Source organism: Ammospiza nelsoni, chromosome 22 (genome assembly GCF_027579445.1).
Source record: "Ammospiza nelsoni isolate bAmmNel1 chromosome 22, bAmmNel1.pri, whole genome shotgun sequence".
Classification (NCBI taxonomy): domain Eukaryota; kingdom Metazoa; phylum Chordata; class Aves; order Passeriformes; family Passerellidae; genus Ammospiza; species Ammospiza nelsoni.
The window spans coordinates 6,806,087-6,937,582 of record NC_080654.1 but is presented as its reverse complement, the minus strand read 5'-3'; the positions used below and the strand labels follow the sequence as shown (position 1 = coordinate 6,937,582).

The 131,496-nt window shown below is 50.9% G+C and overlaps 11 protein-coding genes across 12 annotated transcripts; 7 read left to right on the top strand and 4 right to left on the bottom strand.

The window, feature by feature from the left end:
- Positions 1–9,598: 9,598 nt before the first annotated feature.
- Positions 9,599–22,209, top strand: LOC132082893 (ATP-dependent RNA helicase DDX19B). Its single transcript, XM_059487325.1, has 12 exons — positions 9,599–9,728; positions 10,667–10,715; positions 11,130–11,183; positions 12,052–12,187; positions 13,977–14,069; positions 14,659–14,761; positions 15,698–15,812; positions 15,968–16,145; positions 17,181–17,418; positions 18,396–18,558; positions 19,802–19,993; positions 20,392–22,209. The coding sequence occupies exons 1-12, from the start codon at positions 9,672–9,674 to the stop codon at positions 20,451–20,453; spliced, it is 1,440 nt and encodes a 479-aa protein (XP_059343308.1). The 5' UTR covers positions 9,599–9,671; the 3' UTR covers positions 20,454–22,209.
- A 1,288-nt stretch (positions 22,210–23,497) lies between these two features.
- On the bottom strand, positions 23,498–25,241 carry UBXN10 (UBX domain protein 10). Its single transcript, XM_059487619.1, has one exon. It carries the CDS (start codon positions 25,239–25,241, stop codon positions 24,366–24,368), a length of 876 nt encoding a protein of 291 aa, XP_059343602.1. The 3' UTR covers positions 23,498–24,365.
- An 8,601-nt stretch (positions 25,242–33,842) lies between these two features.
- Positions 33,843–36,357, top strand: LOC132082960 (phospholipase A2, membrane associated-like). Its single transcript, XM_059487434.1, has 4 exons — positions 33,843–33,879; positions 34,582–34,726; positions 34,922–35,028; positions 36,212–36,357. Exons 1-4 carry the CDS (start codon positions 33,843–33,845, stop codon positions 36,355–36,357), a joined length of 435 nt encoding a protein of 144 aa, XP_059343417.1.
- Positions 36,358–38,660: 2,303 nt separating this feature from the next.
- LOC132082961 (basic phospholipase A2 sphenotoxin subunit B-like) lies at positions 38,661–39,529 on the top strand. The gene is made up of 4 exons (XM_059487435.1): positions 38,661–38,706; positions 38,974–39,118; positions 39,223–39,329; positions 39,405–39,529. The coding sequence occupies exons 1-4, from the start codon at positions 38,667–38,669 to the stop codon at positions 39,527–39,529; spliced, it is 417 nt and encodes a 138-aa protein (XP_059343418.1). The 5' UTR covers positions 38,661–38,666.
- A 310-nt stretch (positions 39,530–39,839) lies between these two features.
- On the top strand, positions 39,840–41,919 carry LOC132082959 (phospholipase A2, membrane associated-like). 2 transcript variants are annotated; one of them, XM_059487432.1, is made up of 5 exons: positions 39,840–39,956; positions 40,441–40,497; positions 40,652–40,778; positions 41,293–41,399; positions 41,495–41,919. In XM_059487432.1, the coding sequence occupies exons 2-5, from the start codon at positions 40,458–40,460 to the stop codon at positions 41,620–41,622; spliced, it is 402 nt and encodes a 133-aa protein (XP_059343415.1). In that variant the 5' UTR covers positions 39,840–39,956; positions 40,441–40,457; the 3' UTR covers positions 41,623–41,919. The 2 variants fall into 2 exon arrangements, with proteins under 2 accessions (XP_059343415.1, XP_059343416.1); XM_059487433.1 differs by having other exon boundaries at positions 39,883–39,956; positions 40,367–40,497.
- Positions 41,920–44,296: 2,377 nt separating this feature from the next.
- On the top strand, positions 44,297–46,082 carry LOC132082957 (basic phospholipase A2 caudoxin-like). Its single transcript, XM_059487431.1, has 4 exons — positions 44,297–44,333; positions 44,464–44,611; positions 44,823–44,929; positions 45,406–46,082. Exons 1-4 carry the CDS (start codon positions 44,306–44,308, stop codon positions 45,546–45,548), a joined length of 426 nt encoding a protein of 141 aa, XP_059343414.1. The 5' UTR covers positions 44,297–44,305; the 3' UTR covers positions 45,549–46,082.
- Positions 46,083–49,629: 3,547 nt separating this feature from the next.
- Positions 49,630–60,319, bottom strand: OTUD3 (OTU deubiquitinase 3). Its single transcript, XM_059487457.1, has 8 exons — positions 60,126–60,319; positions 58,692–58,840; positions 57,603–57,715; positions 53,966–54,088; positions 51,670–51,789; positions 51,012–51,108; positions 50,590–50,771; positions 49,630–50,275 (listed from the first exon to the last, which is right to left on the bottom strand). Exons 1-8 carry the CDS (start codon positions 60,317–60,319, stop codon positions 50,102–50,104), a joined length of 1,152 nt encoding a protein of 383 aa, XP_059343440.1. The 3' UTR covers positions 49,630–50,101.
- A 4,014-nt stretch (positions 60,320–64,333) lies between these two features.
- Positions 64,334–65,257, top strand: RNF186 (ring finger protein 186). Its single transcript, XM_059487684.1, has one exon. The coding sequence runs from the start codon at positions 64,334–64,336 to the stop codon at positions 65,255–65,257; it is 924 nt and encodes a 307-aa protein (XP_059343667.1).
- A 5,329-nt stretch (positions 65,258–70,586) lies between these two features.
- Positions 70,587–106,823, top strand: TMCO4 (transmembrane and coiled-coil domains 4). The gene is made up of 13 exons (XM_059487481.1): positions 70,587–70,765; positions 71,165–71,339; positions 75,181–75,208; positions 77,059–77,191; positions 82,478–82,575; positions 83,081–83,224; positions 83,720–83,839; positions 85,135–85,299; positions 85,783–85,919; positions 87,393–87,477; positions 90,967–91,084; positions 93,957–94,074; positions 105,685–106,823. The coding sequence occupies exons 1-13, from the start codon at positions 70,602–70,604 to the stop codon at positions 106,018–106,020; spliced, it is 1,821 nt and encodes a 606-aa protein (XP_059343464.1). The 5' UTR covers positions 70,587–70,601; the 3' UTR covers positions 106,021–106,823.
- A 2,569-nt stretch (positions 106,824–109,392) lies between these two features.
- On the bottom strand, positions 109,393–112,963 carry HTR6 (5-hydroxytryptamine receptor 6). The gene is made up of 3 exons (XM_059487680.1): positions 112,238–112,963; positions 110,540–110,788; positions 109,393–109,779 (listed from the first exon to the last, which is right to left on the bottom strand). Exons 1-3 carry the CDS (start codon positions 112,961–112,963, stop codon positions 109,393–109,395), a joined length of 1,362 nt encoding a protein of 453 aa, XP_059343663.1.
- Positions 112,964–117,412: 4,449 nt separating this feature from the next.
- Positions 117,413–130,209, bottom strand: NBL1 (NBL1, DAN family BMP antagonist). The gene is made up of 4 exons (XM_059487662.1): positions 130,046–130,209; positions 120,061–120,255; positions 119,781–119,892; positions 117,413–118,635 (listed from the first exon to the last, which is right to left on the bottom strand). The coding sequence occupies exons 1-4, from the start codon at positions 130,066–130,068 to the stop codon at positions 118,384–118,386; spliced, it is 582 nt and encodes a 193-aa protein (XP_059343645.1). The 5' UTR covers positions 130,069–130,209; the 3' UTR covers positions 117,413–118,383.
- Between the last annotated feature and the right edge of the window lie 1,287 nt (positions 130,210–131,496).

The following is a 131,496-nucleotide window of genomic DNA, read 5'->3' as shown; positions in this document are numbered from 1 at the left end:
CAGATGCAAAGTGACTCCTTATGCCAATTACATTCCAACTCTTTTCCCTAAGCAGGTTTTCCTCCATTACAGCTCCTCTCCCCCAGGCCTCAGGGTTTTAAAGGAGACTTTTCAGGTGGATTTTAGGGCCCCATCCTGCTCCCCCAGGGAACCAGGAGAAGTTGCTAGGCAGCAGTTCTCCCTGGCTGGCTCTGCAACGCTCTGTGCAGTGATTTACGAGGCCCGGGAGAAGCCAGCAGCACTGAAATACATCAGTTTCTCATTCCTGCGTTATTAAAACCCACCTTTATATGCAAATGCCACAGAAGACATCACGGCCACGAGCTGGGTGAGTGCTCGGGCAGGAAAACGGCGCTGAGAAAGGACAAAGGGAGAGCCAGGCAGAGCAAGAAGGGCTGTCCAGGATGGGGGAGAGCAGTCAGGGAAACTGAGCACAGGAAACAGCAGAGAAGATGATGATGATGGAGGGCAGTAATCCCAAGGCACGCCCCTGGATCCCGGCCAAAAACCTTAAATTCCCGATTTAATCCACCCCTCCTTCCAGCACAAACGCTGCCCAGGGAGGTTGGGGATGCATCCATGGGGATACAGCCCCCACAGTCAGGGGATGGATGGAGTCCCAGCTGAGCCAGGGGAGGCCATCCCAAGCAGGATGCTCCAAGCCATGCCAACAGGGCCTGGGAAGGCAGGAGCTGGCAAGGGTTCACCTGCCATAGGGAGACACAGTGAAGGTCCCCCCACTTCAGTATGTGGCAGAGGCCACCAAGGTATGGGGAAGTGATTAAATGCCAGGTGGGGGAGGAAGGAGGGAGAATTATTTTACCTTAGGGAAGAAATAATAACAGGAAGAAGCTCTCTAACAGCTTGGCACCACAGGAATTCATTATGGGACTGCCAGAGGGGTGAATTTGGGCTCCAGGAGCGTGACTTCAGCTTGGAACTGGGGACTTGGTACAGAGCCACGGGTGAGATCCAAGCCTCTCACATCTCCTGCACCCATGGAACACTGGGGACATAGCCCCCATGGGAGCCACTTGCCAGCAGGGATTTCTGCATCACCTGGGCCAGAACAAGCACTAAGGGACCCTTGGTGAGATGCAGAGCCCTGTGCTATCTCCTGTTTAATCCAGCCAGGAAAGCTGCACCTCTCCTGCACCTCTGAGGTGGCTCAGAGCCTGGCACCAGCTCTCACTGGTGTGTTAGCTGAAAACTTGGCCCCACAAGGACAGGGAGGGCTCAGAGGGCTCTTCCCAGCAAAAACCCTTTGACAGTGGACGCTGCCAGCAGAGCCGTGGGGCTGCTCCACACAGCTTGTGTCACCAACGCCATCAAGTGACTGCAGCATGGAAAGGGAGAGCAGCAGAAAGGCTGGAGTGAGGGAGAGCAGTGGGAAGGCTGGAATCTCTCCCCTGTGCCACTCAGGAGCTCAGCACTGGCCCCTTGCCTGCTCCCCATCCTGCCTTTGCTGCTCTGGGATGTGCACCCAGTCTCCGTTCAGGCCATGGGGCCTGGACTCTCAGGGTGGGACCTGGCAGGACCCTGCATTCAAAAAAAATTACCAACAGCAGGACCCTGCATCCCCAAAAAATTACCAACAGCAGGACCCTGCATCCCAAAAAAATTACCAACAGTTAATGCTGCACAGAGTACCCCTAGACACACTCAGTCCTCAGTGTGTCCCCTCACTGCCACCAAACGTGTCACACACAGCAGGCACAGGGCCATCCCACAGACCTGGCCAGGTGCCTCCCGACCTCGCACTTCATCTGGCATCCCAGGAAAAAGGGAAACCACCTTCAGCCCTCAAAATACACCTGTAATCCCACCAACTGGGGAGCACCTCAGGGCAGGGACAGACATTGTCCCTTGGCCAGCTGCGTTCTGGACCAGGCTGCTACTGGATTGATCTTTTTTTCCCCACTTCCTTTCCATGACAATCCACTGCTCTTCCTGGCCACGGAGGGGAGGGAGACACAGAAGTGTGATCATCCCACTGCAGGCAATACCCTCAACCAGACCCTGTGCCCCACTGATGGGGAAGGGCTGATGCTGCTGTGACATCCCCATGACACACAGGAAGCACAGGACTGGAGCCAGAGCACGGGCTCCAGCCCCTCACAGGGCTGCAGCGTCTGTCCCAGCACTCCCCAGAGGCTGGGGCTGGATTTTATGGGATAGGAAAAAGTGTTAATGTGCCTGGAAAATGGGGGTGGGGCTTGAAGCACTGCTTGGAGCTTCCTGGGTGTCCGTCTGTGTCTCTAAGCACTGATGAGCCCTCAAAAACTCTGTCTGAGCACGTGGAGTAAAGACAAGGGCAGAGTAATGCTCCTCTAAGGTGAATTTTCATGCATTGAAAAGGAAAACAGAGCAAAACTGTGAGCACACAGCCTGGCTTCTGGCAGGACATGACTCCCAGGAGTGGGTAGGGTCACCACAGGATCTGTGGCATCCACAGCCGACAACAGGATAGGGATAGTCAAAGCAGGAGCTGGGATAAAACCCGACACAGCTCCACCCAGCCCTGCTGCCTGAAGGGCAGAAATCAGTGGCAGCCCGGCTGCTTCTGCCCTCCAGGACAGGCAGGCTGCCGTGTCAGGCGCAGCCCTGGTGTCACACCTTGCATCAAACGCATTTTTGAGCAGCTGAATCACTGCCTCGCCCTGCTGTAACCCCTGACCGACCACAAGCTGGTTCCCTTGGAGATGTCGCCTCCAGGTCCCAGCTAGACGCGGGGCACATCCCCACTGCTCAGAGGACGCCTGGCTTTCTGCAGCTGGGTAAAATATTCCTTCCACGTCGTCTGTCTCAATCAACACTGACATCCAGTGGCTCGCCAGGATGACGACAGCCGGAGCGCCCTGTGGAGATGTACAGGTGGACAGAGCTGGCCAGGGATGCCTGTTGCACCACAGCCTCCCATCAGCATTCCTGAATAATCTCCACCGGGAAAAAACCACCCCCACTGTTTGCAAATCCAAGACAGGAGAAGCCTTGCACTTCCCAAACTGTCAGGGCTCTCCAGCAGAATCACCCTTGGGAATTCTCCCTGGTTTTCAGGGCCTCAAGGCTCAGGGAGATGCTGAGGCACCCCTGACTTCACCTACCCAATCCACATCACTGCAGGTCATGACTAAGACATGCAGGAGTCCTCCAGATGCTTTCCTCCAAAGCACAAGGCTCAAACCTGGCCAGGAAACTGGGATCAACCCCCTAAATATCTCTAGGAAGAGCAGGAAATGGAGTTTGAAAGAGCACCCATAGCACTGTCCTATCTGGAAGAGCCCTGGATCCACCATGGCAGACTTGTGAGACACTCTCAGCAAAGGCTACAGGAACTGTTCTCCCATCTCCAGCCTCCCCTTGCCTCAAACTGCAAGCAGAATATCCCACTTAATGGAAAACCAGGAAAACAGCCACTGCAGGCCCCCAGAGGGTGACAGCAAGGGCCCCCACTGCCACAGCAGCGACAAGGATTGCTGGCCCCAAGGACACCCTGAGGCCTCAGATATGGAAACTGAGGAAAGGCTAGGAAGCAACTTCTCCTGCCAGGAGCCAGTGGAAGCAGCCAGGTGCCCCTTCCTGAGGTGACACAGTGCCAGGTTGGGCCATGACTGACAGCCCTGGCAGAGACAGACTTTGGGGACTGTCAGCCATAACCCCGGCAAGTGTCTTGCACCACCAGTCTGGCCCCAGAGTTGGGTGTCACAGACCTGGATTCCTGTCCCAGGCCCCTTCCTAGAGCTGTTAATCACACATTTCTGACACAGGGGTTAATTAACCCCCACCTTGCCAGGCTCACAGCTGGGGGGAAGACCCCTGGGCTGAGCCAGAGGGGAGGTGTTGGCCCAGACACCACCAAAACCGACCAGGCAGGCGGCTTCCTGCCTGGGGTGCATCCAGATCCAAGGAGACACACAGGGCCCCCAGGAGCAGCACAGCCCTTCTCCATCCACCCCTGTCCTGCCCACCCCAGCCAGTGTGGTGGATTCCAGCCAGGTCTCAGTGTTTTGAGCCTTTCTGGGGGGATCAGCCCTCCTCACTCTGCCAAGGTCACTCCTCCTTCCCCAAACAGTGTGTCCACAGATGGGTTATCCCACTTGGCTGCCCAGGACAGCAACAGCCCATCACCCCCAGCATCATCCCCCCGTCCATCCCTGTCCTCTGCCTGCACTGAGATGGACACAGTCACTACTAAAGTCTGTACAATTTTTGGGGAGGGATGGGATGTTCCAGGACTCAGCATCCAGCTGGGAAAAAAGCAAGGCTGGGAAGCAGCAGCTTGCAAAGTGTGGGCTTGTGCCTGCACAAATATTATGACAGGGATCTTTACAGTGAGCAGCTTTGTGCTGGGATCGTGCACAGCCTTGGGAAGTGACACACACACACACCCCTCACACCCACCCCTGCGGAGCTAAAACGGTGCAAGAGCAACTGGAGAGTAGCCACTGCTTTTCTTACCTTTCCTGGGAGAGAGGAGGAGGAGAATGAAGAAAGGGATGGGGGGGTTGGAGCAACTTCACCCACTCTTGCAGCCCCTCTGCGGCTGGGCTGGGGAGGGCAGGAGGGGCAGGAGGAATCCCGAAGGCGGCAGGCACGGCTGCGGAGCGCTGTCTCTGGAAGGCAGGGAGAGAGGGAGATGAGGAGAGAGGGAAAGGGAGGGAGAGAGGGAGAGGAGCAAGCGCCGGGGCTTGGGGTGGGGGAGTGCTGCACCACCAACCACCTCAGCAACCGGTGGCTGCACCCCCCGGACCCTCCCCAGCAGCGGGGCTGGGGGAAGCCGGGGAGCCCGGGGGTCCCGGGGGGGCGAGGAAGGGTCTTACCGAACGGGCTGCAGCAACATGTGCCCCGGCGGGGAGGCTGTGCCCGGAGCCGGGAGGGGGTCTGGCTCCCCTGGGATGGGGGGCGTCTGCACCGCCAGGGTGGGGCTCTGCCCCCCGCCGCTGACTCAAAGTGTCCGGAGCTGTCTGGGTGACCATCACCATCATCATCACCCAGTGGAGCCATTTGTTTTGTCAGGGAGGTAACCATGACAATCCCCTCGAACACCCCGGCGCTTCCCCCTCCCCTCGCTCGCCTCCTGAGCCCGGGGGCTGCGGGGGAGACAACGGGCGAGGGGCGAAGCCCATCCGGGCGGAGGAGATGCCCCTGAGCTGGGCAGGCTGGTGGAGAAAAGAGGCTGAAACTCCCCTCACCCATGCCCACGATTTATCTCCTCGGGATTTTCCGCAGCAGCTGCCGGGAGGGGAAGAACCCACCGCATTCACCTTTGTCATCCCCTTTCTCTTTAAAGGAAGGAAAGCACCCTAAAGCCCCCCAAAATCAGCGTGCATCACTGCTCACTGGCCTCCAGTGCAGCCCTAGGCTGGATGTCTCTTCCAGCCTTGCTGTTGCCCCCATTCGAATCTCAGCTCCTGCACCCTCTCCCTCCCAGGAACCCCCAAAGCCCCTCAAGCACAGCCCCCACCCATGGGGGTACACAAGGACCCTCCCCACAGGAGCAATGCTGTCACTGGTGGGGTACAGTCCCTGCCCTGAGCAACTTACACTTAAACCCTGGAAAAACTTGTAGAAAGGGGAAACTGAGGCAGCTGGAGGGACACAGACTCGGACATTGTCCCAAAGCAGAGCTGGACACCGAGCCTGGGTCACAGCACACCGAAGGTAAAGCTCCTCTTTCTCCCCCTGGCCTCCAAGGACACATCCACACTGCAGGATTGGCATAACCAGACATGTGGCGCCCCTAATGACCCATCCTCTCCCCCAAGAACAATGTGTTTTGGAGGAAATGGCAAGAAACTCCACAAACAAATATCTGATCAAGAATTTTTTCCTAAGCCCAGCTCCCAGGGCTGACTTCAGCCTTGACCCTCCAGAATTTATGGCTCTTGCCAGACAAATAAGTCAGCCATGGCAAAACACAGGTCCCGTGTTCCCAGTGCCTGTAAATGTTTGTTTACCACAGCTTGTGGCTTCTGGGAAGAAAATAACATATGCCAGGAGAAATCCTGGGATTCAAACCAACAAATGTGGTAGCAGCAGGGTATTTGTTTAGAAGATAAAGCAACATCTAATAGGGTGGATGAGGCAAGTGTGAGACCTCAGGAAGACACACATGGAGTTATTTGGGGGGAATTAATATTTAGTGCTGATGCTGAAGCTGCATCACCACAGTGATCAAAAGTGCTGCCCAGAACAGCTCACAGGTGTTTGTTCCTCCTCATCCTCTCCAGGCTGGCTCTGCTCAAGACACCCCACCATGGATGAGGGCCAGCCCCTCCCAGGGAGCAGCAGTGGGGAATGGAATGGGTGTAAATGAGGCAAAACCAGGGAGGGGACAAGCTAAAAGTAACATTTGAGATCACCTAAGTGCCATCTCAATGCCTGTGGTTTTACCCACCTGGGGCCAGGCAACAGCAGCACCTCCAGCCACCACAGAGGAATATTCCCAGTCCTGGTTCATGCCTGGGTGGATTCTGGGACTGGCCAAGCACAGAACAGGTTTTCCAGGCTCATTACCAGCTCACTCAAGTGTGCTCGTGTGGTGCTCTTGTGCTGGGAGATTCACATGGGCTCAAAACTTACAAAAAAACCCCAAAACTAGAAAAAAACTAATACTAAACCAAATCTCCTGCTGGATGGGCAGCAACAAGCACTTCCCATGATCTCCATGTGTGTTCTGTATGTAAATGCCATTTTCCTCAGCCTGGAATGCTCTGAAGAAACAAATAATCACTCTGTAGGGAGACTGATGATTAAAAAGTGATAACATAGGGTTGGGCAGGGATTGCCTCCTCCTCCTCCTCATCTTTATCCTCCTCCTTTTCCTCCTCTTCTTCTTCTTCCTCTTCCTCCTCCCTGCAGCAGGTTTGTGTGTGGGCAAGGAACACTGACCTGTTTGGGGTGTAAGGACCAGAGATAATTTCAATGAAATTCCACCATCCAACCTCCACCATTGTGAGCTCTCTCATTCCAGCACAGCCAAAGTCTGCTGGTTTAAATAAATAAGCGTTTATTAAAAACAAATCTGAATATTTACCTCATGTTTAAATGAATAAATATGTAATTGTATGATAGCAGAGTCTCCAGAAAATTCAAGGACCCTGCATGGAACCCACAGGAAACCCACACCTCCAGGAGCCCATCCCTGCTCCAGAGACTGAGGAGGAAAGTCCTTCCTCATGGGCAGAACAGAGAAACACCCACCACAGTCACACTGACAGGCTGCACAGCTCTGAAAATCCCAAGGAATGATTGCAGCCAAGGCCAAGGAGCAGAAAGGAGGTGTTGGAAGGATCTGCCCCCAGCCAATGTTGTCTGATCACAGTTTTCTTCTCAGCACCTCTGTTTTCCCCTCTCTAAAATGGGACTAATCCTGATTAAATGTATTTATGGGAGGTGTGTCAGCAAGAAAACATTAAACTGAAAGCATGAGCCTGTCAGCCTCTGGGATTTCCCACATTCATCTTTATTTTTACCCTAATTAACTAATTAACATCTCAGACTTGCCTTTGGCTGCCTGCTCTGTTGCCATTGAAAATCTCCTTGTGTTCAGCTCCAGTGTTCAGCATCCTCCTGTTGCCATGGAAAAAAACTGCCATGATGTCACCTCCACAAATACAGCTCCAAATACAGACCCCAAAGTTCACGTGTGGGGCTGGGGAGGGATCCCCACAGACTGAGGGACATGGGGCCACCACCTCCATGCAGGAAACTGAATTAGATGGAAAAGTATCAGATTATAATATTTGATAATGACAGGGTTTAGTTTTAAGGAAAAAAACAACCATGGTTGGTGTAAAGAGAGCAACAGTGAAGGGTGCAGCCCCACCTGGGATAAGATTTCTCAGCACAGAAAGAAATAACAGCTCAGTTGGAAGTTTTAGGCTGTGAGAACAAATGAAGTGCCTCCATTAAAGGAGATGGGGAATACTGAGTCAGGGAAATAATCCTTGGTTTGGGAACTTGTGGCTCATGCCTGCAGGCTTGGCCATTTTGCTGGTTCTGCTGCATGGAATAAAAACACAAATTCAGACTGTCCTTGAGAGCTGCATAGTCAAACAAGGCTCAAGGAAAGGAATAGCAGCCCAGCAGGGAAATCCCACAGGCTCTTCCCACACTTCTTTCATTTCTACTTTCCCTTTTACTCCTCTTTATTGCAGGACCTTTAAAGAACAGGTTTGATACCAGGTCTAAGCTGGCTCCTGCCCTACAGCAGGAGACAGGACGGAAATTACTCTTACAGCTCCTGTCACTTCTAGACCTCCATGACTCATTCTCCTACCTTGTTTTCACCTCCACCCCTGCTCCACAGACGGAGCTGCGGTTCCCTCACAAATGTCACAGTGTCTGCGTGATTCTCCCCCAGCCCTGGCTCCCAAAGGGACTCCATTCCATGGGAAACAGAAGCTGCAGTCTCACACCAGATGGCACGGCAGGGCCTGACCCTCAGACTCAAACCAGACATGGGGAACAGCCCCACCCCACCCCACATGGAGGCCCTGACCCACAACCCCAAACCAGACATGGGGCACAGCCCGACCCCACATGAAGGACCTGACCCCCATAGATGGCCACATCACACAGGGGACTGAGCCCCACATCATGTGAGACACAGGCTGACCCCCAGATCATAGTGGGGTCCTGACCTCAGCCCCACAGCATTCAGGGCACCAGGCCCCTGAACACAGTGCCCCTCAACATACAGGGGACCTGAGCACCCAGCCCCACACTGCACAGGGCTCACAGCCCCACAGCACACAGCCATACCCTACACAGGGCACACTGCCCCACAGAGCTCACAGAGCTCACAGCTTCACCCCATACAGAGCTCACAGCCCCACAAGGCTCACAGCTCCACAAAGCACAGGGCCCAGAGCCCCACACCGCACACAGGGCTCACAGCCCCACAGAGCTCACGGGGCTCACAGCCCCACAGGGCCACAGCCTCACCCCACAAAGCTCACAGCCCCACAAGGCACACAGGGCACAAAGCCTCACCCCACAGGGCTCCCAGCCTCACCCCACAAAGCTCACAGCCCCACAGGGCCACAGCCTCACCCCACAAAGCTCACAGCCCCACAGGGTCACAGCCTCACCCCACACAGGGCTCCCAGCCCCAGAGAGGTCACAGCCCCACAAGGCACACAGGGCTCACTGCCCCACAGCCACAGGGCACAAAGCCTCACCCCACAGGGCTCACAGGGCTCACAGCCTCATCCCACAGCCCCACGTTGCACACAGGGCTCACAGCCCCACAGAGCACACAGCTCACAGGGTCACAGCCTCACCCCACCCCGTGTCCACCTCTCCCCACCCCAGACACCCCGCTGTCACTCCTCACCCCGTGTCACCCCTCCCTACCCCAGACACCCCGCTGTCACTCCTCACCCCGTGTCACCCCTCCCTACCCCAGACACCCCGCTGTCACTCCTCACCCCGTGTCACCCCTCCCTACCCCAGACACCCCGCTGTCACTCCTCACCCCGTGTCACCCCGCTGTCACTCCTCACCCCCCGCCCCCTCTCCCGCCGCCCCCGGAACGCGCAGTCCCCGGAACGCCGGTGCGCGGCCGCGGTTCGCGGGTCCGGGCGGTGCCGGGGCGGTGCCGCGGGCGCGCAGGCGCCGCTCCCGCCCGGCGCCATCGCGGCTGCTGCGGCCACCCCGGGCCGGCCATGGCCACCGACTCGTGGGCCCTGGCCGTGGACGAGCAGGAGGCGGCGGCCGAGTCGGTGAGTGCGCGCCGGGGCCCGCGGGGGCTCGGGATGGCGCGGCCCGGCCCGGTCCAGCGGCGCGGGGTCCCCCGGGCCGCGCGGCCCCCGCCGCCTCCTCACAGAAAGCAGCGATCGAGAAACGCTTTTCGCCCCATTTTCTGCCGTGGGGGCAGGGAGGGCCCGGGGTATCCGATTGTCCCTGGGCTTGGGCTCTTCTTTTATAAGCAAAACCCCCAATTTTTATTTATTTATATATTTACTTATTTATTTACTTACCATTATTTTAAATTTTTCTTCGCCTTCATCCATTTTTTGCGTATCCGAAGGGCAGAGACTTCCCTGCGATCCCACTCGCCCTCCATCCAGACACTACAGCGCTTCAGGCACTCACCCAGCCTCACCTCTGTCCTCCAGCATCCAAAAAAATTCCTCTTTCTCTCGTATTTTTTTTAATGAAAAGATGTAATTTAGTACCTCAGAAAAAATTGTTTTCTGTTTTTTCTGTGCTTGGGCACAGAACACTAACTGAGGATGTGGGGGAAGATCCTCAGGGCTGCTCCCCCTGCACATTTCAGGTGGTGAAACTAATTCATCCTGGGGCAGCTTGTGCCAGCCAGGAGAGGGCATAGATCCTATTTCCATCCTGGAATGCTGATTTTCTTCCATTTTCCATCAGCAGAGCTATTGGGGGAGTGGAGGGTACAGGACACAAAACAACCCTTTCCATGTGTTGTCATTACAGTTTAAAAAATTTGTATTTTTGTTTAAACTCCTGCTTAGAAATAGTTGTATTAAAACTCTTGAAATCAAGTTCCTCTTGTGTCTTCATCCCTTCCAGTTGACCAGGGTTTGTGCAATACTTGATAAATCCAAAGCTCAGGTTTTCCTGGCTGGGGAATTAGAATATATGGAGCTATATTTGAATTTCTCTGATTTTGTGTTTTCTTCATTTCTAGTTGAGCACTTTACACCTGAAGGATGAAAAAACCAAACCAGATGCCAATGGTGAGTCCCAGCTGCTCAGATGGGCTTGGAAAGGGGGGAATGTTTCCCTGTGGGGCTTCAGAGCACTGCTGCCAAAGTAAATTCCTGGTAAATCATGAGATTCCAGAAGAGCTGAGACTAAATAGCAACACAGACTAAATATTTTGGTGTCTCAGGGAGCTGGGTGAGCAAAATCCATTGGTGTGGTTGCTAAACTGCACTTGGGGGTGGTGCTTGGGTTTCCTGTGCACAGCAGTGGAGCAGGGCAGTTCTCCTCAGGAAAATGAGCTGTTTGTAGCTGTTCCCAGGATGTTCCAATCAGCTCCTCAGGAAAATGAGCTGTTTGGAGATTTTCAGGATGTTCCAAAGCTCTGGGGTGTGGGCTGCCCCCACACCCTGAGCTCACCTGTGCCCCCCTCACCTGTTCCCATGCAGGTGCCGTTGTCAAGGCAGATGACAATGTGGAGAAGACGGAGGATGAGGAGAAGGGTAAGTGCCTTCCAGAAAAAAAGCTTTGGCAAGGGAATTAATTTAATTTAAATTTAATTATATTGATTTAATATATACTTAAAGTAAGTCTGCCTTATGTCTCAGGAGCGCTGATCTTGTATCCTGCCCCAAGGACTTAATTGTAAGACATGTCCTTCCTGCATAACACTTTTAAAGGCATTGTGTCCTGTAATAACTTGGGAGACTCCTGGATTAGAGTGGAGAGAAATAAGGGGATAGCAGTGTCCTCAAGGCAGGACTGGATACAGGAGCAGTTGGATAACCTGGAGCTGGGATTGCTGTAGCAACCAACGAGTTGTGTTTATGCAGTGGCTGCTCAGAGGTGGGTAAAGGCTCACGTTCTTTCAGAAGGTGGTTCTAGGAAACAGATTTAGTAGCAAAACCCCAAAGTGCAGCAGTTTAACCTCATTTTGATCTCTGTTATCCTCAACCCTTGTGTTTCAGCTCTGAAATCTTTTAAAGTACCGTTTATCCTCAAACCTTCCTTAAAAATAAAACCCTGGGAGGTGTCTGCCCACATGTCAGAGTGAGGGTTGAGGAGGCCTTATCCTGTCCCAGGTAAATGCTAAGCTCAAAGAATCTTAATAAGCAGAGATCTGGATGTGTTAAAGTCTCCCTTAGAACAGTGCTTGTTTGATTTGTCTTCCTGGGTGTTAAATGGGGGAATCTCTGGGATCTCTCAATGTCTCATCCAGGAGGTTTGGGCTCTTCAAGCCATCACACTCTAATGAAGAATTTCAGTATTTGGAGGGATTTTGTCCCTTTTAAGTGGCTCAGGAGTTCAGTGGGAGCGAGGCCTGGAACAGGCTGTGACTGATGGATTGATGTTTTCCACCTCCTTTCCCAGAGGACAGAGCTGCCCAGTCCTTGCTGAACAAGCTGATCCGCAGTAACCTGGTTGACACCACAAATCAGGTGGAGGTGCTGCAGAGGGACCCCACATCACCCCTCTACTCTGTCAAGTCTTTTGAGGAGCTGCGCCTGTAAGTGCCTGCTGGGATGAGCCAGAGCCTTCTCTGCATGGAGCTGTCAAATCCTGGGATCAGATATATTAAATAGGCTCCCTTATAACTGGGTTTTGCAGTTTGTCATGGGGAGCCTTATTTGTAACTTCTGAGAGAGAGAAGTTTTGCTATAACTGCCAGAGCAGATATGAGTTTGGAGCCCATCAGGTAACTGGAACCTCTCCCTCAAAAAATTCCCTGGTGGCATAGGAGGTACCACTTAAAAGTACATGGGTTTGTGTATCAGGTTAATGCCAACCTGTCATTAATAAGTGAGTGTATCATTTGTATTATTTAAGTGCAAGGAGAGTTGGTTTATCTGGGTGCCTGATGGGGGTTTCCATCTGAAACAACAGCAGTGAACAGCACAAAGGGAACAGCTTCTCTTTTCCAGCAACACTGGATTTATGTACTGGAGACACCAGTATTTTCTGACTTCCTTCCCCTTGAAAACCTCTACCAGTGCAGCTTTCAAGGGATAACTGTGTTTAGGGCATGGTTGATGGATATATGTATAAATATGCTGAAGAGTGCATCCTGTTGGGATTGCTGTGCTTGTGTTGATCTCAGGTTTGTTGCTCTACAAGCTCTGCAGCAAAATGGGAGCTGAAGAGCCTTCTCCCCATGAAATGCCAGGGTGTTTTGCTTTGTTGGTGTTTGTGGTTGAGTGTCTGCAAAAAGAAGCTGAGGTCCTGCAGTGCCTGTTAGACTAATTCATTCCTGTGTTTCAAAAGGCAAACAATCCCAGGGAGCTAATGACAGGGACAGCCAGCCTAATTGAGTCTTCATTTTGTTATGACTCGGGGTATCCTTGGCAACTGGTGCAGAGTTGGGCTTTGTCTGTCCTTGCTTGGAGCAGCACAAGGTTACATTTTCAAAGGGCTTTTGTTCCAGCCATCATTGGAAAGCAATACAGGATTTTTGCAAAATTATGTTGTGCTGAATGGGAAGTTACTGCAGTGGGAGATGTGGGCAGGAGAGCTGTAACCTGCTTGGAAAGGAGAGCCCTTCTGAGAGCACTCACAGCATCCAGGGAGCACTTGAGGGTCATCAGCTGAGAATTTCCAGCACCATAACCCAGGTTTAGGTTGTTCTGGGGTCTCCTTGTCTACACAAGTGTCTGCTGAGAGCAGAAGGCTCCCTGGAGAGAAAGCAGCAGATGAGAGTTTGCAGGCCAGCAGTGTCAGCACACAGTTCTGGGTATGAGGGCTGGCTTGCAGGCACAGATCACAAGGTGTAGTCACAGCAAACCGAGCTAATTATCAGTCATTTACCTGAGCCAGCATTGCTCAGCTGTAGTACAGAATCCACATAACCTGCTGAAGTCCTTGCAAGGATCTCATGATCCCTTCATCCTGTTCCTCACGCTTTGTCCCACGTTTGAGTCATCAAGGAGTGATAATTTTGGCACCAAGATTAGGCCTGGCTGAGGAACTGGGACTGGCCTGAAGGGCAGGATTAACACTTTCTGCTCTGTGATTCCTGGATTGTCTGAAAAGCTGCTTTGGAACAAGCAGTGCTGGCCTTAGACACAGCTGGGACAGGCTGGCTGACTTATTAATAAAATCCAGGGGTTTTTGCAAAGCTCCTTGTCTAGACTTCCTGCTGTCACTTATGGTTCCAGATGCTGACCACAGTTGTTTCACAGGTGGGATTGTACCAGAGACTGCTCTAGGATGTCTTCTTGAGGGTTTTTCTCACCTTTTTGTACACAAATGAAAACTAAATGGACTTAAATAGGTCATGATATGAAAATTTCTCTTTTCAGGAAACCACAGCTCCTGCAAGGAGTCTATGCCATGGGCTTCAACAGACCATCTAAAATCCAAGAGAATGCCCTGCCCATGATGCTTGCTGAACCGTATGTACACATTCTTCCTACTCTCTACCAGAATAGAAGGATTTGAAAGGTTCAGTGTACTGCTCCTGAATTTTGGGTGGGAGGAGGGTGATGAGAAACTCTCAGGGTATGGAGAAAGGGTTCCCATGTCACAGTGTTTCTGTGGTTATTAACTATGTGCCAGCAGCCCTGGATTTGTCCTTTTCCTAGGGCTGGTACTGAGCATGCAGTGCTGTGGGGTTTGGGAGGTCGTTGCCATTTTCCTCATTAGTTTGGGAAGAAATAATACGAAATGGCTCAGAAATCTGGGTGGGTAGGAGTAGCTGAGGTGCTGGTTTTCCTCTCCACAACCCTGAGCTGGAACATGTGAGGTACTGAGACACTGGGGAAGAAGTGTGAAATGGGAAATTACTGAGAGACAACCACAGCTCTCCTTCCAAATCTCCCTAACCGAGAAACGCTGAAGGAGGGTGTTGGGCAGGAAGAAATCCCTGCCCCATGGAGCATAGCTGGTCAGGTTGGCCATGGATGCAGAGCAGGGGTAGATGTGACAGGATTCAGGTGCCCCCGTGGTGCTTCACCCTCTGAGCTGTGCCTGCTGTGCCCCCAGCCCGCAGAACCTCATCGCGCAGTCGCAGTCCGGTACCGGCAAGACAGCTGCCTTCGTGCTGGCCATGCTCAGCAGGGTTGAGCCCGGGAACAAGTATCCACAGGTAACCTGGGATGGGGCTGTCTCACCCTGGCCGTGCAGTGCCATCTAGTGAGGAACCTCAGCTGCTGGAGGCCTTCAGATGTAAATTCATGGCTTGATGGAGCCATGGTGTTATTTCTTCAAGCTGCTTAAAGGGGATGGGGGTTTGGGGATTTATCAATTCAGTGCAAAATATGTAGATTTTGCTCAAAACTTGTTCCTGTCAGTCCTTCCTGTGCATCACACAGGATGCCACTGCTCTGTGAGTGTATGAAGGGTGAGATAATACACGTTATAATTCACACTATCACAATCAGAAGCTAACTATTTCTTAATTACAATACATTATAAGCATTTCTTTACTTACCAGCTTATATTACACCATACTACAAATACCTTATACTAATACCAAATAACCAAATACCAAATAACTAATAATCTAAAATTATAAGTCTTACTCAATATATCTTTCATAGTTCTATTTCTCCAAAATATCTACTCTTTTATTCATAAAGTAATTTTTTAAAACTTTTTTCTTGTTCCATTTCTCTCTCAACAATGTTTATCCTATTTTATAACATTTTTAAGTAATGTATGTTTACATACAAATGTATACTATGTGAACCTTCTATCAAACGTTGAGAATTTTCTGCAAATCCATTTCCCACATGTGAGGAATTAAATTTTTCTGGGAGGACTTAAATCAGGGAAATAGTGCAGGCTGAAGAAGATTGGCTAAGTACCTTTGGGGTGGAAGAGAAGGTAACTGTGACAACATAGCAGAAAATGCCTGGAGAGGGACTTTTAAAATCAGATTTCCTCATAAGATGGTCGAGAAACTGTTCATCCACTTGCATATTTGTCTTGAAGAAAACTTCAACAAGGATTTTAAAAAGCAGGTGTGATAGTGTTGCCCTGCGTGTTGATCATCTCACTCATTATCCTTCTGTTCCTCCAGTGTTTGTGCCTTTCCCCAACATATGAGCTGGCACTTCAAACAGGAAAAGTGATTGAACAGATGGGAAACTTCTACCCAGAGCTGAAACTTGCATATGCTGTCCGAGGCAACAAACGTGAGTAAGGGGAGACACCACAAACAGGAACGAGGGAATGATTCTCTCAGGTGCACCAGGGCAGTCAGGGGGTGAAATGGCTCGGTCAGAGAGGGCTGGAACATTTCCCTGTGTGCAGAGCCCCCCTAGAGCAGCCCTTCCTTCTGTCTCGGCAGTGGAGAGAGGGCAGAAGATCTCGGAGCAGATCGTCATCGGCACGCCCGGCACCGTGCTGGACTGGTGTTCCAAACTGAAATTCATCGATCCCAAGAAGATCAAGGTGTTTGTGTTGGATGAGGCAGATGTGATGATCGCCACCCAGGGCCACCAGGACCAGAGCATCCGCATTCAGAGGTACGGAGGGACAGGGACAGTGGGGCTGCAGTCAGGACTGGTGTCCTCACCAGTGAAGCAACAAGATTGAAATGACAGATTAGCTCTAGTCCAGGGGGCTCACAGAGGCACAGTGTCAGGGGATGACAAGCAGTTTCATTTCACAGGATAACACAGAATCACTAGATTGGAAGAGACCTTCCAGATCATCGAGTCCAACCCAGCCCCAACACCTCAACTAAACCCTGGCACCAAGTGCCATGTCCAGGTTTTGTTAAACACATCTAGGGATGTTGACTCCACCACCTCCCTGGGCAGCCATTCCAGAACTTTATCTCCCTTTCCATATAAAACTTTTTTCCTAATATTCAACCTGTATTTCCCTTGATGCAGCTTAAGGCTGTGTCTTCTTAAGGTTAGGTGTCCTTAACCTTAAGGTGTCTTCTTAAGGTCCTTGATGCAGCTTAAGGCTCTGTCAGTGCTGCCTGGAGAAAGAGCCCAACCCCACCTGAGCACAGGCATCTTTCAGGGAGTTATAGAGAGTGATAAGGTCACTCCTGAGTTTCCTTTTCTCCAGGCTGAACACCCCCAGCTCCCTCAGTTGTTCCTCACGGGTTTGTGTTCCAAGCCCCTCTCCAGTCTCGTTGCCTCCTCTGGACATGTCTCAACGTCCTTCCCAAACTGAGGGCCCAGAGCTGGACACAGTGCTCAAGGTGTGGCCTCACCAGTGCCAAGTACAGGGGCAGAATGAGCTCCCTGCTCCTGCTGGCCACGCCATTCCTGATGCAGCCCAGGATGCCATTGGCCTTCTTGGCCACCTTACAGAATAAAAATCCTGTCCCTGGAGCAGAGTTTATTCCTCTTTAAGAAGGTATGTCTGGATGCTATGGTCCATGAGGGAGTGATCATGGGTGGATAAGATTGGTTTTAGTTTTTCCAGCCCTGGAAATAACTGGTTCCAGCATTGTGGTTTTCCTTTGCCTGTAGCATTCCATCAGGATATCATGAGATGACCATGTTGTATGGGAACCTTCCCTATTTCTCTTTCTCTTTCAGAATGCTCCCCAGGGACTGCCAGATGCTCCTGTTTTCTGCCACTTTTGAGGATTCTGTGTGGAAGTTTGCTCAAAAAGTTGTTCCTGACCCAAACATTATCAAACTGAAGCGTGAGGAGGAGACCCTGGACACCATCAAGCAGTACTATGTGCTGTGCAGTAACAGGGATGAGAAGTTCCGGGCTCTCTGTAACATCTACGGGGCCATCACCATTGCCCAGGCCATGATCTTCTGCCATGTGAGTGCTTCCAGGGAGTGCTAGTCCTAGTGACCCCTCAGAGTCTGCAAGTGCTAAAACCAAGCCAGACAGCGTTTCCAGAAAGGAGCTGAGAACAAAATTGCCCTTTATGGCTTCTCTGGCTCCATCTTTGAGGGAAATCCTGAAAGCCACATTAATACTGGCTGGTTTGATTTCCTGGGTTTGTCCATCCAGGAGACAACACTGGACTTTTTTATTCCTCAGTGGTCATTGTTATCTCTTAAATCCTCTGAAGGAAAGATCAGAGTAATGCACATTATTCCAAAACTCTGAACTGAAAAGAAAAAAAAGTAGGGTTGGAAAATGGATGAAAATAGGGCATAATGAGGGATTGGGAAGTCTTTTGCTTCTCTAGCTGATACAGAGCTGTTCCTGGGACTTCATTTCTCTCGGGTAACTGAGGATACACCTCTGGATCTCACTGTGAATCATACTGACTTGGTCTTCTTTTTCTGGAAGCTGCCATAGTAATTTTTAGTGGAAAATCAGTGCTGACAGCACCAAACAGCCAGGCAAAGTTTGCTCAGACAGGATGAGAGTGTTTGGAATCTGCTGCAGCAGTTTGCTTTTAGGCTGTCTCAAGACATAATTGGAGCTCAGAAAACTGTTTAATTCAAGGCTGTTCAGAGCTCTGGGATTTCACAATCACATTCAGGACCCTGCCATTTTCCAAACTGAGTAGTTGTGGTTTTGTGACAAGTTTCATGAGTTTTCAGTGTACACATGTAGTGTCAGTCTCCAGCAGAGTGAAATCCAAGGAGCAGAGCACAAAGAAAACCTGTCTTATTAATCAGGGGCTCCTGTGGTGGCTGAGGTGTATTGTCCTCTCTGATACAGTTTGTAAGGGAGACAAAAACTGAGCAGCCAGGGAGCTTCCAGTGGGCCCCCAGGGAGGTTCATTGTCACTTTCCAGCATTAGAACCCGTTCCAACCGTGGGGCTGGCTGTGTGTTGCAGACTCGGAAGACGGCGGGGTGGCTGGCGGCCGAGCTGTCCCGGGAGGGCCACCAGGTGGCCCTGCTCAGCGGGGAGATGATGGTGGAGCAGAGAGCGGCCGTCATCGAGCGCTTCCGCGAGGGCAAGGAGAAGGTGCTGGTGACCACAAACGTCTGTGCCAGAGGTAGGATGTGGAGGAATGGGGCCAGGTGATGCTCCAGGGTTTTGGCTTTCATACTTTTCATGTATTTGTGACCCTGCAGTTCTTTAGTGTAGAACTCCAAACCCCACACGCAGTGCCAGCTGCTGTTCTCCCGGTTGGGGCAGACACAACCATTCCTCTCCAGGCCTGGCTACCAAGGATACCTCACTGCCTCAGGATTTCATATATTCACTTAATATATTCTTTATAATTTGCATTTACAATTTTTAATTTGTACTATAACCCTGCAGTTCTTTAGTGTGTAACTCCAAACCCCACACACAGTGCCAGCTGCTGTTCTCCCGTTTGGGGCAGATACAGCAATTCCTCTCCAGGCCTGGCACTCAAGGACACCTCACTACCTCAGGCTCCAAGAAATTAAACAAAAGGGAGCTGGGGAGAGCAAATTTGGGGTAAATTATTTCATTACCTGAAGCTGTAATTGGAGGATTAACCCCCAATATGCAAATGAACCAAAGTTATAAAAGTGTAAAAACCCCTGACCCCGTGGTTCATTTTTGGGTTCAGCCCCTGGGGAGCTTCGTCTGCCTGAGATGTACCTGAAAGTCCTTCAATAAATACACCCACATTTTATTCCCTTTATTTTGTCTGGCCTCTGTTTTTTGGTGGCCTGAGAAGGCATCCCAGGGAGGCTGCAAGCAGCACTTCCTAAGATAACACATACCCCTGGCCAGCTCACAGGGAGAACTCACATCCTCAGGTGTTCCAGTTGGGAGGAATTGGTGTCCTTACACTGTGTGCCTGTGGGCAAACATGGGATTGCTTGTTGGCTTCCTGCTGCTTGAGATGGAAAAGTCCATCCTGTGAGAGTCTGGCACCAAGCCAGTTTGCAGTGAACCTGTCCCCAAGCACAGAAAACTAAAAACCAGTGAAATCCAGTTCACTATCCCAGTAGGAATTTGTGGTGTAATTTGACATCCTAGAACAGCTAAGACAGGATTGTACTTGGAAAAAATCAAGTGGTCTTTAGAGCTTTGCAGGGAAGGAGAGAGTTTCTGAAATACTTGAGTGCTGGTAGAATTTCCAGAATATTTCAGTCCCTTTGGCTGTTTCAGTGGGACTCTCTGCCCTAACAACTCAATAGCTTATATTTCCACCCCATGAGGGTACTGTGGAAAAGCTCCATTTCAGAGTGTGAGGAGGCTGTTCCTGCTGCAAAAAGATTTAAGTGAAGTTGTGTAACCTGATGCTCTCTTTTTGTCAGGGATTGATGTAGAGCAGGTGTCTGTTGTTATCAATTTTGACCTGCCTGTGGATAAGGATGGCAATCCAGACAACGAGACGTACCTGCACCGCATCGGCCGCACCGGCCGCTTCGGCAAGCGAGGGCTGGCCATTAACATGGTGGACAGCAAGCACAGCATGAACATCCTCAACAGAATCCAGGAACATTTCAGTACGTACCCTCAGCCTTTCTCCTTTCCCTAAGCTGTTGAATCACTGCAGAATTTGACTTGTTGGATGCTGAGCAGGTCTCAGGGTGTTTGTTGAGCCTTAAACAGGTGGCAGAGGAGCACAGCAGGAGTGTTTGGTGTAGCATCACTTGGGATTGTGACCTGCTGCCTGGGACAGGAACAGAATAAATCAGGCTCTGTTTGCTGTCTGCATGGATAGTCCTTGAAGTGGATGTTCTGGAGTACCCAGAAGGGCCTCTGATAAAAGGAAACAGTTTTAATTTGTATTTTTAAAACCGGACTGACTATTCACTGATAAACCAAAACTCAGGTCCAGCTGAGCAGCGTTCCCTTCTCTGCTCAGTGTTAAGAAATCTGACCTATTTCTCTTCTTTCCCAGACAAAAAGATAAACAAATTGGATACCGATGACTTGGATGAAATTGAGAAGATAAATAACTGAAATAGCTGCTGGAACTGGTGTGTGCCCTGCTGTGGAAGTTCTCCCACTACAATTGGATCAACGTTTGGATTGGCACAGCCTCTCGGCTCGTCCCGAAAAGGACTCTTCAAGATATGAGTACACAAAAATTACCTCATGTTCAAAATTGCAGTTGGACTTCAAATTGTGCAACTATGGGGAGGAAGAGGAAATGTTTACAGAAGCTTTTAACATTTCTTAGTTTAGCCTTAAAATGGGATGATCTTTGGAATTCTGAGAAATACACTTGCCAAAAGAGAGGCAATAGGGAATACCTAAAATTTTAAAAGGAAAAAAAAATACTATTATCTTTAATTGGGATAATGTGCAGCATTAACCTGGTCAGTTTAAATCCAACAGCTGAATATATAACGGACATAAGGAAAGGGAAAAAAATTTAAAAAAAGAAAACCTAAAAACCCCAAACAAGGCAGCTGGTTTTTGGCTAAATACTTAACTTGTACAAACTAGGATGTCACTCCCCTGAGCTCTTTAAGACTCATTTCTGGCTTTCTGATGGATTTGCCCTGCTTTTCCTTCCATAAATTGTCCTGAGGATGTCTCCAGTAGCTCCTACTCGCAAACACAGGTGCAGTGTGGCTTTGCTGGGCAGCATTTTCTTTTCCTTTGTCCTGGATTTGTTGGGATGGCCACTCTCCGTGACGGGGTGGTGGTGACACTACACAAGTTCATCCCAAGTGTTTAACCTGGCTGTGGTGTGGGTGGGTGGGCTGGGAGGGGCAGTATGAAGAGAACTGTACTAATGGATTGCCTGATTAAATTCACCTCTGTGAGTGAAATTCACCATCTGATGAAATGCACCATGCTGTGAAGCTCAGCATGGGTAATGTACAGAGCTGTTGGGCTTCACCCATCAGATACAGGATTACAAGAACCAACAAATCATGATAGCCTGGATTGACCAAAAACATGTACCCTTAGTACACCAAATTTACCTGTTGCAGTAGGTTTCAGTACCAGAGTTTTGAGTCAAATTGCTCAGCCAAATTGCAGGTGGGAAGTGCTCCATAGTGCAAAATAGGTTGTTGTTCCCTGCCCCGGGGTGTTCCATGGAGAAGGAAGGATTCACAGCTCCTGGAGAAGAAAGGAGATGCCTCCTGTGTGTTGGGACCACTCTTGTGCACACAGCTGGACACTGTGGGCTGTCCCCCAGCCCAGTCTCCAGGAGAAGGAGGCTCCTGAACCAGAACTTAGGGTGCACAGCTCTTTGTTGGGGGGGAAATGGGACATGCATGAGCAGCCATGGGCCTGCTACTCAGCGTGGGAATCATGTCAAAACAAATGTATAAATTGTAAATTTAAACTGAATTGTTTTCTTTGCAATTTTGGCCATCATATTCTGTTCAAAGACAGGAATATGGATCCTTTTACCAAGTAAAAAAAGGCTCATTTAAAATGTACCTAAAATTTTAGGAAACTGTGCACCCTTTTATCAATTTGTATAAAGGCTTTAGTGAAGAAAAAAAAACAGCTTAAAATTAAACTTTTTGTATTCTGGGGTGTATCTATTTTTATTCTGTTGGAATCCTATTTAAAGTGGCAGGTGAGTGAGTGCGTGTGGAGTGGAAGACTTGATTTAATCACCTACTTTCCTAGTACAGTTGAATGACCTGGTGACAGCAGAGTATTGGATTGAATTGTCATGGAAGCTGCTGCTGGTCCTGTGTGCTGTTTCTAATGTACTTTTAATTGGAATTAAAGAACACATACTGAACAATCCCTTTGCTGACTTCTTGCTTGAATACTTTGTTGGTGTTTAAAAGCCTCAGTAAGGACATTCTCAGCCAAAAGTCCTGATAAGTTTTATATTTGTGACTTTAATGCTGAAATTCTTAAAAGACTCCCACTAAGAAGTTTGTTAAATGATGCCACACAATAAATGAGGTCAGGCAAATATTGTTCTTCGCCCCGTGCTTCTTGTGCTGGACTTAGAATTGCTGCTAAAATCTCCCCAGAACAGTTCTGAAGGGAAGAGAAGAACTGAGGGAGAAAAGAGGTGTTTTCCCTGTGCTGTTGCTTGCCTAGATCAAGACTTGATACTTTTTGCCCATCTCTGGAGATGCTGTAGCCTGGGTGAGGTGATTAGAACCAAACTCATCCAGCTTTACCAGGAGGAACATCCTGCAGTGTGAGAAATCCACTGTGAGCCGAGTTACTCTGAATTGTCTGATGGTTCTGTTCTTGCTCAGAGCCCCTGTGCTCTCACAGCTGCCTGCTGCTCCCCAGCTCTGCTCACAGCTTGTCACTGATGGAGAGTGCTTCCTCCTTGGCTGCAGGCTTGTGCTGAGCACAGGATGCAGATCCAGACTTCAGGAGGGTGGTGTGGAGGGCAGCTGACCATCCAAAGGCTGATTTGGGCAGCCCCTGAGGTATTTGCCATCAAACTGAAGGTTTCTGAAGAGCAGGTGTGATGGATAAACTTCAGCTCATGTAAATCATTTAAAGTTCAAGTTTCAGCCTTAAAGGTTTTATTTAACACAGGATGGAAATACTCTGAAATACAGGAGTAATACAGTACCCACAACAGGCAGAAATAGGGAATTAACTACCTAACTGAAGGAAACCTGGAAAATGGTCCCTTTTCCTGAAACCAAGTGAAATACTTGTTGAAGGCATCCATATATCTCGATATCCAGGACTGCTGCTGAGTGATTCCCATGACCAAGAGCAGCAGGGACCACTGTTCCATCAGACACTGGTTTTACAAAGCTGCTGGACTCTGAACACTTGATTTAGCATCAGGTACCACACTCAGCCAGCACAGCAATCAGCTTTCTGCTCCTCTTGTGTTTGTGCTCCTGTGCAGAGTTGGTTTGGCACTTACACTGAACTTCAAAACAAATTTGGTTTGCCTCAAAACATTTAAACTCACTCATCTGTGTGGCAAGTGTCCATTGTTAAAGGAGATTAAAAATTACTGCCTTTGAAATTCCATTAGAAACTAGGAGATATTTCTCTTTTTAGCACAAGGACATTGTGTTTGCCTAAATCTGCCAAGTCACCCAACCAGCATTTTAATGATGGTGCAGTCAAAGATGGCTTACTCCTTGAGCCAGATCCCAGTCAAATCCCATTAGTATCTTATTTAAAATTCCCAAAGGAGCACTTGCTCCTTGGACTAACTCACTTGAGTGCAAAAGGGTTAAATGGAATTATCTGTAACATCCCTTCTTAACTATCCACCTCTTCTTACCTATGGATCACATGAGCCAAATAAGAGAAGAAAAACTAAGGAGAAAATCCTGTTGCTCCCCAAGACAGCCAAATTAATAACTATTTCTTCTTAAAAAGATGATTTAGTCACAGTTAAAGCTGGACTGAGGTTATCCAGAAACACCTGAGTCCTCACAGCTATTTTACAATGTCTTGCAATTTAATACTTCACAATAACTCATTCCTGTGTTACTACTGTTATTTGCAGATGGGTTTGGGGGTTGATCTCCTTTTCAGTCTCTTGAGAAGACATTTAGGATAATTACAAGCTACTGAAGGTGGTCCTGTAGCTAAACCAGTTCTGTTTCTAACTTCCCAAAACATGGAAAAGGACAAGAGGAGAGGTCTGGGAAACCTGAGTTTTCAAAGAACATCAGGAACTTCAACAAACCAGAAAGGCTGAAGGTTGGTGGTGCTGAGGCAGAAATTTGTGATGGCACAGGTGACACAGGCTGTTCTGTATGAATCAGGTTTATCCATCTGAAATACTATTCTCTGAAATACTATTTCAAGTACTATTACATATCCATAACTCTGCTTCCTGGGGATTTTGTGGGAGATAGAAGATTAAGAAGTAGGTGCAAGAAGCATCAGACTCTCAGTATTTTGGAAGAAGCAATGCAGCTCACTGAGCAGAAGCACCACAGTGTCTCTGTGTGCCTAAAGATCTGCTGCTGCATCGTGCTGCTTGTGCTGTCGGATGCACAGCACGGACTTGGGCAGGATCCTGCACTCCTGGAGGGACTTGGTAAGGTCAGAGAAGCTCCTCCGGGGCACCTCCATGGTTTCAACGCTGCAGTGTTGGTAGTTGGCCAACAGTTTCTGTCCTGCCACAGCAAGGACGGTCTGGAGGCTGTCAGAGGGCTTGAAGTGGTGCTCAAACCTCTGCCCAGAGGGAGAGCGGACAGCGAGCAGCACCTGCGGCTCTTCCAGGCCTGCAGGGAGCACCCAGGGGCTCTCCTGCCTCCCCTGCCCTCCCCGCTGCTCAGGGGCACAGAGGACACGGGAGCTCTCCTCGGTGGGAATGCCGCTTCCTGACAGTGTGCTGGCACATCCCTGTCCTCCAGAAAAAGCCTTGGTGGCTTTTGGAGCATCCTCCTGGCCCTCGCTCACTTCCAGCCGGTTGGTCCGTTCAGCCAAGGCTTCCACGGCGCTGCTCCCCGCCCCCTTCCGGCCGATGGAGGGCAGCACCCGGTACCTGTTCAGGGAGGAGGAGGAGGGAGTCTTCAAAGGCACCTGCTGCAGGAGCTTTGGGATCTTCCCAGGAGACACCTGGGCAGGTGGGAACGCCGCTTTTGTGAGCGGCGCTCTCCGGCTCCTTACTAATTCCCGAGGAGAAGGTGCCAGCGGGGAACCTGGCACAGGGCATGGACAGCCTTCCGTGCCCTGACGGTGGCTCAAGCTTGGCCTCTGTCCCTTGGCAGATTTGGGCCTGGAGACGTGCATGGTGATGGTGCTGGCCCACAGCAGAGTGGCTGTGCCCAGAGGGGAGCGGAGCTGAGCTGGTGCTGAGTCCTGGAAAGCCGCTGTGGCCATGGCACCTGTGGGGTGGCAAAGAGGGAAAAGTTACAGGAACTGGGCAGGAGCCCTCAGCCTCCCTGGGGCTCCCACACTGGGCTCTGGGGCAGGTAATGCCAGGTAAACCTGGGGTACCACTGCATGGGCATCACTGGGAATCAATGGGTATCACTGGGTATCACATGGGCATCACTGGGTATCAATCACATGGGCATCACTGGGTATCACATGGGCATCACTGGGTACCACATGGGCATCACTGGGTATCACTGCATGGACATCACAGGGCATCACTGGGTATCACTGGGTATCACATGGGCATCACTGAGTATCACTGCATGGGCATCACTGGGTATCACTGGGCATCACTGGGCATCACTGGGAATCACTGGGTATCAATCACATGGGCATCACTGGGCATCACTGGGTATCACTGGGCATCATTGGGTACCACATGGGCATCACTGGGCATCACTGGGTATCACTGGGCATCATTGGGTACCACATGGGCATCACTGGGTATCAATCACATGGATATTACTGGGTATCACATGGGCATCACTGGGTATCACTGGGTATCACATGGGTATCACTGGGTATCAATCACATGGGCATCACTGGGTATCACATGGGCATCACTGGGTATCACTGAGTATCACATGGGCATCACTGGGCATCACATGGGCATCACTGGGTACCACATGGGCATCACTGGGTATCACTGCATGGACATCACAGGGCATCACTGGGTATCACTGGGTATCACATGGGCATCACTGAGTATCACTGCATGGGCATCACTGGGTATCACTGGGCATCACTGGGCATCACATGGGCATCACTGGGTATCAATCACATGGGCATCACTGGGTATCACTGGGAATCACTGGGCATCACTGGGAATCACTGGGTATCAATCACATGGGCATCACTGGGCATCACTGGGTATCACTGGGCATCACTGGGTACCACATGGGCATCACTGGGTATCACTGGGAATCACTGGGCATCATATGGGTATCACTGGGTATCATATGGGCATCACTGGGCATCACTGGATATCACATGAGCACCACAGGGCATCACTGGGTATCACTGAGCATCACTGGGCAGCACTGAGTATCACTGCATGGGCATCACTGGGCAGCACTGGGCATCACTGGGAATCACTGGGAATCAATGGGCATCCCTGGGTATCAATCACATGGATATCACTGGGCATCACTGGGCAGCACTGGGCATCACTGGGCAGCACTGGGTATCACTGGGAATCAATGGGCATCCCTGGGTATCAATCACATGGATATCACTGGCATCACTGGGCAGCACTGGGCATCACTGGGCAGCACTCACCCTGCAGTGCAGTAAGGGCCGGGTCCCAGAGGGTGGGAGCTGTGCTCTGTGTAGGGACTGGCTTTGGCAGGGATTGTGCAAAGCTGACCCAGAGCTTTGGGGAGTTGTGCCCTTTGCCAGTGAATGTCAGTTTTTGATGGAAATAACGATTTCTTTCTTCTGAAGCTGAAAAGTCAGCACAAATGGGAGAGGAGTGAAGCTCAGAGCACAACTCTGGCCTTTGCACTGTTCCTGCAGGGGCAGATTCAGTGCCCATTGTGGATTTTGGGATAAGATAGATTTCACTTCATATTTTAAAGGTATCAAAACCATTGAAATTGAAAATCCCTGATTCAATACACAGAAACCTGTTCTGACTCTCCAGAGACCAAAAGCTTGGTCCAAAAGTGTCCAAAATTCTCTGTTTAACAGAGAATGATTTACCTGAGGGAACGGCTGGAGCTCTGCCAGGGGGGTTTAGGTTGGATATCAGGGAAAGGTTCCTCCCCCAGAGGGTGCTGGCACTGCCCAGGCTCCCCAGGGAATGCCAGCACACCTGGATGGGGCAATGCCAGGCACACCTGGGCTGGGGCAATGCCAGCACACCTGGGATGGGGCAATGCCAGGCACACCTGGGCTGGGGCAATGCCAGCACACCTGGGATGGGGCAATGCCAGCACACCTGGATGGGGCAATGCCAGGCACACCTGGGATGGGGCAATGCCAGGCACACCTGGGATGGGCAATGCCAGCACACCTGGATGGGGCAATGCCAGGCACAGCTGGGCTGGGCAATGCAGCACACCTGGGATGGGGCAATGTCAGGCACACCTGGGATGGGCAATGCCAGCACACCTGGGCTGGGCAATGCCAGCACACCTGGGATGGGCAATGCCAGGCACACCTGGGATGGGCAATGCCAGTACACAGGGAATGGCTTCCCACTGACAGGGGACAGGGTTACATGCGATCTTGGGATGAAACTGTTCCCTGTGAGGGTGGGCAGACCCTGGCACAGGGTGCCCAGAGCAGCTGTGGCTGCCCCTGGATCCCTGGCAGTGCCCAAGGCCAGGCTGGATGGGGCTGGGAGCACCTGGGACAGTGGAAGGTGTCCCTGCCATGGCAGGGGTGGGACAAGATGTTCTTTAAGTTCCCTTCCAACCCAAACCCTTCTGGGACTCCATTCTAAACCAAACAGAGAGAACAGCCCCTGTGGCACTTCGCCAGGGATGTGTTTGTTATTTAACATTTCACTTCTCCTGCAGCTCAGCACGGCCAAGGCAGAGTCCCAGCACACCCTGCCCAGCCCCAGCTGACAGACCTGTCACACTGACAGACCTGTCCCTGCCGAGCCTCCAGGGAAGGGGACAGGGACACGGGCCCAGGTGACTCAGCCCAGCTTCCCAGGAGCCCGTGGGAGGGACAGGGGCTGCGCCTCCCGCTTGCTGCTGCTAACAAATAAACTCCAAGGCAACAAGGCACTGAGGCACAGCTCCCAGGGAGCACTGACAAACATCCCCAGCAACGCTGCCACTGCCAAGAATGAACCCCCAGCCAAACAAGCTGGCAGAACCCTGGTGGGGCCCTCCTGCACTGCCCCAGCACAGTGTGTGACAGAGGGGACAGGCTGGAAATGGGGTCTGCTGAGGGCTGGCATGGGGAACCACAACCAGGGAGGGCCGTGCCCACAGGTGCCCCCAGGGCCCGGGAGGTGGGCACTGCACACCCTGACCCACAGGATCCCAGCGGGGCCAGGCTGCAAGGGACAAGGGCAGCTCATGGGGTGCCACCTCCCTGACCCAGCAGGGCACAGGGCACCCGGCATGGAGCACAGGCACAGAGCATGCAGCACAGGGCATGGAGCACAGGGCACGGGGCACAGGCCACAGAGTACAGGGCACGGGGCAGAGGGCACAGAGTACAGGGCACGGGGCACAGCAGGGCACAGGGCACAGAGCACAGAGCCAGGGGCACAGACCAAAGGGCACGGGGCACAGAGCACAGAGTACAGGGCACAGAGAACAAAGCACAGGGCACAGAACACAGGGCACAGGGCATGGGGCACAGGGCACAGGGCATGGGGCACAGAGTACAGGGCACAGAGAACAGAGAACAAAGCACAGGGCACAGGACACAGGGCACAGGGCATGGGGCACAGAGTACAGGGCACAGAGCACAAGGCACAGGGCACAGAGGACACAGAACAAAGCACAGAGCACAGGGCACAGGGCACAGGGCATGGGGCACAGGGCACAGGGCATGGGGCACAGAGCACAGAGTACAGGGCACAGAGCACAAGGCACAGGGCACAGAGAACACAGAACAAAGCACAGGGCACAGGGCACAGAGCACAGGCCTGTGTGCGGATGGGTCTGGGATACCTCTGGCAGGGACACTCCACAGCCTCTCTGGGCAATGTGTTCCAGGTGTTTAAAGAAGTCCTTCCTCATGCTCAGCTGGAACCTCCTGGGCATCACTCCCTGCCCAGTGCCCCTGTCCTGGTGCGGGCTGGCCCAGCCCCAGGAGAGCCCAGAGTACAGGGCACAGAGCACAAGGCACAGGGCACAGAGAACACAGAACAAAGCACAGGGCACAGGGCACAGAGCACAGGCCTGTGTGCGGATGGGTCTGGGATACCTCTGGCAGGGACACTCCACAGCCTCTCTGGGCAATGTGTTCCAGGTGTTTAAAGAAGTCCTTCCTCATGCTCAGCTGGAACCTCCTGGGCATCACTCCCTGCCCAGTGCCCCTGTCCTGGTGCGGGCTGGCCCAGCCCCAGGAGAGCCCTCGGTGCCACCGCCCGGCCGGGCCCACAGCCGGGCCGGGAGCCGAGCCCACGGCCGGGCCCGCGGCAGGAGCGCAGCCCCGCCGGCAGAGCCGGGCGCTGTAGCGCGGCTGCAGAGCCCCAGAAGCCGCCCCCGCTCCCTCCCCCGGTGCCGGTGCCGGTGCCGGTCCCGCAGCGGCCCCGCCGCCCCTCACCTGCCCCGCGCCCGCCTCACGGCGCCGTTACCGCGGCCACCGCGGGGCTGCCGGCGCGCGCCACGCCCCGCCCACGGCACCGCCCACGGCACCGCCCACGGCACCGCCCACGGCACCGCCCACGGCACCGCCCACGGCACCGCCCATGGGAACGGGAATGGGAAATAGGAATGGGAACGGGAATGGGAATGGGAATGGGAAATGGGAATGGGGACGGGGATGGGGAATGAGGAATGGGGACAGGGAATGGGAATGGGAATGGGAATGGGAATGGGAATGGGAATGGGAATGGGAATGGGAATGGGAATGGGAATGGGAATGGGGACGGGGATGGGGAATGAGGAATGGGGACAGGGAATGGGAATGGGAATGGGAATGGGAATGGCAATGGCAATGGCAATGGGAATGGGAATGGGAATGGGAACGGGAATGGAGACAGGGAATGGGAATGGGGAAAGGGAATGGGAATGGGGAAAGGGAATGGGAATGGGAATGGGAACCGGGAATGGGAATGGGGAATGGGGAATGGGGACAGGGAATGGGAATGGGAATGGGAATGGGAATGGCGAATGGGGACAGGGAATGGGAACGGAGACAGGTAAAGGGGACAGGAGTGGGGACAGGGAATAAGAATGGGAAAGGGGATAGGGATGGGAATGGGGATGGGAACGGGATATGGGGAATGGGGAAGGGGAATGGGAACAGGGAACGGGAATGGGAACAGGGATCAGGAATGGGAGCAGGGAATGGGAATGGAGAATGGGGATAGGGATGGGAATAGGAACAGGGACAGGGAATAGGGATAGGGATGGGTATGGAGAATGGGGAACAGGGATAGGGATGGGTATGGAGAATGGAACAGGGATAGGGACGAGGAATGGGGATGAGAACGGGAACTGGGATGGGAATGGGAAGGGAACGGTGATAGGGAATGGGGATGGGACAGGGAATGAAAACAGGAACAGGGGCAGGGAATGGGGAAGGAAATGGCAACAGAAAATGGGAATGGGAATGGGAATAGGGAATGGGAATGGGGAATGGGAACGAAGATGGGAATAGGAATGGGGAATGGGGAATGAGAATGGGGAATGGGAACCAGGATGGCTGGAAACAGCGATGGGAACAGGAAAGGGTACAGGGATAGGAATGCGAGACAGAACAGGGATGGATGGGGATGGAGATGGAAACAGGCAGGAGTGGGGCAGTCGGGATGTCCCAGGACGGATCCTGGGATCGGGGGGAGAGGGGGAGGAATGGTCAGGATGTCCTGGGATGGATCCAGGGACATCCAGGGGGAAGGACAGCTGGGATGTCCCAGGGTGGCCCCAGGGCTGGGAATGGCTGGGATGTCCCAGTGTGGACACAGGGATGGGGCAACCGGGCTGTCCCGGGTGGATGGAGCCAGGGCTGTGCTGTCCCAGGGGATGTCCCAGGCTCAGGGACAGCCGTGACCCACTGTGGGCTCTGTGACACAGCCCCAGGCCTGGCGTGGCACAGGAGCAGCCCCGTGGCTTTGGGAAGGTTCTGGAAGCTTTGTCCTGCCGGACATGGAGTGGGGGGAGCAGGGGGTGCCTCGGGGCCTCTCACAAACCCCAGCCAGAGCTGACCCTGGCACTGGGGTGTCCCAGCCCTCCTGCAGGAATTCCCATTCCTCCAACTCAGCCAAAGCAAAACCACAGCAGTGTCACCCTGCTCAAACACCCAAATCTTTGGGGTTTAGCGCCAACAGTTTAAAACCAAGGTGCTACAGCCCCACCTGAGCAAATGCAGCAGGATAGCAGCACAAGACTGGCTTTAACCTCCCTGTGATTCAGTGGCCACTGAATCAAGCCAGACAAATAACCCCAAACTCATGAATTCTGAGGAAAACACCTTTTTAAAATTATACTTCACACACAAGATCACAAGGGGACCTAATGCAACTTTTTTGGGGGAGTTTCTTTGTGCTGGGAAAGGTGCAGCTGGGAGGGAGGGGGAGTCCTCCTGATCTCCCCCGGCTACAAATGATCCCTGAGTCAGTTTTCCTTCTGGGAAACATCCCAGTTTTCCTTCTGGGAACACTCCACATAGCACCAACCTTTTCCATCTCCCCCCATTAATCCCTTTCCAAACCCACTCCTCCTTAAGCAGCTGCTGCTCCCACTGACAGATGCCCATCGAAGGCAGCAAGACACAAGCAATAAATTTCCACCATAAACTTGGGGTCTCCACCCTGCAGGGTGGGAGGATCAAGGCCAACCTGAGCACTAAAAAGAAATAAAATAAGTGGGGGAATAGTTTGCTATCAGCTCACCCCAGCCCAGGATGTTTAGCAATGTTGCAGATCAAAGCATGCGGGGTATTTGCACTTCAGTAAGGGCCTGAGCAAACAGATGGGTGGGAGATACCCAGCTCTCCTTGCTCCATAGGAAGGCTGAAAAGTTCCACATTTCCAATGGGATAATAACTTCTACAGGTGGTTTTTAAGCCCTTGAGTTTGTGGGTTAGTTAAAGACAGGGTTTAGCCTCATGTGGGCACTCCCCTGAATGGGTCCTCCACAGAGATGGAGGGCTTAAAATGAGGGGATTTGGTTAAAACCAGGTGTGGATCCCAAATCCACATGATCCCAGCTCTCTGCTCTCCATTTATGTCTCTGGACAAAGCTTTCCACACAGATTTATCAAAACTCTACAGCAAAACCCCAGATTTCCCCCCCAAATCCAAGGGCCTGCAATGGCAAAGCAGGAGCAGCACAGACAGCAACTGCCACAGTGGGGAAAACCTTCTGCAATTTTGGAAACATTTTGTGGAGGATGGGGGAAAGGGATTGATTAATTTATTATTAGGGATGCCCTGGTTTTAAAAGCCTGGTGGGGAAAGCAGGGGTTGGGGTATTTTGGAGAGGTTTCTTGTGCAGATGGTGAGTGGAGAGGCCGGTGAGATGTCACCCCCCCATCCTTACCAGGCTGGGATGGGGTTTTATTCCACTTGCAGCAGGAAATAAAGGGTTGGAGGGAAGGAAAACCCTGGGACAGACAGCTCTGCCACCCTGCAGGGCAGCTGAGAGGTGACATCCCTTCAGTGTCAGCTTTGGTGGCTCTCAGGAATTTGAAAGATTTATTTTCTTAATTCCAGACCAGTCTGGAGGTCATTTCTTCACAATTCCCAGCCCCAGATTCCCTTCCCCAGGAGCGTGGTTAATCCCTGAGGGTGGGGCCCTGCCTGATACCTGCATTTGTGTCTGTGTTTGCTCTTGGCCCCGCGGCTTCAAGGGAAAACAGCAGCTTTTGTTCCTTATCTTCTCTGCTTTTCTGTCTCCCCCGTGTCTCTGTATCATGTTTGGGCTGTGGTAATTAAATAAACTGTATTCCCAAAGCATTCCAAGTTGGGTTTTCATGGCTTTTCCTTTCCTTTCACGGCTTTTCCAGCCTTTGCTGCTGGTGCTACAATTTCACAGACCCCTTGCCTTGAAAACCTGAGGGCAGAACAGGAAAACTGCAGACCCAGGAACTGCAATCCTGGTGTTTGCTGTTCTCCCTTGCAATTTGGATGCAGCCATGGATTTGGGGGGCAGTTTCAAGGAAGGAGCCAAGAGAAAGCATCTTTGGGGCTTCAGAGGGTGAGTTGGCAAAACTGGGGAAATACTGAGCCCAAAGTGCTGCCTCCACACCTGGAACAAGGATTCAATGGCCTCTGAGGTGACAAATCACTTCTGCCCCACTACTCCAGCCACCCAATCCCATGGATTTTAAAACCATGGCCATGGCCAAGGCCTTGAGTGGCCTCATTCAGGGATGGGGATGGATTCATGCCCAGTGATGAGCAGGATGATGGAGGAAGAGTTGGTGCTCACTGCAGTGGGAAAACTCGTGGGTTTTGGGGAAGAGAAGGATGGGAATCAGCTCCCTGCTCCAGGCAAGCCTGGCTTAGGACAGCTGACACCATCAGCACAGCCAGGAGGGGGTGGGCCTGGCAGGGATATAAACCCACCCTGCTGAGCTGGCAGCGCTGCACTGCAGGTCCAGGCAGGGTGAGAGGAGGGGATTTCACTGCCCTGGTGCTCCTCAGGCTGCTCAGGGCAGGGGGGGAAGGCTGCAGCTCCTGAGCTGCTCCAGCAGCCCCAGGCAGGAGAAACCACTGTGTCCCTGCCAAGCCCCACATCCCAAACTGGGGTACAGAGCAGCCAGGATTCACCTGGGGATGCTTCCAGGGCTGTGCACCCACAGGGACAGCAGTGTCACCTGAGGCACTGCCCGGGGGCACCCAGCTCCTCTGGAGAAGCTCCTGGATCATCACCCATCCTTGTTCCCTCCCCAGGGCAGCCCAGGATGAGGAATCTGCTCCTTGCTGTGCTCCTGGCTTGTGGTAAGTGCCCTGCTGTGCCTGGCCAGGCCAGAATCCACCCACAACCCCTGAGCCTCTGTGCACAGTTCAGGTTTTTGTTTAAATCTGGCGGTTTCTCTCTAGTGCTTCGTGCAGAGCTGCTGCAGTCCTGGAGGGCTGGGGAAGGGGAGACTTTGGGATGTCCAGATTTCTTTTGGGAGGCCCTTGGAGCCTGTTGTCACCTTTCCTGCCTGTGCCATGCCCATGGCTGATCCTGGTGATGGGGGATTGCAGTTTGCAGCACGGCAGAGCCGGTCTAGGGGGCAAAATATCTTGTGTCCAGGGGGCAAAATATCATTCACAGAGGCTGTGAATGCCAGACTGCAAAAGCCATCCTCCCTGAGAAGAGGCTGTGGCTGAGAGGAGGCTGTGGCTGAGAGAAGGCTGTGGCCCAATCCTGGCAGTGCCCAAGGCCAGGTTGGATGAGGCTTGGAGCAACCTGGGACAGTGGAAGGTGTCCCTGCCCATGGCAGGGGATGGAACAAAGCCAGATGGGCTTTGAGGTTCCTTCCAGGCCAAACCATTCCATGATTCCACCATTCTGGGGGAGAGGATAGAGCCTCTCATGGTTCCACTCCTGAAAGCGCCCGTTTGGGCAGTGCCAGCGCAGGGTGATGCCCGTGCCCGGTGCAGGGATCCCCGCGGGTCCCTGCCCTGCCCTGCCCAGCCCCGCTGTGCCCCCAGGGCTGCTCCGGGCCGGCGGCTCCGTGCTGGAGCTGGAGCGGATGATCCGGGCGGCCACGGGCAGGAGCGCGCTGCTCTCCTACAGCTGGTACGGCTGCTTCTGCGGCATCGGCGGCTCCGGGAGCCCCGTGGATGCCACGGACCGGTGAGTACCGGGCGGCCCCACCGCCCCCAGCCCCCGAGGAGGTGCTAGCTGTCTGCCCCCCAGCGCTGGGGGGTTTGCACCGCTCCCTCGCCACCTCCTCTCGCTGGTCGCCTTCAGTCTGAGGCTGGACCTTCCCCTGGCCTCCAGCTGTGCCGGGGGGCTCTGGGGCCGCGCTTTGACCTGGTGTCCCCGCAGGTGCTGCCAAGCCCACGACTGCTGCTACAGGAGGCTGAGGGAGGGCAGCTGCAGCCCCTTGATCACCCCGTACAGCTTCACCTCCAGCGACGGGAACATCACCTGCAGTGAGTACGGAGCGGGCAGCGGGCAGCAGCACCGCCCCCAGACCCATCCCAATCCCATCCCAGTCCCCATCCCCATTCCTATCCCAATCCCAGCCCCCAGCCCCATCCCAACCTTATCCCCATCCCATTCCCAATCCTCATCCCAATCCCACCCCCATCCCATCCCAATCCCAATCCCGTCTCCATCTCCATCCCTGGCCCAGCCCCATCCCATACCCATCCCCATCAGCATCCCTATCCCATTCCCAATCCCATCCCAATCCCCATCCCAGTCCCCATCCCCATCCCCATTCCAGTTTTCATCCAAGTTCCCATCTCCATCCCTGTCCCCCATCCCCATCCCAGTCCCCGTCCCATCCCAATCCTGTCTCCATACCCTTCCCCATCCCCATCCCCATCCCCAGCCCCATCAAAATCCCAGCCCCAGCCCCATCCCAGTCCCAATCCCAATCCCAATCCCAGTTCCCATCCCCATCCCACTTCTCATCCCCATCCCAGTCCCATCCCCATCCCACTTCTCATCCCCATCCCAGTCCCATCCCCATCCCAGCCCCCCGCCCCATCCCTTCCCAATCCCAGTCCCATCCCCATCGCCATCACAGTCCCCATTCCGATCCCCTCCCAGTCCCATCTACATTCCAGTCCTCAGCCCCATCCCAATCCCCATCCCCATCCCAGCCCCATCCCCATCCCCATTCCAGTTCCCATCCCAATCCCAATCCCCATCCCCATCCCCATCCCCATCCCCATCCCCATCCCCATCCCCATCCCAGTCCTATCCCCATCCCCATTCCAGGCCCCAGCCCCATCCCATCCCATCCCAATCCCATCCCTATCCCAGCCCCATCCCATCCCATCCCTATCCCAGCCCCATCCCATCCCATCCCATCCCATCCCAATCCCATCCCAATCCCAGCCCCATCCCATCCCATCCCATCCCATCCCATCCCATCCCATCCCAATCCCATCCCTATCCCAGCCCCATCCCAGCCCCATCCCCGAGCAGGGCACACACATGGGAGCTGCTGAATCCATCCCCGGTTGAATCCAGCCCCGCTGCCGCCCGGCCGTGCTGATTAAACGGGCACTGAGGGTGTGTGCAGGGCGAGTCCCGGCACACGCTGCTCTCTCCCCTTGCCCCGGGGGGATAAAGGCACCGCAGGGCCCCGTGCTGCCCCCGCAGGTACCGAGCAGAGCTGGTGCCAGAGGGAGACCTGCCTGTGCGACACCGCGGTGGCCTCGTGCTTCGCCAGCTCCCTGCCCTCCTACAACCACTCCTACCGCTTCTACTTCAAGCTCAAGTGCCAAGGCAGCAAGCTCCAGTGCTGAGGAGGGCGAATCTGCACACAGAGCTCCAGGTTTTGCTTTTCCCCAGCAAGAAAAGCTTGGGCTGGGGGCTCACTAAAGGCAGAGCCCCTGTGAGTGCAGCTCAGGGTGAGAAGAGCGCACACACCACGGATGGAGAGCCACCAGTTCCTGGAAAGTCACACCAGCTTCCTCTTTTGTGTCCCTTCCTCCTCTCTTGATTTCATTTCCCAGCAAAGATAACAGATACAATAAAAGGGATGCAAACAGGTTCTCCATGGTGTTTTTGTGTAAGGGCTGCTGAGATTGAGGCACTGCAATGGTGGCTGCTGAGTTTGGGGAGCAGTTCTGCATCCCTCAGCCACACCATCTCCTGACACCCCAAAACTGCCAACAGGGGTGTAATTCACACACCTATCCCAATGTAGAGCTAGAAGTTTGGGAAACAGGGTGCCCAAAGCAGCTGTGGCTGCCCCTGGATCCCTGGCAGTGCCCAAGGCCAGGCTGGACAGGGCTTGGAGCACCCTGGGACAGTGGAAGTTGTCCCTGCTCATCCCACTGGATGAGTTTTGAGGTCCCTTCCAGCCCAAACCAATCTGGGATTCAATGAATCTCCAATTCCCAGCTCAGAGGGCACATCTCAACAGCTTTGTGAGGAACGCTAACAGAACAGTCCCAGGAATGCAAGAAGAGGCTTCACATCACAGCGATTTCTAAGCTGGATGTCATTTTTCTGTTCCTCTTGTCCACCTGAAGCACAGCTCAGCACAGGGAGAAGCTCACGGGAGTATCCCCAGGATCTTCTGGGATGTTTGGCTTGTGGCACGTGAGGATTTTACTAGCAATGACACAACTGCTCTTTTATATCTATTTCCTGCTATAAACAATTCCATATAAAGCATTTCATAGAAACACATTTTGTTATGCAAACACACTAAAAGCAGGAAAACAGCACGAGTACATAAATTAATTGCAAATTATTAATGCTGCAGTAATTAGCCAGAGGAGTATTAATGGGCTGTGAGCAATTCAGATAAGCACAAGGCACATGCCAGCCAGGGAGCATCACTTGTGACACCAAAGTGGAGCCAGAATCAGGGCTTGGCTGAAAACTTTGTCAGTGGAGGACAACAAAAAACTGTTTTTCTAGCACAAAAGACACAGACAAGTCATCTTCCTTCCTTAAGTCACCTCCCAAACCAAATCAGTCTGGGATTCCATAACTCTTGGAAATAAGGGTTAAAGAGTAATCATCCACAGAGGAAGGAAGATTTCAAAGCCTTGATCACATACATTAGACAAGTGCTAATTTAGGAGGGCAGTTGATGACTGAATGGTTTCTGCAGGAGGGTGTAATGAGGGGGTGGGAAAACCTCAAGGAGAGAAATAAAGGGAAGTTGGGCTTTCTCACCTCAGAAGATTAATTTTGCTTCTGTTTTCTCATGGTGAGTGAGAATCATCCGGTGTCTGCCCAGCCTCGTGACTCTGGGAACTGCACATTTAGAGATGGTTTCAGTATTGCCCGCGGACTTTGCCCAAAGAAGTGATAACTCTCCTTGAGCCACCTTACGCCTCCTTGGAAGCCCCAAACTTGCTGTGTCCATGCCCAGCTTGAACCAGAGCTGTTCTTTTCCCCCTGCTGTGGCTCCTTGGTGCTGGGCAGGGCAGAGGATGAGGCATCTCTGGCTGAGATGCAGAGTGTGTTTGCTTCCTCCTCAGGCTGGAAGTGACGCTGCTTTTCCACCTCATCCCACCCAGCACCCACCCGTGCGTGGGGTCCGGGGCTGGGGCCTCGGGGGATTTCTGGCATTCCTCAAAAGGGGAAGGATGGCACCTTCTCCTCTGCAGGGAAGCCCAGTCAGTGAGTTTTGGGTCAGGCAGACAGGAGCAAGCTATATAAAGCAAGCAGAGCTGGCTGCAGGGCACTGCAAGCCAGCAGGGCTTTCCCAGGGTAAGTGGGGATGGAGGATTGCTTTCCCTCTTCTCCTTTCACCAGGAGCTGTGCAAGTGCCATGCTGGGAAGCAGGATTGAAGGAGATGCTGCTGAGATGCCAGTCCAGAAGAGGAGCAGTGGGTGCAGCCCTTGAGGGCTGAACATCCCTCCAATTTTTCTCCCTTTCTCCTGATTCTGCTTTTTCCCACCTCTCCCCCATCTGATTCCCATTGCTTCCCATCCCTGATGCTTTGTGCTGAAACAAGAGCATCTTTACCCCCTCGTTGCTCCTACTCCCCAGAGAGAGGGAGAACCTCTGCTCCTGGGTGATGAGGAAAGAAAAGAAGGGGTTGGTGTAACAGAGAATGGTTTGGTTTCCTCTCCCAGAGCCGTCAGAAGGATGAACTCTCTCCTCAGCCTCTCCATGCTCTTTGTGTGGGGTAAGTGTCTTCTCTCAGTACCAAGGCTCTCTGTGCAGTTACGTCCATTTAAATTAGGATCAGGCTGGTGATTTCTCCACCTGTCCCCATCACCAGCTCTCCAGACATGCCACAACTCTCCCATGCCAAGCTGGGAGCACATTTCCCCTTTGTTGGGTTATAATTCCTAAGACATCCCCACCCTGGTGCCAGTGTGGGGGCTGGAGGGATGGAGCTGCTGTTGGGGGGCAGGGAATCAGTGTGGTCTCCCTGATTTCCCCCCTCCAGGCTTGTCCCCAGCCCACGGGAGCCTCTTGCAGCTGCACCAGATGATCTCACAGGCGACAGGGAAAAACGCTTTTGTGTACTACGGCTTCTACGGCTGCTACTGCGGGCTGGGGGGCAGGGGGCAGCCCAAGGATGCCACAGACAGGTGAGAATCCACTTAAAAACCCATGCACGGACACCTTCTTGAATATTTTTGAATTTGTGGCATGAGGGGGCGAAGATGCCACTCCCTAAAGCTTCAATCTCCAGATGTTGCCAGCTGCACGATGCTTGCTACGGCAGCCTCCTGAGGCACGACTGTGATGCCAAGGCACGCCCCTACTACTACAGCTGGCACCACGGCAGGCTCTCCTGCGGTGAGTACGGCCCTGGAAGAGGGGGTGCCATCCCCCCAAGGCCGGGGCTGACCCTGGGCTCCCCCTGTCCCGCAGGTCAGGGCTCCCGGTGCGACTTCTTGTCCTGCGAGTGCGACCGCAGCCTGGCGCTGTGCTTGAGGAGAAACGCCCGGAGCTACCAGAGACGCTACAGGTTCTACCCCAACTGGCTGTGCCGGTGATGGGAGCTGGGATGCGGCCCCGAAACGCCTGGAGCCACCAGAAACGCTGCCGATTCTATCCCAACAATCTGTGCCCGTGATGGGAGCTGGGATCGCCCTCCATCCCTCTGCCTGTGCTGGCCACACCAGAGCCGCTGTAAATTAAACCAGCGCGGAAATAAACAGTGCTCTTGTTCAACATCCCCGGTCCTCTGAGAGCTGCTGCTGGGCAGGGAGAGAAATCCCCGTAAATAATCAACATCTTCCCAAAACTTTCCAAGAACTCGGGCTCGGCCCCTGCGTCACCCGCGGCAGAGGGGGCTGGCCGGGGAAGGGGCGTAGCACTCCCGGCTTGGGACAGACGAGTCCTCCTGGAGCTTCCAGCTGGGCTGCGCACGGAGGGCAGGCTCTGCCCGGCAGGACAGACGGACAGCGAGCCAGGGCCCCGGTGAGCAACCCGCTCCCCAACTCCGCTGCTGCGGGGAGAAAAATCCGGGGGGATGTTGGGAGGAGGCAGAGAGCGGCCCGTGCCGGTGGGAAAAGTGAGATCGCTTCCAAAGGGAAACGGTGCGGGGCTGCGGTGAGCGGGGAGAGCTGCGCTGGGTGCCAAAAGCGATGGGACGGGAGCTGAGAGGTGCTGAGGGTGGGACAGGAGCTGAGAGGTGCTGGAGGGGTGGGACAGGAGCTGGAGGATGCTGAGGGGTGGCACAGGACGTGAGAGGTGCTGGAGGGGTGGGACAGGAGCTGGGGATGCTCAGCAGGTGACACCGCTCGCTCTCGGCCAAGAGGCAGCAACGCTGGTGCGAGGGGGCACAGCTGCTTTCCTCCCTCCAGATTTTGGGGTTGATCCGATTTCAGAGGAAGCTTCTCACGGCTGCTCCTATCAAACTCCACGCTGCCTGGCTAAGCCTGTGCCCTGTTTCTCCTCCCAGGCCCAGGTGAGAGGAAGATGAAGGTCCTGCTGGTGCTGATGATGCTGTTTGCCTGCAGTAAGTGCATCCCCCACCCACAGACGGGAGCCAGGCTCATCCCCAAACTCCTCAGGGGGACTCCCAGCAAAGCCTCCTTCCCTCCCCAGCTCCCCAGGCCTCACAACAGGCACATAACTCACAAAAAACAAATCACATTTTACGGTCACTCTAGGTGTGTTTACAGCACACGGGAAACACCCACGCCCGTTCACACCGGGACTCGAGGGAAGCACCGTAGGAAACCTGACTGCCCATGGATGCTACAGGGGATGGGGCACCTCGAGGGCTTCGGTGGATCGGTACAGGCAACGCTGGTCCCACAGGGATAACGCTGCCCCAGAGAGCTAACGCTGGTCCCACAGGGCTAACGCTGGTCCCAGAGGGATAACACTGGGTAATCCCGGGGCTCTGCATCACCCCAGCAGCCCCCGCCGAAGCTTTGCAAAATGCAGACCGGGTGCTTGGCAGCAGCAGCAGGAAGGCATCAGGTTTTCGGGAAGCAGGGAAGGTGATGCAGGGCTCACCCCTAACTCCATCCCGGAGAGGGCAGGGCGGTGCCAGGGACAGCGCCCGGTCCGTGGGATGGCACCAGAGCAGGGGCACGTTCCTGGAGCCGGGATGCGGGGCAGGGCTTGCAGGGGGAGGCAGAGGCGTGGGAACGGGCAGGACAGAGGAGGCTCTGGGCGATGCAGAGCAGGAGGAGGCAGAGCTGGCAGAGCCTGTGCCAGCAGCCGGTGCCGCACGCAGGAAATGGATTTCTCGGCTGTCCGGGTGCCAGGCTCCCGACGAGCCCGGGCTCTGCTCCTCCCGCAGGTGCTGCCTGCTCCGAGCCTGCTGCTATGCCAGGCTGGCAGCGCGGCGCTGCCCAGCGGGACCGGCCCAGCCGCTGTCTGCGCCCCGGGCAGGGATCCCCGCCTGCAGTGAGTGCTCGGGACGCCCCTTCCCGCACCATCCCCCGTCCGCGGCCCCTGTCCCGGGCTGCTCCGAGCTCCCAGCCCGCTGTCGGTGCCCGCAGGTTCTGGGACGCGCTGCCAGCGAGGCGCCTGCAGGTGCGAGAGGGCGATGCTGCTGTGCCGGGCTCGGCTGGGCCGGGCTCAGCTCCGCCGCCGCGCCGGGTGCCGGGGACGAGCCGGGCGCTGCTGAACCGAGAACTCCCTGTGCGGAACCATCTCCGGGCTGATCGGCGAGGGGACGGCGCCGGCAGCGCCTCCCAGCCCCGGCGAGTCTCCCCCTCGGGGCCTTTGGGCTTCCAGGCGAGGACAGGAGCCCTCCGGGGCAGCGGCGCTCCCCGAGGTGCAGCACAGCAAAACAAGGGAGGAGGGGACCCCTGGCCCTGTCCCGGGATGGGGAGCGTCCCCCGGGCAGCCCGTCCGCTCCCTCCGCTTCTGCTTCTCAGCAAATTCCCTCCTGTCGCTCCAAAATAAAACCAGAGAGCCCAAAGCAGCGTTTGGCAGCGTGCAGTGACTCGGCTGAGCCCAGCGAGCGCCCCTCACTCTCAGGCAGGTTTCCTGTTGAAGTATCCCGCAAAAACGACGCTTGGGAGGTGACACATTCACCCCTGAACTGCCTCAGCTCAGCTCTAAACCTTCGGGCTCTGAAAATGCCCAGTTTTCCTGAGAGAGGGAGAATGGGGCTGGTGGAAGGGCTGGGGGCAGGCACGGTGCCGTGGGAGGGCCGGGCTTGGACCTGGGTGATCCTTGTGGGTCCCTTTCAGTGCGAGACATTCTGTGAGCCCCCAAATCTCTGCTGTGACACCACGGCCGGGAGCTTGCGTCACACCCAGCGCTGAGCAAAACAGAGTTCTCACCAGAAAAGAATGTTTTGGCCCGGTTCTGCAACAACCCTGAGCACATTCCTTAGAAAAAGGCAGCTCAGGCAGCGGCTGCTTCCCCCCACTTCAGCATCCCCAGGATTTGTGCCTCGGGGTGCTGACCCCGGCAGGTCTCTGGCTCCAAACCGCCTTAGGGGGGCTCAGCAAGGAAATAAAGCCACAGAAACAGCAACAAAACACTTTCCTCAGGGGCTGATGCCCAGCTGGAATTGCCACCCTGGGTTGCCCCATAGCTGCAGTCAATGGTACCAGGAAATAGCCCTGAAATCAGCGATGCTGACAGGGAATCTCCTGTGCAATCCCGGGGGAGAGGAGGAAGGAGCTCTCTGCCCGGCAGCTGATAATTGCAGGGCATAAATCAAGGATCAAACCCTCACCGAGAGCATGGATAGCCCAGACAGATTGCAGGCTGGGACACACTGCATCACCCTCTCCCTTTGTAAATTCTGGGTGAATTTTAACCATCCCTGAATTTTCCTGCTTGGACATCTGGCTGTACAAACCCATTCATAAAAATCCTCCAGATGCTGATGGTTTGGCTCAGATGCTGCAGCCCCTCAGAGCATTGCAATACACTGGGCTGCAAGAGTTGTGGTTTTCATACTATGAAACAAAATCCACAGATTCCCAGGAGGCATTTGGCTTGGGGGGTCTTATTTCCCTTTTGGAAAAGGGATCCTGCAAACCTCCCACAGGTAGAGGGAGTGGGGTGCAGAGGCTCTCAGTGGAGCTCAGCCAGTTTAATGGACAAGAATATCCCTTATTCCCTGTCATAAAACAGCTTGTGGACTTGGAAAATCCTGAATTACAGCAAATCCTGGTTTAGCCAATTAACTCAACACCACCCCAGGGGACAACTTAAATTAGCCCAGAGAGGTGATGAGGCAAAGGGCCCACGGCAGAGGGGGGAAGAGATTTTGCTGAGTTCCCTTCTCTCAGCATCTCTCTGATTCCCACACAAGTTGCATCCTTGTTCCCTGCCTCAGTTTCCCTACCAGCCCTGGGGGGGTTTCCTCCCCTGCCTCAGGGCCAGCCCATGCTGGGGTTCCCCAAAAAGCACCACAGAGCAGCTGCAATCTCTGCCAGAAGGTATCTGCTAACTGATTGCTCAGTACCACAAATTTAATCAGATTCTCTCCAAGCAAAAGACACAAGCAGCCTGTTTTCCCTCACCTTCCATCATACATCATCACTTGCATTTTTTCTTCTCTGCCACTTGCCTTATTTTGCTTCTAAATAAAGGTGAACCACACACCTCATGCCATGAGATATTTGAGAGTAAAACAGTGCCCAGCACACATGGGGAGAGGGATGGAGCATCCCCACATGCAGGGAGCATCTGGGCACTTAGAAAGCCCCACTAGCAAGAAAGCCACCAACCATGGCTTCTGCTCAGCTCTATCTCCAGCCACAGCCATTCTGGAGACCATGGGACCTTCCTCCCCTCAAAATGCTGCATCTCAGCCACTCTGGTAAGTTGGAAGGGGAGGAATCTTTGCTCTGGCTGCATTTTCCCCCTGCCCAGCTAAGCCAGGATGGAAACAGTAAAACACAAAACAGTGTTTTCTAGCCAAGGCATTAAAAAATCTGTCACCCAGGAAGAAGGTGGATCATGGAATCACAGACTCTTCAGACAACCTCATTCCACCCCCTACCATGGGCAAGGACACCTCATGCTAAGTGGTTCCTGTTCTCCCTCAAGTTCTTTCATTTCACTCAGGGAAGCACTGGGAATGCTGAGACACCCACAGACTCAGCCCCAGGCTGCTCCACACATCCCAAACCTCCTGCCAAGACCTCCCCCACACAAGGCACCCCACAGCCTCCAGCAGTGCCAGGACACCTGCACAGCAGCGGAACCAGTGCGGTGAGCATTGTCAATATTTGCCCACTCTGGGCTCCCCAGAGGAGGGGCCCTGCTGAGGGTGCACAGCCATAAAAGGTGGGACCAGCAGCACCTTGGGCTCACCAAACCCCAGAGCTGCCTCTGCCAGGATGAAGCTCCTCTCGCTGCTCCTCTTCTGTGAGTATCCCCCGGGAAAGCTCCCAGGCCCTGCCCACGGCCAGGTGGGCACGGTGAGATGCCCATTTTTGCTGTGGAAATGTGGGATGGGAGGTTGCTTTTCCTGGTGCTCTTAACCCACCTTCTGCAGTCCTAGGACTGGCCCTTGCCAGCTGCAACCTGGCCCAGTTTGCAGCGATGATTAAGAAGAAAACGGGGAAATCGGCGCTGGCTTACAACGGGTACGGCTGCTACTGCGGCTGGGGCGGCTCCAAGCAGCCCCTGGATGCCACTGACAGGTACTGGGACAAGGCAGAGCCCCCAGCCCTCCTCCCCTCCCTGGGTACAGCGCTGCAATCTCCTTCCTGCTCTTGAGGGTGGAAGCAGCAATGAGAAAATTGTTGCTCGTCCTTAAAGTCTCTGTAGAAGTGGCACAGCAGCAGAGATGCAGTGGGTGATGTTTTACCTTGCTGTCCCACCTGTCCCTGACCTCAGCTCTCCTGCCCCCAGGTGCTGCCACGCCCATGACTGCTGCTACAAGAAACTGGTGGCCGCCGGCTGCAGCCCCAAGACGACCACCTACAAATACAGCTTCCGAAAAAACCAAATCACCTGCGGTGAGAGCGGGGCGGGGGCAGCGCTCTGAGCGGGGAGCCACCCACACCCGGGGAGCCTGGCTTCCAACATCCCCTTTAGATCATCCTGGCCTGGAAATCACACACAGGGAAGTGGGTGGAAATAGAGGAAAAGTGCCAGGAATAAGGCAAATAAGCATCTGCTGGATTATGGTGAAGTGTCAGAGCTTGGAGACTTCCCAAGAGGCCAAACACCAAGGGTTTGAGAGGAGCCTCCCATGCTGGATGGGGACCTGGCACAGCTGCCCTGAGTGCTCATTGTTACAAAGCACATCCCAGAGATGCAGGCAAACACCCACAGACACATCAGAGACAAAGTGATGTGAATGCTCCACACCCCAGACACGACACCACCTGAGACACCCCAAACTCAACACAGGGGCTGTGGGGACGGTCAGAAAACACCCCCTGACCCTCACACCCTTCCCCTGCCTCCATCCTCCCCAATTTTCTTCCAGGAAATGGGAAGCCGTGCCAGAAGCGGGCGTGTGAGTGCGACAAGAGGGCTGTGGAGTGCTTCCAGAGGGCAGCCAGCTCCTACCGCAAATCCTACAGCAACTACCCCAACTCCAAGTGCAGGGGCAGGACACCCTCCTGCTGAGCATTCCTGCTCCAAACCTGCCAGGAACCATCACAACTGGTGGGTTCTGCCATGCCCCAGCTCCAAACCCACCAGGAGCCATCACAACTGGTGGGTTCTGCCATGCCCCAGCTCCAAACCCATCAGGAACCATCACAACTGGTGGGTTCTGCCATGCCCTAGCTCCAACCTGCCAGGAACCATCAGAACTGGGATTTCTGCCATGCCCCTGCTCCAAACCTGCCAGGAACCATCAGAACTGGAGGGTTCTGTCATGCCCCAGCTCCAAACCTACCAGGAACCATCACAACTGGAGGGTTCTGCCGTGTTCCTGCTCCAAACCTGGCAGGAACCATCACAACTGGCAGGTTCTGCCATGCCCCAGCTCCAAACCTGCCAGGAACCATCAGAACCGGCGGGTTCTGCCTTCCCTGTGGCACTGAAGAATTGTCCAGCGCCCTTCCCCCGAGCCTTAGCACGGGGAAATCCTGCTTCTCATGGTTGCATAACTCATAAAAATCAGGTAAAGCCTGCAAATAAAGATATGTTTCAAAATTGTGGCCAGTGTTGTGTTTTGGGAATCAGTGGTGGAAGGGGTAGGTAACAGCATGGACATTGAGGGCTGATTTTTTGAAGAAATGTTCCTTCCTGCATACATTTTTTCTTTAAAAATGATCAGAAGTGACTTTCTAGCAGCCAACCAGTAAATCTTAAGAGCTCCAGAGGAAAAAAAAAAAAGCCCACAGACACAGCAAGTGGCTGCTGCACCCTAACCCCAAAGCAGGCTCCAAGGCCAGCTTCTCTCCAGGAGCTCAGCCTCAATCCACAATCCAGCCCCATCCCACCTCTAATGACTGTTATAGCAATTAATGCTCACTGAAGGCACAGGGCAGCCCAGTGGTGGGGTGTCAATTTTTGGGTGGCCCTTTCTTGCACACAGATGTCTCCTCATGCTCCATGCAGCCACCTTGTCCCACATCACAGCTGCACATGATCCCAAATTAGCCCTAATTAAGTCTAACCAGCCAGGGCTGGCTGCACCCTGGGCCTTGATGGAGGCACCTCCAGCTGTAATGCTGCCTCTGAGATGTGATCTGCCTAAAATAAAGGAGTCTAAGAGTAATTTATTTGATTTCCACATCAGTGCTGAGGGCTCCTGCCTTGGTTAAGTGTTTCACTACAAGCAACAGCATCCCTGCCTAAAGCTCCTACAGTAAATGTGGTACCTTTATAACTCCAAACCACCCATTTCTTCTCATTTTCTACAGGCAATAAGGATTCTAGAAGCTGAGACAGAGCCAATGCTGCCTTCTAAGGCTGGTGCTTGCACCCAGGAAGCTCCAAAGAACCACCCCACAGCTCAACACCAGCACAAACCACCTTCTTTTATCCCACACTGGATTGTGGATCATTCTTCATCCCCAATTTCTCTCCCTTTCCTGTTCTTTTATCCCACACTGGATTATGGATCGTTCTTCACCCCCAATTTCTCTCCCTTTCTCTCCCTTTTCTGTTCTTTTATCCCACACTGGATTATGGATCATTCTTCATCCCAAATTTCTCTCCCTTTTCTGTTCTTTTACCCCACACTGGATTGTGGATCATTCTTCATGCCCAATTTTTCTCCCTTTCCTGTTCTTTTACCCCACACTGGATTGTGGATCATTCTTCATGGCCAATTTCTCTCCCTTTCCTGTTCTTTTACCCCACACTGGATTGTGGATCATTCTTCATCCCCAATTTCTCTCCCTTTTCTGTTCTTTTATCCCACACTGGATTGTGGATCATTCTTTATGCCCAATTTCTCTCCCTTTCTGCAGCTCCCAAAGCTCTGCAGGCATGGAGGCCATGGGTGATGTGAGATAAACCACAAGGCAGCTCCTAAGTAGGAACAAGGGAAAGGAGACACGGAGCAGCATGGGCAGAAACCCTTCCCATCCACAGCCATGCTTATGGAGCTCAGCCAGAACCTGCTTAAAACTTTCAGGTCAACTGAATTCCTGACCTGCAGGGGCAGGATTTGGGAAAATAATTCCAGGGAAGATGATGGAGGGAGACAGGAGGCAGGGACAGTGGTTTTCTACATCTTCCTGCTGTGTATTTGCCCTTGAGAGGCTCACAGTGACCCTGCTGCAGCAACAGCCAGAACACCCTGCTATGTGTCAGCCAGCTGCTAAGAACAAACAGTCATGCTCCTCAGAGCCCAGGGGAACATCCAGGGCTCATTGTCCACCCCTGGCCCGTGGATTACGGAGCACTCAGCTCCACCAAGGAGTAAACACACACCATGCATGAATCACGGTGTTGTCCTGCTCTGCTCTCTTGCCTCCCTTCCTCCTCCCAGGAAAACCCACCATCAGTTTGCAAAGCAAATTCACTGCATAAACTGAGTTTTGTGAAGAATGTTGCACAAAGATTCCCTAGGAAAAAAACATACATTGGGAAGGTGGAAATTTCAACAGGAAAAATGTGAAAGAGACAAAATCAGCTTTAACATCTTTGGATATGGAATGGGTGTGCAGGCACAAAGCTACCCTGGCAAGATAAAGGGAATTTGACTGGTTTGTCAAGATTTATGAGCCCAGCACATTAAGAGTTTATTTTAATCATGTTACACCTGGAAATGAAAGCATTTTCAGCCCCAGACTTTGTTCATGTATCAGAGGCCATGAGCTGTGGGGCACTCTCTCCCTCTGCTGTTGGTGCTGCTGTTGCAGACCCTCCTTTCCGCCTGCACACCATGGGGTGAGGTTTGGGTTCCCTCCTCACCCTCCACACAAACTCCCTTCACAGCTCTCAGGCTCCAGGCAACAATGAATGCCTTGTCAGCTCTGGCTCCACAGGACAAAACCCAAATCACTGAGATCAAACCTCTTACTCACAATGCACAACTGCAATTTCTTATCTCTTCAAACCTCAGAACACACCTGCCTTTCAGACCAAAACACAGGACAGGGCAGGACACGGGTGACACAGTCACCTGCACTGCCTTGCCAAACCTGCTGTCACAATTTATCACCCCCTGAAAGAATTTGCACTTTCTCCCCACTAAGCTGTGACTCACCTCCCTTCCCACTACTGTAAAAATGACTGTCTTGGAGAAAAAGGAATTCCTACACCATCAGTTCTTACAGGAGAGTCCTTCCTTCTTACTCTTCAAAAACCAGCCCAGTTCTTGGCAGTTCAGTAAAAAAAACATTAATATTTCCATGCTGATTTATAAACTTTTAAGCACAGACAAGTTTTTCAAATGCAACACTCCTTACTTTTAAAAAATCCCTCTCACCTCTGCCCTGGCTGAGGAGGTGTCTCAGTGTGTAAGTGCACACGTGCTTTCCTCAAGCTTAGTGCTTGTTACAAGCCCAAAAACCCGAGTGGAGCTGAAACACTGGGAGCTATAAATCAAAGGCTGATCAGTCCCACAGTCCTTTCACCTAAAATCCAAATTCTCAGTCCTACAGTGGAAAACATCACAGGAGTCAAGCTGTGCATCCTATTTGGTGACCTCACTAAAATGGAATTTAGGAAGAAAAAAAAAAAAACTACCCTGGAATAAAAGCTTGATTTATGAAGTGAAACAGGCAGGTTTTCCTGGGATCAATGCTGCTTGGGAGCTTCTTCCCAGGACTCTTGGTTGTTTGGCTATACTAATTTCATTTGGAGACTGACACCTCCTGACTTGGACTAAAGCCCTGGAGTAGCCCAAAAGCTCTGGAACAGGGCAAAGGGGACAAGATTCCAGGTGTCCAAGTAACACCACTCATCAGAAACTTGAAGCCTGTTCCTGTCACATTTTACCAGATCAGAAGAATCAGCTCTGCATTCTCATGAGTCAACTGGGATTATTGTTTTGGGTTTTTTTTTTTCCCTCCTACAGGTCTCATCATAAAGGAGCTGATCCCAAACCTCAGCAAGCATGGATGCAGCAATCTCCACCTCCCTCCATGTATTCATCACTTCTGAACCTGCTCAGTGCACTGCCAGCAGTTCCAGTGAGATTAAAACTTGTCACTGTATTCCTGCATGGCAAACAAAACAGGAATGTCATGTTTGAGACAGCAGTGCTGGCTGACACACTTTGCTTTGGAAAGGATTCTGGGACTCTGTTTTCTTACTTTATTTGAATTTAAATAGAAAAAGATCCACTAGAGATATTCCTGAGTTGAGATTTGTTAAGAGATTGTCTGACACCCTGACAGCGAGGTAAAATAAAGCTCCTCCAGGCATAACCAAATAAAAGAAAAAAAACAAAACAAAATAAAATCAGGCACATCAAGAGATGTCAAAATAAATCTGACACCGTTGTGTGAAGAAAAGGTCCTGACCTTCATGTAACTCCAAGATTACAGACCCAAGTCTCTACTTCCTGTTAAGTTTAAACAGCTCTTCTCACCACAGATTGATGCAGAATCAATGAGCATTTGTCCTCCCCACAAGCAAAGGAAGAGGAAGCTCTCTTGTGTTTGGAAATCCCAGCAGAGATGGATTTCAAGATAAACACGGGTGCCTGGAAATTCTCCTGGGGGAATTTTGTCTTCATCAGTTTTATTTGCTTTTCTCATCAGAGCACTGAGTCATATGTTCAGGGCAGCCATGGCCTTGACCAGGGTGACATGGCTGGCTGGCTCTGTCTCTGTGCTGGTGTCTGCACTGTCCCTCTTGGTGCCCAGGACCTTCTGCCTGTGCCTCTCCTCCTGCCGCTTCTTCTTCTCCAGCCGCTGCTGCTCCTTCCTTTGCCTCTTGGCCCCCTGCAGGGGAAGGATGAAAACACAAAGTTCAAACCACACGTGCTCTGCTCAGCCAGGGAAAAGTAATAAAGGAGACAAGCAGATAGCAAGGCAGCTGCCAGAGGACATTCCTGACTATTTATCAGGACTTTATTCTGAGCTGCATGTCACCAGGAAATGTTTGTGGCAGAGCACCCACAGCTGCAGCAGTGACAAACTGCAGCAAGCAGGAGCTCTTTTAAACTGAAAGGAGAAGAGAGCTGCTGGGTAAGCAGTGCTAAGGCATCCCACAACCACTGAAGGGTGCTCACATTGCTGCCAAACCCCTCACACACCTTTGGGTTCCTGCTGGCTCGGGTCTCTTCCCTGGATCCACCTTGTCCCTTGTTGTTCTCTGCTTCACCTTGATGCAAGCTCTGATTTCCAAAGATTCTTGAACCTGTTCCATTCTCTTCCCACAGTGTCCTGCTGCAGGGTTTCTGCTCCCTGCCTGGGGGCTCCTGCTGCTCCTCAGCACCTGCCAACACCAGAGGTTTCCTCAGACATGCTCTACCCAGGAGCTGTTGCACTGTCAGCCAATTCTTTTCCCCAGAAATCCTGGGGTTTATTGGAAGCTGGATTGAAGCTGCCCTCACTAACAACCTTCCTGAGCACAGGAGGCTGAAATGGCAGCACACAAACCCCACCCCTCTTGCTCCTGTCCCCAACACCAACATCATGGTCACCCAAAGCCCCAGGGGACAAACTGTGCACTCACCTATTCCTTCCACTTCCTTCATCTGCAAGATGACAAATATTGCAGACTCCACGTTGTAGTCCTCCACCTCAAGAATGTGGCTCACTAAATCCATGTCCTGTCCACAAGAGGGGAAGGAGAACACTGAAGAAGTTCAAATCTGTGACCCACACACACTTAACAACACCTGCACCACTGAGAGGGGGCTGCTGCTTTTATGATCATTCAGTTGGTCTGTGCTTCATTTCTGAAAGGGTGAGGGGGAAAACCTTAAATTCCTGAAGCTATCAGGAAAGAGGAATATGCTGGTTTCAGTGTAAGCTTCCCTCTTGGCCCTTTCTGTTCTGTGCATCTGCACAGTGCCAATAGCCAAAAGTCACAGATTATCCAATTATCTGGGATCTTCAATACCCCCAAAGGATTTCAGAACTTACAGGATTTGTTTCCAAGTGAATTTTTAGGAGAGCCTCAAAACAAACTTTCTAAAATTATCAGGCATCCACAAAAAAGCTGGCATTTCACCTGCATTAAAGGGCTGACTCTAGGATGAGATGCACCCTGACTGATGGCCATGGTACTCAAGTTTGTACAAGATGAGAGTTTTTTAGAACTTTTCCCAGGACTACGTCCATGTATCAAGGTTTGAACATTAAGCCCAGAAAGGTTCCTTGATACTTACTGAACACCCAGTTGCACTGCACACTTTTTGTACAGCATCTTCCACCTCAGTCTCAGCTTCAGAGTTGCCCTTCTGTGGCTTCACTTCCTCTGCCTTATTGGAATCGTTCTTGCAAAGCATCTGAAGAAGAGCAAAGCACAGCAGATCACACACCCAGCAGATCACACAAGCATGCAATCCAACAAAGTCTGACATCCTAACAACAGTAATTATCAAGGCACACTTTTCTTGGGAACATCCGTGTCAAGCCCTCTTGGAAACTGTAACTTCCACCATGGCTGAGAGCTTCCCACATCTCCTGCACTGCTGAACAAACTCCAGTGCACTACAACAACATGAATCACAATAAATGAGCTTTTAAACTGAGTATTTTTAATACAATACTGAGACATACTTTAAAGAATTTAGGGATTTTAGAGGAGCTGACGTTTAAGTTAGAGATAAGCTTTATTGGAGTTAATTAAAATAAATGGGTAGGCCTTGATGAAGTTAAGAGTTAGTAGTTAACTAATAATTGATTGCTTGTCAGCACAATGTTTGGTTAGCTGGGTTTATAATGAAGAATATAGAAACTGATAAATAGCTTTTAGGAACAAAGACAATTGTGGCCTCCTCTGTTCTGAAACCAACTGAAGACAGGGAGCAGTTCTACCAAGGGCTCATTTGTCATATTTGCATTGAAAAGGCAGAAAGGTCAGAACGAGGAACACTTCACTTACTTCCTCATTTTGGGACCCCTCCCCATGAAAGGGACCACCAACTCATTTTGAGGAACAAACTAGGCATGCTTAATGGCTTTTGAACTAATTACCATGGGAAGTGGGGAATGGGATGTACCAAAGTTATGAATATGCATTTGTATTTTGGATATTCAATACTTGTATAGATAAAAAGACTCTGTAATCACCTGTAAATCACAGGGTGTATTTGGGAGCTATCCCACAATAAACACACACTTCCTAACTTTAAACTGTTAGAGAGTCTTTGTCCATCACAGCTGGATATCAGTACTAGATCGATATCCATATTTTAATAAATCAATACCACACCTCAGCTGTGTGCAGAGAACCTCAAGCACAGCACAATTACTCCTCAGCATCAAAAAAGGAGATACGAGGAAGACAACTACATCCAGCTGTTGCATTTCCAGCTCTTTCCTCCCTCCCCTCTGTTTTTCCATTTGAGGTTCATGATTACACCTTTTAGATGAGGCTGCTTCCAGACAGCCCACATCAGAGCATCAGCTTTGAATTCATTTCCAGCCCAGAGGCTGAATCCTTCACAGCCCCTCCGAGAGAGCCAGCAGCATGAGCCACACCCTCAGGGCTTTGCTCTCCCAGCATAACACAACCCAGCTCCTCCCTCCCTCCCAAATGTGAGATGCAAAGTTGTGTTTCGTGTCAGGTACAAACAGGCGACGTGTGTACTTGCGAATGTGAAATGTGTGGACACTGACAATGGGATAGTTGTGAATTCTAATAATAACTGAAGAGAATAAAGCATAGAAAAAGGCCTTTGAACCTATCTTTTGTTTGCAATTAACCCTGGTTGATTTAGGAGCATTGGAATTAAGGTGTTAAAGATGCTGCTTTTTGCTTGCATTTAATCCATAAAGAGCTCTGCAATAATAACCTTTTGAAGTATAATTTTAGAATATTACTTGTGTCCTTGAAACTATAGCTTTGGAATATATATAAAGGAAATATGCTTATCTCATGCCTTATTGAAGCAGAGAAAAACAGCTTGAGAAAGGAAGATGAACATCACCTCAAGGGTTTATGGTTTCGACCAAAGGGAAGCTGGACATCGCTGTTATGAGATTTAGAGTCTCTGCAATTAAAAGGTGGACCCACATCAGGGGAGCTGGACCCCACCAGATGGGATTGGTCTTCCTTCTTTCCGAAACTGGACCATCACCATCTGGGGATACTCCTTTGAGATACATCCTGAGAAATTAAAATCACAATAGTGTACAGAATTGTGATGTAATAATTTGGAATAAAAATTGCTGATGAGTAAAAGATTGGAAATAGAAACTGCTGAAAAAAGCTGATAAGTACCCCTATAAATACCTGTAACCATCAATTATCGGTGCGCAGTTGAAGGGAAAAACTTCCCCCACTGTACCCAGCGCTGTATTGCTCATACTTTACCACATTAAACAATAAATTGCTTGCTGCTTGAATATTGGCCTAGTCAAGCTTCTTATTCATAACACAAACGAGGATGGAAATGAAGAGGCAGCACTGCCCAGCGCTGTGTGCCACCCCAGCTGGCCCATCCCACCAGAACCCACCTCCATCTGAAGGTGTGCCGGCGCCTCCGAGTCGTCGCTGAGCCTGCGGACGCTGTCGTAGTGCTCGCCGTGCCTGTAGGCGATGTGCAGCTCCCTGGCGCCGCTCCTGTCCGTGCCCCGGATCTCAACAAAAGAAACAAACTGCAAATGAGCATCTGCAATCGGCTCCAGCACCTGATTTCTCAGAGTATTCGTTTTTTGCAGCGATGGGAAGAAGGTAAGTATGTGGCTGCTGAGCATTTGAAACAGGAAGAGAAGAAGTATGAAAGCCAGATGCAAAATATTGGGCAGTTACATCAGAACAAACAAAATGTGGAATGAAAATATTTTTGTGGAAAGCTCAGAACTATTTCCTGAACTTTCCACTGGAGCTATCTGTTATCTGATCATCTTCCCAGAACCAGCTTCAGCAAGAGGTCCCAAGGAATGTACCAAGTCATTTTACTCTCAAACACGAATGGACCGTGTCATTTTACTCTCACACACGAATGGACCGTGTCATTTTACTCTCACACACGAATGGACCATATCATTTTACTCTCAAACACGAGGGAAGAGAGGCCATTCAAGTGACAGCAACAGTGGAAACAGAGTAAATTTTGATTTGCAGCTGGGACAAGATGCTGTTTTAACAGCATTCCAAGCAGCTGTGTATTGTTTTTAAAAGAAAGCAAATCCATGAAAATGTATTAACTCCATTCAGGAGCACTGTTAACAACCAAATGTTGCTTTGCTTTGTCAGCACCAAGTTACAGCAATTTCCACAGAAAATTCCTGCTCTGAGTATTATCTGTACTGATGTGAGATAGTTCCTACCCTGATTATCAGTGTCTTGAACTATTAGATAAGAGCTACACAGCATTCCAGCTCCTGCCAGGAATGCAGAAAGTCCCACTGCACTTGCAGACCAGCTTGGCCTGACCTGCCAGCCCAAGTTCACCCAAAGCTCTCCAGACGTCAGCAAGCAAAGGACCAGAACTCCTTGCTTAGGGCTCCAGAGTTTCCCAACCCTTTTACGTCTGTGAACTGCCTTATCTCAGCTCCCAGACCACACACCAAGGCACCTTTCAGCCCTGCCTGCAGTCTGTGCTGCACTAATGACATCAGGTTTTCCAACAAATAATTCTCCATTCATCTATTTTGTATTTTACACTTGCTCACCTTCAGGTTCCAACTCAACACTTGGTTACATTTAACTCCAGCTTTTTATTCTATTAAATTATTCCACTGTAGAAAGTTGGTAAGATTTATTTTAAACATTTCTCCTCTGCCAGAGCTTGAATAGGTATCTAACAAATCCCAAAGCTCTTGAAAGATTTGAAAATGAGCCAATTTAGCTCTCATTAGGGAAGCCTCTTTCCACTCTGGAGTGGGCCCAGAGGAGGTCACCATATTGATTTAGAGGGATGGAGCAGCTCTCCTGTGAGGAAAGGCTGGGAGAATTGGGATTGTTCAGTTTGGAGAAGGCTCCAGGGTGACCTAAGTGTGACCTTCCAGTGCCTGAAGGAGCCAACAGGAAAGATGAGGAGAGACTGTGGGCAAGGGCCTGGAGTGCCAGGACAAGGGGGAATGGCTCCCACTGCCAGAGGGCAGGGTTGGATGGGATACTGGGAAGGAATTCCACCCTATGAGGGTGCTGAGGACCTGGCACAGGGTGCCCAGAGCAGCTGTGGCTGCCCCTGGATCCCTGGCAGTGCCCAAGACCAGTGGGACAGTGGGAGGTGTCCCTGCCATGGCAAGGGTGGCACTGAATGAGCTTTAAGGTCCCTCCCAACCCAAACCAACCCAGGATTCTCTCATTCTATGAATACACTGAAACTGGTAAGTAAATTAGAGCTGCTGATTAAAAAATGAGAGAAAAAAAAGCCAGCCTGTTATCCAAAAAGCCAACAAATAACCTACAAATCTCAGCTAACTTGAGTACACAGCTGGACTCCATGATTTAAAAGGTCTTTTCCAACTTTAACAATTCTATAATTTACAGTCACTACAAAAAAGTTAAGGGGTGTTCAAAGACCAAAAAATTCCATGCAGAGATGTCCATCTGCAAAGAGCTTTTCATGATGGTACAACTACTCACAGTTCTCCTAACCCACACCATTCCCAAGGGCCTGAGACAACCCTTCACTAACAGCACTGCTCAGGCAGGACAGAACCTCATCACAAACTCTGTACTGACACCCTGACACGGTCACTGAGAGGAGATGAAAGAATCAAGGACATCAAAACTGCACTGAGGAACAACACATGAAAAGCACCCCTGTGACCTCCCCTGCAGGTACTTCACCCACCTGTCCCTCTGCCCATGGCTGCCCATAAATGAGAGTTTAAACTTGCTTGATTTCAGGAATCCACGTGAGGCTGTTTTAAATGCAGTTAAGAAGTCACTGACAGCTTTCATCTGGTTTTTTTATCTTTATTGCCCTGTTTAATCTATACACTTCATTGGTTCTGTCAGTAAATAGAGGCCAGAAACAATCCTGGCTTGAATACAGGTTCTCACGTGCTCAATGACCAGGGTGACTGAGCATGGACCTGTTCCACCTGCCATGGAAAACAACAACAAAGAGAAAACCAGGGACCTGATGGATTACTTGTTTCAGTGTCCCTGTCAGAGGAAACCACACCACACAGTTCTTTTCATGAGCTGACTAAACACCACTTTAAGGTTTTAAAAATTATTTTAAAACCTTGTTTCTCTATCTGTCACAAACCTTGGCATTCCACATCCCACACAGAATTGATGGAGCTTCACTCCAACACAGTGAGTGAACACAACACCCTGCTATACCTTCATTTCCACCTTCCTGAGTCTTATTGCACAGGATTCCTTAAGCCTAGCTGAAACTCCAGGGGCTGTGCTGCCCTTCAGAAGGACTCACCAGGTTGGAGATGGGCAGGGAAGAACCACCTGAAGTTCAACAAGGGCAGTGCAGGTCCTGCCCCTGGGGAGGAACAGCCCCAAGTACCAGCACAGGCAGGGGTGACCTGCTGGAGCATCTCTGCAGGGAGGACCTGGGGGTCTCATGGTCACTGAGCTGTCCTGGAGGCAGCAGAGTGTCCTGGGGGCCCTGGGGTGCACTGGGAGGAGCACTGGCAGCAGGTCAGGGAGTGACCCTGCCCCTCTGTCCCTCTGCCCAGCCCTGGGGGGCACAGCTGAGTGCTGTGTCCAGCCCTGGGCTCCTGGGGCAGGGCCAGGGGAGGCTGCAGAGATGAGGAAGGGCCTGGAGCATCTCTCTGCCCAGGAGAGGCTGAGGAAGCTGGGCCTGGGAGACAGGACAAGATGATCCAGTGTGGTCCCCTCCAACCTGACCCATTCTGGGATTCCTGGCAGCAAACTCAGCTCAAATGCACTCTGAGCTTCAGGAGACAGAGCATGGCACTGAAGGTCACAGCTTAAAACCCAACACATTGCTCTGCCCCCACATACCCATCTCATGCACTCACTGTTTTCTTTCTTTCCCTCTCCTCCTAACCAAAATCTCAAGTGTTTCCCCTCTTCAAAGACCAAGCATAGCTCTGCACCATGCCCAGATCATTGCAGCTAATGCTCTTTTTTAATAAATCAGGAATTTTCCACAGTATTTATATCCCTCAGGTAAAAATTAGGCAAAAATGTAGAAGCTTTGTGTCTCACCTGCCACAGTGGAGTGTTGAGCTGATGAATAACCACATTCATTTGATTGTTCCTTGCAAAGGCCACAATAGCATCATTGCCAGCAAAAGTACCAGGCTTGGCCAAATTGGCAACTAAAGGAAAAAACATTCACAAGAGTTGGAACCTGATTTCTGATACTTCCAAAAGCAGTGGAGGGATAACAAGGGGTGAGATTTGAACATGAGCCCAAGAAATTCTGGAAGGGAAATCCCACCTGTGAAACAAGAACTTGGCTGCAACATGAGGGGATGCATTTAGAGGACCACAGAAATCTCTAAAAAAGGCACTCCACCCTTAGACAAAGTAAGGCCTTCTAAGGAGGAGTGCCATGTACTGCATGACCAAACTACCTTTGTGCATCACCTCCATGGTTCCTGATACATCAAAAGCTGTATTTGTCTCTGGTTTGGATCCTCCCCTCGCTTCCCAGGAGGAAATACTGAGTGCCAAGGAGAAAGAAACCCAAAGAAATCAGCCACTCACCAAAACAGCCAAATACCCACCAATATTCAAGGAAAACTAGACAATTTTTCTTAAGTTCCTTTTGAAAACACCTAATTTTTACTCCTTGCCTTTTTGGTCTCTCTTTCCTCCTCCAAGTTTCTCCTAAATTTAAATAATGTCCAGGACAAATTCAATGAGGACTAACACAATTTTTACTCCTCGCCTTTTTAGTCTCTCCTTCCTTCTCCAAGCTTCTCCTAAATTTAAATAATGTCCAGGACAAATTCAATGAGGATTAACACAATTTTTACTCCTTGCCTTTTTAGTATCTCCTTCCTTCTCCAAGTTTCTCCTAAATTCAAATAATGTCCAGGACAAATTCAATAGGGATTAACACAATTTTTACTCCTTGCCTTTTTAGTCTCTCCTTCCTTCTCCAAGTTTCTCCTAAATTTAAATAACATCCAGGACAAATTCAATGAGGATTCCCACAGCACCACAACAGCCCTAAACATAAAGCCCCTGTTTCTAAAAACTAGAGAGGAGCCCTAAGGTAGTTCTGGGAGGGGGAACAGCTTAGTAAGGAGCTGCAGGACACAAGGATGCCTCCCAGGGAGCCCATACCATGCTTGTCAAAGGGCACATCATCCTCCACGAAGGGCTCGAAGTCGGCGCGCTGCCGCACCATGAACTGCACGGTCTCCTGGCGGTGGCGCAGGTGGTTGCGGGAGTGCCCCTCCAGCTGATCCCCCAGCGCCCGGAACAAGCAGTTCCTGCGGGGATGGAATGAGGGGAGGGAGTGCCTGGGGCAGCAGAAGGAATACAGGGCACAGGGAAAGGGGCCGTGCTCATTCTGCCCCGTTTAGTGAGGCTGTGAATGCGGAGGAGCGCTCGCTCCCTGTGCTTTGAATTTCCTGCTCATTCCCTGTGCCCTGAATGATCGTGTCATGGGAAAACTGCTGGGCCCAACTGTCCCACACTGACACCAGACAAGGGACATAAAGCACCAAAGGACAAACAAATGCCCCACTGAGCAACTACTCAGCAGGAACGTTTTCTACCTTTTCACCTTCTAGAAAAAAAGGGGGTGAAAGTATTCTGTAAGAGCATTTATGGCCTGTGACCGCGTTCACCGGGGTCTGAGGATGAGGATCTGACTCCATGTTTCAGAAGGCTTGACTTATTATTTTATGATATGTATTATATTAAAACTATACTAAAAGAATAGAAGAAAGGATTTCATCAGAAGGCTGGCTAAAAATAGAAAAAGAAGGAATGATAACAGAGAGTCCAAGCCAGCTGACTGTGATTGGCCATTAATTAGAAACAACCACACGAGACCAGTCCCAGATGCACCTGTTGCATTCCACAGCAACAGATAACCATTGTTTGCATTTTGTCCCTGAGGCCTCTCAGCTTCTCAGGAGGAAAAATCCTAAGGAAAGGCTTTTTCATAAAAGATGTCTGTGACAATGGCCCTTCCTGGGGCCATTGTTGGAACTGACCTGGGGGCTCAGTTCCGCTGGACACTGGTCCCTGGGCACCAGGGCTGGCACTGGCCGAGCCGTCATGCCCTGCAGAACCGCAGAGAACAGCAGAGATCCCTGAGGGGCACAGCGGGGAAATCCCCACCCCTGTGGAGCGCAGGGCTCACTTCAACCGGGAGGCGAAAACCCTCGGCCCCGGGGACACGGGCTCCCACCCCGGGAGCAATGAAAGCCCTCGGCCCCCGGGACACGGGCTCCCACCCCGGGAGCAATGAAAGCCCTCGGCCCCCGGGACACGGGCTCCCACCCCGGGAGCAATGAAAGCCCTCGGCCCCGGGGACACGGGCTCCCACCCCGGGAGCAATGAAAGCCCTCGGCCCCCAGGACACGGGCTCCCACTCCGGGAGCAATGAAAACCCTCGGCCCTGGGCTCCCACCCCGGGAGCAATGAAAGCCCTCGGCCCCGGGGACACGGGCTCACATCGCCCTGGGAGGAGGAAGCCCTCAGCCTTCAGGGCTGGATGCCGGGAGAGTCCCCGGGGTGGCGGGGGACACCCGTCGCGGCGCTCACCCATCTCCCGGCACCTCCCGCAGCTTGAGGCCGAGGGCCCGGAGCTGCCTGGCGAGGCCGCCGCCGCCGCCGCCGTCGCCGTCGCCGCCCGCAGCGGGGCCCGGGGCCGCTCCGGCGGGGGCCTGCCGGGGCCGGCGGCCCTTCCTGTTGGCGGGGACGGCGGGCCGGGCCTTGCCCGCCTGCTTGCGGGACATCCCCGCCGCACCGGGCACCGGCCGCGCCACGTGACCAAAACCGGGCGCGGCTCACGTGACCGCGGCGCCGGGACTCAGTCACGTGAGCGCCGGGGAGCCTCGAGGAGGAGGAGGATGGGGAGGAAGGAGAGAGGGGACAGAGGGGTCCCGGGGAGAAACTGAGGCTGCGGATGGAAAAGCAGGAGCGGCCAAGGGAAGGATGGCGCAGCCAAGCGCCGGGAGCGGCGTGTGCGTGGGGAAGGGCTGGGGAGGCGCCACAGTCACCGATGTTGTACCAAAAGCTGCCGGATTCCCCCTAATTGGCCTCTGCTGCTAATTGCACTGCCCCCGTCCAAGAGCATTTCCCTGCTGCCCAGCACAGCTCCCGGCCCTGACCTCACGGGTGGGCGCTCTGCACCGGACACGCCACCGCGTCTGCTCGGCCCCAGATCACCGTTGTTCAACCCCAGTCCCAGTGCTCAGCCCCAGTCCCGCTGCTCAGCCCAGATCACCCCTGCTCAGCCCCAGATCACCCCTGCTCAGCCCCAGATCACCCCTGCTCAGCCCCAAATCACCGCTGCTCAACCCCAATCACCGCTGCTCAACCCCAATCCCGCTGTTCAACCCAAATCACCGCTGCTCACCCCAAATCACCGCTGCTCAACCCCAAATCACACCTGCTTAGCCCCAAATCACCGCTGCTCAACCCCAAATCACCGCTGCTCAACCCCAATCTCACTGCTCAGCCCCAATCCCGCTGCTCAACCCCAATCCCGCTGCTCAGCCCAAATCACTGCTGTTCAATCCCAGATCACCTCCGCTCAGCCCCAATCCCGCTGCTCAGCCCCAATCCCGCTGTTCAATCCCAAATCACCGCTGCTCAGCCCCAGTCCCGCTGCTCAGCCCCAGAAATGCACCCCCAGCAAACAGGGAGCTGAGCAGAAGGAGTACCCGCGAGGTGGCACCAGGAGAGCAGGGCTGACAGCAGCGGCAGGGCAGGAGCCGAGCCGAGACAGCGATGATGAATTAAATGTGATAAGTGTAATAAAACTGAGGCTCCGCGCCTTGCTTCCTCTAGCACTGAGGCAGACGCCTCACAGGATGCTGGAAATGGGTGATTTATCTGGAGCAGGGCTCTTGGGGAGGATTCCCTGCCAGCCTCCTGCTCTTTGGCTTTCCCGCGTGTCCCACAGGAACCGGTTAAAGGAATCACCCAGCAGCAGCAGCCACCAGGGCATCGCTGTGCCCGTGACTCTGGTTTGTCTGCTGGCATCGTGACAGAAACTGCCTGGTTCTGTCAGAGCTGCAGCACGTGGAGTCCACAAGAGGCCAAGATGAGCAGAGGGATGGAGAACCTCTCCCATGAGGGAAGGCTGGGAGAATTGGGATTGTTCAGTTTGGGGAAAAGAAGGCTCCAGGGTGACCTAATTGCAGCTTTTCAGTACATTTCTCGTCAGGGAGCTGACAAGAAAGATGGAGAGAGACTGTGGAAAAAAAGCCTGGAGTGTCAGGACAAGGGGGAATGGCTTCCACTGCCAGAGAGCAGAGATGGACGGGATATTGGGAAGAAATCCTTCCCTGTGAGGGTGGGCAGGCCCTGGCACAGGGTGCCCAGAGCAGCTGGGGCTGCCCCTGGATCCCTGGCAGTGCCCAAGGCCAGGCTGGACAGGGCTTGGAGCACCCTGGGACAGTGGAAGTTGTCCCTGCTCATCCCACTGGATGAGTTTTAAGGTCCCTTCCAGCCCAAACCAATCTGGGATTCGACGAATCTCCAATTCCCAGCTCAGAGGGCACATCCCAACAGCTTTGTGAGGAACGCTAACAGAACAGTCCCAGGAATGCAAGAAGAGGCTTCACATCACAGCGATTTCTAAGCTGGATGTCATTTTTCTGTTCCTCTTGTCCACCTGAAGCACAGCTCAGCACAGGGAGAAGCTCACGGGAGTATCCCCAGGATCTTCTGGGATGTTTGGCTTGTGGCACGTGAGGATTTTACTAGCAATGACACAACTGCTCTTTTATATCTATTTCCTGCTATAAACAATTCCATATAAAGCATTTCATAGAAACATATTTTGTTATGCAAACACACTAAAAGAGGGAAAACAATGTGAGTACATAAACTGACTGCAAATGATTAATGAGACAGTAATTAGCCAGAGGAGCATTAATGGGCTGTAAGCAATTCAGATAAGCACAAGGCACATGCCAGCCAGGGAGCATCACTCGTGACACCAGAGACAAAGCGGAGCCAGAATCAGGGCTTGGCTGAAAACTTGGTCAGTGGAGGACAACAATAAACTGTTTTTCCAGCACAAAAGACAGCCAAGTCACCCTCACCCACTGGTAGAACACAGAGCAGATAGACATGGAGCATAGATTCATCCCAACCAGTTCTAAACTTTTTATATTGGGAGTGTATTTGTCCCTCTTGGTGTCTGTTCCAACTTCCAACATCTGCAAGGTGTTTTTATATTTTTCTAGCAATTACAAATCAGGAGATTTTAAGACATTTCCATTTTTGGCATGGGAAAATATGAAGTTTCTAAACTATTGTAATAATGGTAAGTCTGTTTTCTGCTTTCCCAGATCTTTTTAACACCATGAACTTGCTGACAAAGAGTTATTTGAAATGCAAAAGAAAATTTTCTTTTTAACGATAAGTGAGTCTTGCAGTTCACCAGCCTACTTCCAGACATTCCTGCACTTTGATACCAGCTTCTGCAACCGAGAGATACTCAGGCTCCTAAAATTTGGGGCAATCCAAAAGTCCATCAAGCACCACCATATGCCACATCAGCAGAAACACAGAAGGGCTCAGGCACTTTGACGAAGTTTGCTTACGACAAACCTTCTATTTCTCAGCAAATAAGAACAAGTTCTTCTCACCTCATCCCCCTCCAGCGAGTTCATGAGATTAGAGCCTTCCTGAACTCCTTGCCCTCCTCATCTGTAGTGTTTCATTTCTTTCTGCTGCTCCTCTCTGGGAGGGAGGGGCTGAGACTTGGGGGCACGGGCAGTGTGAGCATTCAGGTGCACTTGAGGCTGCCAGTGTGGTACTGTGTGTCTTCTGCTGCTAACACTGACCTCATCTGACTTTTTGGGATTAGGGATCCTTCCCTTCCTTCTTTCATTCCTTCCATGAGATTCTTGCTGAGAAACCATCTGTATTTTACTGCTCAAATTAAAAGGCAGAAAGAAATTAGAGACTGAGGGATTTTGTTCAGGCTTTTTTTTCAGATGAGATGAATATTCACAAAATCACTCAAGAAGGGCATTCCCAAGTGCATGAGGTTGTTTGGTGAACACCACAGGAAAGAAGATGGTCCCACCCTCTAGGACACTGCTCTTTTAGTTTTCTGATCTCTTTCATGGACTCTGAGAGATCCTGTGTGGACCTCAGTCATGCTTCAGTTTGTACTGGAAACCTTCTGATTACTAAAACAAACAGGACAAACGAGTTATCCTAGGCTGAAAAAAGAGATACCCTAGGATAAAAGAGCTAATAACAATTGGACATTCAACAGTCAATTTAGTAATTTCAATCTCATTCTTCACTTGGTGCTGTCAGGTAGTAAGTGTTTTTAAACCAAGAGCAAACTTCCTACCCAGAGAGCCCAAAGCTGTTGATACATATGCTTTAATCAAAGCACTGCATTCAGCACACCAATGTCAGAAACAGGTAATTCCCCCAGGCCTGTCACTGTTTGGAGAACAATGAAATTGTTTTCATCTAAGAGAGTTCTAATTTAATAATCATGGTCGTGTCTGGTTGTCAGAGTGGTCTGCTAATGCCATGGAGTCTGCTTCCGGACAGGAATTGCCCACTGATATTATCAGTCATTGTAAACTGTCTTGGCTGGGAAGTCAATCATTAACTCTGGTCCCCATGTCATAAAAACATCATATTGTAAGAGCATGACTGGCTTAAGGCTCTCACTAATCAATCAGGCATACAGCAGGAATACAGCAACACATAAAAGGAGCCAGAGACTCAGGAAATCCTTCAGCTAAGGTGCACCAAGGTTTATCTCCATGGAGAAATCCACTGACAAGCCAAACAAGGAAAACAGATTGTCAGCTCCTGGAGCACTGCAGGCTGAGGCAGACAGTCCAGCGCCCGTGGCAGGAGGTACTGCAGAAATGAGCAGAGCAGGATCCGTAACACAAAACTCAAAACATGAAAAGAGAGTGGGATTCACTGAAGAGTGTACTGAAGAAATGGAGAGACCTTCAGGAACAGAGAGAGACAGTCCTGCTGCCTTTAAAGCAGCAGGTTTGGAACAAGACTCTCCAAACTCACAGCCGCTTGCTGTGCTAACGGACACAAACTCTCCTGAAATGAGCACGTTGGACCTGAACCTGCAGTGCTCGGACACAGCCACCCCAGACATGGACTGCATGATCTGCTTCAACAAGTACAGCATCTACAGAGTCCCAAAGCTCCTGGACTGCCAGCACACCTTCTGCGCCGTCTGCCTCAAGCTGATCCTCAGGAAAGAGGGGAGCACCTGGACAATCACCTGCCCTCTCTGCAGAAAAGCCACCTGCGCGTCAGGAGGGCTCATCCGCACACTCCGGAACAAAGAAGACATCCTGGAGCGCTTGGAGAGCCTGGACTCAAACCCTGAGGTGTACATCTGTGCCATGGGGCTGGATGGCAACAACAGCTGGACTCAGAGCAGCCAGGACGTGTTGAACGCAGAGGAAAGCAGCCCAGCACACAGCAGCCTGGCTGTGCAGAGACTCCTGCTGCTCCTGCTGCTCGGGGTGATCCTCGCCCTGCTCATCCTCCCCTTCATGTACTCGGGGACCGTGAAGTGGGTAATTTGTCTCCTGCTTACTTTGGGCTTGCTCATGTCTATGGTGCTTTGCTGCACTCCTAAATTCCACTGCAGGTGCAAGAAGGACTCCCCTGCCTCCTGTGACAAGGAGATCCACATTGTTACTGTGGCCTGAGACAATTAACCTGCCTGTCCCACAGATCAGGGACTGGGCCAGGGTGCACGCTGGGCACACCAGGGAGTTTTGGACCTAAAAACAATCTCTCAGAGAATAAATTCAACAGTTGGCTGAGCTGGCTCAATGCCAGTGCACACTGTTGTTAAATCTCATTACTGCAAACAAAATGAACTATTTATATGTTGATATTTATGTTTTCACACTTTTTTTTTTTTTTTTTGTAATTGTGTTGGTTTGCTTTTGCTATTTTGTTCATGTCTGTGTCCCCTCCTGATCAGCCCTGCAGGATGTTATCTGGGACACCTGGGAGGTGATGTCCTGCAAAACCCTGGGGTTGCTGCTCCCACTCTGAAAACAAGGACACCTTTCTTTGGGACAGAGTGGGAAATAAGGCTGCTAAATCAGGGAGTGGGTGTTTGGAAAAGAGTTTTTTCAACCCAGATTATCAGCTCAGTCCCTGGCAGGGATGGGGAAAGGGGATGTCATTTGATGTCATTTGAAGTTACATACAAAATTGGAGAGGAAGAGGCAAAATCAACATTCCTGATCTTGGTTTGTGGCTTGCAAAGGGCAAGGCTCAAAAACCTCATGACCCTCCAAATTCCCCACCTTATTTAGCACTGAAATAGTTCCTCTCACCTGAATTCCTTTATCTGGCAACCTGCAGGACCTCTCTTCTTTCCCCCTTTACATTGCCCTTGAAGATGCTCACGGAGGTAAACAGAAATCCAGTGACTGCTGCGCCACACCATGTGTGATATTTTTAAATGGAATGTCTCCATTAAATTTAAATAATATGAATTGCTCATTGACTTCTTGGTTTCAATTCCTCATTGACTATGTCAAAACAATTCCTAGTTTCCTTATTGACAGTATTAGAGAGTCTGCAGAGCTGAGCTGGTGAGTAAAGCAAAGCAGTAAAGTGTTGGAGTGTTCCTTCATTTAAAAAATAACTTAGTTGCTAAGAAAACACCCTGAAACCCAACTAAAATTAAACTGAGGGAAAAAATAGATTTCTCTAGTTAAACTGCATGTTTAAGAGTGTTAAGGATCTCAGGAGACCTTGGATCAGGTAAATATTTGTGTTTGATAAGAATGGAAACTGATGTCCTGCAGTTGCTCAGTATATAAATACACAGAGTGTCTCACAGCAGATAAAACAGATTAGACTAAGAGGGTAGGAGATCTTGTGCAGCTAAAGTCTTGGAAAACACAGCTTTGTTTTCTGCCAGGAACAGGAGCCTTCAGGGGATACAAATCCTTAGGATTTTCTCATCTCTTTGGACAGCAACAAGCTTACTGCAGAATATATATGACATTTGCTAATAACCAACCAGAAAAAAAGCAGGTAGTTTTAAACCCAAATACTGTATTATTCCAAATATAAAGACTGGATCAGATATTTAGCTGCACTGAAAATAATTTTAGAAACCCTGGGCAAGTCTTAAAGCTCACAGAGAATATTCTTGTCGAGTTCCTTTCACCAACACCAGTGGGTGACTGGTACTGTAAGGGTCTGTAACAAATTGATTTATATTGGCCTGAACACATCACCCCACAAGGGATCCTGCAAGCCCATGTATGTTTTCAGCACATGGGTGTGAAGAAATGAAAACAGAATGAACATGCCCAGTGAAATCTCTTATTATTCTTCACCCTGCCCTTCCAAAAGAATTGTTGTATTACACTACTTTCTACAGAGCCAAAAAAAAAAGGTCAACAGGAAAGGGCAGCATACAGAAATGTGACTTCCAGGATGAGACTGGCCCTCTGAAGGAATCCTTATGGATCCACAGAGTTCTAGTGCAGCACCTTCCAAGTTTTCCTTCAGCAGTTCCACAGAAATGTTTTTCAGCCTGAGAGCCATTAACACCAGGTGATTCAGAGTTCACCCGTGCTGGTGGCAGTCATGAGGCTCTGGAACCTGCTATCTTTTGAACACATTCCCATCGGACAAGAATATTAGGCTCAATAACCATGCAAGACTCTGAGCGGCAATTACATTTATGGAGAAAAGGCTAATGGGAATATGATCCTATTCCAAAATGTAAAGGATTTGCCTGCACTCAAGTTTAATTCATGCTGGTCATTTTGTTAAGAAAATTTCAGCTCTGAAGTCCCATGCCCTGCTTACCTTACCCAGCTAGCTCCTGATTTCGGACAGTGACTGGGTAATACAGTGTGCCCTGATAGAGAGGGAATTATAAAGATAAATGGGGCTGGGCAGCATCACCTCATCCCTCGCCATGCCCTCAGGCGATCCTGGGATCAGCTCGCTTGGTTGGAGCATGGTACTGACAACACCGAGACAGTGGGTTTGATCCCTTCTGTGGCCCATTCACTTCAGGAGTTTGGCTTCATGATCATTTCGGGTCCCTTCCAGTTCAGAATATTCCCCGATCCCCTCAGTGCCCTCCATGCCCTCAGCCCGGCGCAGCTCCCGCCCTCCCCACGCCGATGGCGCAGCGCCGGCGGCCATGCCGGGCCGGGCCGGGCCGGGCAGGAAGGGGCGGGCGCTGGCGGCGGTAGTCGGTGCTCGGTTCCCGGTTCGCGGTGCTCGGTTCCCGGTTCGCGGTGCTTGGCCGGGCCGGCGGCAGGTCGGGACCGGGCAGGTGGGAGAGGGGCTGTGCGGGGGCAGCGGCGCTGGTTGAGGTGCGAGCGGGCGGGACCGTTCCCTCAGGCCGCTCCCTTGCTGTGGCAGCTGCTTCCCTCCCCTCAGCGTAGCCTGAAGCGCCGCTTTCCGTAAATAAGTGCCTGTGTTGGAGCCGCAGAGACTTCAGACGTGAAGGACTTGTGGTAAATGTGAGCACGGGCATGGCTGTGGCGGTGTCCGCCCTCACAGCTTCCCCAGCTGAGGTGCTGCCTTCTCGCTTCTCAATGTGCTGTTCCCTCTCCGCAGCTTTGCTCACTTCACTGTGAGGACATCGCTTCTCAGCGGCTGCTGTGCCAGCCTTAGGATTAACTGAATTAAACACGCTCACTTTTCCGACTACTTAAGCTTTGGGCTTCTCCGTGTCCCTGTCCCCTCGGGCTCTGATCCTGTGGCCCATCTATAACGCATTCATGTGTTCTTGCATTGAGACAGAACTGAATTAACGGCATTCCGTGTTTATACCTCGTATCTACAGATTGAAAGCAGAGGCTGTGGTGCTCCCAGCACCTCTGGAGCCGTGTGCAGGTCACCAAAAAATCTCATTTGGCCAAATGTTTCCACAGTCACAGCGTTGTGTGTGATGTGTAACCACAGCTGGGCTGTGCCGTCCCCGCTGTGCCTTACACAGAACTCTTTGGCCAGCCCCGTCTGAATAATTACCTACAATCGCTCCTCTGGAGTTAATGAGATGCCTCATTAACTTTGGGAGGTTGTGGAGATGATGGCTTGGTTGCCTTTGTCACAGTTTAGTACAAACACGATGCCAGCCTGTCTCTATTTCCTCTTTCAGCTTACGTGTATCGTAAAGCTTTAGATCCCCAAAGGAATTCTCTTTCAGCTTTCCAAACAGGATTGTGTTATTTGCTGTATAAAATACACAATTTCTCAAGAAAACAAAGGGCTTTGTTTGAAAAATGAGAGCTGAAAGTGATAAAAAATTCTCTTTCAAGTGACAGATTATGGCAATGCTGTTGATTGCTGAACATTGTTTGAGGCAGAAATCAGAATTCCGGTGCCATGAGACTTAAAAACTTTTGGAATAAATAACTTTTGGAATATGTTTCTAACTCTCAATTCCCTCATCTTAGATTTGTGGCAAAACTTCTTGTCCCAAGTTTTCTTTAGTAAATCACACACTGCCCTTTTTTTATGTTGTATGTCTGAAAATCCCAAGGCCATTTTTTCCTACCTGTTTATAAGGAAAAAGATACCTGTGTAGAGGGAAGTACATTGATCTGAACATCTTCAGAGCAAAGCCTTCCAGAAACTTTCTCTGGGTATTTTAGCTACTCAGCACTCTGAATTATTTGTTGCATGCCAGGAGCCACTGTGGTGTTGCTCCATTATTGCTCCATATTTGATGTAATTAGGAAATTAGGTTAAACAGTTGTACTGCTCACGGATCTTTTTTAGCTGCTTCACTTTTCGAGCCCAAGTTAAGAGATCAATAAATCTGTCAGGGAAGGGGGTTTTATTTTCAGTGCTGTCTCCTATAATGTGACCAGAGGTGAGCAGACATGACAAATAATTGTAAAATTATTGCAACTTTAGTGTTAGATTATTCCTGGGAAAATTGATCTGGAAGTCTGGATGTTTAGGGTTTCTGAGTGTGAAGGCAGGACAGACACCTTTCCTAAAGGACCATGACAGATGGCAGGCAGATAATAAATTCTCTTTAAAAAGAGCAGCTCCTGTTGAAGTTTTTTTCTTTTAGGGCTCTAAAATGATCCATAAATGGTCGGCATCCCCTGGGAGTCACTTGTAGTGTCACGGGCTCCTAATTCCTATTTAGCCAGGGTGTGGAAGAAAGGAAACATTTTAATTTGAACTATAAAATGAAATGGGTGATTTGGGCCTCTTAGAAACTGATTGGATCTTAAGGTAATCAGTAGAAATTTCAGGTGATGGAAGTGAGCCCTGGACCAGGTTGTTACCCAGGTTGAATTTGAAATGAGCTAAGTGTTGTCACCTCTGTCTGAGGTCTCAGTTTGCTGCTGGCACCATCAGGGGAGCAGCTGGGAGCCCATCAATTGGAAGTGTGTGCACATCTACAGTCTAAAAAATAATCCCTTGGCCCAGCTTACAGTCCGTGTGGTGCAGGGATCTTATTTTTAGGGAAAGAGCAGTGGTAGGTTGTATAGAGGAGGAATATTACAAACAAAGCTCAGCAATGACTGTGGGACACATCCAAGTCCTTCTCAGAGGCTGCAGCTGGACTCAACTTTCCCAATGCTGTCAGCAAAACAAACAGGAGCAATTTGGACTGAGGATGAGAAAAGGAAAATTATTTCCCAGGCAGCTGTACTGGTCCCTGCACCAGGGGCAGAACTTTTATTTTCATGTTATTTTTGCAGTAAGTGTAGGACTGGTAGGCCTGAATGGAGCCCAGTCCTTTTGCATCCCAAAGGGAACTTGTCCTTTTGCAGGTTGAGATATTTATTGTCAGCTAATTTTGTGCAAAGTTTGAGAATTGATGAACAATTGGATGAATTGTTCATCTGTGTCCTGTTCCTGTGTCTTCTTTGGTCACAGCAGTGTGTTGGGGACAACAGACAGGCGGGATCTGGTATTCCAGCAGCAAGTGTGGCAGTGAAAACAAAGGCAATTTGTCTCCTCACTTCCTGGATTCTAACTGTTTGTTGTTGGTTTTTTTCTGCTGCTTTTTCCTCCTTGACCTCGCAGGCGAAGATGGCTGCGGAGGAGAAGGGGAGGCGGCGGGAGGAGCCCGAGCCCGGCGGGCAGAGGGAGCCGGGCGCTGTCCTGGGCCGGAGGCTGCCCGAGGCCGGCAGGTTCGCGTACGCCGCCCTCTGCGGGATTTCCCTCGCCTGGCTGTTCCCTGAAAACGAGCAAAGGTACAGCCGGAGGCAGGCCTGGGCAGGCCAGGGGGAGTTTGGGTGGTGGCTCAGCCAGAGCTGGTGTCACACTCTGTGCGGGGTCCTCTGAAGTTGCGGGGGTGGAAGAGCCTTTCTCTCTTGCACCTGTAAGGCTTTTACAGTTCAGCACAGAACAGATCTGTTAACACTGCAGACATCAGAGCATGTTCTGAAGCAAGGTCTAGTCCTACTCAGATTATTTCCTTGTTTATTTAGCCAGTTGGTTTAGCAATTCACCTTCATCTGACTCCTGATGCTTTGATTTTTGTTTGAACTGATGTTTGAAACCAAGGACTGCTCAAAACTTCCAAAAATACCCAGTTGTAAAGCCTTGAAATACCCAATTGTGAAGCCTTAACTGCTTCTGTTGCCTTACAGCTCCTTCAGGACAGAATTCATCGAGGGCTTTGTGAAGTGGCTGGACCTGCCTGATGCTGTCTTACCTGCCATGACAGCCTTTGCTGATGGCTTGGGAGGTGAGGGCACAGAAACTTTCACTGAAATTTTGCTGAAGGATCCCATCTTGAAAGAAAATCCACTTCTCATTACCCAGGTAAGTCCATGTGCTCCCCTCGCCCTTGTTTGCTTTGCAAAAGAGGTTTGCTATATGTGTCTGCAGCTGAAGTGATGTTTATGCAGTCAGGGAAATAAAACCAATATTTCTGATAGGCATTTATTTATAAGCAGCTGTAGGGAGACTGGCAGTCTATCCATAAAGACTTCATGGAAATTATGAACATGAAGCGTGGTCACTGTCTGCTGAGTTCTGTCTTTGATGGTTTCACTTTACAGAACAGAGAACTGAGAAAGTTTTTACTTTGATTGTGTTACTGCAGTGGTCTCCATCCATACACGTGTTGTACAGATTTTAGTGACACCCTGAACACAGTAGACACGATTCTCACTTGTCTGAAAGCCCCTTCACTCTATATGTATCACAAACCACCTCCACACACATGCTCCAAGAGCACAATTTCCAAAGTCTTTTTCCCAGAGTACATTTTGACCAGAAGGAAATTATTGTGACTTTATTTTCTTTTACTGAGGAAGTGAAACTGGGACTGCTCCATAATGTTCTGCTGTAAAAGCTGGTGGAAAGGTAAAAGAGGTGAAGCATTTTGGCAGCATTTGCTTTTGCTGGGGAAGATCTCTCCTCATCCAACCTCATGTTATGCCATGCAGGGTGAAGAGAGCATTAGGCTGCTGCTGGTGTCCCATGGAACGTGGGCACTGTCACCCTGGGCCAGACACCCCAAGGGCACCCAGTGCTCTGATATTGGCTGAGTAAGGGCTATCACACACTCACCTTGAGCAATGGCCTGGAGAACAGCAGATGTGAGAACTCAGCTGTGCATGGGGAGATAAGAGAGCAGTGAACAGCTCTGGTCACCTTGACTGGCTCCCATTTCTTCAGCCACCTTTTTCTCTCTCCTGTCAGTCCATGAAATGCCTCAGAGGATCTGCTCCTGGTCCAAATGTTCCAGTGCCCAAAGTCCTACAATAGTACAAGGACAGCAACAGAGTTCTTAATCTTAATAATTTAGAGCAGATCTTCTGAAATAAAAGTGCCTCTTTGGATGCTGTTTCCTCAAATTCAATACATCCACACTCATTCTTTCTGCCTTGATGTTCTTCCTGCAGTTTCCCTCATTCTCTCTGCCTCAGGATGGATTCCCTGCATTGAGGCAGGTTTTCCTGCTTTGCTGCTGAGTTTATTAAGGATGGAATTTAGCTTGTGCTTGCTCTGAGCTTGTGCTGCATGAGGCCTCCATGTGGCTCTGGATCTGCAGGAGCACACAGGAGTTTGCCCTGACAGGAAACTGAGGATATCCCCTGGATTTTGGTGGAATACAGAAACCATAGACAACTTTGATCAGTTGAAAGCAAAGATAAGGAATAACTATCAGTTTAATGCCACAGCAGCAATGCCTAAGACATTCATTTGCATGTGGGCAAGATGATTGATTTTGTAAGAGGAGAGGCAGAATGAAAGACTTCAGTAGAGCAAGGCAGCAGAGGTGTGCCTGGAAAAAACCCTGGTGTGTGGCAAACGTCAACGATAAGCTGAGATCAGCTTTCTCCTTCTTACCTGCAAATAAACAAGCTAGGGGACAAAGCTTTATGAATTATTGATCTTTTGCTTTATGGTTCTAGTGCTCCTTTGTATTCAGCAGCTGCTGATGCAATATTTACTGTTTATTAAGTATCTGCTTTAATTGCTCAGCATGTTCAGTGCAGGGCCTTGCTGGCACTAATGCTGCATTTTTTGAAAGCTCTTCATGTCAAAGGAGCTGAAGAGATGATCCATGAAGTCAGGAGATTAGATGTGAGCTCACCATTGATTCAGTGAACATCTGAGGATTATGGATTGTTATCTTTGTGTCTTTTGTGTCATTGCAGATGACTAACACACAGGCAGATGGTGGTAACTGAATCCTTTCAAGATAGTAGTCATAGCAGGCTATGGGTGTTGTATGGGAAGGCAATGTAATAAAAGAGGTGTAGAAGCTGTGATAGGTGATTACATGTTGAAAATTCTTATTATAAATATGTTTTTTCTCTCAGCATACTTGGAATACCCATAATCCAGTGGTTTCCTACCCACATTCACTGTAATGTGGATTTGGGCCTCTCTGTTTTTAAGGAAGTGGGTTTTGAACTTGCATCAACTCAGAAAAAGCTGGCAAAGACTGAATAAAGACTCCCTTCTTTTGTAAGGCTTCTCAGTCATATGGGTGGTTGTCTTGTCATGGAGTTTTCATGGAGATTCAAAACACTGACTTCACAGTAAGGCTGCAATATAACAACTGCTGCTTAGGGAGGAAAACAAACCAGTTGTGAACTAACCTAATCACTGCTGGTAGGATTCCAGCTGCCTGCATGTGCAATACGAGCACAGCCTAAACTGCAGCCTAAATTTGAGTTTGCTGACTGGCACAGGTGCTGCAAAAACAGTTGTTGCTGTTTATCACCTGTTTACTTACGTGCCTCCCTGACCTTTTGAAAGGCACATGTGTACATGCTTAGGCCAGATTTACGTGGGGTGGTGTGATATGAGGTGCCACAGGTGATACTGGGCAGGCAGGACCTCAGTCACAGCCTCACTCAGGGAGGGTTTATTGCCCACAAGCCATCACCTCTTCCAGAGGCTGCTTATGGCAGTCCATGGAGAATTGTGGCAACAAGGTCACAAGCTTCACCTTATTCCAGACTCAAGGCCCTTTGCTTGGTCAGCTTTTTGCTCAAGGCTCCCAGCCCTGCACCTTCTGCTGGGCTTTGACACCTCTGTGCCAACCCTCCCCCCAGGAGGAGGTGATGGTGCCCACATAGTTGATCCCTGGGCATTCCCAGTATTCAGGCTTTGGGAAACCAGTTACATCCCTCCCTCTGTACTGGCGCCTCCAATTCCCACACCCCACCAGCCAGCCTGGGGAGCAGCCTGCAGTTTGTCCCTCTTCTGGTTGGTTCAGGATGGTTTGTTCTGCATTCTGCACTCCTCATGTGTAGGACTCTCAGGTTAGAGACGTTTTTACTATACAAACTGTGCTTGGGAGCTTACAGGACTAATAATCATAAACTCTTTGGCAGCTTCCTACATCTTTGGCTGCATTTTTTGTGTTCCCAGGGGGCTGAAAGGATTCTGTGTAAAATTCAGCTGTGCTGTGTTTGTGTGTAGGAGAGGGAAGCAGCTCAACTGAGCTGGTGCTTAATGTAGTCACATAAAGAGCTTAGAATTTGTCCAGTGGCAATAAAAGAGGAGAACACAGTTGTAAAAACACTGGCCTCTTTTTCATGGATTTATCCATAGAAACCATCTATTGAATTGATTTGTTTTTCCATTTTTTTATGGTAAAGAGCCAACACAGGAGTCAAGTCCCTCAATATTGACAGATGTCCATAAATTCTGAGGTTTTTTAACTCACTTAATCCAAAAGAACTTCATGCCAGTTCAGCCTTACTGCCTAAGGCTGTGAGTTCCCAGAATGCCAAAGAAAATAGGGGCCATTAGAGGAACATTCAAACCTGTTAGTGATGCATATGTGACTGTAGGGAGCAGAAGGCATTAGAGTGGGAGGATTAGAGCCCTGCTCCTCCAAACTTTAAAGTCTGGTGTAAGATCAGGGTCATAACAAAATTTTAAAAATGTAGGATGCCTTAGCATATACCAAGCACTGTCTGCTTCTGTCCAGCCCTTTGTACTGGCCTTCAGAGAATTTTGGACTGCTTTTGCTCTGTGCTGCCTCACTGAATTGGAACTTTCTGCTTCCCTCTTATGAACTGAGCTGCTGCAGTAATTCAGTCAGTGTGATGGGTTTTATGCCTCAATTTTGATCCCTCCAGACCTACATCATCAATTTTAAATTGAACATTATTTGTTTTTTCTCTCTCTTTAGGACCTTTTGTCGTTCTCTCTTCAAGATGGTAAGCTTACTTTTTCTTTGTAAAAATAATGTAGTTGAGTTTACATCTGATACTTTGAAGTGCTCAAAAAGGTGCTATCCTATTTCATCTCAGCTTCCTCTGTGGCAAAAGCTGCACACTCCTTCCCTGCATCCCCTTCAGGAAAAACAACTCTTCTTTTAGGAATGGTTCATAATACCCACTGAAAATTAAACAGCTCTTCACCTCCTTACCTTCACCCACCATCCATTGCCAAGCAGATGTAAATGATGGTGGAGTGGGGTGGTTTTTCTCCAGTGTTTCCAGGGAATCAGGTGATCTCTTCCTTTAGGAAGGCAGTAAAGCTGTTATGAAAATCTCAGCCTAAAATAGTTTCTGCTGGTTGCCTAAAAGAACAAAAAAAAAAAAAAATCAGGGTATAAATTCCAGAGTGTCCTGTGAAGCCCATTATAAATAAATGTGATTTTTCTCATATATTATATTACACATAAAACAATTCTCTGGCTTGCAATCCATTACATGGATTAGTCTGATAAAATTAATGAAATAAAGACTGTCTGCTGAACAGAATGTTCATTTCTAAAAGAAGCCTGGATTCTATCACTACTTGCATTTTTTAAATCTCAGTGTTTTAACATGTCCTCACAGGAAAGAACTCACTGGTTGCTGATAGCCTGTTGCACTGCAGAACAAAACAAGTTTTGTTCTTGCTTTGTTTTTAATGGAAAATTGACAAGTCAGTTATTGCAAAACCGCTTATTTTGTGAAGCTGGAATTTAGGAGCAACCTCTTTCCAAGCCTTGCTGCCTTCCCACCAGGCTGGTGAGGAGGAACCCAGCAGTGTCAGCAGACAGAAAAAAGAAGGGGGCTCGTTCCCCCTGCCTGGCCTTGCAGGACGTGCCGCATTTCGGGAAGGAGTGAAGATAAATCCTGTCCTCGTTTCTCAACTACGCACAAACCTGACCAAGGGTGTCATTTAAAGCTATGGAATTGATTTGGTATCTTGGTAATGATGGTAATAAATAAACAACCCTAATAGATTGCCCAATGCCCTGTTTGATCTACGTGCAGCGGGTATCACGAACACTCTTTGTAATTGTGTCTTGCTGGTATCTTCACCCACCTTGAGAAAAATTTCCATCCCAGAGTGCACCAAGAACCCTTTATAAAAGCCAAACACCAGGAAGTAGTAGATGCTGCTGAGAGAAACACATTAAAAAAGCAAGAGTTGGCACAAATAATTTAAAATCTATAGCATTTAAGATATTTTTTCTTCTAAGATGTCTTTTCTTGAAGAACACCTGCTTACAAAACCAGGAGTATTGAGTATAACAGATAACAACAGTTATCTGCTGTTGTCTGAGTGCACTGCTGCATCTCCAGCAGGGAGTGTAAAAGCAAACATTTGTCCGTGGTGCTGCTGGGGGAGCTAGTGTGCAGCTTTACACTCCTGAGTGCTTCTTGCTGCCACCAAAGGAGAAGACAAAGTTTTTGCATGGATTTTTTTGCATTTTTACAAAATGCCAGTTGAGGTGGGCTGTACCCAGTTACCCACACAGACATGTTTGATATTTCCAGTTCGCAGTGGTCCTGCTGCAGCATTTCCCTGTTGCAAAATTGCCAGCAGGCTTCTACCCCAGAGGATGGAGACCAAAGGATCTGAGATCCTTTTCGTGCCACAGAGGCATTACCTGGTGTGGTGGCTCTGTTTGCAGGGAAGAAGGATTTTTCATTTATCAGTCTCTTCTCGTGTTCCTGGAATAAAAGGAGGACCTGGGGGAAGGTGACACATTCCTTGAGTACTCTGCTCCTTAACTAAACTGTGGCAGCAGACTGATCAGGCTGATTTCCTGGGCTTTTCTCTCCTCAAGGATCCTATGATGCTCGAGCCAGGGTGTTGATCTGCCGTGTCAGCTGGCTGCTGAGAATTCCCTTGGAAGATCTGGAAGTCCTGGAGGAATCTCTGCTTGAGAGCCTGAAGGAACAAAAAGAGGAAGAGTCAGAGTAAGAACGTTTGGGTTGATATGGGATCAAAAAACACTGCCAGTGCTCAAAAACTTAGCAGTAATTACTTGTGCCTAAGTCCAGTCTCTGATTATTCCCCACATGGCTTTTGCTGTAATCATTTATGGCTTGATTAGGGTTGCAGAGCCCTCACAGCACTGACAAGAAGAAAAGCTCAGCATTCTTAAAATCAGAGCTGAGATCTGGCCTTGCACACTGGTAAAGGCTGTTCTGCTCTGGGCTGCCTCCTTTCCTCTTTCCAGTTGCTTCTCAGAGACTGTAGATTTTGTATAAATACCTCACACAGATCTTGTTGTCTCTTGGCCCAATATCCTTCAGCTAGAACTGCCTCTTGCAGAATGAAGTTCCTACAGATAATCAGGGTTAGATCCTCAGCTGTTCATTGTCTCTGGATCTCTCTTTAAGCATCTTTAAGAGACAGCTGGATAACTCCTATTGAAGGGAGATTTCTGAGGGCAACAGGCTGGATCTTCAGATATGTACAGACCTGGCTCATGATTCTATGTTATTAACATGGAATTAGTATTTATAATTCTTGGTATCTATAAGAAATGTAGTATCTTTATATTCCTCTCATCAGGCAGGAATTGTATGACAGTTTAGCAATATTTAAGGCAGTAAACATGTCTGTAGTGGACTTTCAAGGGAAATATTTTCATCTGTCAACTCAGCAAACAGGTTATGAGATTACCCTGAATGCTAATAAAGTTTTTAATCAACACCCTTGCCATGGTCAGATGATTGCCATGGAGTCCAGCGTGTGATGGGTATCTTCCAGTAAGAGCTGTGTTTAAATAATGCTTAACTTTATAGCACACTGTAAAAAGGAAAAGTCAGAATAATCTCAAAGATCGTGGACTTCTAAACATTTGGTGTGCAGGAGCAAGGGTTGGTAGTAATGGGGACTGTTTTGCTGTAGTTTGTGCAAGCAGACTCAGTGCTGGGCCTTTAAGCTGTGTCTGATAACAGTGAAAGAACAGTGTGGATTTCAAACCCTGCTGCCAGCCCTGTGGGCTTCCTGTGTGTCTGCTGTGGGGTTCCTGGCTTGTCCTCTGCACAAATTGCAGCCATGGGAGTAAATATCTACTGGATAAAAAGAAAAGAAAAATCCTTTTGGTAAGAGGGGCCCAAGACCACAGTGTGAACACAGTTTTGTTGCTCTGCTTAAACAAGGCTGAGATTTGTGGGGAACTGATGACCCTTTCTTTGGTTTGAAGTCAGGAATCAGTGGGGAAAGGAAGCAAAATATAAACCTGTCACCACCTTGACCTCACAGATTTTGGGGCTGGGAATACCATTATGTGCTTGGGATGCTTCCAGCTTTGACCAGCAAGAGGTTTTGGAACAGAAATAACCAACCAGGGGTTTGGCAGCTCCTGCACAGGTATTTTTACTGATATTTGTTAACAGGAGGTTTGCTCCTGCCTTTGCTGCTGTGGATATGTTGGATTGAGGCCCAGAACCTATGAGATTAAATGTACAATACTCTAAAGAATAATGCTCAAAATACTTAAACTGTGTTAGTTAAACCAAGTGTGCTCTGACCTGCAGGTGAGAACCTTTCTTTTGTACACAGTTCTGTAAGAAACTGGAAAACATCACAACATTCGCTTGCTGATGTGTGCTCCTGCACCTTTCCTTATTGGAAAATCACCTGAAATTCCCCATAACAATCTCTCTGAATATAATTTGTGATTCAGGCAAGAAGCTGCACATCTGAGCTCAGTGAGGGTAGAGAAATACCAGAAGCAGCAGTTAATTACCACAGTGGATAAAAGCAGCCTGGTAATCCAGTGATAATGGTAATGGAGGAGCCATTAGGAAGCAGTGACAGGCAGAACTTCTCCTTTTATTTACTGCATCAGCAGGCAGGATTTAGCTGCCACTCTCTTTGTCCCCACATAACTCTAACTGCTCATTATTCCAACTGACTCCAAGTTAGGCATGTTCCAGCTCTCTTGTCATTATTGTCAGCCTGAGACACACTGCAGTGACTGTGAAAGCTGATGAAGCTCATGTAGAACAGAAATTGCTGGGTATTGCCAGCTTAGGTATGAACAGCCTGGCTGCAGCACTCGTATAAAGAACTCCAGGAGCAATTCTATCCAAAGCCAAGCATTCAGACTGGTGACTAAGGCACTAAGTAGAGCATTTGGAAAGGATGAGAGGAAATGGCCTCAGGCTGTGCCAGAGGAGGTTCAGGTTGAATCAGGAGGAATTTCTTCATGGAAAGGGCTGTCAGGCATTGGAAGGGGCTTCCCATGGAGGTGGTGGAGCCCCCATCCCTGTAGGTGTCCAAGGAACAACTGGACATAGCACTCAGTGCTCTGGGCTGGGTGACAGGGTGGGCATTGGACACAGCTTGGACTTGATGGTCCTGGAGATCTTTTTCAACCTCAGTGATTCCATGATTCTCTGATAAGCCAAATCCTGCTTTGTCTGTAAGGCTGTAGAAGTAACTGTGGCTGTGCAGAAATTGGAGAGGTGTTGCTCTCAGTACCTGGTGAGATAATAGAGCAGTTTATACTGAGTGTCATCATGTAGCATCTACAGGATGGCCAGGGTATCAGAGCCAGCCAGCAGGGGTTTAGGAGGGGTAGGTCATGTTTGACCAGCCTAGTCTCCTTTTATGACCAGGTGACCACCTAGTGAATGCAGGAAAGGCTGTGGATGTGTCTGTCTGGACTCCAGCAAGGCCTTTGGCAGTGTCTGCCACAGCACACTCCTGGAAAAGCTGCAGCCCAGGGCTGGGACAGGAGCACTCTGTGCTGGGCTTAGAACTGGCTGGATGGCCAGCCCAGAGAGTGGTGGGGATGGTGCTGCATCCAGCTGGCAGCCAGGCACCAGTGGTGTCCCTCAGGGCTCTGTGCTGGGGCCAGCTCTGTTCAATATTTTTATTGACCACATGGATGAGGGGATTGAGTCTTTCATTAGTAAATCTGCAGATGACACTAAGCTGGGAGTGTGTGTCCATCAATTGGAAGGTAGGAGGGCTCTGCAGGGAGACCTGGAATGATTAGACTGAGTCTTAACAGGATGAAGTTTAATAAATCCAAGTGCTGAGTTCTGCATTTTGGCCACAATAACCCCCAGCAATGCTCTGGGCTGGGGATGGTGTGACTGGACAGTGCCCAGGCATAAAGGGACCTGGGGGTACTGCTTTGTAGCCATGATATTTTCTGAAAAATCCTTTCCTTAGGATTTTTCCTCCTGAGAGGCTGAGAGGCCTCAGGAACAAAATGTAAACAATGGTTATCTGCTGCTGTGGAATGCAACAGGTGCATCTGGGATTGGTCTCATGTGGTTGTTTCTAATTAATGGCCAATTACACTCAGCTGGCTCAGACTCTGTCTGAGACAGAAGCTTTTGTTATCATTCTTTCTTTTTCTATTCTTAGCTTGCCTTCTGATGAAATCCTTTCTTCTATTCTTTTAGTATAGTTTTAATATAATATACATCATAAAACAATAAATCAAGCCTTCTGAAACATGGAGTCAGATCCTCATCTCTTCCCTCATCCTCAGACCCCTGTGACACGGTCACACTGCTTGACAGCCAGCTGAGCATGAGCCAGCAGTGTGCCCTGGTGGCCAAGAAGGCCACTGGCATCCTGACCTGGATCAGGAATGGTGTGGCCAGCAGGAGCAGGGAGCTCATTCTGCCCCTGTACTCAGCACTGGTGAGGGCACACCTTGAGCACTGTGTCCAGCTCTGGGCCCTCAGTTTGGGAAGGACGTTGAGACACGTCCAGAGGAGGCAACGAGGCTGGAGAGGGGCTTGGAACACAAACCCTGTGAGGAACCACTGAGGGAGCTGGGGGCGCTCAGCCTGGAGAAAAGGAGACTCAGAGGTGACCTTATCACTCTCTATAACTCCCTGAAGGGTGGTTGTAATCTGGTGGGGTTGGGCTCTTTCTCCAGGCAGCACTGACAGAACCAGAGGACACAGCCTCAAGCTGCATCAGGGAAATATAGGTTGGATATTAGGAGAAAGTTTTTCACACAAGGAATGATAAAATATATAAAATGTTGGAATGGTCTGCCCGGAGAGGTGGTTTACAAAAAGACTGGATGTGGCACTGGGTGCCAGGGTTTAGTTGAGGTGTCAGGGAATGGGGTTGGCCTTGATGATCTTGAAGGTCTCTTCCAACCTTGTGATTCTCTCTGCAGGCACCACGTTTGCAGCTGCACAAGGTAATGAGCAATGGTTTTTTGGAGGGGCTCTGTGGAGACAAAGTCTCCATGACGTGCAGGTCCATAGGAGTTCTGCCAGTGAGTGCAGTGACTCAGGGATTTCACCCACTGAGCTCCATTCCCCTCCTGCTGCGCCTCACAAAGCTGCATATTGTTTGGGACTCGTGTAAAATTGTGTTAATCAAAATTACAGTGTGCTTAGGGGGTTCCAGGAAAGATTAGGCAATTATATGGATCATGAAAATCCAAAATTAGGCTAGGATTAACAGGGAAAATATCCAAGTTTGGAAGCAAGATAAATGTCACATTTCAAGGCCTGGATTAACTGCTGTGTAAACAGGCCAGAAGGAGCCTTCATCTTGAAACAACTTACTCCAGTATCCTCTGTTTCTCCCACTTTCCTCTGAAATGGAGTCACTTCTTGTAAGAGAGAAAGATGCTGGAGAGAAATCAAAAGTAGTGGCTAATAACTGGTATTTGTTCCTTTTTGGTTTATTTACCTCTTTCTGATAAGCTTGTTAAAATACAGCTTAAATGCACACTTATGACTGTGTTTAATTCCTATTATATTATTATATTGTGATGTGCAATTAGAAAGCAGCTTGTAGTAAACACTGCTTTTGCAAAACAGTTTAATTGCATCTTTGTTTGTCAGTACAAATTACCCCTATTCCCTTTTATTTCAAACACTTTTCCCTGTTTCTTCTTAGCTTTCTTGTGGTTTTTTAGACACTTAGGCAGCATATAGTTAATGAAATGCTTTTGACTTTTTGTTTCTTTCTTTTTTTTTTCACAAGCTTCAGCCCTATTAGGAAGGGTTTTCTGAGTAAGTAATATCTGTTGGCTTTTGTCAGCAATTAAATTGTTTCAATTTAAATCTGTGGTCCATTTAATCCATTCAATTTAAATCTCTAAATCCATGCTCATAAATCTCACTGTGCTGTCACAGTCCACACCTGCATGTTCCTTTTTATGGCTCCTGGGAGGGAAGTTACACTGAAGAGAATAAAAGCAGATTTTGATGCAGCATTGGAATTTTCTCTTTGTTTTTGTACTTTTAATCCCCCCACAGAACTGCAGAAGTCTCAAGAAAAAAGAAGGAAAAAAGGAAAAAGCTGAAAAGATACCTGCTGATCGGTCTGGCAACTGTTGGGGGTGGAACAGTGATTGGTGAGGCTGCCCTTGGCATTCTGGGGACACAGCCCAGGGACAGAGAGGGGTCTGACTCCAAGAAAAGTATTTTCAGCCCCACAAAAATAAACATGAAAGAGTTCGCTGGAAAAGTTATCCCAGTGTAGCTTTACTAGCTGGGGGAAGTATTAAACTGAGGTTGTCACCCCTTAAAAATGCTTTCTCAATTTTTGCTCTCATAAGAGGATCAGATCTTCAACTCTGAAATCAAGAGTGTGAGATTAGATCAATGTTTCCTGAGCAAACAGAGCACAGCTCACCCCAAAGTCTTCCTTTGACTTAGAAATTATTCTTCCTTTATCTGAAGTCAGTCAAAGAATTTGGGCAGAGAATCAGGGCCTGGGGAGGGTCTCAGAAAGCCTCTTTATTGAACATGCAAAGAGTTCTTCCAGCAGCAGCAGCAGCACTCTCCCAGCACAGAGGAATGCCTGCCTGGGGTTTTTAAGGGATGATAGTTTGGTGATATCTCTTGCTGCATCCTCAGGTCTGACAGGAGGCCTGGCTGCCCCTCTGGTTGCTGCGGGAGCTGGCGCGATCATCGGGAGTGCTGGAGCAGCTGCTTTGGGATCCACTGCTGGGATTGCTGTCATGGCATCCCTTTTTGGAGCAGCAGGAGCTGGTCTTACTGGTAAGAGAGTGACCACACCATTCTCAGCCACTGGGGCTGAGAATCACATCTGTAAATACAGTTAATGACCCCACTGAGCTCTCTGCAGAGTGAGGGAAGCGATTTGAGGTGGAATACATGAGATTTTTGTCTCAGTGCTGATTAAGGTACTGTGTAGCCCCTGGTGACCAAATAGGGAAGGAATATTTGGTATGTGGTTAATGAAGGAAATGAAAACTTCCTGCTTTGGGTTAGAAAGATGCTGCCATGGAGAAAAACACCTGTTACAGCAAAAAAAACCCTTCTGCTGGATTCCCTCAGATCACATAAGCTCAGAAAGATCATGTTGGCTCCTTACTATGCTATAAGTAATGCATGGGCTGACTGAGGGTTTTGGAAAGGAAAAAAACCCTCTCCCAATTACCCAATTAATTTCTTAACGAACTCCTGCTGTCAGCAGAGGGTGTCCTTTCTGTGCCATCTCTGAGCCGTGTGTTTCTTCCTGGCTCTGTGTAGGATACAAAATGAAGAAACGTGTGGGAGCCATAGAAGAGTTTGAATTCCTCCCACTTACGGAAGGGAAGCAGCTCCACATCACCATAGCAATCACTGGATGGCTGTGCACTGGCAAATATGGTAAGAGCATGATGAGAAGCTGAGAGGAGCTCCAAGAGCTGTGGCTGTGTCCTGCTCCAGGCTGTGTTTGTGCTCACAAAGCACCATATCTACCCCACATTTCCATGGCATGGTAACTGAGCCACATCAATTCTCACCATAAGACTTTGCAACTCAATCTGCAATCCCAAGCAAAGAGAGGAAAAAAAAGAGGGCATTATGTTGGTGGTGGTAGCAGGACTGGGAGCAGCCATAGCAGGATTGTTTCTGGTAGGAACTGTTGCATGGTTTTGCCAGAAAAGATCTGTCTGGAAGATGATTGCCAGCACTAGTACAAAGTATCTCTGAGACCTTATGTTTATCCACCAGGAATTAAGAGAAAATAGTGTGGTTTTGCTCTCTCCATGTCTGCCAGCTAATGAGGTTTATTGGCAAGAAAGTTCTGTCAAGTAAATCCTGTTAAGCACAGCACTCTGGAGGTGACTTACAGGGGAAACCTTGAAAGGTCTGTAGTGCTTTGTTTTCCAGTGCAGCTTGTCATATAAAATATGTCACCTGTCTGCTAATGTGCTCAGCTTCAGCTGACTGAACAGCTGCCAGTTTATTGAGAAGCACCATAATTAACTCTGGATATCATTAATGCAGAAGGGTGCCTCACCCTGTCACTTCCCAGGCTGCAGCTTGCTGTCACAGGGAACTTCTCACTTGGCAGTGCTGTGCTTTGGCTTCTCTCTTCACTTGCCAGAGGTCCAAATGCTCAGAGCTGGAGGCTCCCAGGCAGGGTTAGAGAGGCAAGTGTGTCCCTCCAGGAACATTTTGTGTCTGTTTGCCCATAAAAGGGAGTTCCAGATGACACACATTCTTCTTCCATAACTAGCAATCTGCTAGAATGTTTTAAAGAACAAAACTAGGGTTGTCATCCATTTTCCTCCTTACAGCAGTATCTGTCTGTGCACACACTCCTTCAAACAGAGGGACTGAGGACAGGAGTTTTATGGAATTTGCCACCTTGTGGTTTTGGAGCTGCAAGTAGTTGCAAATCAACGTGTCCTCAAATAAGACAGACCACGGTGGGGATCTTGTGACACTTGGATCAGCAGCTGCCTCAACCTGCATTGTTTGGGGAAGAAACAGTGTGGGAAGGCTTTTAATTAATTAAGATGACAGTTCTGCTCTGCCCTTCAGTGTTGATCTGTCATTAATAGCATTGCTGGAATATTCCAGTGTCCTGCAGGTTTTGTTCTGATCCTCTGTTGGGCTCCACTTGCCATTGTGTTCTCTCCCAACATGAATTCCATCTTTGCAACCTTTCCCAGGGAGCTTCACAGCCCCGTGGAGCAGCATGCTGCACTCGAGTGAGCAGTACTGCCTGGCCTGGGAATCCAAGTACTTGATGGAGCTTGGCAACGCCTTGGATTCCCTGCTGAATGGCTTTGTCAACATGATGGCTCAAGAAGCCCTAAAATTCACTGTCTTGTCAGGTAAGAAACTAAATCCTATCAGATCTGCTTGAGTAGCTCTTGTGCAGTTTCAGTGTTAAAGGAGCTTTCCCAAAGAGGGAATGTTTTGGAGGGGGGAGTGCTGGCATTGCCCAGAAGTGACCTGAGAACCTCCTCTACCACACCTGTAATTTAGCTGTGCTTTCCTGGACTGCTGAGCCACCATAACATTGCATCATTCTGTTAAAGTTACAGCTGGAAACACCTTCCTTCACCTGGGACTCTTCATTTCCCTCTATTATTACACATTTACTGCTCTACAGAAACAGCCCAACACGTGGGTTGCACTCATTCCCCCTGTGGCAGAACATCAAATTCTTTCTTATCTTTAGTCCAGCAAAGCATTTCTCAGCACAGCTATTAAGAAAGAAGAGCTGGAAATGACATAAGCTCCTAGGCTTAGCCTTTAATTTCAGTGAACTCTCTTGCTTTTGATGTTTTCTAAGGAACCTCTGTGTGTTGCAGGAATTGTGACAGCCTTGACTTGGCCAGCATCCCTCCTGACTGTGTCCAGTGTCATTGACAACCCCTGGGGAGTGTGCCTGCATCGCTCTGCTGAGGTGGGCAAGCACCTTGCACACATCCTGCTCAGCAGACAGCAGGTGAGTGGCCACACTTATCCAGGAGTAACAGCAGGAAGGGACTGGCCCAGGGAGGTGAAGTTCTATAGTCATGCTGGTTAAATGGCATCTTTCTAATGGGCAAAAATTAATAAAACAAAAACACAGAGAGTGCTGCATGAAGGTGACCAGCAGATATTTGGCTTACTGGGGAAAAGGAGGAGGTCCCAAGTGGATCAGAGAAATCCTGCTGAGATTTGTTCCATTTAAGCTAAAGCTTTTCTCAATGAGGAAGAAGAGATCCAGGTCATAAATGACCTATGGCTAAACCATGTCACAACACAGCCAGGCCCACTCACCTAGTGGAAGTTAGAGAGCGGGAGGTGAGGATGGGTAAAAAGGAAAGCAGAATACAAAGTGTTAAAAATATTTATGGATCATTAAGAGGCACCTGCAAAACAGCCTGAGAGAAAAGTGGGTGGCAGCCAATGCCCAGTGGCTCTGCAGCTTTGCCTGCAGAGAAGGGGAATGGGCTGGTACCTGACAGAAGTAACAGAAGTCTCTCTGAAAAGGCTTGAAAAAAGGCATTTCTGCCCCCCAGGAGCCTGCCATCATTTGCTGGGCCAGAGCTGGTGTTTTCTGGCCATGTGTTTGTCTCACACCAGTCACTGCTGATCACAGAGGAGCCCAAGGGGAGCTGTGGCCCCAGAGCTGTGTGTCCCAGCAAGGTGGAACAGCAGAGGAGGGACAAACTTGATTTCTCATAAAAACCCAATCCTAGAAAATTCAATAAACTTTATTTCATACAAGCCCTTTCTTTTGCTATGGGGCATTTGTTCCTGCCTGTTAAGCATTTGCTGTTGTGAAAACACACATTCCAGTATGCTGGAGAGTCTAAAACCAGTTAATGAGATGTCTGGGGTGTCCATTGCACACCTGCTCCCTGGATATTACAAAGACCATTTTTCATTGATGTTGGGATTAGGCTCCCTTTAATCTTACAGAAAATCTTATTAGGCTGTTCAAAATAAAAGCTTAAAGCTTAAAAGCCACCTCATCTTTTATAACCATCACATGCTGCTGTCACTCAGCCTGAAATCTGGACGTGGTCAGTATTTTTGTATTGCAGCTTCTTCTTCTGTGTATTGAAAACATTTCTAGGAAAATTTTGTTCCTTGAATAAGGTTTTCATTTGGAAATTTCAAACCAAGGGCAGTGTCTGTTTTAGTTCTGTTTGAAACATCCCCTTTGTTGTAACTTCTGATCACTAGATTGTTTTCAGATGATTTTCTAAAGATGAAAAATACAAAATACAAATATGTAGCATTCTCCATACTGAACTGGGCATAACTTTGAGGAGACCTGATCCCTTTGAAACCAACTAAATTGCTCCACTATTTCAAAGGTGATGCACAAGCAGGTGCTCTGTGTCTCAGGCTCTCAGGGATCTCCAGCCTGATCTCTTTCCAGAGAAAACACCATTTGGTGGCATTTTTTCCTCTCCTTCTTTCTCAGGGCCAGAGACCTGTCACACTGATTGGCTTCAGCCTGGGTGCCAGAGTCATTTACTTCTGCCTGCAGGAAATGGCTCAGGAAAAAGGTAACATTCACCTTCTAACCATTTTTTCTTTTATTTTCCTTACTCCTGGTGGAGAAATTTTTCTTCCAAGAGGAAGAATACAGCTTGGCTCTTTTAGGATAGGAATAAAACAAAACAAAAAAAAAAAAAAAAAAATCCACTGTATTCACTTGAGGGGTTTCAGTGGGGCATTTTGGTCTGTGAACAACAACGTGACATTTGTGATCAGTCTGGAGCTGCCCCTGCACTGCCTGATTCCAGCAGAGGATGCTTTGCCTTTCTTGGGAGCTCTCTGCAGCTCTTGCATCTGATTCCCTGAGTCCTGCCTTCCATTTAAGTCTCTGAAATGCCACTGTCATCTGCTATTTTCATGGTAATTTTCCCCCAAAGTCAAGTATAAAACCATCTGCCAATTTATTACCCATTGTGGTTCTGTTTATTAATAGATTTCTATTTTTAATTTAGAAAAAAAAAAAAGAGTAAAATCATTATGATCAGTTGATGAAAATTGTATCTTGGAGTTGAGTCAGCAGTGAGTGTGTGCAGCCTGCCTTCCCACCACGTTGCAATTTAACTCATTAACCACTTACTTCACAATAAATCATAACTAGGGAATTTTATAAAGGAAAATGTCCAGTAAAATCCAAGAAGGTGGGAACAGAGTCAAGTGAGGATGGAGAAGGTCAGGACTGACAGCTGTGTGCCAGAACTTCACTTCTGATTTAAGATAAAAGTCTTCAAATACAGGAATTCTGTTCTCAAAATAAATATAATCAAATCCAGAATAATCCTTAGTGAGTTACACCGGAGCCAGAACCCAGATCCTAATCTGGCCCTAGATCTACACGTTTTGTGTCCTGAGAATGCCAAGGGCTGAGGAATTTCCAGGTTTTTATTGCAGTCTGCAGGCTCTGGAATGACACGAGCCCATAGCTTAGGGAGGAAATCCTTAGGGGTCTGGAAGGCTGGCTGCCACTGCAAAGAAATCCAAGTGCTGTGGTGATGTATCAGAGCAGCTCCCACCATACACTGATTTTTCAGCTCCTTAATTGAATTCTGCAAGCTGAGCTGTTTGTGAGATGAAAAGCAGCATGTTTAGCACAGATTGCCAAGGCGTTCTCACAGGCACATTCCAGAGCAAGCCACAGAAGGAGCAGAGCGGGGACCTGGGACAGCTGAGACTGATTTGGGTTTGGACTTGGATGCCTGACACGAAAGGAACACACGGCCTCCTCATGCAGGCTCTGCATCCAGATGGCACTGGCATTTCTGAGGACAGAGAGCTAATGGTGGATTGGCCAGTGAAACACCATGGCAGGAACACAGATTCTGTTCAAAGGCTTCTCTGCAAAGCAATGGAACAACCTTGGGGTACTTCAGCACGGATCACTCCGGCAGCCAGAGCTCAGCAGGTTTCCAGAAAATGCCATTGTGGCAGGAGCTGGAGTCAATGAGCCATCAGAGACACGTGGGAGGATCATTGCTCTGATTTCTTCATCGTGATTCCCATCGTGATTCCAGAGACCAAACCTTGAGACCCAGCTGTGTGTGACAGGGGTGAGGTGTCACACACTGGGTGTTTGGGACTGATCACAGCTCATGTGACCATTATCCCACTGGGCTGTGATCCCTGCTGTGCTCAGCCCTGGGAATGCTCTGCCCTGGAACATCTGTACACAGCCAGGGCTGCATTCAGTGCTGTTCTCCCTGCAGTCAGGACTGATGTGCTGAGGTGCTTTCCCTTTCCCAGTGAGTTCCATCCCTAGGGCACAGCAAAGCCCAGCTCCCAGGACTGGTTATGGTGTCTGGGACAGCTTCTTTCTTCCACACCTTTTCTGGAGAAGTCATCTTAATCAGGTTTGAATTTTGGCCTCTCATTCTCACTCCATTCTCACCTGCTTGGACTTAACTGGAAATTTTCCTTTATAAAACTCCTTATTCATTAGCCACTCTCTATGAGGGTAAATGGTTAATTAAGTAATTTTTTTCCACTGCTTTTACAGACTTTATTGTTCATCATCATCTAAAAGATTTACAAACTGTGAAATAGATTTCATTTATCTCAAGCCTCAGCTGCTCTGCAGGCCAGTGATCTGTTCCCAGGTTTCTATCCTGTCAACATTCAAAGAAAATGAACATTTTTCAGCCAAGGCTAATTTTTTTTTTTTTTTTGTTCTAAGCAAGCAATAAACTGGACAAAGGACTGGAGAAACAAAAGCTTCCAACACCTTGCCCAAATATTCAGGATCCTGATGAATTAGCTGCTTGTTTATTCACTTGGCTCACACCACAGACATGGAATTTAGAACCTTGGTTGGTTCAAGCTTCCTGCAAGACTCTGTGCTTCCTTTTCATTGCCCATAATTATGGGAACAGGACTTTATTGCTCACAGATTACACTCACAAAATTGAATTGCTCTTTGCTCTTTTTGATTGGTGCAAAAATTGCTCTGCAATAAGAAATAATTCCAGGAGAGCTCATTTGGATTTGTCAGGCACGGGATTTACACGGCAGAAAAGGAGGCAGGCACTGCAGGCAGCTCCAATCCTTTACTGCTATCAGGGAAAGGAAGCTAAGGGATTTAGATTTGAAAAGTGCCTAGGCAGAACCTCTCCCTCAAATGTTGGGTTTGGCTCAGGTCTGTGGAGCCTGGTCTGCCACAGGTGCTGAGGATGGATTTGGAATGTTCTGCTCATGAGTCTTCCATTTAACTGCTGTGGCATCAGAGCCTTCATCTCTCTTTACAAAGATTTATGGAAGATACTGATATATTGTTCAGGAGTTTAGGAAAGTAGCAGGGCTGCCCAATATTTCTCATTCAATCATTATTCCTCCTGAAATTGCCCAGCTGCAGCTCTTTGGTAAGTGAGGAGGATTTATTATGCTTAAAAAGTTAACATGCTGTTCAGCAAATCAGGCCCTGGGCATTCATGTTACAGGAGAAGGAAATCAAAGAAGTTTGATGGATCTTCACTGGGTATTGGCAAGTTGTTGCTACTTCCAAATCAATATTAACAATTTGGGATTTCCCCTTGCATGTTCAGGTCATGTTTTTCATAGAATCAGCTGTGGGAAGAGCTCCTCATGCTTCATGTAGAACAACATTTGCTCACTCTGTGGGATCTCAGACTCCTTCACCTGTTTCAAAGCTCTGTGCAAACCCACATCAGTGAGTCTGCAGAAAGACCTTTCCAGGGGTTTCCAGACTTTCCCAGGGGTTTCCAGCGCCTTTCTGGGCAGAGGCCAGCCCACTTCTCCTTCCCAGTGCTTGGTCCTTTGCACTGTCTGAGAATCTCAGTTTTTCACATTTACTAACTCCAGGTGAATTGTGGACACTTTGAGATGTATGCAAAGTTTTATTTATGATCCTCCTTTCCATTGCTTCTGTCTTTCAAGCAAATTGATTTTCACCTAAATTATGATTTTTGTGCACATCTGAACACACTTCACATAAGAATATTTTCTGATCCATCTTCTGAATCTGAACTGTTGTGCTTTCACCTTGACAGACTCACAAGGGATCATTGAAGACGTTGTCTTACTGGGAGCTCCAGTGGAAGGAGAAGCCAAGCACTGGAGAGCTCTCACCAGAGTGGTGTCAGGCAGGATCATAAATGGCTTCTGCAGGTCAGTGTGAGCTCAGTGCCCAGCCTTGTTAGCCTGCAAGTGGTTTGGGGCATTTATCCCTTTCAAGCACTTTGTGAGCGCTGGTGAGGACATTGAGCAGTGTCAGAGCCTCGTCCCTCCAGGCCTCTGCCTCAGATCCATTTGAGATGGCAGCTTCAGGAGGCACCTGGAGCTGTTTGACAGAGCTCTTTGGCTCTTTGTGCCACTGGAAACCTGTGTTCATAGAGGGACAGAGTTCTACCACTCACAGCCTAAAGTGCCTGGGTTTGTGTGTGTAATCTGATGTATTCTGAAGGCCCTTTAAATCTCAGCTTTGTGTGAAGGACTGTAAATACAGCAGTTAAGTTTGCTGACTTAAAGATTGGGAATTAGAATCTATAAAAGCTTTAAGATGCAGTTCACTTGGGGCTTCTTATGGGGAAAAATATGTGAAAATCACAATGGAAGGGAAGGAGCTCAATCAAATTGAAGGGTTTTATATCTGGAGTGAGTTTCTGGTCAAGATAGTCCACATGAACAAGATATTTAACTTGCAAAGGAAGAATAACTGGAATAGCTGTAGCAAATTTAGTAAGGATATGAAAGAATACAAAGATTGCCTTCAAAACAAATACCAGCCCTTTAAAACCACATTGAAAAACATTTTAGAAATAAAAGCAGACAACTGTAGGGCAGAGTTATGGGAGCTGCTGAGTGAGAGGAGGGAGGTTCAGAGGCCTGAAACAGCTGAAGCAATCTCAGAAAAGCTATTAAGTAGTCAAGTGACAGCTTCAAACCTAATGACTATGTCTTGGAAGATAATCGTGGCAGGAACACTGCTTACCAGCACAATTAGATAAGGGGAAATTAAAACCAAGGAATAAGCGGGGAAGACTAAGAACATGGGGAAATAAATTGAGACATAACCAGGCAAGAAATTTAACAAAGAATCTTCAAGTCAAGACAGTTTATAAAGCTATGAGCCCTCAGGTCAAGGACAGGTGAAAATGCTGCTGCTGTTTTCCATGCATGCATCCATATGGATGCCTACACACATACATGGAAGGTGGGGAAGTGCTGTGTTACTGTGATTCTAACAGAGTGTTTTAACTTAGAATGAATAATTAAATAAATTAATTTAAAGTCTTCAAGGTTAAAACAACAAATTATCAGTCCTATCTCTCAGCTAGGCTGGGAATTGTTGCTTTTGTCCTCTTTGGATGCCAGGATTTTCAGGGATGCCAGATGTAAACACGTCTTGCAGTGTTTCTTCCTGTGCCATAAGGAAAAGCTGCTTGCCTGGGAGTGCTGTGAGTTCCTCCAAGAAATCATAATTCATAGAAATCATTGCATATAACTGAGTTTACCCAGAAAATATTGTTCCTGTCTGTGTTCTACAAAAATAAATTTCACTGTATTCACTGCTCAGTGTATCCATTTCCTGTAACACACACACACACAGACACAAAAAAGATTTTTACAGTTTCTAAGCCTGCCTGTGCTGTTGGAATAAAATACAGTGTGGGTGTGTCCAGAGGGTTATTCAGGCAACCTGAGGGGCAGCTAGAGGAGGGAATTGAGAGATTTGGGGAATTTCTGTGAGGATTGAGGTAGAGAGAAAGATTCTACAAACATTTTGTGGTAAGGCCTCACCTGATTCTGATTTCTCTGGTCTCTTGCTTGCACAAAGGGTGGCCTCATTCTGTCACTTCAGGAGTAACTCTATTTAGGTTGGATGAATTACACTGAATAGAATTCCTGTGAGATCAGATTTGAGCCCAGCTGCTGAGCTTCAGTCCTTGTTCTCCTTTGGCTTTGGAATATGAGGGGACAGGGTGAGTGAGAGCCCTGTCAGCTCTTGGAGCTGTCCCCTTCCACTTAAACAGCAGGGCTGCAAATTCCCACTGGGAAACCTCACACAAATCAGTTGGACTGGCTCAGCTTTTGAAAGAACCAACACCTGAGCAGTGTGAATGTGTTATAAGGTTTTGCAGGGCTCTGCATAGACTTACAACTCCCAGTATGGAGTATTTGGGAGTAGTCAGGAATGGGCACCTTTGCCAGGAGCACTTCACCTGCTGCCATCACAGAGCACAAATCTCACTCATGTCCCACTTAAATCTGCTCTGTAGAGTACAGTGGCATTTTGGTACCCAGATTTTATGTTGTTGTTCAGCTCAGAAGAGTTTTGTGTTTCCTTCTCTCCTCATGCTACAGTCTACCCTGAAACTGTCACAGTGACTTATGGCACTGCTTTAGAGTGGGAACAAACCCTTCCTAGTTCTGTCACTGAAGCCATGTATTTCTACAGCACCTATAAATCAGGAGCACTCCCAGGAGCTTCACAGTTAATATTTATGTCCCAACATCAGTGTTGTAGGTCTCATCACTTTTACAGCTTTATGGCCTGGAGAACATAGCAGTACGTTAAAAAGATGAAATATGTCAATGTGCAAACCCTGAGCAAACATAGAAATAAACAGAAGGGTCAGATTTTTAAACTCCCTGCAGGTAAAGACACAACAGCCATGGATCAGGATTCAGTTCAGACTTACAGCCCTGTGTCCCAGGGGTCTGCCCTGAATCCAGCAAGTCCTTCCTGTGTGGTTGCTACATCACACAGACCTGCAGCAGGTCTTGGTCCAGACATCACTGTGCTTCCCAGCACTTCCACTCTCCTCATGGTCTGAGCAGTAACCCACTGGAAGTGTTCCAGGTCAGGGTGGGCAGGGCTTGGAGCAACCTGATCTAGTGGAAGGTGCTCCTGCCCATGGTGGGGGGTGGAACAGGATAAGCTTTAAGGTCCCTTCCTCCTCAGACTGTTCTGGAATTCTTTGATTCCACATGGCATTGCTTGGGCAACAAGATTATTCCCACTCTTCTCTGCTTCCAGGGGGGACTGGCTGCTGAGCTTTGTTTACAGAACCTCCTCTGTCCAGCTCAACGTTGCAGGCCTCCAGCCAGTCGACCTGGATGACAGGAGGATGGTGAACATGGACCTTTCCTCTGTGGTAAGTTCTCATATTCTCATTTTTTCTCCATCATTCTTTGCCTGCAGCACTGTAACCCCACAGTGACTGCCCTGGAGAAGCTGGGGACTGAAGAGAGCCCCTCTAGGTACATTGTCCCTCTTTCCTGAGTTTGAGAGAACTCTTTTCCACACTTCCCTCTGGATTTTGTTGGCCCAACTGAGCAAAACAATGAGAATCTGCCTCTCGGATATGTTTGGGGTTTTTTGGTTCTGACATATCTCATAGTGGAGATAGAAAATGCTGTCATTCCTCAAGAAGGGCCTTGCTGTCAGAGAATCATGGAAAGGTTTGGATTGGAAGGAGCTGAGTGCCAGGCCCTGTGAGTGGGTCCTGGGGAGGTGGGATCAGCAGCTGGAAAACGTGGATCTCAAACACGCACATGGCAGGTGCCAGCCACTATCTTATCTTGGTGGAGCCTCCACAGTGCTCAGGTTCATGCTGGGACGGGCTCCTGGCCCTTGTACCTTGGTCCCCAGGGCTGTAGGAGCCAGAACTGCTCTGGAATTACAGAAGCTCTGTGACAGCAATGGTTGGTTTGCCAGGTCCTGCTGCCTTTTCAGAGTGTGTCTCCAGGAAACAGGGAGCGAATCACTGCTATATCTGGGAAACATTTAACTTCCTCAAAGCTGGCTGGTGTCATTAGTGATAAGCCACTGTTAGAACATCTGGCAATATATCTAAGCAATATTCAACTCAGTTATCTTACACTCATCACCACGTTGTTGGCTCTTCCACAGAAGAAGTGAGCTCTTCCACAGAAAACCAGGCAGGGCTTATCTTGTGCATCCATATCCACAGAAATCTTGGGCATGCCATTGTGTTTTTTCCATATCTTAATGTTTTAATTATTGTTTACTCTCTGCAAACTGGAAGATGCCCAACACAAAGCTTGGGATATTTCCATGGTGATCTCTTCTTCCCAAGTGCCCCCACAAGCTGGCAGGGACCATCAGTGCTGCTCTGGAGCTAAAGGCACTTGGAAGAGCTTTTAGATTTTCTGGAGCACCAGCTTGCTAAGCCTATAAATACCCAACTGTTCTCATCTCATTTCATTCATGGTAACTGAGCTCTGCACAGCCCCTGGCAGCACACGCAGGGCTTGGAGCTGAGCAGAGAGAACAGAGCCTTGGAAGAACAAAACAGGGGCTTCCCAGGAGGAGGGGGTTCGGTGGAGGCTGTTAAACAGGGCCCATGCATCTTTGCATCTCTCTGGGCTGTCAGCATTTCCACACTCCCACATCCATTTTCTCACCATCCCAGAGCTGCCAGTACTCATTTGCTCTCTGGCATCTGTTGCTGGCATGAAAATGGCCCAAGATGCCAAGTGGTGGCACGGGGGTGACATTTCCTGTCAGTCAGTCCATGCCACCCCTCTCTTTTTGAGTTCTCTTCAGAGACCCTCCTTCTCGTGCCCCTCTGCCTCCTGAAGAATGAAACCCCCTGAAGCCCTGCACACTTTATCCTGCCTGGATCACAGCAGCTTCTCCACTCCCCTCAGAGGAGCAGGATTTACATTTCACTGAATGAATAAGGTTTGCAGAGCTGCTCTCTGCTCATCTCCCAGGGCTCTGTGTCTGCATCCTGGCTGCCTGCTGCCAGCAGTCAGTCCCAGTGCTGCTCTCCTTCAGAAGGAATTGACACTTCCTTCATCTCACTGCAAAGCTTTGGGGAGGAAAAATGTATGTTAAGTAGGTGTCATTGCCTTGATCCATTTTCCAGACCAGGGGAAGAAATACAGTGCATTCTGGTGAACATTTTAGAAATAAAAGGAGCAAGAATGGGGAAGGAAATATCCACAGGCAATATTTTTTAAAGTGGCAAGAAAGCAAAGATGGATTTTGCTGCAAGTACAGTGCAGTAGCAGAACAGAAAAATACAAAGTGATATTCAGAGATATGTAGAGATACAGGTATTTTCTTTATGGGGACCAGCTCCACCCCTGCAGTTGCCCTTGTTGGAGGTCCCTGTGAGTGCCCTGCCAGGAGAAGGACAAGCTGTGAAAGAACAATAAAGTATTGCTGATGCAAAGGTGCTCAGCATGAAAATATTATGAAGCACCAGCAGTGGTTTTGGCATCTCCTGGTCCATTCATAATGAAAACTGGTCTGTATCCAACCAGCTTGGTTCTCATTGGTGCAGCACCAGAATCCTCAAAAGAGTGGAGGATTAGGAGCCCTCAGTATAAACAGCAATTCACCTCCAAGGCCTCCATCTCATGTCTCTCTTGATTAGTGTGATTTTATCTGACTGTCAGTAAAAAAGCAGAGAGAAAAATATCCTCCCACTCAGCAAATGCAGTTAGAAAATCCTTCCTCGTGGTTACAAAGGGGCTGATTTATTCTGTGGATTTATTTGACAGCACCTGTTAGAGACCAAAGAAGTTGTGGAGCTGCAGGGGATTATCCTGATTGCTGTTTGTTCCCAGAGGAGTTTGTTCAGTGCAATCTGAATTAATATTTGAATATTGCAGAACTGCTCAAGGAGCACCTTCAGGGAGGCTCAGGAGTCAGCAACAAGTCAGGAATGGGCAGTTTCACAGCAGCAGCAGCTGGGGATGAACTTTCAGGTTTAGAATCAATGAGAATGCATGGCTGCAAGTCCAGTGGAGAGCAGGGATGGATCTTAGAATTGTGGAATTGGTGAGGGGGAAAATGCTTTTAAGAGACCCTTGAGGCCATTTGTTCCCCCAGCACTGCCAAGGCCACCACTAACCCATGTCCCCAAGTGCTGCATCCACACAGCTGTTAAATCCCTCCAGGGAAGGGAATGCCATCCTTGCCCTGGGCCAGGGCTGAAGAGCCCTTCCCATGGAGAAATGTTCCCTGATATCCCTGATATCCAATCTCAATGTCCTCTGGCACAGACTGAGGCTGTTTCCTCTTGTCCTCTCACTTGTCGACTGGGAGAAGAGACCAACCCCCCCTGGATCCCCCCTCCTGTCAGCTCTCAGAAAAGGGACCAAAATTCCCATTATGAGGGAAGACAGCTTCAAGGCAGTCAGGTACATCAATACCACTAGCAGGTGGAAAGTCTGAATTTCATGAAATCCAATTGATTTGGCACTTCTGTGAGTCAGGCTTTTTTTCTCCAAACACATTAAATTGTGGCTTTTCCCACTGTATTCCCAAGACTTGCAGCAAAGAAATAATTGTGGTTACAAAATATGGATTAATTAAGAACCCTGGGGAGTTGGAAAGGCAAAAAGAGGTTGCCAGTGTGTCACTGCTCCTTTGTTTGAGTTGTGAGCAGCGAGCAGTGCCACCTCCCCAAGGGCAGGATCAGAGCAACAAGAGCTTGGAGCAGAGCTTGGCTTCAGGGAGCTGCCTGGAGGAGCTGGGAGAGCCCCTCTCCCCTCAGGACAACATGCAGGGCCTTGTGGAAACAATTCCATCTGCCTGTTGGGCTGTGAGGTCACAGGGATGGCTTTCACAGCCCTGGAATCATCAGTGGCTTCATCTTCTGTGCTCCTTGCTACTGATGATTTGGGAGCTCCAAGAATCCCACATTAAATACATATTCAATATGGTTTTTTCCCTTTGGGACACAAGCAGAGAGTGCTGGCAGTGTCACTGTGTTAGAACAGAGGAAGAAACTGAAAAAGCTTTTCCAAAAGAAAAGTGCAAAGGAGGCCATTAATAACTTGCAGTTTGTTTTTGCTTTGTGGCTGACAAACCTCAGAGGCTTCTGTCCCTCCTCACTCCTCACACAGACTGCTCGAGCTGGATGTGCTTTGTGGGAGCCTGGGGGTGCTCAGCTGCTTCTAAAGGCAGAGAGAACCATTTTACAGGTCTCACATTTCATAAGGTTGGTGCCCAAATGAATTCCCACAACCAGGAACAAGCAGAGAGCCACAGTTTCCTGCAGATCTACAGGAGGGATTTTCCCATTCCCCCTTGGTGCCTGGAACAGGTGTGTATCCTTCCACAGGGGATTCCCACACCATCTGTGGGGTGTGTGGAGAGTGTTCACAGCCCCCAGCCACCCTGGGCAGGGCTGAATTCCTGGCACTGCAGCTTCTCCTCCAGCTCCAGAAGAGCTGAGGGCACCAGTGCCACCTTTGAGTGGCTCACAGGTGGTCTGTATTGCCATCAAACCCAGCCCAGCAGAGGAAATTCACTGCTCCTTTGCAGAGCCAGCAAAGTTGTGATGCCAGTACATCTTCCTCTTTTGGAACATAATAACTGGCATCACAAATCACCTTTGACAGATATTCTGTTCCCCCTTAGAGCACTTTGTATGTGGAAATGGGACAGTTTGCACTGCATCCCTGTTCTTTCCTGGTTTGCAGTGGGCAGGTCTGTAGCTGTTGGCTTTGCAGGCAGCTTTACCCATCCCACCCCTGGTGGAGCAAAGCTGTGGGAATTTTCCCAAAGTGCTGCTCAGCTGGAATCTTCAGGAATGGCCACACAGAGGCCAGACAGGTGAATTAAGGATAGAAAATTAAGGATAGAAATTTCAGCTTTTCATTTCCTGTCTTCTGCTGGAACACAACACTGATTCTGTTTTATTTCTCTGCTCCCTTTGAGCTCCCATTCTGACCTTCTCAGCTAACATGGAAACAAAATCCCAGGGCAGCAGGCAATTAGAAGTGTTAATCAGGGGGAAGGCTGACTCTGCTGACTCCTTGTGCACATCATGGGTTTGAGATGCTGCAATTAGAGCAGCTGAATTATTGATAGGAGCTGAATGTCACTGAAGTGCCACGAAGGTGTCACTGCCCTGGTGACACTGGGGGAAGGGGAGGGTTTAAACCTCCTGCAAATCCCCATGAGGTGGATTTATAGGATATCACATTGCTGAGGAGAGACATGGCACTGCTCCACAGCTCTTGGAATTTCAAAATGCCCAAGACTTCTTGCCCAGACACATGATTGCCATCAGCTTATGAGGGATGAGTCAGAACAGGTCACTGTCCCCAAAATCAGCAAAAGTTCCTTTAGTTAATCTCAGGTGATCTTGTTTTGTGGGGTTGGGCTGAGAACTCGTTTGAAAGCAGCAGAGATGGTGATGTTTGAGCTGCCAAATCTTGTGTATTCCTGGAGCAAGATGGGGAGAGGAAGGGTGACAGCCCTTTGGGTGTTGCAGGAGCCATCCTCTGCTTCAGGCTGGTCCTGATGCTTCCCTCTGGTTATGGACACCAAACCTCATCTCATGTTCTTGTGTGGAATCCTGAAGAATTTTCCATAATCTTCCATATTTTCCATAATTTTCCATAAAAATACTGATCAATATGTCCAGTATTTTGGGTCACTAGTGGCCTGCTGTGGTTTCTAGTGGCAGACACCTGGATCCCCAAAGCTCTTTTTTAGGATCACTCCAATTCAGTGTATCAATCCAGTCTTTATTTTTGGGATCTCTTGTCCTCAATGGCCCAAGACATTATGTCCAAATTATTTCCCAGTGATAATTATATGCACAGTTTATACTGGGTCTTTTAAAACACTCTTTAAACCATTGAATTGAAATAATTTCCACTTGGATTAGCACCAAAAAATGAGTATTTAATTGTAGCTACCTTATAAATGAATGGCAGTAGTTGGGAAGAGCATCAACAAAAACCAGCCAACAGCAGCTCCACAAACAGCTGAAAAATCAATGGAAGAGCTGTTTCCTTCAGGGGGATGGCTTGGAGTGCATTTCTGTCTACAAAGGGACATTTCTGAAGGCACATTTCCCTTGAAATTCTTTCAAGGACTCCTTTACTAATTCAGAATATTAATTCCCACTTTTGTGCTGCCTGTTGTCACTAATGTACAGCTGCTCTCCATTTGTCCCTTAGACCTTCAGAACTTGATTCCTCCATTTGCTCCCTGGGTTTTCTTGTGATATTCTGTATTTTACTCTTCTCCATCTTCCTCTTGGAATTGCTGAAAGTAAATTGAGCATAAAGCTGGCAGAGATTTTCAGCAATGGATGAATCCAGCAAAAGCCAATGATTACTCAGAATTTTCAACATTGATCACAAAACATATCGAAGTTTGGTGGAAAAAAACTCTTGGAAAAAACTCTTGCCTTGGTGTAGAATTGCCTGAGGGTGTCTGAGGGAAACATCCCTCAATTACCAGCCCAGAAGTGACAATGACTGGATCAATCTGTTGTGGCTGAAAGATGATTGCAGGAAAAATTACAGTCTGGCTCAAAAAATATCACTGCAATGAAAGGAGAACTTTTACCAGTCGAGTGAGTTTTGAAATGAGAAGAAAAATAAGAATTGAGTGACTTATTCTGTCCACAAGGACTGTGATTGTGCAAAGGGATGATGTGAAAGCGAAGTGTCTGAGCCTCAGCAGAATAATTCTTTATTCCCTCAATTTGGCAGAGCAGAAATAGAAACATTAAAGAGGAATAATGTAAATGGCATTGTCAGGATTTCCAAAATAAATTCAGCTCTATCAATTTTTCTTCAAATATATTTTTGATTAGTTTCTCAAGGACTGCTGGTGCCCAGGATGCACCATTGCTGCAGGTGCCAAATTGAATCAATTTTTTAATAAATCCATTTAAATTGTAGCTTCTGAATTATTGGATGCATTCACTATCCTCACTTTGACATTGTTTCCTGAGGATCCAAACAGAAGAATTTTATTCCTATTCTAACTTCATTCAGCACAGCCTGTGTCAAGGTGTGTGGAATGGTTTCTGTTTCCTGCTGTCTCTGGATTTGCCATCTCCTCTGCCCAGGCAGCATCAGGGCTTTGCCATGAGCTGTCAGAAAACTGTGGGGAAACCCAGGACATTTTCTGCCAGGCTGACAATGGGGATTGTTCAGCCTGGAGAAGAGAAGGCTCCAGGGAGAGCTCAGAGCCCCTGCCAGGGCCTAAAGGGGCTCCAGGAGAGCTGGAGAGGGACTGGGGACAGGGGATGGAGGGACAGGACACAGGGAATGGCTCCCACTGCCAGAGGGCAGGGCTGGATGGGATATTGGGCAGGAATTGTTCCCTGTGAGGGTGGGCAGGCCCTGGCACAGGGTGCCCAGAGCAGCTGTGGCTGCCCCTGGATCCCTGGCAGTGCCCAAGGCCAGGCTGGGCAGGGCTGGGAGCAGCCTGGGCTGTGGAAGGTGTCCCTGGGGCAGTGGAAGGTGTCCCTGCCATGGCAGGGGTGGAATTGGAGGATCTTCAAGGTCCCTTGCAGCCCAAACCACTCTGGGATTCTGTGGATGCCCTCTGTGATGCAGGATGTAGCCAGAGTCTCACTTAAGGCTTTCAGTGACATGTGGGAATATCTGTGACTAGGGGAGCCTGCCAGCTTGGCACAGCTGACTGGAGTTTGAGGGACAGCCTGGCAGAGCCTGCAATCCCTCAGCCTGTGCCACCATTTGGGCTGTGTGGGTTCTGAGGCAGCAAACAGAACTGAGGAGTTTTTGGGAAGCAGCAGGGACATCTGAGCTTCTTCCCTTGTGCACCAGCAGCTCCCAGACCTGGCAGCTCAGTTCAGAGCAGGGCTGGACTCCAGTGCTTGTCCTGGACATCACCTTCACTGTAGCTTTGGGAAAGGGAGAGTGGAAAATAGCAACACCTGAGGGGCTGAGCTGGCTGTGCCCTTTGTGTCTCTCTGAGTGTGACAGCCAGGGCAGGTGAGGGCTCCTGGGAGGTGAGCTGTGATTATCCACTGAGCTCCAGAGCCTTCAGCTCACTCCAGGAACTCCTTCAGCCCCCATAAAATACCATTTGCTATGAAAACAGACAGTGTTAGCCAAAAGGGAGTCCTGAAGGATTCCCCCCAAGGTTGTTGCTGCTCCTGCTGAAATAACCAAGCTCTGCAGAGGTGTTTGAACTTAAGGGGATCTTTTGCTGTGGAATAAGGTTGCTCTGTGGAGGATTTGATGGGCTTAAAACACATCAAAAGCAGTGAAATTCTCAGGCGTATGAGTGACCTGTGCATTCCCCAGCACACTGCTGGCCTCCACAGTGATTCCCTGTGAATCCAGGGGGGTTTGGTGAGGGGGAGCAGGAGGAAGGCCCAGCTGAGCTGCCCTGCCCACAGGGAGCAGAGGGGTGAGGGACACTCAGCTGAGCTCTGGCAGTTCCACAGCCCTGCAGAGCATTTGGAGCCATGTGCACTCCTGTGCTGGCTGCTTGGGATGGGTGGAGGAGCTTTTATTGAAGGGCACTGGATGGGAGCTGAAGATTCTTGACTCTGGAGTGAGCAATGAAGCGTTATCTTGCTGTACTGAGCTTGTCCCTGTGGCGTCATTTTGTGACATCAGTGCTGTGGTATCAGAGTTGTGATATCAGTGTTGTGATATCAGAGTTGTGGTATCAGTGTTGTGACTGAGTTGTGCCTGTCCCTGAGTCAGTGGAGTCCCAGGATCACGGGGAATGTCTCCTCTCTCCTCTGCCCTTCCCTTGGCATTCTGGGCAATGTCTCCTCTCTCCTTGCCCTTCTCCTGCCCTTCCCTTGGCAGCACCCACTCCAGGACATGCCAGGTTCCTGGCAGTGAAACCAGGGAGAAACCAGAATTCTCAATCCTCTGTATCCAACAGCAACACTGCCCTGGCAGTTTCATCGTCACAACTGATTGTTCTCAGGGATTTTTTTTTTTTATACTTTTGGGTGTATTTGGACTTAAAAACCTTTCCAAACATGCTGAGCTGACTGGCTGGTGGATCCCCATCAGCTCTGTCCCCTGGAGATCCTGGTGTGGCACTGGAGTCCTGCAGCAGCAGTGCCAGAGGCAGCTGGCTCGTGGCTCCCAGTGAGTCAAAACAACCATAAAGTCAAATGGTTGACTGGGATCAGTCAACCAAGTATGTCTGGGGCAAGTCACCTAAACAATCCCAGTAAATCCACCCCACTGCATTCCTTAAAACAAGCAAAAATGTATTTGCTCTGGTGCCAAGCACACTTCCTTTTGTCCTAAATTCCCCCTGCACTTTGTTCTGACAAATATAAATGTAGCTCTTTATTTGCCTTTTAAGTTTTTATTGACAATGTTGTCGGTGTTCCCCTCCCATCTCCAGCAGAGGAATTCAGCCTTTCAGACTGAAGATGAAAACAGGCTTTAGTGAGTGGGATTGCTGGGGTTTCCCACTTTAAAGAGGCAAGGCAGTTTGTTTGCTGCTCTTTTGCTGGTGGCTCAGTGCAGCAGAGGAGTCCTCCCTCCTCTCACACTTCTCAGGGGCTGCTCTGGTCCAGCTTTATGGAGTCCTCTCCCCTGCTATCCTGGAGACAGCAGTGAGTGTCCTTGGAAGAGGTTGAGCAGAGCTGCAAGAGGGACAGACTCTCAGGAGGTCTCAGCTTTTCTTTCAGCTGCATGAGCTCCTCAGAATGGCTCACACCCAGCATCTCTCAGGGATCATGGTGCTCAGAGAAGAGGAATTCCCTGTTGTTTTAGTGGAAGCTGCTGGATACTGAGGAGTAATGAAAATCGGTCCTTAGGGTGGCAGAGGAAATTTGTTGTGTCTGACTAATGAGTCAGTAACAGCAGGCTGATCATTCCCAAGGCAGGGCAGGCAGATGGTGTGACTGGAGAGGTTCTGAGTGCAGCACACCAAGAGCCTTCAGCCCCTGCTCCCAGTAACTCCAGTTCCTTCCTGTCTCTGCCCACTTTGCCCAAGGCTGTGCTCATTCCTTCCTACAGCCCCCTCAGTGAGAAGTAAAAGGGTTGTACTTTTCTACAGCTCCCAGCCCTTCCATGGTTAATTATTTTAATTAACTAATCTGTTCAAAACATCCAGAGCCCGTTGAGCCATCTGGACAGATTCAAGTCACATATTTGTATTCCTGATGTGCTGATTAAATCCTTCCGTTTGCTCCAAGCCCTCAGTGCAGCCAAATGTGCCCCTCCAAAGCTGCTTCACACAAACAGCTCAGGGGGTTGGGGGTTGGATTTGTGGGGGAAAGGTTGTTTTTAGCTTTGGGAGAGGTGTGCTGGAACCCTGGTGTTGGCACAGCCCTGAATCCCACAGTACTTTGGGCTGGGAGGGACCTTAAAGCCCATCCAGTGTCACCCCTTGCCATGGGCAGGGACACCTTCCATGATCCCAGGCTGCTCCAAGCCCTGTCCAACCTGGCCTTGGGCACTGCCAGGGATCCAGGGGCAGCTGAAGGATTGCTCTGGCACCAGGCAGGAGATGAGCAGAGGGCCCAGGGCTGGGGTCTGTACAGAGCTCTGTGAAAAGCTCTTACCGTCATCATCCCTTCCTGGGGGTGTCATCCCTGTGTTGAGAAGCAGGAATCCTGGGACTGAGGTTATGGGTATTCCCTGCCATGGAAATTCCCTAATTACCAGCAAGGCTTGGAAAAATAAAAGGCCAAGACAAATCTCTGGCTGGGTCAGGAAGATTTAAACTGCTAAAAATTGGATTTACCAGAGAGGCTGAAGTATCTGGGGATGCTGTTGGTACATCAGCACTTGGGACACCTGGAATGGGGAAGGAATTTCAGCCTCTCCAGCCACGTGGCCTTTGGTATCAAGAACAATGACGTGCAGAGGAGATTTCCTCTCCTCCTGTGCCCTGATTGGAAGGAAACTTTACAACATCCATCTCAGAAGGGGTTATCTTGTCGTGGAATTCATTTTACAATAAAACTGTCTGGGTTTTTACACATACTGTTGACCTTTAATTGGTATATGAACCCATAACTCCTGGGCTCCCAGTTTTATACAGGGCAGGATGGATCAGTGCAATTCCTCAGCTTGCGAGTTGTGTGAGCTTTAATGACTCTGCCTTAATTTAAATAAGATAATCTTGGCTTTTGCAAGGGAGCTGAGGCACCTGGAGGACACCTTTTGCAAGAGCAGGCAACTGAGCTAAGAGAACTCTCCTGCCTGGGTGTCTCTCCCATGGCAGAGCTCCTCCTTTACCCCCTGGCACCCAGGATTTGGGGGGTGGAAAAGCTTTTAAACCTCTCAGAGGAAAACTCATCCAGCACCAAAGTGCCCCAAACACTGCAGCCACTTCAGGCTGGTTGATGGACGCTTACCCAGTGGTGATTCCACCACTCCTGGAAACATAAAACATGTGAATGTGGCACTTGAGGACATGGGTTAGTGGTGGCCTCAGCATGATGGACTTGATGGCCACAAACATCTTTTCTAACCTTAACAATTCCATGATTCTGTGATTTTTTCCAGCCTCATTCTTTCCATGTGTCAGAGCCAAACCCAAGTCTCTCGGTGGTGGTGGCTGTTGGGATGAAGGGCTTGGCTGAGCTGGATCCCTGTGGGTTCCTGTCATAGACATCTTTTGTGAAAAATCCTTTCTTGGGATTTTTCCCCCTTCTGAGAAGCTGTGGCCTCAGCAACAAAGTGTAAACAATGGTTATCTGCTGCTGTGGAATGCAGCAGGTGGATCCGTGATTGGTCTCCTGTGGATGTTTGGATTTACTGACCACTCACGGCAGAGCTGCTCTCGCTCTCTGCTGAGACACAGATCTTTGTTATCATTCTTTTCTATTCTTAGCTTAGCCAGCCTTCTGAGAGCTTTCCTTCTATTCTTTTTAGTATAGTTATAATGTAATATATATCATAAAATAATAAATCAAGCCTTCTGAACATGAGGTCAACATTCTCATCTATCTCTCACCCTGAAAACCCTTGTGACCACTGTCACAGGTTCCCCCTCACAGGATCCTTGTTCCCTGCAGGTAAACGGCCACCTGGACTACATGAAGCAGATGGACACAATCCTAAAAGCCGTGGGCATTAAAACCAAGGACTGCCAGCTGGAAGAGAGGGGCAGTGGCAGTCTGTTTTCCCCTCAAGCCAGGAAATCCCAGCGGGCAGCTGGCAGCGAGGCTCGGGGAGAGGAAAACACCAGGAAAGAGGAGGAGGATGAGGCTGGGAGTGAGGCTCTCCCAGCTGGCTGTGCTCACCGACAGAATCCCTCCAGCTCTGCCCTGGGAGAGCCCTCTGCTCCCTGCCCAGACTGCTCACACAGCACAGACAGCAAGGACCAGGCAGTGGGGAAAGGAGCAAACTAGGGCAGAGCAGCTCAGCCAGCACAAAAACCGCTGTCAGCACACCCGTGGCTCCGGGATTCCCAGAGGATGGAGCTGCAGCTGCAGTTTGCAGCCCCTCCGGAGCAAAGTGTGGCACTGCCGTGGCACCGGATCAGAGGCTCGGAGCAGCCGCCCACGGCACCTCCCCGAGGCGGGAGAGGGCACATTCCTGCCTCAGCCTGCCCTGCTCCAAGGAATCCGAGCCAGATCCCATCCAAATCCTCGCAGGAAGCAGCTGCGCCCCTCGGCACCGTGTCCCTGCTGCGACTGGGGGAAGCAGGTGGCTCTGAGGGGATTTTAAACATTTCACAGAGAAGGGTTCATTATAGGAAATTAAAAACAATTCTCCACTGGAGATGAGTTTGGTTTGAGGATCTCAGGGGTGTTCCAGGCTCTACCTGCCCCACTCTGGACAGATGTGGATCTGCTCACCAGCCCTGCTGACCAGGAGGGGAAAGGCTGGGGCTGCCAGGCTTCCTTCCCTGCCTGCTGCAGGTTTGCTGCCAGGCCTCAGGCACTTTCCCAAATCCAAGATGGTTTCCCTGTCTCCAGGCTGAGGTTGGTGGGTGTTGGAGGCCCTGTTAGAAACATGTTTGGGACCCTGGGGGAAAGCAGCAGGAAAACCAGGGGGGTTTTTGATGGTTTATGAAAATCCCGGGTTCTCCAAGTCAGCAACCCACTGAGACTTTCCTTTTGTGTCCCACAGACATCTCCAGCCTTAAAAGCTCCATCCAGACATATTTTTAATTGGCTTAGAATAAAACCAATACTTGGCACAGGATAAACATGGATCTGTTTGATTTCTACCTCCTTCCATAAAAGTGAGTTGGCTCCACTCTCTTCATCCCCAGTCTCAGAGCAGAGGGAAGGACCCAGCCCTACATTCCCTGCCAGCACAGCTCCAGAATGATCCACATCATGTGGATCATGTGGATCATGTGGAAGATGTGGGAATGATCCACATCTTCCACAAAAGCCCCTTTTCTGGCCAGTGTTGCTGCTGAGCCCAGGCAAGTGCCTCAGGCAGGAGTGTGGCAGGAGGGTGATCACACTCTGGGGTTTTATGCTTTGCCACAAGAGAGGGTTCAAACTCTTCCACCCCCATCTGGGGGTCCTGTAGACTCATGAGAGGGAAATACTGGGATTGCACCTTCCAGTTTTGGTTCATACAGGGCTCTCCCCCTCCTCCCCACTGACCCAACAGCCATGTTAATCCCCCTCCCATTCCCAGCTTCCTGCAGACCTTACCTGCAGATCATTCCTCGTGGAGTCAGGCTCAGCTGGGTTTGGGGTGATGCTGTGACCCAGCAAAGCACCGTGGTTTGGATGCAGTGCCTGGCAATTCCTGTCCCTAAATCCATCATCCCAGGGGCTCAGACCTGCCCAGCTCTGCCCTGAGGGGTGCCTTGCTGCGGAGATGGGAGGGACTGGCTGTGGGATCCCACAGGGTTGGGGCTGTTCAGCCAGCTGCTGTTGGTGCTGCAGGATTGGGATGGGATTCTCTGCTCATCCAAGGCTTTGTCCACAAGCAAACACCCAATCACACAGAACTGCCTGCATGAGACAGGAAAGAATTATTGCTTTTGAACATTTGGCTTGAAGAGGTGACTCTCCCTCTCTCTCTGTCCATTTCCCAAGGCTGATTTGGTGCCTAACACACTTCCAGACTCCACAGTACCTTTTTCTGCTCCTTTTTAACTCGGGTTGTAGTCCAAGCTTGTATTTATATTAAGCCATTGTGGGAAGATGCACATCTTGATCTGGGTGCTCAACACCAGCCCCAAGCTCCATCTGTGGCAAAATTCATTGAACAGTTTGAGGTTTGAGCCTGTGCTTGGCCCTCAGTGTGTCCTGGTCACTCATCCCAAGGGATCTGTGGCAAAGAAATGCTGGGTTGGTCATACAAACTCCAGTTCAGTTCTGGGACACCTGTGGGCAACATGGAAAGAAAACTGAAAGTGGCCTGGCTTCTTCCAGCATCCTGTATCCAGGGATGCTCTGTGTCCATTTGGGTATCAGGGAGTTCGAGGAGAAGAGAACAGTCTTGGAATTAGGCAGAAGGCTTGGAGTGAAGGGTCCAGGGAGGGCACAGCAGCCAACTGCCAGCCCAAAGGCACTTGAGAAAGGATTTACTAAAATAATTTCTTTTATTGATTTTTTTAAGTGCCCACTTGTCACATTTACTCAGTGTTCCCTCTGCTTATGGCTCTGGGGGAGGGGGTTGGCATTGTCATTTAAAATACAATTTTCCTTTAGATTCTCATCTGAAGGAGGGAAAAAGTGTATTTTCTAACTGCATCATCAAGGATGTGATGGATTGTCAGAGGGAAGGGGGATGGTCCTGTGCCAGGAGTGGGCAGCTGTGGGATGGAGCTGATCCCATTGCTCCTGTGAGACACGCATGGAGCCACTGTGAGTCGCACCCCACACCCCCACTGAACACCCAGACATCAGTGTTGGACATTCTGCACCAAGCTCAGCCCCCACAGTGCAGCTCTGCGTGACAAACCACGGCGGTGTGCTGAGCTGGAGTGCGCTGTGTGACAGCAACCTGAGACAGACACAGCTCCAGCCAGGAGATCCAACCCCAGCTCCAGCCAGGAGATCCAGCCCCAGCTCCAGCCAGGAGATCCAACCCCAGCTCCAGCCAGGAGATCCAACCCCAGCTCCAGCCAGGAGATCCAACCCCAGCTCCAGGGAGGAGATCCAGCCCCAGCTCCAGCCAGGAGATCCAACCCCAGCTCCAGGCAGGAGATCCAACCCCAGCTCCAGGCAGGAGATCCAGCCCCAGCCCTAGGCAGGAGATCCAGCCCCAGCTCCAGCCAGGAGATCCAGCCCCAGCTCCAGGCAGGAGATCCAACCCCAGCTCTGGGCAGGAGATCCAGCCCCAGCTCCAGGGAGATGTGATGTTCATGGGCTGAAGCAGCCCCAAACCTCTTGCCCATGAGCCACAGGATGTTTTTCTACCACTCCCCCCAGTGCACTTGGAGGAGATCTGCTGAGCTCTGTGTGTGCACAGCCAAGGCTTGGCTTGAGGTTAGGGAGACACAGAATCTGGAATCCGAGGTTCAGACTCACCAGAGGTGGAAAGGCCACAGGAAGGGTTAGAGCATGGTGATGGTGAGCACAGGAGGGATGAAAGAGAGAGAGACAAAGCAGGTTAATTCAGCAGCCACACCTGCCTTTGCAGGGTTTGATCCTCCCTGTGACAGTGCTGGGGCCACCATCCCCTCCTTGAGCTGCACCGTGTGCCGGACCAGGGATCTGGGGAGATGGCTTGTGGCAAATCAGCTCCCTCAGGGTTTGTGTTGGGCCCTGGGATCCCTCCTGTCGCACAGAGCCGCGTGTGCCCGCTCAGGCCACGGGGGTGCTGAGCTCCGTGCCCGGGGGCTCCGTGTCCCAGAGGCTGACGGAGCGGGCGCCGGGGCCCCGCGGCGCCGGGGGCAGCCTGGGCTCGCTGCCCGGAGCCCCGGAGTCCATGGAGTCGGTCTCCGCCTGCAGGGTGAGCACGTTCTTGAGGGAGGTGGCGGCGCGGGCCGCGCTGTTGGAGTTCCTCATGGACAGGGAGATGGCGCTGGGCCGCGGCTCCGCCGGGCGCCGGCAGCAGGGCAGGAATTTGCCCATGGCCCTCTTGAAGTCCCTCATGAAGAGCGGGTAGATGATGGGGTTCATGGTGCTGTTGCAGTAGCCCAGCCAGGTGAGCACATCGAAGAATCCGGCCGGGACACAGTCACAAACTGCCTGGGGGACACAGCAGGGATCAGCAGCCTCCCGCCTCAGCCCCAGCCTGTAGCAGACTCCATGGAGCTCGCTAGGCCCCCATGGCGTACTGAGATTTAACAGTAGGAACTGCTGAGACAGCAAAATAGGCTCCTGTCTTCTGCCTCTTGAACCCTAGCTTATCTCTGTAACCCCACAGGCCACTTTCCCCCTAATCCTTACTAATGGGCAAGTTTAGATCCCCCTTTACCCTATAAAAAGGGGCAGTTTTAGCCCGTTCAGGAGAAGAAGAGCTGTCACTGGAACCCTTCACAGACACCTCAATAAACCATCGCTGTGGAACCACCAGGACCCTCCTCCTCCTCTCTCTCTGCTTCTACCCCCAGCCCTCTGGCGCTTTTGACAAGCACGAGCTGAAATCCTAAGAGAGCTGCTAATCACTAAAGAGCTGAAAATCACTTAGCTTGCCAAAGGTAGCCACGGCTTCCAGCAGCATTCGGGCACTCTGTGTCCAGGAGGGACTGATTTATCCAGACAGGACGGCCTTGCTCGGGGTTAAGCCTAATCTGAGGACCTGTGGGTCTTTTTCACCAACATTCCCCTTTCAGAGGAAACCTTCAAATCCTTTTTGAAGGGTTTTTTCCTTGCTGTTGCTCCCTGGGGAATTGCATCCTTGGTCCCAGAGGTCCAGCAAGACCTTCCGGTGCCTCCAATTGAACCCAGCTGGATTCCAAAGGGAAAACTTCTGGAAACCCGACATCAAGCCCTCGCAGGCTCTTACCTGAGCTACGTTGGTGACAAAGAAGGGCAGCCAAGCCACGAAGAACATGCCCAGGAGGATGCCCAGGGTCAGGCTGGCCTTCAGAGCCTTCTTGCTGTGCTTGTTGGTGAACCTCCTGCTCTCACTGCTGGCCAGGGGCTGGCTCGGGGCACGTGGGACCTGCAGCCAGAGACAGGCAGGGGTGGGCAGCTCTCCCTGGCACCAGCACTGCCCTCTGCTCAACAAAAGTGGCATTTGGTGCTCCAGATCCTGCAAAACCCCTGCCAGTAATTCCCTTCTCTGTTCAGGGCTTTGCAGACACCACGAGCCGGACACACACCACGAGCCCTGAAGCACAAATTAGGAAGGGGAAGCAATAGAAACCCTCAACACTAAGGGTATGATTTTATTTACTGTAAAATAGTGTGTTTGTCATTAGGCTGCTCTTTAGAGAAAAACCCAGCTCAGTCCATGTGAGGATAAAGCCTGCCCTAAACAGGCAGCTCCAGCTGCTGATTACAGCAGCAAACTAATTATGGTTTTAAAAGGAGGACATGAAACATTTCAGCCTCCAAACACCATAACCCAGCCCTCCGTCCCCTCCTGCAATCTAAAATTAAGTGATTATCTCAGCCCTCCCCTGTAATTAAATGATACCCTGTTGCAACTCAGCTTCCAGCCCAAAAAGAGAACAAAAATCTCAAAAATTAGATTAAGATGTAAAAGGTTAAAAGATGAATCTGAGGGTTCTCTGGCTGACGCCTTATTCCTCAGCCAATTTGGGTCTTCAAGGAACGTTTTGGGCCTCAGCTGAATGACAGGGGGATGGATGCTGCTCTTGCATGGCACAGCAAAGCCCTGAACATCCCCTGACTCTGTGGAGTCCAAAAACCTGGCAGCCTGTGAGGAAATAAACAATTTATGATATTGTGTGTTTATTCTTTAATTCTCCTTTTCCTTTTGACCGTCTGGTGCAGCTTATCACGTGTGGGAGAGCTGGCCGGAGTCCTGGCTCTGCTCTTGGAGAGAATAAACTCAATCAAGGTATTTAAAGGCAATTAAGTTTGCTTTTTCCCTGTAGGATATGAGGTCAATAAAGCCTATTACAGGGAATTAAAGCTGTTAGATTTAGTGGCAATTACCTTCTCCTGGAGAAATACAAACAAGTGCAGCCACGTTTTTGTTATAAAACCCACACACTCCGGTTCCACCGGCGAGCACACGAGGAGGGCTTTGGCAGCTCCTGTTATAGAGCAGGTAACAAAAATAGAAGCTTCTGTTCAAAATAAGGTGCTCTCGGGAATCTGGCATTTGCTATTAGTTAAAATCCTTCTCCCCCGTATGTCTCACACCCACCACGGCCAAGATTTGTGAGTGGAAAGTCAGATAAGATTAAACCCCTCGGGGATGACGCCAGCCAAGAGAGGGGGGAAACTGCGCTTATTTTGCACTGCTGAGCATTTTTGCCTGAATCTTATTTATTTCTCTGCTTGTGCTCACGCTCTTTCTGTGCTCATGAGCAGCTTCAGAGCTCTCCATTGCTGGGACAAGGCACGGGGCACCTCAGAGGATGTCAGCGAGGTGGATGTTGCCCAAAATCTTCCTCCCTGCAGTTGTCAAAGCTGGCTCCAGCCCCGAGGCCATCCAGGAGGCAGAAACAGCCCAGGCACCCAAATTGTGGGATCTGCCAGAGGTATCACGTCCCTGTGGGCTCCTTACCTGTGGCGTGGCCTCATCAGCAGTGGCCACGTTGGAGGCCAGGGAGGCCACCTGCACGGCCTGCTTGCGCGCCGCCAGCAGGATGCGGCAGTAGGTGAAGGAGATGGCGGCGGAGGGCAGGAAGAAGGTGAGGCAGGAGGCCACCAGGGCGTAGGGCAGGCTGACCCGCAGCCGGCACTGCTCCTCGTCCCCCCGGCCCCCCGTGACGTTCAGGGGCTGCACCTGGAACTCCAGCTCGTGCCAGCCCATCTTGATGGGCAGGAAGGAGGCCAGCGCGGCCAAGGCCCAGGCGGCCAGGACGAGCGCCAGCGCCCGGCAGGACGTCATGCGCAGCTTGTAGCGCAGCGGGGACGTGATCAGCAGGTACCTGTCCAGGCTGATGAGGCACAGGTTGAGGATGGAGGCGCTGCAGCACATGACGTCGAAGGAGGCCCAGAGGGAGCAGAAGTCCCCCCGCAGCACCCAGCGGCCGTAGAGCTGGTTGAGCATGGCCGGGGGCATCACCACCAGCCCCACCATCAGGTCCGACATGAACAGGGACACCAGGAAATAGTTGGAGGTGTTGCGGAGGGAGCGCTGGCTGACGATGAGGAGGATGAGGAGGAAGTTGCCCGCCGTGGTCAGCAGGATGATGAAGCAGAGGAAGGCGGCCACCCAGCTGCTGCCCACGAGCAGGGAGTGCTCTCCCAGCACGCTGGCATTGGGGGCCCCCAGGTCCCCCTCCATGAGGAGCCAGGGGCAGGGCTGGCTCTGGGCTGGGCACCTTCTCCAGCGTGGCCCGTGCTACGTGATCATCACCAGCGCTGGGGAAGGAGGATCATCTCTCTGCTCTGTGTCTGTCCTCCCTCCTCCTCTCCTCCTCCTCTCCCTCTCTTCCCCCACTGTCTCTCCTCACTGGCATTCAGGGCAGGCTGACATTCCCAGGAGCCGATCAGCAGCACCAAGGTTCCCTCCCCATTACTCACAGCAGTTCCTGTAAATCCCCCTGCTCTGGGGTGTCCCTGGATGCTGCTTCTGGACGCTGGGGACGAGCTGGAAGGCAGAGTTCCCAAGGTGCCAGGGATGGCAGGATGCTCTGGATACCCTGATGCTCTGGATGCGCTGGACCAAGGAATAATACAGCACCGAGATGCTCTGGATGCTCTGCACTTCAGCTGCTGGGGATGCTCTGCATCCCAGGATATCCCAGGTGCCAGGGCTGCTCTGTACCCAGGGTACCCTGGCCGCTGGGGATGCTCTGGACTCCAGGATGCTCCAGATGCTGGGGATGCTCCGGCCCCCCGAGGCTCAGCTGCCGCCCCCCGGCTGGGCTGGGCGCCCTGCAGAGCTCTGTGCCCGGGGTCCCGGAGCTCCTCCGCTGCTGCAGCCGGAGCGTCGGGAGCGGCAGAGCAGCCTCGGGCGAGGAGGACCGGGATGCTCCCGGCCGAGCCCGCCCGGGAGGAGGAAGATGCGGGGTGTGGAAGGGATCTCTGCCGCGGCACAGCAGCGTCCAGCCCACAGGGAGCGGTGGCAGTGGGTGTGTGCAGGTGCCAGCCCGACTTTCACCTGCTGCTCTGGATGCGCACAAAGGATGCAGAAATGCCGATCGAGGAGGTGGGGCTGGGGGGGAGAGGAGGAGATGAAATGGAAGCGCTAATGAAAACAGGGATCTGGACTAAACTCCACAAAGTGGCAGCCAGAGAGTTCCCGTTTCTGCCTTAAAGAGACAGCCCCGTGCTCTGCCATCCCTGCTGGAGACACCTGGGCCAGCAGCTCAGTGGCCAAACCCGGCTGGCAGCTCCGAGTTCCAGGCTCCACCCTCCACACTGGGCAGGAAAAAGCAAAATTTTGCAAAGTCAAATAAAACCACAACGAACAGCTGCCCACAACAGCCCCCAGGCAGCAGCCCCAGGACTCACTGGCAGATATTGCAGCAATCTGCAGCCAGGGATGGAGGAGCAGAGACAAGGGAGACCCTGGCCCCTCTGCCCCAGGGTTATTTGGAGTGGCTTGGGGCAGCCCAGCTCCCTGCCTGAGGGGCAGTCCTGGATGGCCCCACAGCAACAACGGAGGGGACCCAGCTCAGGAAACCCTTCTGAGTCTCTGTGTGCTGCTGGGGATTCTGTGCTGCCACCTCCATGCTCAGGGCAAACACCTCAGGGGGCTGGGCAGGGACTGCTTGGGGTTCTTTACTTACCCAGCTGCCCAAAGTTGGGGTTCTCCAACCAGTGGCTGTGATTTCTGCTGGGGCAGACCAGAACTGAGGGCAATGGCTCCAGCACAGACCAGAGCTGAGGGTGTGCTCCTGGCACCCACCCTGTGCTCCCAGGGCCAGCCCTGCCCTCCCCAAGTGCCCACTGGAGCTTTCCTTGGCACGCCTCCCTGGGCAGTTGTGCTGCAGATGTGTGGGTGAGAGCCAGCTGTGCACACCACACCCCCAGCCACCACCCCGGGACAGAAATCAGCCTCTTCACCACGTCCTGCTTTTCCAGTCACCTTTCCAACACATTTGTTGTGCTTTTCCCAGTGCCTGAATGGGCATTCCAGGCCTGGAAACCATCTGTGAGCAAGGCAGGGGAGGTGGAAGGCAGGGACCCAGACAAACACACACAGATTTATCCCCCCAGATCTCTGGGTCAGGCTGCCACTGGCAAACTGCTGCTGCCACTTGTGCCAGGACAAGCTCTGCTGCCCAGGACCCTCCCCTGGATGCTGCCACCAAACCTCCCTGTCCCCCTCAGTGTCACAGTGTGCTGGCAGCAGTCCCAGGGCAGCACCACGTGCAAGGCTCTGTTTGCAGCAGGAGGTTTCCTTAGAAAAGACTTTGCCCCAGGAAAGCCTCTCTGTGCTTGGAGCAGAGAGAAACCCCACCCTGAGCAGCCTCAGATTTATCCCAGCTGGATGCACAGGGAGGAAATAATGTCCCAGTGCAGGGCCAGCCTTCCTTCCCAGCCCTGCTGCTCACCAGGAACACCCCAGATTGTCTGCAGAGCTTTTGCTTCTGAGGGGGAGACTGGGTCAGAATCATGGAGTCCTGGAATGGTTTGGGTGTGGAGGGGCCTTAAAGATCATTCCATTCCCACCCCTGCCATGGCAGGGACACCTTCCACTGTGCCAGGGTGCTCTGAGCCTCACCCAGCCTGGCCTTGGGCACTGCCAGGGATCCAGGGCAGCCACAGCTGCTCTGAGCAGCCTCTTCCCAACACCCACAGCACATCCTCCACGCATGGGAGGCTTTGTACACTTGGTTTGGATGTGTTTGCTGGGGCAGCAAATCTGAACTGATTGAAACAAAATGTGTTTAAAAAAACCTGCCTTAAAATGAAGACCAAATCCCGCCATTGTCCCTGCAAAAGCTTCTCTGTGCTGGCAGCTCTCCTGGCCTGTCTGTGCTGCATTTCTGGACACATCTGCAGAGATCATGGACTCCACCAGCTCTGCTCTCCAGCACCACTAGCAGGGAAAGCAAAACCAGGTTGTCAACAGCCACCCAAGTGTCAACATGGCAAAAAAAAAAAAAAAACAAAAAAAAGGGTGAGACAGGGAGAGTCAAACTGGGAGCTGAGAGACTTCAGTGAGTCCCCAGCAGTCCAGGGCTGAGCACAGAAACATCCAACCCTGCAATGCTCTCTCGAGATGTCCTTCAGGCTGTAACTGGGGTGGCTCCCTGGGTTTGAATCTGGGCAGAGCCTGGCTAACTACCTCAGTTTATGGTTTCATCTGCACAGCAGCCCTCACTGCCTGCCCCTGCTGGAGTTCAGCTTGTGTGGAATGGAGGTGGAGATGTCCTGCTCCAAACACCTGGAACTGCAGCTCCTGGAGTTCACAGGAACAGCCCCCTGCTGAATCCAGCTTGTTTCCACTGTACACCAGCAAAGGGGCCCCATGGTGGTGCTCAGTGACCACCATGGTTTCTCCACCTTTGCCAGGCTCTCAGGTAAAGCTCCCTTCCTTGGGAAGACACCTCACAGCCTAAAAACATCACAGTAACACCCAGAGCACCTCTAGCCCTGCCAGGCCCTCCCTGGTCAGCCCAGCCCCTCTGCTGTGGCAATTCCTGCCTAACACAAAGCCTCTCCCACTTCCCAAGGCACAGACCTGCTCTCCCAACCTCTGCAGAGCCCCCAGAGCCCCACAGAGGAGGGCAATGAGAGCTGAGCTCAATAAAGGGGACAATGAGAGCTGAGCTCAATAAAGGGACACTCAGAGCTCTCTGCTGGCCCAGCACAGCCTCTGGCCCCTCCAGGAGCTGCTGGACCTTCCCCAGGGCCAGGCTCAGAGCAAGGAGCATCACTAATCCTTGCTCAGGGCACATCCACGCTGGCACCACTGGGACCAGAGGTTTGCATGGGCACAGGGAATGCCCGATCCAAACCCCCTTGGGAAGAACCCGCTGGCTCCAGCCACGGTGCCCCTCCGTGCCCCGAAGGGATGTCCTGTCCTGTTCTGTCCTGTCCTGTTCTGTCCTGTTCTGTCCTGTCCTGTCCTGTCCGAGCCGGCCTCCCGGAGCATCCCGTGAGCACGGGGATGCCGGGGACACGGCGGAGCGAGGCTGGCACCTAGTGGCTGTCACCTACGGCTGTCACCCTGCGGCACAGCAGCCCCGGAGGCTCCCGTGTGTCACAGACATCTGTTAGGAAAAATCCTTTCCTTAGGATTTTTTCCTCCAGAAAAGCTGAGAGGCTTCAGGGACAAAATGTAAACAATGATGATCTGCTGCTGTGGAATGCAACAGGTGCATTTGTGATTGATGTCATAGAGTTGTTTCTAATTAATGGCCAATCACAGTCAGCTGTGGGAAGGAGCCACAAGCCTTTGTTATCATTCTTTTCTACTCTTAGCCAGCCTTCTGATGAAATCCTTTCTTCTATTCTTTTAGTATAGTTATAATATAATATATATCATAAAATAATAAAACATGGAGTCTGTTCCTCATCTCTTCCCTCATGCTCGGACCCCTGTGAACACCATCACACTCATGCACAGGCGGCTCCCACAGCTCCCCAGGCAGCTCCCCCAGCACATGCAGCCCACACCCTCAGTATTTGGGCTCGCTTTTCCTCCCAGCAGCTCTCTGCTCCCTTTCCCAGCTGGAACACGGCTCGAAGCTGTGGGAACCACGGCTCTCCCCTGCCCCAGAGCCTCCTGCCTGTCCTGGCCTCAGCACCGCCAAAAACCAGACAGGCGGCACAGCACTGAGCAGTGGAAGTCAGAACTAATTTATTTAAGAAAAAAAAACCCCAAAACTTGTCAAAAGGAGGGGGAGGCATTCGATTACAAGCTCTGGAAGCTCTTGTCAGGACAATGCCAAAGAATCAGCAGAGAGAGGGGCAGCAGAGGCCGTGCCCACCCCGACCTCCAGCCCTGCCCAAGCACTCCCTGCACAGGGACGTTCCAGCCCTCAGCCCCTTCTCCCTCCACCACCATGAAAGTGCAGCAGGGAGAGGGGGGACAGGGCTGGAACCTCCCCCAGACCCCCCTCAGCTCTTGGCCTTCCCCTGCAGCCCCAAAATGTGAAGTCCCAGTGCTCACAATCCAAGTCCCTCATTCCCAGGGAGCAACGTGGTGGCCCTGGGGACAGCAAGGTAAGGGTTGTGACCACCATGGCTCCCATGCCCCCAGAGGCACCTCCTGGCGCAAAACCCTCCCCAGGAGCCACCTGATACAAAGGGTTGGGCTCGGACCAAGACCCCGTGGGTGCCAGGAGCGTGCCCACACTGAGCCCTTGTGGGCAGGCAGGGGGAGAGGAGGCAGGAGGGTGCTGCTGGTCCCACCACCCCAGAGAGATGTGGGTCCCTCTTGGGGCTGTGGAGAGGCTGCTTCCCTTCCTCCTCCACGCTGGGCATGAGGAGAACCCAGCAGGACTCAGAGGGATCCCCCCAGGGCCAGGAGCCTGTGGAGAGCCCCAGCCCCTGCTCTGAGCCAGAGCCCCTTATGCCACTCCTCTCAATATATTATCATCATCATCATCATCATTATTATTATTATGTGCATCTGGGAAGGCCGAGCCCTCGTGTCTCAGCCTGCAGCTCCAGCCTCAGCCCTGCTGTGCCCCCAGGGTCGGGGACAATGCGAGGGCAGCGATTTGACAGGAAAGACTCCAGCACCCCCCTCCCTCCCCAAAGCCTGGCCCAGCCCTCAGAGCCCTGCCAGGACAGTCCACAGGGTCACTCCTCGCCCTCCTCCTCGTGGTGGTGGTGGCTGGAGGGCGGCTCCTCCAGCTCCTGCTGGTGGTGGGGGTAGTGGTGGGGCGCGGGCCCCTCGTGGGCCATGTTCTCCTCGGCGTTCAGGTACACGTTGAACAGGGCTCCCTCGTGGCTGGGCTCCTTCCCACAGGCCTGGCAGCTGCAGTGCAGGATCTTCTCCACCAGCTTGTCCACCCTGGGGATCTCCTCGTTGCCTGGGCAGTCCAGAGTCACCTGGGCAGCAGGACAAGGACAGAGCAGGTCAGCACTCGGGCTCCCGTGGTGGAAGGTGTGACCTGCCCCAGACCCTGCAGATTTGGGGTGGTTTTAGGGCACATGTGATGGGTTTCTATCCATAGAAACAAACCCCTGGTCAGTCTGCAAGGTGAGAGTTCTCTGGGAATGTCTCGTTCCAGACATTCATGGAAAATCTCAGAATTATCAAGAGACCTTCAAGCTCATCAAGTCAAACCATCAACCCAGCACCACCACAGTCACCTCTAAACCGTGGAATCACGGAATCATTAAGATTGGGAAGGATCTCCAAAACCATCAAAACCAACCTATGACCCATCCCCACCCTGTCACCCAGCCCAGAGCACTGACTGCCCTGTCCAGGCATTCCTTAGGCACCCCCAAGGGACAGGGACTCCACCACCTCCTTGGGGGACCTTTTTCCAAAGCCTGACCACCCTTTCAGTGACATTTGTTTTCTTATATCTAATCTGAACCTCCCTTGGTGCAACCTGAGGCCATTTCCTCTCCTGAGACATGGCAGGAGAGACCAACCTCTCACTCCCACCCTTCAGCACAACTCCAGCAGGACTCAGCTCCCAGGCACTGCTGGCACTGGAGTGTCCATGAGACAGCAAAGGCCACCCACAAGAGGTGATGCCAAGCAGCCCAGTTTGGGCTAAACCCTCTCATCAAATGTGAGCTGGAAGGAAGGCAGAGGGCAGAGCCAGTTCCCTGGGCTCTGGGCTGCTCTGGGACCTGGGTGTATGGCTCTGCCAGGATCAGAGGTGACACAGAACTGTGAGGTCTAAGGATGAACTGCTGGACATCAAGCACAGCCAGATCTCCCAGGGGGGTGCAGGTGGACAAAGGGAGCAGTGGAGACAGCAGGAATGTGGATAAGCATAGGGATAAATAATGCAGGGACTGACAGGATGGTTCTGCAAATAGAGGATAATAAATCATCCAGCAGAGCTTCCAGCAGCTCCTTCCACCCAGGCATCTCAGGACATGGTACAGCCACCTGAGAGATGCCCTGGGAGGAAACTCAGAGTGGGAAAAGCCCAGAGAAGGAGGAGGAGTGGCCCTGAGGGGGTGTCAGAGCAGAGCTGGGCCCCATGGAGCAGAGCAGGATGGATACTCACGATTTCCCACATGGACTGGGCTGGCATGCAGGAGTCACAGTGGACCAGGGACTCTGTGGACTGGGGGAAGGTGTTGGGGACGCTGTAGCTGAAACACTGTCCCAGACAGGCCCTGCAAAGACAGCAGGATGGGGCTCAGGGAGGTGCTGCCCTTCCCAGGCAAGGCAGAGGTGTGACCTTCCCTGGCACAGAGCAGGACACCGTGCCTGGTGCCAGCCACAGCCCAGAGGCACTGCAGTGCGAGCAGTGCCTCCAGCCCTGCCTGAGGGCAGCTCTGTACCTGTTCTGGATGGATTTGGACTCGCAGCCGCTGTGCCCCACGATCTGGGTGATGTTCTTGGCCTCACACCAGGCGCTCTTGTCGGGGAAGAGGGCGAGCTTGTTTATGGGCGGTGGGGCAGCCAGGAGCAGCGCTGGGAACAGGGCCCCCACCAGGAACCATAACATCATGGCCAGCTCTGCCAGAATCCTACACCTGCACACGGAGAGCACAGCGTTAGCAGCAAGCAAAACTGGCCAAGCAGCCCAATTTCCCTACCCCAGGGAGCTCCTGGGTGTTATAAGCACAGGTGGTGGTTTTGATCAAACCACTGGTTTGATCTTGCAGCATGCAAACTGGATTTCTTCCTGCACAGTAGTAATGCTATTTCCTAATGCTGTCCTCAGCACTGCAAGTTTCATTGTAAAAGTCTGTTGTAATTAGATCACACTGCTGTATGTATAACCACTATGTATAACCAATTTGTCACTTCTGCTAATCAACCTATTCACTGTCTTTTGCTTCCTTGCCTTAATGATGCCAAGGGCCCTGCTCTTTTGTCAGCCTGCCTGGGGGTTTAAGCAGAAGGCTTAATTAATGTCTTCAGCTGTGATCTGGAAAATGCACTCTCTCACAGGCAGTTTGGATAGGTCCCTAAAATCCCCCTCCACAGCTCCCAGAACTCTGCCCAGAGTGGGATGTGCTGCTCTGCCTCTTTCCTCTTCCAAAGGAGCTCTGGGCCAGTCAGGGACCTGCCTTGCCTCTCCCAGGCTTTTCCTCACGTCCCATCCAAAGCTGGGCTGGGAGAACTTTGCAAACCAAAAGTGTCACCGCCACGAGCCGAGCCGGGCTGGGGAAGTCCCACAGCACAAAAATGTTTTTATTTGAGGAAGGCACGAGCTTTCCCCCTTCCTTTTCTCGCAGCTGGGAAGCCTTGGGGGTCCCCTCTCCTCCTGGGAGCGCGCAGCAGGTGTCGCTGCAAGGCAGCAGCAGAGACACGGGGAAACCTCAGCCCAGGGCTGGGAACCCGCAGGGAGGAACAATACAGCGTTTATTTACACAGAGCACTCAAATTCTGCTCAGGGTTATTCCGAGGACGGGACAAGGGGGGCCTTGTCACAAGGACACGAAGGTGGTGGGTTTGGAGGTCGCTGCTCACCCTCAGAGAAATCCCCCCGAGGTTTCCTTGCTCGGCTCTCCTGAATTGACACCCCCAATTTGCTGGGGAAAGGCAGATGGAAAAGCAGCACAGAAACAGGGAGATTTTTTCCTGTGTGGGGTTTGGATGGAGTCATGGTGAAAGGCATTTATACTTCCTAAAATATTTGTTAGAACCATGTTATTTGTTATTTCCTTCTATTTATTTATCCAGACGATGATGCACAGCCCACACTGGAAAGACTGCTGTTGATTCCCATGGCTCCTGGGCCCAGCCCTCTAACACTTGCTGGGAGGAAAGGAAAAATGCCCCGTTCCTCTGGAGCCCTCATCCACACCCCCTGGGCTGCAGCACCATCAGATTTATCTAAATGATTGAGACACCTCCTGAGCACTCAGGGATTTTAAGGTCGTTATGGGATTTTGCCCTGTTATCCCTCCACTGGATCTGAATCAAGAGACAGACCAAAAAGATTCCTCCCTGCCTTCCACCCCATGGCACACAGAAAAGAGCATCCTCACTCATGGGATCTCTGGAGGAATCTTGTGGGGTCTCTTGCTAAATTTCCTCATTTTCTGATGATATAAGAACCACAGTAATACAATGCAGCAGCACCTGCAGAGCCCTGGCTTTGTAATCCTCCCAGCAGCTGTGGGATGTGGATCCCATGGCTCCCTGGTGGGAATACCTGCACAAAGGAGACCTTGCAGGTGCTGGCTGGAGATAAGCAGAGGGTTTTAACTCCTGAGCTTGCACCGCCACTAATGAGAGTTGTGGGGTTAAATACATCTGTCCCGAAGAGGACTCTTGTGCCTGAGGTTTTTTCTCATTTCAGTGGGGGAATTCTGCAATTTCTGAAGGATGAACATGGCTAAGCTGCACACACAGACTCACACACACTTGGTTTGCTTTCTGAAACAAGCATCACTCATTCCTCAAATGCCAGCAGCTCTGTGCTGAGGAATCCTGCTCCCAAAGGCAAGTCCGAGATCAGAGCTGGGATGTGACCCAGTGAGCAATCTCAATCCCCCGGGGAACAACCCAAATTCCTCTGGAGCCAGCACACAAGTTCACTTCCACATGCCCGATTAGAGAGCAATTTCCTTCTTTCCTAAGAAAGGTGGGGTCTTTCCAGGTTTCTGTGCATCTCTAGCCAGCTGCAAAGAGACAAAATTCCTGTCAGTGCTGGGGTCCTGTTTCCTGGGGTCTGTGCTCCATGGAGGTGTTTCTGCTGCTCAGAACAGACCCACAGGCACGAGGGATCCTCTCTCAGCATCCTGTGAAGATGAGTGAGGCTGTGCTGTGCTCCAGCACAGGACCTGGCCTGGATTCAGGAAAGCACTTAAACATGTGCTGAGCTTCTCCTTTCCTGAGCAGGGCGCGTTTGTAAGCAGGGCCCCATGGCCGCTGTCCCTGTGCAAGGGGTGGGGAGGAGCTGGGGAATTCCCAGCAGGGGAAGGGGGCACCCCTTTGGAGCTGGAGCAGTTCCAGAGTCCCCCATTGCTCAGGGCACCCAGCACTGCCGTCCCCCAATGCCCTGCAGCCCTGAGCACACCACATCCCCTGCACATGGTGTTTTCCTTCTCCCAGGAATGTCCTGGAACCCGCAGGGCTACTTTTCTAGTAAGTAACGAGGTTTATGCCAGTGCCTAGGAAAACATCTGATGCAGCTGAGTTTGGGAGGGAGCCGGGGCTGGGAGCAGCGTGTCCATAGCTCAAAGCAGTCATGCGGACAGAGCTGCCACCAGCACCATTCATCTGACAGCGGCCACAGAGACAAAAGCACCGTGTTCCTTCTCCCCCCAGCCTGGGAAGGAAAGGCAAAAAGGAAGACGAGGCACCCGAGCAGGTTTGCAAACTCCCGATTAAATAAAGGCATTGAGCACATTCCTCCGTGACAAGCTAAATTACACGTTGCAGCCCAAAGGAACAAGTGTGTTCCCCGGCTGACCCGGCGGGAGCAGCCACTTCCCGGCACACAGGGGCTTCTTTCTCTCCCCCGAACCCAGGCACATTTTTTCCCCCGCTAGTCAAAGCTCTTCAAGCAGAAAGTTCAGCTCAGTTCCGGCAGAGCCACCGGCCCGTGAGGGGCTCCCCCCGCTCCCTCTGCGGGAAGCCCAGGGCAGCTTCCCTTCCATCCCTCCGGCAGCATTTGGGAAAGAAATGACTCAGCCCTGAACCTGGCACATCCCAGCTCCCGGCACAAACAACCGCTCAGCGCAGCACAGCTGCAGCCCCGTGCTCCGGGGCCTTTTCCAGCCGTGCCCGAGGAGCTGAGGGGCGGCTGGGACCGGTGTTCCACCCCAGCACCCCCGAACTGGTTCCACCTCAGCACCCCCGAACTGGTTCCACCCCAGTTCCACCGGCAGCTTCCTAGCATGGAGATCTCCTGGCGCCACCTCAGATGTTCTGTGTCACCTAGAGGAGCTCCTTCCTCCCATCCCAGCAATGCCAGCACTCTCAGGAGTCCCCCCAGCAGGACAACACCAGCGCCTGGGAGCAGCTGGGAAAATCTCCATCGTTCCATGGGCTGGAGGACAATCCCTGGAATTACCTCGGAGGCCACGTTCCCACCATCCAGCCCACAGCTGTTCCCAGACATTTGGAAACCAAACACTTCTGGAGGAAAATAAAACAGATCTAATCAGTTTTACCCTCTTTTTCCAGAGGGAAGTTTACACCATAACACAAGACAGGCTTGCAGGTGGACATGGGGAATGTTTCACGAGTTGTTTAATGTGTTTATAGGTATTTTTCTTATCCAGGATCTTGCAATGCTGCCAAATACAGAGAACCACAAACACAGGTAGGTTGTGCTCAGGGCCACACACGAGGCACCACAGGCTCTGAGAGACAAGAACCCCCAAAGCTTTCCAAACACCACTGGGGCTCCCAGGCTGTAAGCACAGCACAGACACAGGGGTCCATTCCATGCTGTGCCTCAGGGATCCCAGCCCTTACACACGAGCTCTCAGCAGAGATGGACAGAGGGAAGGTTTGGGCTCCTAGTCTGGGTCAGAACTGGGATCCCTTCCCCTGGACACAGGGCTGTCCTTCCTTTCCAGCTCCCCACCCAGCTGTGCCCTCGCTGGGCCGAGGAGTGACCCCAGGCTGGTGTGGGACAGGAGCCCTCTGTGTTCCTCTGGCTATTTGCGCTGTTTGACAAGAGCTGCCTCACAGAGCACAGGAGGGCCCAAAGGTGCTCTGTGCCTCAGTTTCCCTGGCTGCAGGAGGAGCAGGGGAGCTGGTGGGTGCACAGGGAGGTGTCTGAGACCCAACTCCCCTGGAGAGAAGGGGCTGCCCGGGCAGCAGGGAGGGCTGGGCTGGTGCCAGAGCCCTCAGCCCACACCCCTGGGTGCACAGGGCAGGTGGGAGCCAGGTGGGCACAGCCAGGTGTGGGGGAGTCACCCCGGGACACGGCGCTGCAGGCAGGGCAGGGAGCGCTGCAGGGACTCTGTGGGATCTCTGCTCTCACTGCAGGGAATGCTCAAAGGAAAATTATTATTGAGGCACCTAAAAGGATGCAAAGCCAGAGTAAAGTGTCTGCTTGGTGGCAGCTGGAAAGAAACATGCCTGGAAGATCCAGGGCACGGCTCTCCTCAGGGGCAGGATTAGGTCTGTAACTGCTGAACACCACTGGGGACTGGCTCTTAGGAAACTCAACTCAAATATTTGCTTACATGGAACAAAACAACTTATAAGCCAGCAGTATTAAGAGGGAAAGCTTAAATCTCAACTGCTAAAAATGGAGAAGTCACAGTGTATTGAAAAACATCTATCAAAACAACAGATGTTATTTAATACCTATTATTAAATACTTCCCCCTTTTTGAAATTTGCATTTAGCTAAAACTTTACAGTTTTGGGGACCCTTACTGTAGTGACTGTAACAGCCCAAAAGAATCTAATTGAGGTATGATATGAGCAGGAGAGAGGGAAGAGAACTCTGCACTGAGAATGTCTGGAGGGAATTCTTCAGGACAGCAGGACACAAGAGTGCTTAACTGAGCACAGAAATCTCTCCAAGCTCAGAGCCCCAGTCTTGCTTCGCTGAGCTGCAAAATCTGGGGAGAAATTACAAAAAAATAAACAGGGAACCACCACAGGAAGACATTTGATATTTAACAACCACAAGAATCCATCCTAAGAACTTTTTGATAGTGGAGAAAAAGCTGTGTTGTTTCTCACTGTGGACCTGGCTGTGTCTGCTCCTTTCAGAAGCAGATGTTAGAGCTTCCCTTTCTGTAACATATTAATTTCCACTCAAGCATGGTTGAGCAAGTTGCAGAAATAAAGAAAAGCAGTGCAGCATTTTTAAAGCCTTCTGCCCTCCCCACATTGGCCAGAATGTGAAAAGACGTTGGTACATTGGGAGTTTTAATCTGGCTTCTCATCCATGCACTGAGCTCTTGGGAAACTCATTTTTTGCAGCTGAAAAAAAAAACCAAAAAAACAAGATGCTTTACCTACAAAATTCATTGGAAAGCTACCTCTGGACTTGGGCTTAGGATGGGGTCCTGAAGGAGCTCTGCTGGAAAAGGGACACACTAATGGCCTGTAGAAGAGGCAAGAGTCATATAAACAGTTTCTGGCAATTTATTTCAATTGCTCCATTTCTTCAGCATTGAGAACAATCACAGCCAGGAAAATGCATCAACCTAAAGCTCAGGAGCACATCCTGGCCCCACACCTACACTGCCCCTCTTCCTGAGGCATAGAAGGCTCTGCAGCCCCCAAGAGCAGCTGGAGGAGTGGGATGGGAACAAGGATCAGCTGTGTGGGGAGCTGGAAAACGAGCCTGGGACTAAATCAGCTGTGTGGGGGGCTGGAAAGGGAGCCTGGGACCAGATCAGCTGTGTGGGGAGCTGGAAAACGAGCCCAGGATCAGATCAGCTGTGTGGGGAGCTGGAAAACGAGCCTGGGACCGGCCTGCAGTGGCTCCGGGAGCAGCGGGCTGGGCAGCCCCAGCTGGCCGGGCAGAGGGTCCGGGCTCTGCCCAAGCCCTTCACGGTCCAGGACCGGTCTGGAGTCGTGCCTGGAGCGTTCCCAGCCGGATCGGGCCCGGTGCAGCTGATCCGAGCCCAGCTGGGAGCAGCGTTCCTGCCCCGGGCTCGCTCGCATGCCCGGGCCTGAGCGGGACCCGGCCGCCTCCTGCTCTCCCCGGGGCTGGTGCTTCCTCAGAGCCGAGGCTGGTGCCCCATAGAGCCGGGGCTGGGGCTCCCTCAGAGCCGGGGCTGGTGCTCCCTCAGAGCCGGGGCTGGGGCTCCCACAGAGCCGGGGCTGGTGCTCCCCACAGAGCCGGGGCTGGGGCTCCCCACAGAGCCGGGGCTGGGGCTCCCTCAGAGCCGGGGCTGGGGCTCCCTCAGAGCCGGGGCTGGGGCTCCCCACAGAGCCGGGGCTGGGGCTCCCTCAGAGCCGGGGCTGGGGCTCCCTCAGAGCCGGGGCTGGTGCTCCCTCAGAGCCGGGGCTGGTGCTCCCTCAGAGCCGGGGCTGGGGCTCCCTCAGAGCCGGGGCTGGTGCTCTCCACAGAGCCGGGCCGAGCCCGGAGCCAGCCCGGGCCGAGGGCAGCCCGACGGGCACCAGGGTGTCCAACAGCCCGACGGGCACCAGGGTGTCCAACAGCTCCTTCGGAAATCCCATGGGTAACAGGGATTGTCCTGCTCTCTCCAATGCTATCCCCGACCTCTGTGAGTTCCCCACCCAGCGTGGACAGGAGGATCTTCCTCCTCCCCAGCACATCCCCGCCATGGGGAGCCGGAGCACCCCCCAGAGCACCGGGCTCGGTCCCTCGGGTCTCCGCAGGCACAATCTGGCCCGTCCCAGCTCTCAGGAGGGCAGGAAAGCCCCGGAGCCTCGGGAGCCGCGGCTTTTCCCCGGTGGATCTGCGGGCAGACACCGGGCACTGCCCCGGGCAGGGAGAGCTTCTCCCAGCAGGGCCCGTTCTGCTTTCGCTTGGAGTGAGGTAAACTGGGACCGGCTCCTCCAAATGACTCCACTGGTGCAAATGAGATCAGAATCTGGCACCGCTCGTCTTACTCAAAACAAGCCTAACTGGAACCAGATAAAACCAGTTCCAGTGCAGAGTGGCCACCAGGATGATGATTTTTTTAATTCCTGCAGGCAGCGAGGGGAGCTGTCTCAGATGCCAACCACGCTGGCTTTCCCTGGCTCGGTCATTCATTACCAAACTTGCATAAAATCCCAGCGCAGCAGGGTTGCGCCTGCAGGATCAGGTTCCCAGCTGCTGGAGCAAGAAGGGGACGGAGCAAAGGAGAAAAGAGCTTGTGGATGGAGCTGTGGATCTTTCAGGATCCTCCCTGCTGTCTCCCTCTCCCTTCATACCCGTTCAGGCCATATCTTGGTCACAGCAGCAGAAATTCACTGACCTGATGTGTTTTTGCCCTCTTTTAGTCTCTGCTTTACACCACAGGAGCCTCCTCAGTTCTGATGGCACAAACCCAATGTCTGTGTTATTTACCCATGGCACTGGCCAAAGCAGAAAAACACATGGAAGTGCAAGGCCAGAGGGGTTTGGAGGTAATGTAACAGCCCATGGCCCAGCTGGTATTTTCAGTCACTACCAGGGCTGACCTCACACTTGATATTTAGACCATTTCTCCAAAAACTTCAGGATTGGGCCCACAAAGAAATCCCACTGGGACCCCAATAGCACTCCCTTCCCCCCTCTGGACAGGTTGCCTGAGCTCTGTGTCAGAGAAGAAGGAGGCTCAAACCACATCTAAGAGTGACCCTGGCCAGGGCTCCATCCTGACGTCATTTCCAAGGCTCAGCTCCGCAGGACTGCGATCCTGGAACAGGGAAGCAGCCCAGCCCAGCCCAGATCCGCAACTGCTTGATGGGTGCTGGGCTGTTCCCTTCCCACCCTCGGTGCTAATTTATGTCCAGGAAAGCCCTGGCCCCCACGGCCCTCCCTCCCTAAACAGCGCTGCACAAGAAACAAAGGTCTGGAGAGCAGCGAGCACAGCCCTGCCAGGGCTAACAGAGGACAGACCACCCCTGGCTCTCACTGCACAACTCCCCCAGAAGGACAATTTTATCAGCTGCTCGGGTTTTTAAGAGTCTGGTTTGAGTGTGTGTGAAGTTTCTTTGCCCTCAGCCATGCTGGACCCCTGTTACTGAGCTCCTTGCTTTGTCCCAGGGGCTCCCTGAGCCCGTGCAACCACAGAGGAGGGTGGATTTTTCCAGCGGACTTCAAAACAAAAAGAGCAGGAGCAAGGCCCAAGGACGGAGCAAGAACCTGGCTCTGCCCGCCCCGTGGTCGGATATGGGCTCTGGCAGAGGAGCTGCTGAAGCTGTAATGGGAACAGCACGGAGTTTGGGCAGGAATAACTGCCCAGGAGTTTCCTCTGCTCCTTGGGCAGCTTTCCCATGGCTGCACCAGCCTGATCCGCAATGCCAACGCGCGCCGCAAGCAAAGTCACTCCAACACAGGCAGCTCTTCAAGGCTCCCTGAAAAGCACTTTGGCTCAGGGCTTGATCCTGCACCTCCAGAGCACCCAAAATTCCCTCCAGCTCCACTGTTTTCCCTGCTCCGGAAAGACGAGCGGGCACTCGGGAGGACTTTGCTCGTTTGCCCTTTTTGTGAGACCGCAAACTCCCCGAGCTGGAATCCAGCGCTGGGAGGTCACGCCAAGAGCCCGGATTCTTCTCAGGGCTGTTTGCAAACACTTGGGATTTTTATACTGAAGGCAAATTCCATTTCCCATCCTGCGGTTTGCAAATTTGAGGCAAGCAGCCTTTTACGAGATGGGAGCCTGCCTTCAAAAGGCAGAAGTGCCCAGTGGATGCAGCTGATTTTTGGCTGGCTGGACACTGCAAAGAAAGCACCGAGTTCTTCGGCTAAAAACACAAGGGAAAATCTGGGTCTCTCCATCTCGCTAGGATCTTTCCCACTTGTTTAAACAGGGTTCAGATTTTTCCCAAAAAAAACCTACATGGAAAAGCTACCATGTCCTAAATCCACCAACACTTCTCACACACAGGGTGCATTTTTAATTTGATTTGGCTAATCCTACATGTAAAAGTTAGATTGTGGAGTGGAGCAGAACTTGCTGGTGCCCTTGTAAGAGAAATGTTAGTAGGAAATAAGGGATTGTCCAGATCAACGGTAATGCAGCCCAAAAGCAAGCTAAAGCATGTTCTGTTTCCAAAACACCTACCAGAGAAAAAGAGAAATCCCCACTGATCTTAAAATGCAGAGACTATTGTACGGAACAAATAAAAACTGCTGCAAATACTGAGACAAATTGAAATGCTACTCTGGGGTTCAAAAAACAGGTAGGGATATATCGGATATAAGCTTTACAGTAAGTGCCTAAAGTATTTCCATGAAACAAGGATGTAAATTAACCACCGGGATGAACTTTTCAAGGAACAAAAGTTTACTGCCTTGCCATCGGGAAAACTTCTTCCTTTTATGATCGTTGAACTACCCTGCGTCCGCTGTGGTGTGGTTAATCGATACTGAGCGTTCCCGTTCTTCCCTCGGCACTTTTGTTTCAAACCCGACAGGGATGGGAAGGAGGGAAGGACTCTGTACCACAGATGTGCGACCGACACAGCGCGGCTCCCCGGCTCCCAGGCTTTTATTCTACTCGAGCCGAAGCGGCGGTGGAAATAGTTTAACGACTGCAGAGCAGATCCCCCCAAGCCCGCCTCATCTGCAACCCATTTCTGCCCGTGGCAACATCCTCATCCTCCCGGCCATCCATCACCGGCGGGGGGGGAGAAGAGGAGCGGGAGGAAAAGAGACGGAAAATCTGGTGCGGGGGAAAAGCGGCAGGTCCGGGGCGGGGGTGGGGGGCACACAAAGCCAAGGGCTACTCACCAGCCAGGGAACGGCGGGCGCATCCCATGGGGTCCGGGGCCCGGCGGTGCCCGGCGGCTGCCGCATCCCCGGCGCGGCGGGGCGGCCACGGAGGAGGCGCGGGGCGGGCGGGAGCGGCCGCCTCCCTCCCCCCGGTGCCGGGCTCCGGGCGGTGCCGCCGGCCCCGCCGCTCGCGATTGCACAATCGGGCCGCGAAGGGAGAGGAAAGGAGGGGAAAGGAGGGAGGGACGGCCGGCGGGAGGAGGGAGCGGCGGCAGCGGCAGCGCCCGCCCGCCCCGCCGGGCTCCGGGCGCACCGAGAGCCCCGCGGAGAGCAGAGCCGGGACCCCAGGAACACGGGCACGGAGCTCACCCACCGACCTGGGCCGTGGAACCCCGGCAAGGGCTCGAGCTAACGGGGAGAGCCCGCTGGAAACGCCCGGGCACGAAACGAGGGGGCTCTCTCAGCCAGGAGAGCCCACGGGAATGTCCCAGCACTTGCTCCTGCGGTGGCAAAAACAGTCCGGACTGGGCTCACTGAACGCCAGCAACTCTTATTGAAACATAATTCGTGATAGAGAATCCGTGGGGCAGAGTCCCGGCTGCAGAAAAGACTTTGGGAAAGGTCTCCAGCACTAGAGACGACGGTTTTCTCTTTTACTTTTCCTTTTTTCCCCCTTCCTCTTTCTCCTCTTTTTCTCTTTCTTTTTTCTTTCCCTCTTTCCTCTCCCATTAAAAAACAGCCAAACCCCAGTGAAGCCCCATTCACGGCTCTTTCAGATAGGATAATTGCTGGAGACCAAGGGCTCTGTTTCTGTTAAGGCACAATTAATCTGAAGAGGCCCCCACATTAAACACTACCCAAATCAAAGATACCTGCCAGGCTTGGCTGGGTTTTGCTGGCTGCTGTTGGTGCGAGGATTTGCATAGAGATCAGAAAAGCAGGAAGGGGAGATGGCAAGAAGCAGCAGCTGTGCTGGGAGAAGTGCTGGCAGTGCCCTGGCAGCAGCTGTGGGGAGAGGCTTTGGGGGTGGCTGTTTGCTGGAGGAGGCTGCAGGCTGCCACGAAGGAATGGTTTCCTGCTGCCCAGTTCCTTCCAGCTCCAGAATAACAGGATTTGTAAACAGGGTGGCAAAAAAACTGCTTCCAATATCACTTTCTTATCCTGCTAAATGCAACCTACCCAGCCCTGAACTGTACTGCACTGGTAAACTGCAAAAGGGCCAACAAGAGGAAAAGCCTCTAGCCATGAGCACACACCCCAGCAGGAGCCAAAATCTGTTTTCCCAGCATTTTCACCCACTGCTGAACCCAGGCCTTTGACCAATGCTCTACCTGCTCCCCAGGGCCAGCCTGACCAGCAGTAAACTACTGCTTTATTCTGAATAATATGAGTGAAATAAGAGACATCTGAGACTCTGAAGCAAGTTCTCACAAGGAAAAGTAAGATGTAGCTGCAACCAGCTACACAGC

Coding starts and splice junctions, on each gene's coding strand:
- LOC132082893 (XM_059487325.1), top strand. CDS start 9,672: ATGGCCACCGACTCGTGGGCCCTGGCCGTGGACGAGCAGGAGGCGGCG. Junction 16,146..17,180: donor CAGAGCATCCGCATTCAGAG/GTACGGAGGGAC, acceptor TTTCTCTTTCAG/AATGCTCCCCAGGGACTGCC. Junction 18,559..19,801: donor CACAAACGTCTGTGCCAGAG/GTAGGATGTGGA, acceptor TCTTTTTGTCAG/GGATTGATGTAGAGCAGGTG.
- UBXN10 (XM_059487619.1), bottom strand. CDS start 25,241: ATGGCCACAGCGGCTTTCCAGGACTCAGCACCAGCTCAGCTCCGCTCC.
- LOC132082960 (XM_059487434.1), top strand. CDS start 33,843: ATGAGGAATCTGCTCCTTGCTGTGCTCCTGGCTTGTG. Junction 33,880..34,581: donor TGCTGTGCTCCTGGCTTGTG/GTAAGTGCCCTG, acceptor CTGTGCCCCCAG/GGCTGCTCCGGGCCGGCGGC. Junction 34,727..34,921: donor CCCGTGGATGCCACGGACCG/GTGAGTACCGGG, acceptor GTGTCCCCGCAG/GTGCTGCCAAGCCCACGACT.
- LOC132082961 (XM_059487435.1), top strand. CDS start 38,667: ATGAACTCTCTCCTCAGCCTCTCCATGCTCTTTGTGTGGG. Junction 39,119..39,222: donor CCCAAGGATGCCACAGACAG/GTGAGAATCCAC, acceptor TTCAATCTCCAG/ATGTTGCCAGCTGCACGATG. Junction 39,330..39,404: donor CCACGGCAGGCTCTCCTGCG/GTGAGTACGGCC, acceptor CCTGTCCCGCAG/GTCAGGGCTCCCGGTGCGAC.
- LOC132082959 (XM_059487432.1), top strand. CDS start 40,458: ATGAAGGTCCTGCTGGTGCTGATGATGCTGTTTGCCTGCA. Junction 40,498..40,651: donor GATGATGCTGTTTGCCTGCA/GTAAGTGCATCC, acceptor CGGTCACTCTAG/GTGTGTTTACAGCACACGGG. Junction 41,400..41,494: donor GGCAGGGATCCCCGCCTGCA/GTGAGTGCTCGG, acceptor CGGTGCCCGCAG/GTTCTGGGACGCGCTGCCAG.
- LOC132082957 (XM_059487431.1), top strand. CDS start 44,306: ATGAAGCTCCTCTCGCTGCTCCTCTTCT. Junction 44,334..44,463: donor CCTCTCGCTGCTCCTCTTCT/GTGAGTATCCCC, acceptor CACCTTCTGCAG/TCCTAGGACTGGCCCTTGCC. Junction 44,612..44,822: donor CCCCTGGATGCCACTGACAG/GTACTGGGACAA, acceptor TCCTGCCCCCAG/GTGCTGCCACGCCCATGACT.
- OTUD3 (XM_059487457.1), bottom strand. CDS start 60,319: ATGTCCCGCAAGCAGGCGGGCAAGGCCCGGCCCGCCGTCCCCGCCAAC. Junction 51,790..53,965: donor CGGCACACCTTCAGATGGAG/GTGGGTTCTGGT, acceptor GCTCTTCTTCAG/ATGCTTTGCAAGAACGATTC. Junction 51,109..51,669: donor GCAGTGCAACTGGGTGTTCA/GTAAGTATCAAG, acceptor TCTTGTGGACAG/GACATGGATTTAGTGAGCCA.
- RNF186 (XM_059487684.1), top strand. CDS start 64,334: ATGGAGAAATCCACTGACAAGCCAAACAAGGAAAACAGATTGTCAGCT.
- TMCO4 (XM_059487481.1), top strand. CDS start 70,602: ATGGCTGCGGAGGAGAAGGGGAGGCGGCGGGAGGAGCCCGAGCCCGGC. Junction 71,340..75,180: donor ATCCACTTCTCATTACCCAG/GTAAGTCCATGT, acceptor CTCTCTCTTTAG/GACCTTTTGTCGTTCTCTCT. Junction 82,576..83,080: donor TGGGGGTGGAACAGTGATTG/GTGAGGCTGCCC, acceptor CTGCATCCTCAG/GTCTGACAGGAGGCCTGGCT.
- HTR6 (XM_059487680.1), bottom strand. CDS start 112,963: ATGGAGGGGGACCTGGGGGCCCCCAATGCCAGCGTGCTGGGAGAGCAC. Junction 110,789..112,237: donor CTGATGAGGCCACGCCACAG/GTAAGGAGCCCA, acceptor GGGGTTTTGCAG/GATCTGGAGCACCAAATGCC. Junction 109,780..110,539: donor TTGTCACCAACGTAGCTCAG/GTAAGAGCCTGC, acceptor TGTGTCCCCCAG/GCAGTTTGTGACTGTGTCCC.
- NBL1 (XM_059487662.1), bottom strand. CDS start 130,068: ATGCGCCCGCCGTTCCCTGGCTG. Junction 120,256..130,045: donor CGCCCGCCGTTCCCTGGCTG/GTGAGTAGCCCT, acceptor CTCCGTGTGCAG/GTGTAGGATTCTGGCAGAGC. Junction 118,636..119,780: donor CCCAGTCCATGTGGGAAATC/GTGAGTATCCAT, acceptor CCTGCTGCCCAG/GTGACTCTGGACTGCCCAGG.